Source organism: Suncus etruscus, chromosome 9, assembly GCF_024139225.1.
Source record: "Suncus etruscus isolate mSunEtr1 chromosome 9, mSunEtr1.pri.cur, whole genome shotgun sequence".
Taxonomy (NCBI): Eukaryota; Metazoa; Chordata; class Mammalia; order Eulipotyphla; family Soricidae; genus Suncus; species Suncus etruscus.
The window spans coordinates 41,816,140-41,960,318 of NC_064856.1; the positions used below are offsets into that span (position 1 = coordinate 41,816,140).

General features: G+C 38.7%; 3 protein-coding genes and 1 non-coding gene across 4 annotated transcripts; 2 read left to right on the forward strand and 2 right to left on the reverse strand.

Moving 5' to 3' along the window:
- Positions 1-2,728: 2,728 nt before the first annotated feature.
- Positions 2,729-2,835, reverse strand: LOC126019938 (U6 spliceosomal RNA). The gene has a single exon (XR_007499541.1). It is a non-coding gene; the product is annotated as a U6 spliceosomal RNA (small nuclear RNA).
- Positions 2,836-9,536: 6,701 nt separating this feature from the next.
- DDIAS (DNA damage induced apoptosis suppressor) lies at positions 9,537-30,738 on the reverse strand. The gene is given in 7 exon segments (XM_049780556.1): positions 9,537-11,354; positions 11,357-12,070; positions 13,471-13,588; positions 19,971-20,132; positions 28,818-28,943; positions 29,926-29,978; positions 30,538-30,738. Coding segments are annotated over 7 exon segments (3,192 nt in total).
- A 4,023-nt stretch (positions 30,739-34,761) lies between these two features.
- Positions 34,762-35,550, forward strand: LOC126017979 (protein LSM12 homolog). The gene has a single exon (XM_049780066.1). The coding sequence runs from the start codon at positions 34,771-34,773 to the stop codon at positions 35,356-35,358; it is 588 nt and encodes a 195-aa protein (XP_049636023.1). The 5' UTR covers positions 34,762-34,770; the 3' UTR covers positions 35,359-35,550.
- Positions 35,551-39,671: 4,121 nt separating this feature from the next.
- Positions 39,672-116,469, forward strand: PRCP (prolylcarboxypeptidase). The gene is made up of 9 exons (XM_049780049.1): positions 39,672-39,887; positions 81,944-82,084; positions 83,329-83,430; positions 85,634-85,815; positions 86,129-86,286; positions 87,316-87,488; positions 103,196-103,360; positions 104,039-104,226; positions 115,740-116,469. The coding sequence occupies exons 1-9, from the start codon at positions 39,720-39,722 to the stop codon at positions 115,954-115,956; spliced, it is 1,494 nt and encodes a 497-aa protein (XP_049636006.1). The 5' UTR covers positions 39,672-39,719; the 3' UTR covers positions 115,957-116,469.
- Positions 116,470-144,179: the final 27,710 nt, after the last annotated feature.

Below are 144,179 nucleotides of genomic sequence, written 5' to 3' on the forward strand. Positions count from 1 at the left end.
ATTTGTCACAATAATTGAGCACTTACTGAATGTGGGATTTGCAAAATCACTGTATTTTTACATATTATGCATTGGCAGCTTCTCTACAGTTGACCAATTTTGTTACTTTAGTGCCTTCATTAAAAAGATGCTTGGAATTTTTCCTCTGAATTTACACATGCTGTGGTTTCCTGTTATTATAGTAATTTGAACACATGAATTGTGGCTTTATGTAAGTCAAACTCTGTTAGGTATTGGCAAATTGTTATATGCTATTTCTCTTTATTTCGTCAAACCGTGGAAATTTGTATGTTTCTAATATGAACCACTACTAAGGTAGCAGATATTGGGAAACAAATACTGTTATGCTAGGAGAAACATGACTTTTAAGATTTTTATTCTACGTAACTTTTCTGCTAAGGGAATGGCAACAAATTATTTTGCTTTGCAATTCTTTTTTTGTTTGTTTGTTTGTTTTTTGTTTTTTGTTTTTGGGCCACACCCGGCGGTGCCTATCTGCTCAGAAATAGCTCCTGGCAGGCACGGGGGACCATATGGGACATCGGGATTCGAACCAACCACCTTTGGTCCTGGATCGGCCTGCTTGCCAAGGCAAACACCGCTGTGCTATTTCTCCGGGCCACTTTGCAATTCTTTATTCCATTAGTTATATGGGATAAATTGCAAATTTAAATTAATTTAGTGCTTAACCCATATATAAATCATTACAGATCACTTGAAGAAATAAATAAATGTGGGTTATTCTCAAATAGCTAAAATACTGTTAACACTATGCTGCTTGGTTGAGAAATGCATGCTCAAATGCATAAATCCCTTGGTAAAATTTATTGTTTTTGGGCTACACTTGGTGGCACTCAGGGGTTACTCCTGGCTACATGCCTGATTGGAAAGCTCTGAAACTATATAGGGTGTTGGGGATCAAAGCTGGTTTTGCTGTATGCAAGGCAAAGAATCTTATCCACTGTGCTATCACTCTGGCCCTTCTATGGTAATTTTTAAGTAAATCTTGAGGCTTGAATATTTCTTGTTAATTATCATAATTTGATCCAGTTATCGCTGTGCTACTTAGTAGACTAAGTATGTTATAAGCTTTCTTTATGCCCTAATCACACATCTGCAGCTAAGTGATTAATTAAAGTAGGAGTTATATTTAAACTGTAATCACATGGTTTTACTTTTGCCAGGTGTTCACCTCTGAAAGTTTCAAGTACTGAAATATCATTTCTAGTTCTCTCTTTCTCTTTTAATTTGTTCTTGTCTTTGGGCCACACCCAGTGGTGCTCAGGGGTTACTCCTGGCCTATGCACTCAGAAATAGCTCCTGGCTTGAGAGACCATATGGGATCCCGGGGAATCGAACCACGATCTGTCCTAGGTCAGTGCATACAAGGCAAATGCCCCACAACTTGTGCCACCGCTCTGGCCCCTATGTTGATCTTTTTTATAACATATAGTTAAAAAGAATAAATTCTATTATGAGCACTAACTACTAAATTTATTCCTATGACCTGGTCACCAACTTTCATCTGGATTGTAATAAAAAAGCTGGATCTAATCTCTGGCTTCTATTAAATTCATATTGCAAGCACAAACCCCCTGGAGCATCACTGGGTGTGGCCCAAAAAAAGCAAAAAAAAAAGAATAAAAAATAAAGGAAATATAGTATAATATAGTATAACCCATCTTTCAATAATTATCAATTCATGATCAATCTTTTCTCATTTATGTATTTTCTCCATTTTGTAATATCTCAAAACAGACCTATACATCATACATTTCACCTCTAAATGATTGTCATTAAAAGATAATTTTAGAAGTATAAATATCATGCACAGAAAACTAGGATCTCTAACTACAAAAATCTGACACCAACAACCGCGATTGTGTTTTACTGGACCACAGAGTATGACTCAGGGGTAGGACAACCTAGTATGCCTGGAGCCCAGAGTTGGTCTTATGCCAGAATACTCAGGGGTAAGGTCTCCTTGTATTTAGGCCAAAGCTTTTCCTTTTTATTTCCCCCATATTTTGCTGAGCTTATGCAAACAATTGCCACTCTCACACCTTTTTTTTTTTTTACTGTATTTCTTTAACTCTTTTTTTTTTTTTTTTTTTTTTTTTGGTTTTTGGGTCACACCCAGCAGTGCTCAGGGTTACTACTGGCCTCTATGCTCAGAAATCACCCCTGGCAATCATGGGGGACCATATGGGATGCTGGGATTTGAACCACTGACCTTCCTGCATGCAAGGCAATATGCCTTACCTCCATGCTATCTCTCTGGCCCCATATTTCTTTTAACTCTTATCTTTAAAAAAAAAGAAGACAAACTTACTAACCCTCCTATTGCTTTAATGAGTACATTGGTGATACAAATAATTTTCACAAATATACTTGCTACTAAAAAAAGAAATATAAATATCATAATAGGATCTTTAAAGTAAATTTGATATGGGAACCAGGGAGATGGTACAGCACGTAGGGCACTTGCCTTGCAAAGTTGGCTGATCCTGATTGATCTTAGGCATCCCATATGGTACCTTGAGCACCAATAGTGATCCCTAGAGCACTGAGCCAGGAATAAGTGCAAGCACAAATGTGAGTGGCTCCAAACCCAACAAAATCAAGATAATTAAAGTAAAATTAAGCTTGATATCCTCAAATATATATTCTTTTTTATATTTATTAATAATTTAAAGATGACAAAAACTAATACAACCACCTATTCTTTTTTAATATGGAACGCTTCACGAATTTGCGTGTCATCTTTACACAGGGGCCATGCTAATCTCTCTGTATTGTTCCAATTTTAGTAATATGTGCTGCCGAAGTGAGCATAACAACCACCCATTCTTATACCCTCTACATCCTTTAGTCCCAGCCACCCTTCAGGTAACTTAGTTCTTTTTTTTTTTATTTCTACTGGATTATTTTAATTTTGCTTGGCCAATTTATCCATTTCATTTCTTTTTTTTTTTTTTTTTTTTTTTTTTTTGGTTTTGGGCCACACCCGTTTGACGCTCAGGGGGTTACTCCTGGCTATGTGCTCAGAAATCGCCCTGGCTTGGGGGGACCATATGGGACGCCGGGGATCGAACCGCGGTCCTTCCTTGGCTAGCGCTTGCAAGGCAGACACCTTACCTCCAGCGCCACTACCCGGCCCCCCATTTCATTTCTTATACTGCACACCTAGGTGGAATGAAACACAATGGCTTTTTTTATTTTGCTTCATAATAATCCCTGCCTCTTTCAACTTTGCTGGAAAATTTGCTTGTTTGAGATCACTCCTGGAAGTGCTTGAGGGACCATACTGATATAAGGGATTGAACCTGAGTTGTTCACATGCAAGGTAAGTGCCCTACTTGCCAGACTATCTCTTCGGCCCTGATACAATGCTTACTTTTTACAGTTGTACTGTATAACACTATACAAATATCATGTCTTCTTCAGCCAATCATTTATTGGTACTTTGGTTGTGCCAGGGATCCAACTCAGAGCCTCATGCAAACAAGGCAAGTGCTCTATTACTGAGCTATATGCCTGACTCTGGTGTGCATATAATTCTTTGAATTAATACTTTCATATTCTTCAGATTAGTCTACCCAGAATGAGTTTGTTTTGTCTGGTGCTCAGGGCTACTTCTGCCTGCTCAGTGCTTAGGGGTCATTTCTGGTAGTAAAGAGGACAACATGCAATAACAGGAATCAAATCTGGGCTTCCTGCTGCCTCCAAACTATTGAGCTAGCTCTAGCTTCTGGTAGTTCTATTTTTAGTCTTTTCAAGTAGATGCAAATATTTTCAAAATGATCACAACAGTTTACATTTCCACCAACAATGTAAGAATTAGGTTCCACATTACTGCAAATACTTGCTATTTTTTATTTTGACCTGTAAACCTTCTCACAGGTGTGAGGTGGTATCTCATTATGGTTTAATTTACATTACTCTAATGAGTGTTGATCAACTCTTCTTGTTTTTTTTTTGGCCATCTGTGTGTCCTCTGTCAGAAATGACTCTAAAATCTTCCTATTTTTAAATTGGGCTGCCTTTTATTGTGGGCTTCAAAATTATCTGCATTGAATATTAACTTCATGTCAGATGTATGATGCCTGGATATTTTATCTTATTTTAGGAGATGTTCTGAAAATCTGTTCTGCTATATATATATATATATTTTTTGAACAGTATTTATTTATTTTTCTCCCCCCCCCCTTTGGTCACATCCAGTGACACTCGGGGGTTACTCCTGGCCACGTGCTCAGAAATTGCTCTTAGCTTGGGAGACCATATGGGACACCGGGGATAGAACCCATGTCTGTCCTGGGTCAGCCGCGTGCAAGGCAAATGCCCTACCGCTGTGCTATCGCATCGGCCCCTTCCTTCCTTCCTTCCTTCGTTCGTTCCTTCCTTCTCTCTTTCAACAATAATATCTTTAATTAAGCACCATGAATAAAACATGTTTGTAGTTAGGTTTCAGTTATAAAAAGAACGCCCCCCCTGCACCAGTGCAGCATTCCCACCACCAATTCTCCCATCTTTCTCACCCCCCCACCCCTGCCTGTTTTCCAGACAGGAATTCTACTTCTCTCACTCATTGATATTGTCACAATAGTTGTCAGTGTAGTTATTTCTCTAACTGTACTCACCACTCTTTGTGGTAAGCTTCATATTGTGGGCATGTCCTTCCAGCCCTCATCTCTATTATCTCTATTATGTCTTTTATCTATCTTAATCCCATAGATGAGTGAGCCTATTCTTTTTGTTTGCTTGTTTGCTTTTGGGCCACATCTGGTGACACTCAGGGGTTACTCCTGGCTATGTACTCAGAAATCACTCCCGGGGGCTGGAGAGATAGCATGGAGGTAAGGCATTTGCCTTTCATGCAGAAGGATGGTGGTTCGAATCCCTGCATCCCATATGGTCCCCCATGCCTGCCAGGGGCGATTTTCTGAACATGGAGCCAGGAGTAACCCCTGAGCGCTGATGGGTGTGACCCAAAAACCAAAAACCAAAAAAAAAAAAAAGAAATCACTCCTGGCTTGGGGGACCATATGGGATGCTGGAGGATAGAACCATGGTCCGACCTAGATTAACAGTGTGAAATGTCTTACCGCTTGCACCACTGCTCTGGCCCTGAATGAGACTATTCTCTGTCTATTCCTCTTCCTCTGACTTATTTCACTCAGCATAATATACTCCAGGTACATCATGTATAGGAAAATTTTATGACTTAATCTCTCCTGATGGCTGCATAATATTCCATTGTGTATATGTACCACAGTTCCTTTAGCCATTCATCTGTTGAAGGGCATCTTGGTTGTTTCCAGATTCTGGCTATTGTAAATAGTACTGCAATGAATATAGGTGTTTTGCACAATATTTAACTTAATGTAGTTCACATTGTTTAATTTTGCCTTCACTTCTCTTGAGATTGAATATGGACATCTCTAATGTAGATGACATAGAACTTTACACCTATTTTGTATCTTTTTTTTTTTTTTTTGGTCATAACTGCCAGCACTCAGGAGTTACTCCTGGAAGGCTCCATGGACCATATGGGTTGCCAAGATGAACTGGGATCCGTCCAGCCCCACCTATTTTTTTTTTTTTTTGGCTTTGGGGTTACATCCAGCAGCGCTCAGGGGTTCCTCCTAGCTCTACACTCAGAAATCACTCCTGGCATGCTCGGGAGATCATATGGGATTCAAACCACCGTCCTTCTGCATGCAAGGCAAATGCCTTACCTCCATGCTATCTCTCCGGCCCCCCTAGTTTGTATCTTAAGCCTTTTATTTCTCATGTCTTACAGCCAGTTCTTTAATCGCCTCCAAACTTATTTTTGTATAAAGTGTAATTCTATTCTATTCTATTCTATTCTATTCTATTCTATGAGTACCTAGTTTTCTCAACACTATTCATTGAGGAGATTTTCCTTGCTTTTGTATGTCCTGAGTCTCTTATCATAGATTATGTGCTTATTTCAGAGCTCTTGATTATTTGGGGTGGGCACATCTAGCAGTGCTCAGGTGGTACTCCTGGCAGTGCCTAGGTGGCCATATGGGATGCCAGAAATGAAACTGGGTTGATGGCATGCAAGGCAATGGCCCTACCTGTTGTCCTTCTCTGGCCCCTGAACTCCTGATACTATTCTATTGACTCATTTGTCTACTTATTCAATACCATAGAAATTTAATTACTCTGCAATATAGTTTGAAGTCAGGTGACATGATGTCTCGATTTTTCTTTTTTCTTATGATATCTCTACCTTTTTGGGATTGTTTTTGGATGTGTATTTTTTTTTTTTTTTTTTTTTTTTTGGTTTTTGGGCCACACCTGGTGTTGCTCAGGGGTTACTCCTGGCTGTCTGCTCAGAAATAGCTCCTGGCAGGCACGGGGGACCATATGGGACACCGGGATTTGAACCAACCACCTTTGGTCCTGGATCGGCTGCTTGCAAGGCAAACACCACTGTGCTATCTCTTCGGGCCCTTGGATGTGTATTTTTTGGGGGGCTACTTCTATTTCAGAAACCTCATCCAAAAATGCAAAGAATAGATACTTCCACAAAAGAGAAAAATGGAAAAACGGTCAATAAGTATATGAAAAGTATTCATCTTTACTTATCGATCAAATATAAACCAAGATGGCAAGATAATATCTCACTCCAATGATACCGGTGTTTAATAAAGCTAGACTTTGGAGTGCCAACAATCATTTTACATTTGTCATTTGCAGTGAGTGACTGTGATTTTTTAATTGTGATCTACACTGAGAGCAGGGAGAGGGGGTTCTTCCAAGAGCAGCTGGCTGGGGTGTAGTGATTAATAGGACAGCTAGAAGGAGACAGAGCACCTCCTCTGTGTCCCATAAAAAGCTTAACAGAGAACTGAACTCCAGAAAACCACATACCAGCAATGACACTACAACTGGATGAGATGCAGCGCTTGGTAACTCAGCTCCTATATGCCTTGAAAGATTAATCAGGACAAGCAGAGGACTGAGTGATGACGCCTGGCAGCTGGATGCACAGTATAAGGGGGTCGTATCACTCTCATTCCTGAAGCTGCAGTAAATTTCAGCATGCCGTATATCAGCGTATAAGATGATCCCTGACTTTTAAGAAGTTTTTCATAGGGTAAAAAGTCATCTTATATACCGGAAAAAACAGTATGTGGTTTGCCACAACCTGGATGGAACTGGAAGTATGAGTAAGTGAATTTAATCAGAGAGAGGTTAAATGCCAAATGTTCTCACTTAACTGCAGTACATAGTGTCAAGACAAGGAAATGGAAGTTATAAAATGATTGTAAGCCCTTAACCATAGATGACAGAAAAAAGAATCTAAGAGAAGTGTTTGGATGGGTAGTGATGCAGAAGTGGACTGGCGGTTAGGACATTTGTTAAGGGTCTTGGATATTTTAGTTGCTTAGAAATAAATATGGGCCAGAGTGATGGTGTTAGAGGTAAGGCGGCTGTCTTGCAAGCTCTAGCCTAGGATGGACTGCGGTTTGATCCCTCAGCATCCATATGGTCCCCCAAGCCAGAGCGATTTCTGAGTGCATAGCTAGGAGTAACCCCTGAGCATCACCTGGTGTGGCCCAAAATCCAAAAAAAAGAACCCTCCCATAAAAAAAACTATGTATATTAAAACCATAAGTCAACACCATTATAAAGAAGAGACCTAATATTTAGTAAGTAAATACATTCTTGTTTCTGGACCATGCCCAATAGTGCTTAGGGATCACTCCTGACAATTCTGGGGTTCTGGGGATCAAATCTGGGTTGGCTGCATGTACCTGATACACGTACCTGATGTACTATCTCTCTGGTCTGAGAATAAATTTCTTGAGTGCGTTATCTTTTTTATATTCCAAACCAGCCAGGTATGACCCTTCAGATAGAATCAGGAATAATGGGACCGGAGAGATAGCATGGAGGTAAGGCGTTTGTCTTTCATGTAGAAGGTCGGTGGTTTGAATCTCGGCATCCTTGAGCCTGCCAGGAGCGATTTCTGAGCATAGAGCCAGGACTAACCCCTGAGCGCTGCCAGGTGTGACCCCCTCCAAAAAAAAAAATCAGGAATAAATCCTGAACATTAATGAGTGTGGTCCCAAAGTAATGGACCAACAATTAAAAGAAAATCAGGTTGATCAGAGTAACGCATACACACACACACACACACACACACACACACACACACACACACACACACACACACACACACACCGTATTTGCCGGCGTATAAGACGACCCCCTAATTTTGCAGTTAAAACATAGGTTTAGGCCTATATTCGCTGTATCAGACAGAACGTTCCTGTGCTGCAACTGTATGAACCCCAGTGAGCCAATCACAACAAGCAAAGGTCCAAAGGTCCTACTGTAATAGACTTCCTCTCTGACTCTGGCCAATCTGAGCAGGCTTTATACAGTGTAGATTCGGGTCCAGAACATTGTCTAATTTGCATGCATAAAAAGCCTGCTTGGATTGGCTGAATTAGAGAGGCGGTCCGAACAGCCTTGCAGTGATTGGTGCAGGATTGAGCTGGAAAATTCGTTTTGTGGCAATATTCAGACAATTTTCGTTTAGTGGCATATTGAAACATTTTTCGGGATATACTAGGCATATAAGACAACCCATGATTTTCGGTTGACTTTTTTTTTGTTTCAAAAGTCGTCTTATACGCCGGAAAATACTGTATATATGTTTAATGTTCCCTTGGTAAACATTCTGATAAAACAGTTGAAAGGGGCGAGAGCAATAGCACAGTGGGTAGAGTATTGCTTTGCACATGGTCAAGCCTGGTTTGATTCCTGACATACCATATGGTTCTCTGAGCCTGCCAGAAATGATTTCTGAGTGCAGAACCAGGAGTAATGCTTGGGTGTCACTGGGTGTGGCCCCAAACCAAACAAAAAAGTTTATAACTTGTTTTTGTATGATACTTAATATAAGGTAGCAATAGCTTAAAGTTTGGTTTTAAAAATCACATAAAAAATTTCATACATCTGCATTCAAAAAATCATCTAAGAAATTTTTATAATAAAGGGTATTTGTATAATAGTAGCTGGCCTAGTAGGTGGTAGGCATTTTCTGATTTCAGTTATAGTAATGACTAGGTTTGGGAATTAGAGCTGGCCCCAGTTCCATCCCTGTGATTGCATAGGGTCTCCTCAACACTGCCAGGAGTGATTCCTGAATATAGAGCCACGTGTAATACTAAAACCAAACTAAAGCAGACTAAGTTTTGGATTATAAAAGCTTTATTTTGGAATATACATATACATTTAATAAATACTTTTCATAAGCATAATAACATTAAAGTACATTAATCAACAATGTAAGATAAAGTGCCAAACTGTAACAGAACAATACATGGAGAAACAAAGGCTTGATATCAGTTTAAAGGGCATAACAGCACCACTTTTCTATTCTTATTCCTGCTAAAAAAAAAAAAGACAAAAATACTTCCCATACCACTAGAAAAAGTTTTAAACTGATTTACCTTTACAAGTAAGCAATACATTTCAGCGACTTTTCACTAAAACAATTCAGGAGACCAAGCACTGTTCATTTCAGGCACTGAAAAAAGCCTCTTGTCCGAATATGGAAGACAATAGTTGACTTCTAAACAAGAATCGTGGCCCCAAATCGACTCTCTGGAAATCTTGCCTCCACTTATCATGTTAGAAGTCTTCTGTTTGGTAACTTTTATTTTAGTCACGGTCTTTAAACTTAACTTTTTCTTAATCAAACCTTTTTCAGCTCTTTGTCTGTCATATTTCACTTTCTTTTTTGGTAACTCTTTTTGATCAGAATTAAGAGGAGTAAAGCATCTTTTACCCAATGTTTGGCATCCAAACATTTCTGAAGAAAATGCTTTTTGTGTGGAAGGAGGAATGTATTCACTAAGGTCAATTGCAAGGCACCCAGTTGTAGAATTGTTGTTGAAAATCTCAGGTTGTATAAGAGAACCTTTAGATTTCTGCTTGGGTGATAAAATACTTTTTGAACAGCAGGGGGGAGTGTGTTGTATGTAATTTTCAGGGGAAATACTTGTTTTCCTGTAGTTAGTATCACAACCCATATAAAAGTCAGGCAACATTTTGGTAGTTTTTTTCATTCCATGAATTCTTGTTTGGTGGAATCCTGCAAGTGGAGTTGATTGTGAACAGGGAACAAAATCTTGACTATCTTCAAAATCACAGTCTGACTCTGAATGAAAGTAAGGTGGAGAAAAGTATGTTCTTGAGTACAAAGAGACAGACTTGTTTTGCGAAGACTTTAGTGAAGATTGACTGAAATTTCCAGAAAGTGGTTTCAGTGAAAATTCAGATTCCATATGACTATCTGTCAAAGACTTTTCCCACTGCAACAAAATATCCTGTGAATTTTGGGTAATTTCGGTTGCAATATCTATTTCTTTGGTATTATCTTCAAAGAGGTCAGCAGAAGCATCATAGCTACTTTCGTGACAATTCTGTGTTAAATTATTGCCAATTTGCTCACAAGGTATTTCTTTCAACCTATCTGTACTGCAAAGATCTTCTAAAGGATAAGTAAGTTTCCTGCAAATTGTAAAGTCACTTCGATCCTTCAGCCAAGTAAAATATTGTTTATTTTTTAAATCGCAAAGGTCAGATTTATCACTATACCTCTTAGAGCGCAAAGTTTTCAACTTTTTACTCATTTCTAAAAGTGATTTTTCTTCTTGTCCATTGAAATATTGGATATCAAGATAAGCATGGTCATTCTCTGAAGTACTGTTTATATGTGAAATTCCAGTTCTATGTGGTGGAATTTTGATACATTTAGAAATACCTGTTTTTCCTAAACCTTTTGAAGATGAAAATATAGTTGAGAGATAAGCATTTGGTAGAAAAAAGTCAGATATATCTCTGCTTTTAGAGACAGTTGCTGCTGTGTTGTTTGGTGGCGAATCTATCCGAATACTAGAACTCGGATTTGCTTCACAGTAGGAAAGGTTGTTATTTTTGCTAGAATTTGCTTTAGCTTGTGATAATCTTAAATCAACAGGAAGTGTATGCAAGGTTCTAGTGGTTCTTTGGGGAGTCACAGAAAACTTTTTGAAGTGTGCATGTAACTTATTAATGTCATTGTCTAGGTCAAAATTCCCACTACTGGCATTAGGTTTAGACAGAGCAATCTCATTTTCAGTAGCTGCCAGAAATTTGTTTAAGCTTTCAGAAAATGGCAGCTCATCCCAAATTTCATTGTCATAATTCTGGGAACCATGAGATATCTCTTCTTGTTTGAGTGATGAAGGTAGGTTATACACAGATCTCCCTTGAAAATTAAGGTGGGTATCTATATCCTGATGTTGGTGATACTGTTTGTTCAAAATAGGGAATATTTAATTTTAGTTTCTATTGTGCTGTGGGTTGATTTGGTGTTTCTTGTCTCCAGGGATCCTTGTATATTTAAAGGCAACAATTGAGAATTGGTAATCCCAATTCCATGACTGCTTTGAACTGTACTTGGCTGAAGAGCTTGTAAGTCTAGTGTTTCATTCAACTTTTGTGTTAAACCCTTCTTATCCATATATGAAATAAGGCTCCATGATCCTTGAATAGCACTAGAGTAGCCATCAGAATTAGTAGCCTTTGCAAAGGAGGGGCATTTTTTGTGCTTGTGATGAGTCCCAATAGCCCAGCTTGATTCCAAAACCTGAAAATCATTATCATCATCTGTTAGTTGTGAATTAATAGAAACAAGTTCCAAAGAAAGCTGCCAGGATCTTGAAAATACCTTGCTACTATGGTATCCAAAAAGACAAGAACTTTTGTCAGATCCATCTAGGTTGCTGGGATCACTATTTGAGTGTTCTAGAGCAAGTAAGTAGCTATTAGATGCGCAAGAGTCACAATGATGTTTTCCAAAATCTGAAAGCTGCAAAAGTTGATTGAAGTAGTCAATAACAGTAAAACCTGCAAGACTTGGGTCTGGAAGAAGAATCTGGCAAGCTACAAGTGCTTTAATTTCTTTATGTTGGTCAGAGAATGGCTTTCTGGAGTTACTGGAGTCTGAACCAGGTCCACACTGTTTTTCAAAATTCTGTCAAAAAAGTAAATGGATTTAATGAGAATAAAATTTTCTTAGCCTCTGAAATGTCAAAAAAAAGAGGAAAATGAGTAGACATTTAATTGTGGTCCCACTCTCATTACTTTCAGTTCCTCTATATAGAGTAGCAAATGTAAAAGGCATTATGCAATTCATGAATAAAGTACATCTGCCTTCTAAATTCTGGTTCTAATAATAATTAGTAACATTGGGACTTTGGAAAATTTCCAAATTGTAATTTTTTTCTCATTTTAAAAATCAGGATAAAATCGAAGGAGTCCATTAGCAATAAAACATAGAAAACAGCAATTCATAGCAAATAGTTACTGCCGAACAAATGGTAAGCTATTATACTTCTCACCCCATCCATAAATTTTTGAATTTAAGGGAATGCTAACTAATAAAAAGAAGAAAACAAATAGCTTAAAGATTTTAATAAAGCAAGGATCTGCAGCTCCTGCTTTCACATTTCCTTTGAGTTTTTCCTCTTGTGGAGGGGTTATTTTTTCCCCTTGAAAGTTCTCATTCTTGAACAATCAGAATTTCAATACACTCCCTTTAGTGTAAAGAAAAAGAAGGTCAAGAGGAACTACATTAAAGATTCCTAAATGAAGGACAGTGGACATACGTAAGATACTTTTTCTGATTATGACTGCCTTTTCTAGCTGTATTTCTTAGAGTGCTAATCAATGGGTAGCTCATTCCCTCTCTCTTTTTCTTTTTTTTGGGTCACACCTGACAGTGCTCAGGGGAGTTACTCCTGGCAGGCACGGGGGGACCATATGGGACGCTGGGATTCGAAACCAACCACCTTAGGTCCTGGGTCAGTTGCTTGCAAGGCAAACGCTGCTGTACTATCTCTCGGCCCCCATTTTCTCTCTTTTTTCAGTAAATTGAAACAGATTTTTTTTTTGAGTCACAGTTGGCTGTGTTCAGAACTTATTTTGGATGGGCTTGGGGGATCATATAGGATACCAGGAACTGAACCTGATTGGGTGCAAAACAAAGCAAGTTTAAGCTCACTGTAATACCGTTCTGGCACCTGAAAAACCTAGATATTTGGTAAGTACTTTACAAACACACCTCAATCAAAATTTGGAGGGTGACATAAATAACAAAACAAAAATATCTAGTAATTTCTGAATTGTAATCAACTTAGATCTTCTAAGTTTTAAAAGCATTTGAATTAGGCTATTCTTTCATTTGAGGAAGTTCTCACACACAGTGTCTGAACAGATCACCTAAAACCAAATTTACAGTTTAAAGTACTTTCAAAGACCTTCACAATTATGATTCCTAAATATCCTATTTTAGAAATTCAAACATTATACTGTAACATTGCATTTACTATGGCAATACTGACAGAATCCTAAAGAGAAAACTAATTTAATTACCGTCACTCCAAAAATAAAGCTCTGTCCAACAAAGGAAGTTTGAACTGCTTTAGTGAGTAGGTTCTGAGTTGCAGTCCAGTCCAGAGTTTTTTGAGTCCTACCAGGTTCCTGCAGGTAACTTGATTGGAAAGAAAATAAAAACATTTAGAGATAAACTGAAAAAAAACAACCCGGTTTTAGGAGTTAGCATTTTGTTTCATCACTGAGAATAACAAAAGAAAGAGAAGGCCATGTACCACAAACCAATGGCAAATGTTATTATCAATGGAGATAAATTAAAAGCCTTTCCCCAAAAATCTGGTATAAGACAGCTGCCGTCTCTCACCACTCCTATTCAACATAGTACTGGAAATACTTGCCATAGCGATTAGGTAAGAAAAAGATATTAAAGGCATCCAGATAGGTAAGGAAAAGTCAAGCTCAGACTTTTTGCAGATGACTTGATACTATATTTAGAAACCTTAAAGATTCCTGCCGAAAAGCTTCTAGTAACAATAGATTCATATAGCAAAGAGGCAGGCTACAAAATTAACATGCAAAAGTCAATGGTCCTTTTTATACACCAATAATGATAAAGAAGAAATGGACATTAAAAAAAAAATTCCCATTCACATTAGTGCCACACAAACTCAAATATCTTGGAGTAAACTAAAGAGGTGAAGGACCTATACAAAGGAAAACTACAAAAGCCTGCTTCAAGAAGTAAGAGAGGAAACAAGGAAATGGAGACACGATACCCTGCTCATAGATTGGCAGGTTTTAATATTATTAAAATGGCAATACTCCGCAAAGCTTTGCATGGGATTTAATGCAATCCCTCTAAAGATACTCATGATATTTTTCAAAGAAGTAGATCAAACACTCCTGAAATTCATTTGGAACAATAAACACCCACGAATAGGTAAAGCAATCCTTGGGAAAAGGAATAAGGAAGGTATTACTTTCCCCAATTTATAAAACTGTATTACAAAGCAATAGTTAATCAAAAACAGCATTGTATGGAATAAAGACAGATCCTCAGATCAGTGGAATAGACTTGAGTATTCAGAGTATGTTCCCCGGACATATAATCAATTAATCTTTGATAAAGGGGCAAGAAATCTAAAATGGAGTAAGAAAAGCCTCTTCAACAAGTGGTGTTGGCACAACTGGTTAGCCACTTGCAAAAAAGCAAACTCAGACCTCCATCTAACACATGCACAAAGATCAAATCCAAATGGATTAAAGATCTTGATATCAGGCATGAAACTATAAGATATATACAACATTACATAGGTAGAACACTCGAAGACATTGAGATGAAAGGCATCGTCAAGGAGGAAACAGGCACTGTCCCAAACAAGTGGAAGCAAAAAATAACAGATGGTACTATATTAAGGCTGAGAAGCTTCTGCACCTCAAAGGAAATTAGTGCTAGGATATCAAAAGCCACCCACAGAATGAGAGAAACTATTCACCCAATACACAACAGACAAAGGGCCTAATACAAAAAATATACAACGGAACTGACAGAACTTAATAAGAAAAAAACATATAGTCCCATAAAAAAAAATGGGGACAAGAAATTGAATAGACACTTCCTCAAAGAAGAAATACAAATGGCCAAAAGACACATGAAAAAAAAGTGTTTCACATCACTAATCATTAGGGAGATGCAAATAAAAACTACAATGAGGTAGCATCTCACACCACAGAGACTGCACACATCACAAAGAACAAGAACAATTAGTGCTGGCGGGGGCACGTGGAGAGAAAGGAACTCTTATTCACTGCTGGTGGGAATGCCATCTAGTCCAATCTTTATGGAACACTATATGAAGATGTCCTCAAAAAACTGAAAATTGAGGCTCCCCACATGATCCAAGCCATACCACTCCTAGGGGATATTACCCTAGGAACACAAAAATACAACTCAAAAATCCCTTCCTCACACCTAAATCATTGCAGCGCTATTTACAATAACCAGACAGGGAAACAACCAAGAAGCCCTTCAACAGATTGATGGCTAAAGAAACTGTGGCACATATACACTATGGAATATTATGCAGCTGTCAGGAGAGATGAAGTCATAAAATTTTTCTATATGTGGATGTACATGGAAATCTATTATTCTGAGTAAAAATAAGTCAGTAGGGAGAGAGATAGATACAGAACAGGTCTCACTGATCTATGGGGTTTTAAGAAAAAAATTAAAAACTTATTATAATAAGGCCCAGAGACAATAAAGTTAAGGGCCGGAAGGGCTGAAAGGACTGGCTCACAATTTAAAGCTTACCACAAAGAGTAGTGAATGCTGTTAGGGAAATAACTACACTAACAACTGGTATGACAAAGAATGAGAGAAGTAGAATGCCTGTCTTGAATACAGGCAGGGATGGGGGAAGAAGAAGGAATGGCACTGGTGGTGGGAATGTTGCACTGGTGAAGGGGGTATTCTGTTTATGACTAAAACCCAACTACAATTATGTTTGGTAATCATGGTGCTTAAAGATTTTATATATTAAAGAAATGAAAGTGAGCAATTAAAAATGTCTGATACTGGGCCCGGAGAGATAGCACAGCGGCGTTTTGCCTTGCAAGCAGCCGATCCAGGACCAAAGGTGGTTGGTTCGAATCCCCGGTGGTCCCATATGGTCCCCTGTGCCTGCCAGGAGCTATTTCTGAGCAGACAGCCAGGAGTAACCCCTGAGGCACTGCCGGGTGTGACCCAAAAACTAAAAAAAAAAAAAAAAAAAAAAATGTCTGATACTATTATGAAGATATGTTTGTAAAACCTAGAGCAGGGGTCTCAAACTCACGGCCCTGCAGGCCGTTTGTGGGCCTCTGTACAACATTTTGTGGGCCCTGCCCTAGAGGAATCTTTTTTGGTTTGTTTTGTTTTTAGTTGTTTGGGTCACACCCCCCCCAATGTTCAAGGCTTACTACTGACTTTGCACTCAAGGATCACCCCGACTTTGCCTCCTGTGGCCCCCAGGTAAATTGAGTTTGAGGACCCCTGACCTAGAGTCTGTAAAATATCAAAAATCTACAAATACTATAATTCAGAGGTTCTGTTTAATTATTCCAGATGATAGAAAAGACTATGTATGGTTAAAAAAAACATTTTAAAATACTAGTAACGCAGGGCCGGGAAGGTGGCGCTAGAGGTACGGTGTCTGCCTTGCAAGCACTAGTGTAGGACGGACCTGGGTTCGATCCGCCCGGCATCCCATATGGTTCCCCTAAGCCAAGGAGAGATTTCTGAGCGCATAGCCAGGGAGTAATCCCCTGAGCATCAAACGGGGTGTGGCCCAAAAACCAAAACAAAACAAAAAAAAAACTTAGTAACTGTATTCTTGTAAACACTAGCAAATGAGATATTTTTGTATGCAATAATTGTTGCAAAATGTATTTTCTTCCTCACCTTCTATCTTGAAACCAAATGTAATAGATTACAAACAAAAATTTGTTACATACTTCCTGATTCCAGTAATTTAGTAATCTGGGGCCGGGAGAGATAGCATGGAGGTAAGAGCGTTTGCCTTTCATGCAGAAGGTTGGTGGTTCGAATCCTCCGGCATCCCATATGGTCCCCCGAGCCTGCCAGGGAGCAATTTCTGAGCATAGAACCAGTAGTAACTCCTGAGTGCTGCTGGGTGTGACCCAAAAAACAAACAAAACAAATCCAGTATATTTAGTAATCAAAACATGTTTTTAACAAACACTTGCAATAAAGGGAATACACTAAATATTGACACCTCAAAAAAAAAAAAGATGGATGTCTACATAGCAATCAGGCCCATGATATTTTTGAAAGTAGTTCTGGGAGCAATGGTGAAATCTCCCATTTGTTTTAAAAGTAGAGCGAAAAGTTCCCTGGACTCTCCAGTACCCTAGCTATAACTTCTCTGATGTCCTTTTTGTCAAAATTGTTTTCTCTCAAACACAAGCCTACAAAAATTTCTGTCAAATAATTAGGGAAGGTACAAGTACATATGCACATCATTCTCAAGATAACTGGAACTGAAGAGATTATGCCAAGTGAGAGAAAATGACAAAATGCAAACTTCTAATAGGCAAAATAGTTCCCTAAAATAGCTTCTTCTGACAAGGGGTCCTGGACATTGTTGAGTACTAACACTCAGTTTGTACAAATAAAACTCTTGCTTGAAATTGCTTGAAATAATTTCACTTTCTCATTCTATATTTCTCTAATTTGAATTAAAGTTTTTTTTTTTTTTTTTTGATTTTGGGCCACACCAGGTGTTACTCAGGGGTTACTCCCTGACTATGTACTCAGAAATTGCTCCTGGCTTGGGGGATCCATATGGGATGCAGGGGATAGAACTGCAGTCTGTCGTCCTAGGTCAGACGCATGCAAGGCAAATGCCTTAACCGCTGCCACCACCGCTCTGGCCCCTTACTTGGAATGTAGATTTTTAAGAGTTATGTAATTACAGTAAGTTTGGTTAACTAAATAAAGCCTGGTTTAACTAATATAGCAAAAAGTGTTCCAGATATAAACATCTATCTCTCACATGCTTAATTTTAAATGAATTAATGATCTGAGCTTCATTATGACTACTCTGTATTACTTTAAAAATAGGTATTTTCTACAAATGGCCAAAAGCACATGAAAAAATGCTCCACATCACTAGTCAATCAGGGAGATACAAATCTAAACAGCTATGAGGTACCATCTCACACCACAGAGAATTGGCACAATCACAAAGAAGGAGAACAAGCAGTGCTGGTGGGGATGTGGAGAGAAAGGAACTCTTATTCACTGCTGATGGGAATGCCGTCTAGTCCAACCTTTATGGAAAGTAATATGGAGATTCTTCCAAAAACTGGAAATTGAACTCCCATATGATCCAGCTATACCACTCCTAGGAATATATGCTAGGAACAAAAGTACACAATACAAAAATCCCTTCCTCACACCTATATTCATTGCAGCATTATTTACAATAGCCAGACTCTGGAAACAACCAAGATGCCCTTCAACAGATGAATGGCTAAAGAAACTGTGGTACATATACACAATAAACTATTATGCAGCTGTCAGGAGAGATGAAGTCATAAAGTTTTCCTATACATGGATGTACATGGAATCTATTATGCTGAGTGAAATAAGCTAGAGGAAGAGAGATAGATGCAGAATAGTTTCACTCAGCTGTGGGTTTTAAGAAAAATATAAGACATTCTTGCAATAATTTTCAGAGACAAAAGAAAGGAGGGCTGGAAGTTCCAGCTCACTACAGGAAGCTCACCATGAAGAGTGATGAGTGCAGTTAAAGAAATAATTACATTGAGAACTATCATAGCAATGCAAATGAATGAGGGAAGTAGAAAGCCTGTCTAGAGTACAGGCGGGGAATGGGGTGGGGAAAGAGGGGAGATTTGGGACATTAGCCATGGGAAATGCTGCACTGGTGAAAGGGGGGTGATTTTTACATGACTGAATCCCAACCACAATCATGTTTGTAATCAAGGTAATTTTTTTTGTTTTTTTGTTTTTTGGGCCACACACTGGTAATGCTCAGGGGTTACTCCTGGCTATGCACTTAGAAGTCGCTCAGGCTTGGGGGACCATATAAGATGCCGGGGGATCGAACCGTGATCCATCCTAGGCTAGCACTGCCAAGGCTGACACCTTACCTCTAGCGCCACCATGCTGGCCCCAATCAAGGTGTTTAAATAAAAAAAAAAATTTTTTTTTTTGGTTTTTCAGGCACACCCCGTTAGATGCTCAGGGGTACTCCTAGCTACGCGCTCAGAAATTGCCCCTGGCTTGGGGGGACCATATGGGACGCCGGGGGGATCGAAACCGTGGGTCCTTTCCTTGGCTAGCGCTTGCAAGGCAGACACCTTACCTCTAGCGCCACCTCGCCGGCCCCTAAATAAAAATTTTAATTAAAAAATAGGTTATTTCCATGGATGAATCGGGAGAGTACTATGCTAAGTGAGATGAATCAGCGGCAACGGGGACAGACAACTCACTGAATGATTTTATACATATGGCGGATATAAAAGATATATAATACTACATGGCAATAAGAAATGAAGATGCAGGAGACCTGGTCTTTAGTAGGCAGCTTACCACTGTGGGTGAAGGCAATAGATCAGGAAGGGGACCTCTACAACAATGATAGAGGGAAGTGTTCATTCTGGACTAAGGTCCTAGGATATTGAAAGGGGGTAAAGTGATAATGTATGATACTCTATTAGTAACAGTACTGTAAATGACTGTGCCTAATAGGGAAAAGTAAAAGAAGTTCTTATCATAGAGATAGGACTGGGGAATAGGAGGGAACTGGGCACACTGGTGAAGAGATTGGTTGTTGGAATATTGTACACCTGAAAATCATCAATAACTTTATAACCTTCGTAATTCACAGTGATTCAATAAAACACACACACACACACACACACACACACACACACACACACACACATGTATCTTCAAATTCTACTGATATACCAAGTAGTTAGGGAAAAGGAGGCTTTAAATATCCTACCTGTGCAAATCAGTAGCTGTAAGACCAAAAAATCTGTCCAGGCAGCTTCCAAATACAGTGATGTCAAATAATCTGTTTGATTCAGCAACTTTTAAGGAAAGTCTGTATCTGAATCTGACATTTTCAATTTCATCAGTAGAGCCACATTTTTGGACAAGTAGACTCTGGAAAAATGGGGAATAAGGTATAGATGTTGACTAAATTTTTTATATAATAAAAATGTTGATGACATGTAATATTTAGCACACAAATATATATCTGCGAGAAGGTGCAGGTCCCCTCTCCGGCCACCTTTCCCAACGGCGACAATGTTCATTCAGCATATAAATATTTTTATATGGGCCCGGAGAGATAGCACAGCGGCGTTTGCCTTGCAAGCAGCCGATCCAGGACCAAAGGTGGTTGGTTCGAGATCCCCGGTGTCCCATATGGTCCCCCCCCGTGCCTTGCCAGGAGCTAATTCCTGAGCATGTCAGGAGTAATCCCTGAGCAAATGCCGGGTGTTGTCCCAAAAAATCAAAATATATAGTATATATATATATTTTTATATCTTATATTCTAAAACTATTTCAGACCAACCTCTTGATTTTTTCTTTCCATAAGGACTGCCTATAAGTATTAAAGTATTAAGTAACATAATCATAATATGATTGTAAGTTAAGTTCTGCATAATGGCAGAAAATGAATAGCAATGTGTGTAAGACTGGGTTGAGGAAGGTAAATTTATCATTAACAGGTGGAGGTATTTACACTCTGGGAAATTAAATATGAAAAAGGTATATCACCAGAAGTTTTGGAATTCAACATCTACTGTTAACAGAACTAATACTACCAAAACAGTTAATAAATACTGATATACAAAGTAATCTATGCAATGTTCTCGACCATTATAACTTTAAGTATAGCCAAAAACTGTTCTATTAAAATTTACATACTAGGGGGCGGCGCGGTGGTGCTAGACGTAAGGTGCCTGCCTTGCCAGCGCTAGCCTAGGAACAGACATCGGTTCGATCCCCCGGCGTCCCATATGGTCCCCCCAAGCCAGGAGTGACTTTTGTGCGCATAGCCAGGAGTAACCTCTGAGCATTACTGGGCGTAGGCCCAAAAACCAAAAAAAAAAAAAAAATTACATATTAAGGTGTGACTCTACAATTAAGTGGCAGCTATTAGTTCTTGGGAAAGTTACTAAAACCTTTAAATTTCTACTTTTATCTGAAATTCAAAATTAAAAGGACGATAAAATGAAACAAAAATAATCTAGTACCAGATCTTGTCAAATCCATTTCCTTCAGAATTAGTGTCAAATATTATTATCAGTCACTTCAACTTAATGTTTTCTTCTTTTTGAGTTGTTTGTAATCTCCTAACTCTAATATCCATCTGAAAGATGGTCCTAAGTTGGCAAAGTGACCCCTTAAAACAATGGTGGCAATAGTTAATTCCAGGACTTCATTTTTTTGTCATGTTGCTAAAGGTCAAGTTTAAGAAATATTGGTAGAAATGCAAACAGAAATGGTCATAGCTGGGGTCAGAGACATATATAGCAAGTAAAGAGTTCATCTTGCAGATGTCAGACCTGGGCTCACTGGCAACTGATACCGGCTCCCCCAACTCAGCCAGAAGTGATCCCAGAGCAGAGACAGGAGGAAGCAATGAGCATATATCTGGGTGTGGCCACTAAGCCAAACAAAACCCAAATGAAACCAGAAACAAAACACTCCAAAACAAAAAATCCAAACCAAACAAATCCAAAACAGTTATGTAAATTTGGTTGCTATCAGATAACCACTAGGGGGAGTCTGAAATCCATGGTTCCCAAGGAGCTTGAGCTTATTAATCCAACATATTAAGCATTTGATTCCCCTCTCGAATACAGGCAGGGGTGGGGAAGGAGGAGGGGGGCATTGGTGGGTGGAATGTTGCACTGGTGATGGGGGGTGTTCTGTTTATGACTGAAACCCAACTACAATCCATGCTTGTAATCATGGTGCTTAAATAAAGACTTTATATTAAAAAAAATTGATACCCCATTATTAGACCTGGGGCCAATGCTTTTTGCCTATACTGAGGGATGGATAAGTTTACAGCACATTCATATAATCTTACTCAAATATATTGTTGTTTTATGTGATAGTTTGGTCAAGGCTAAATTGAAGACAGTTGGCATTAAGGGGGCTAAAAACTTCAGTAATACCAAGCTCTAGTGAAATGAAAAATGGTTTTAAAATATATCAGAATTTTATAAAATGTCATGTATTAGCAATTAAATATTTTTTTAATTTTGGGTCACATTTGGCAATACTCAGAGGTTACTCCTGGTGCTGCACTCAGAAATCTAATCTGGCAGGCTCAGGAGACCATATGGGATGCTAAGGATAAAACCTGGGTTGGCCACATGTAAGGCAAATACCCTATCTGCTATGCTATTGCTCTGGTTCCCAATTCATTCATTTCTAGTGTAAAATCGTTAGCAAATATTAGGTTAATATGCACCAGTATGTTGCAGTCAAATATTCTTAGCACATTGTTTCATTCTGGTATGTAAACAGACCCTTATCCCAGTTCACAATGGATAAACTGAAATGAATTTTTGTCCAAGGCAACAGTGAATTTATGACTTAAATCCAAGGTTTTACATTCTTTTTTTTTTTGGTTTTTGGGCCACACCCGGCAGTGCTCAGTGGTTACTCCTGGCTGTCTGCTCAGAAATAGCTCCTGGCAGGCACGGGGGACCATATGGGACACCGGGATTTGAAACAACCACCTTTGGTCCTGGATCGGCTGCTTGCAAGGCAAACACCACTGTGCTATCTCTCCGGGCCCAGGTTTTACATTCTTAGCTTGGAGTTCTTTTTTTTTTTTTTTTTCTTTCTTGGAGCCACACCGAGTAGAGCTCAGGGTTATTCTTGGCTTTGCACCTAGAGGTGCTTGGGGGACCATATGGGATCCTGGGGATAAAATCTGGATTGATTCCATGCGAGGTAAAACTCACCTGCTGCATTATTGCTCAGGCCCCAGCTTTGAGTTACTTTATGTTACCTTTCAAGTACAATATAGTTAATAGTGAAATATTTTGCAAACGAGAAATACAAGTTTTTTTATTTAAACGGGAAGTACAATTTAATATTTACTAGATCCATTAGTATCAATGCACATTCACATTAAATTATATATACCTTTAGAGATGGATGATATGGTGTAATAGTATATTCTTAGCATGTGTGAATCAGGTTATGAGTTCAATACCCAGCATCACTTTGTCCAATAAATTAGACATTCTTTTATATAATATCTATGTATTTTAGAGAAAAGACTGGCATAATATTGAGCTTTCCAAATTTCAATATGCATACACTGTATGGGACTCTTGATATAATGAAGGTTTTTGATGTAATGAATCTGAAACAAAGCCCAAGAGTTTCCTTTTCTATAAGTTCTCAGGTGAGGCCATTGTAACTGTTCTTCAGGTAATACCTAGAGAAGCAAGAATAGCAGTAGCCCATTCAAATCAGTCAGCTGAGTTAATTTGCAGAGCAACCCATTTTGTCATTTGTGATAAAATAGCAGTTTTTTACAATTTCTAATTAAAAAGACAAATTCAGATGAAAGTAAAAATTAAAAATTAAAAGATGAGAAACTTAAAAACATTTATTCCTTAAAATGACAATGGCTAAAACCCCCCCCCCCATTTTTGCAAAAAAAATATGTATTCCAAAAATCAGCAAGGACAGTGCCTTTTTCTTTTACACTTTACAAATATTTTAAAAGTTTGGCTTACTTGTCCGGAGCCTGTAGTTGTTTCCATAATAGTATGCTTCAAGGGTGGAGAAACACTGTATCTCTTAGACCACGGGAATTCCCTTTCTAATTTCCCCAATAATTACTGTGCCTATGCAAAAAAAAAAAAGGCACAAAACTGTGCCACACCAGCCCTCCTCCACTTATTTTCTTTTTTCTTTGTTGTCGTTTATTGTGGTTGTTGTCTATTTTGTCATTGCTTCTTCTTTTTTTCCTTTTTCTTCTTTTAAATTGATATTGATAGTTCCTAGATGGACTCCTCCCAGTTTTTTCCCCAACAGAACCACAGAATTGAATCATCTTGTTCTGCCTCATAAATTGAGGGGTTGGATTGGGGGTGAAGTGGACGGTACCAGGAGCAGTCACATGCACATTGCTTGGAAATAAATAATGATCAGGCCAAACCCAAAGTCAATGACAACAGAATCAAGATCTAGGAAAATACAGGTTCTTGTTTGGAACAGGGTTAAAGGGAGGTCAATACTAGTGGTGGGAATTGCCCTAATTCACCGTCCCTATGTACCTTATATATAACTGTGAAAGACTGAATAGTTAGAACAAACAGACTAAAATCAAAAGTTGAAGGACAATCATCCAAGCAAACAACTCCCTTAAAAAAGCTGTAGTGGCCATATTAATATCAGATGACACAAACTTTAGACTGAGAAAAGTTATAAGGGACAAAGATGGACATGTCGTGATAAGGAAGAAATGACATTTCTAAACATTCACACACCCAATGAGGGACCAGAAAAAGTCAATACAATTATTGATGTATCTGAAAGAAGACATTAGTAGCAACACAATAATAGTGGCTACCATGACATTCTTCAATGAAGTGGATCAAATAGTCCTGAAATTAATTTGGAACAATAAACGCCCAAGAATAGCTAAAGTAACCCTAAGAAAAAGAAGATGGGAGGCATCATTTTCCACAGTTTTAAATTGTATTACAAGGCAATAGTCATGGGGCCGGAACAGTGGTGCAAGCGGTAGAGTGTATGCTTTGCATGCACTAAGCTAGGATGGACCACAGTTCGATCTCCTGGCATCCTATATGATTCCCCTAGCCAGGAGTAACCCCTATATGTCACCAGGTGAGGCCCCAAAACAAAAACATAAAAACAAACAAACAAACAAAGCAATAGTCATTAAACAGCATGGTACTGGAAAAAAGACAGACCCTCAAATCAGTGGAATAGATGAGTTTTCAGAGAATGTTACCCAGACATACGTTCAATTAATCTTTGATAAAGAGGCAAGAAACACAAGAGATGGAGCAAGGAAAGCCTCTTCAACAAGTGATGGTGGGACAACTGGTCAGCCACATGCAAAAAAGCGAACTTGGACCTCCACCTAACAACCATGCACAAAGGTCAAATCCAAATGGATTAAAGACCTTGATGTCAGAACTGGAACCATAAGGTATATAGAAGGACACATAGGTAAAACATTACATGACATTGAAACTAAAGGCATTTTCAAGGAGGAAACAGCATGGCCCAAACAAGTGGAAGCAGAGATAAACAGCTGGGACTATATTAAGCTGAGAAGCTTCTGCAGCTCAAAGAAAAGTGTTTAGTATACAAAGGCCACCCACAGAATGGGTGAAACTATTCACCTAATACCCATCAGATAAGGGACTAATATCTAAGATATACAAGGTTCTGACAAACCTTAACAAGAGGGCCCGGAAAAAGGCGTTTGCTTTGCAAGCAACCGATCCAGGACTTAAGGTGGTTGGTTCAAATCCCGGTGTCCCATATGGTCCCCCCAAGCCTGCCAGGAGCTCTTTCTGAGCAGACAGCCAGGAGTAAAACCCTGAGCACCGCTGGGTGTGGCCCCCCCAAAAAAACCCAAAAAACTTAACAAGAAAAAACATCTGGGGCAAAGGGTAAGGCTTGCCTGCGCTAGCCTAGGATGGACCATGGTTCAATCCCCTGGTATCCCATATGGTCCCCCAAGCCAGGAGCGATTTCTGAGCACACTACCAGGAGTAGCTCCTGAGTATTACTGGGTGTGACCCAAAAACCAAAACCAAAACCAAACCAAAACAAAAAAAAATCAAACCTCATCAAAAAAATGGGGAGAAGAAATGAACTGATAATTCCTCAAAGAAATACAAATGGCCAAAAGGCACATGGAAAAATATTCTACATCACTAATCATCAAGGAGATGCAAATCAAAACAACAATGAGGTACCATCACACAACAGAGACTGGCATTTATTACAAAGAACAAGAACAATCTATGCTGGTGGGGATTTGGGGAGAAAGGAACTCTCATTCACTGCTGATGGGAATATTGTCTAGTCCAGCCTTTATGGAAAACTATATGGAGATTCTTCAAAAAAAACTGAAAATTGAGCTCCCATATGATCCAGCTATACCACTCCTAGGGATCTACCCTAGGAACACAAAAACACAATACAAAAAATTCCTTCCTCATACCTATGTTCATTGCACCGCTATTTACAATAACCAGACTCTGGAAACAACCCAGATGCCCAACAACAGATGAGTGACTAAAGAAACTATGGTACATATACACAATGGAATACTCTGCAACCGTCAGGAAAAATGAAGTCATGAAATTTTCCTATACGTGGGTGTACATAGAATCTATTATGCTGAATGAAATAAGTTAGAGGGAGAGAGATAGACACAGAATAGTCTCACTCATCTATGGGATTTAAGAAAAATTAAAGACATTGTTTTAGTAATACATAGAGACAATAGAGATGAGGGCTGGAAGAATCGGCCCATGGTACAAAGCTTACCAAAAAGAACAGTGAGTTCAGTTAGAGAAATAACTACATTATCAACTATCATGACAATGGTAGTGAGTGAGAGAAAAAGGATGCCTGTTTTGAATACAGACATGAGGTGGAGAGGAGGAAAATAGGGGACACTGATAGTGGGAATATTGCACTGTGAAGGGGAGTATCTTTTATTATGACTGAAACCCAACTACAAACATGTTTGTAATCATGGTGCTTAAATAAAGGTATTAATTAAGAAAAAAAAAAACAACTTTTTATCAGAGGAGATTAAAAAAGAATCAGGAAGAGAAGTTTTAAAAAAAAACAAAAGTTGGGTTTTAAGTAAAGAGATTAATGTCTCAAACAGGGTCTTCTTTTAGAATTTACAAATTAATAGTTGAGAGAATGCTTAAAATACAGTGATAACTACTTAGAGGCTGTCTTAATAGTGTCACTGTGAGTTTTAATTTAGTGCTAATTGGAAGAAAAGATAAATTAAGAATTCTGGCTTACTACTGTTAGTTACACAGGACTAGGTTTACTAACTGTATCTTTCTGTAGATATAAAGACTGTGTTTCGTGGCCGGTGAGGTGGTGCTAGAGGTAAGGTGTCTGCCTTGCAAGTACAAGCCAAGGAAGGACCGAGGTTTGATCCCCCGGCATCCCATATGGTCCCCCCAAGCCAGGGGCGATTTCTGAGCGCTTAGCCAGGAGTAAACCCTGAGCATCAAACGGGTGTGGCCCAAAAAACAAAACAAAACAAAACAAAACAAAACAAAGACTCTAAAACTTTTCAACCCTTGGCTGGAGAGATAGCATGGAGGTAGGGTGTTTGCCTTGTATGCAGAAGGAAGGCTGTTCAAACCCCAGCATCCCATATGGTCCCAGTGCCTGCTAGGGGCGATTTCTGAGTGCAGAGCCAGGAGTAACCCCTGAGCACTGGCGGGTATGACCCAAAAACAAAAACAAACAAACAAACAAAAAATTTCAACCCTAACCACTAACTACAATTTATGATCATCAGACATTTAAGCATTTAAGAGAACTTGGTCTTGGGGCCGATGAAGTGGCGCTAGATAGAGGTAAGGTGTCTGCCTTGCAAACACTAGCCAAGGAAGGACCAAGGTTTGATCCCCCGGCGTCCCATATGGTCCCCCCAAGCCAGGGCAATTTCTGAGCGCTTAGCCAGGAGTAACCCCTGAGCATCAAACAGGTGTGGCCCGAAAAACCAAAAAAAAGAAAGAAAAAAAAAAAAGAGTATTTGGTCTCCACTTGAACACCATAATGTGTCAGGCATTGTTCTAGATGTCTAAGATTCCAGAGTCTACTGTAAAAATACCTTTCATCCTTAGGAATTTTATTTGGAAGAATAATCAGAGGACCATGCAAAGGTAAAAAAAAGAAAAACATAAAACAAAAAACTCCCAAGGATTACTACTTCAAGGGATATCTCAGAAATGAGCTATTTATTTTGGAGGAGGGTGGCTTTTGAAACTCACTTGTTAGTGCTCAGGGCTCTATATAATCAGGGGCTGCTAAGCGCGGTGATCAGGGAACTATATGTCATGCCAGGAATTGAACCAGGATTGGCAAAGGCAACACAAGCATAGTACGCCTTGTAATACATCTTTTGTCTTTAAGGTTTAAAAAAAAATTCCCCCCTCCCCCCAAATTTTTTTTTAATGTTTAAACCACTCCCTGTAGTGCTCAGGGGTTATTCTTGTCTCTACACTAAGAGATTACTCCTGATGGGTTTCAGGGACTATATGAGGTAAACGGGATTAAAGCTAGGTCAGGATGGGCAAGACAAGAGTACTGCCCACTGTACTATCTCTATTGCTCTTGGCTCTTGAGTTCTATATTTTGTTTTCAAAGCATTGTAGATTTGGAAACATCCCTCAAGTAATAGGACAAGATCAGCCAATTCTATTATATGATTATATCACTGGCACCATAAAAAGAAGAAATAAAGAAAATAAATATAAAAAGGGAAAATGGAGTTATAGAAGAGTCAAGGAATCAAGATATTATCAGTTATGTCCTAATATGATAATTCTTTTGTTTTGGTTTTTGGGTCACACCCGGCAGCACTCAGGGGTTACTCTTGGCTTTACACTCAGAAATCGTCCCTGGCAGGCACAGGGGGCCATATGGGGTGCCAGGATTCGAACCACCGTCCTTCTGCATGCAAGGCAAATGCCTTACCTCCATGTTATCTTTCTGGCCCCTGGTATGATAAATTTAATCCTACCTAACTTGTCTTTATGTGTACATGTTTCATTCTTACCTTCTGGAGACTACGATTATCCGAGAGAGGCATTTCTGACATGAAGGGTATAAAAAACTTGAATTTTGGAGAGCAAGAACTGAGGCAAGAATAAACTTTCTTCTGGTCATATGTTCACACTGTAACCTATAAAACAAAAGTCAATGGGATGAATAGTAAATCATTAATTTAATAGTAAATCTTTAATTTTTTATGAAAACTACCTCCTTTGTAAACTTTGTAAAATTAAGGGTGCCTACTTGTAGTCACAATGTACTAGGAAACTTAAAATTTTGGTCAAAGAAAACAGGAAGTCATACAATTTGCTGATCCATGGTGAATATGGAGAGTATCGTGCTAAGTTAAACTGAAACAGAGGAAGAGGAATAGACATAGCATGATTTCATTTACATGTGGAATATAAAGAAACATAGTATGAAGTTTGTCCTTAATAGGAAGCTTGCCACTGTGGGGGAGGGGAAGAGGTGGGATAGGTCAGGGAAATGACTACCAAGAATGAAAGAAAAGTGATTACTGTGGCTAGGTGCTGAAAGAAGGTAAAAATGACATATATAATAGACTATTATATCAGAATTAGTATTGTAAATCACAGTATTTAAAGCCCCTAAAAGGGAGGAAAAAAAAGAAAAAAAAAATGTGCCTGCCATGGAGGCAGGCCAGAGGGTGGAGAAAAACTGAGGACACTGGTAGAGGGAAGGGGACATTGGTAATGGAATTTGTATTGGAACACTGTAAACCTAAAACTCAATCATAAATGACTGTATCTCTGATTTATGGTGATTTAAGAGAAAAAGAAGATTAAAAACTGATTAGGTTGGGCTGGAGGAGCTATGGGGCTTGTCTTGCATTCTGACTGGTTCAAATCACTATCACTGTATCTGGAGAGGCAGAAAACAGCTCCTGAACACTGCTGAGTGTAACCCATAATACCCCCAATCCCAAAATAAAAGCTAGGTCAAAAAAGTATGCTTTTCATGTGTAGACCCTGGGTCATCTCCTAGAACCACTTGGGCCCATCAGCACTGCTTGAGATGATCCCTTCAAAAAACTAGACAAGGGTTAGAGCAGTAGTAGAGTGAATATGGTGTTTTCCTGGCATATGGCTGACCTGTGTTCAATCTCTAGTGTGGGCTGTAGCCCATGCGGTCCGAGAAAAAGTATCTACACGAACAAAAATATATTTAAACTTGTCAAAATCTGAGTAATGAGTTACATCAGTTTGCCACAAGACACAAGCCTTAAAGCCATAGGAATGAACCCCAGGAAGCTGTATAGCTGGTATTTACAAAAAAAAGGAAAATAAGAATTACAGGTTTTTAAAGTAGCTTTAATGCCTTTGATAGGAACTGTAGGAAACCGGGTTTGTAAGCATTTCCAGTTTATTGGGTTAACCTAAGAAAACCTTGGGCATTTGCGTACTCTTGACCATAGGCTACAGCAATTTGAGAATTGATTATCTTATGACAAAAAGCCAGGAAGGCTCTGATCACTTTGTAATTGAAACACAAAAAGTAGAAAGCTTCTGCCTGCAACAAAGTTTGTGCTTGCATCATAAGGGGAGTTATGGGATTATTATCCAATTTAGTAAAGGTGAAAGGTAAATTTGGCAGCAAATTAGCAATATATAGAGAAACTGTATCCAAATTCATAGGGGATTTGATTAATGTTAATGCCATATTGACTGCTAAGAGCACTTTAAATTGTGCTGGCCAGTCACTACCCTGAAAATATGCCTTGGATGTTTATCCTGATAAACAATGACTGCCACGCCCCCTTTTCCAACATCAGTGAACACATTAATGCGGTCCTTGAGGGGGTCTGGGCCAAAGAGGGTAGGAGGGGACCAGGCGAGCCTGGCAAAGACTGGAATCCATTTACTAGGTCCATAATGGCGTTCAACAATGCCATTATATACTTCCATAGCAATGGCTACCTTTGCGCAATTGTTTTGCAGCCATTGCTATCTCTCTGGCCCCACCCAATAGCTTTTGATATTCATACAATGATATGGTTTGAAAGAACGTTGAAGCTTCATGAGGAAAGCCAATCCCAGATTTAATTGAGTTTCCAAGATTTAAAGGGTGAGACCCATTGAAATTTATCCTAAGATATATTAAGGTGGTCTATATTTAGAAGATCTTGAAGCTGCTGAAAGGCATTTTCAAACTCCCCTACTTCTTATCTTCCTGCCTGACTATGGGGAATTCACTTCATAAAGATGAATACCCCACACTTAAAGCCCTTCGGTATCTCCTTTGGGCAAATGGATTAATTATATCTGATGAAGGAGCCAATACTCTATGGGGGCTGGTCCTTTAAGTTGCCCCTGGTGCCCCAGCTGGAATTCTCTTCACAAAGAATACTTTGGAGGCAGTTGAAAAGGCAGCTAGGGGCATGGAACAGGATAAGAAAGAAGGTGGCATTAGAGGAAAGGTGTCTGCCTTGCAAGTGCTAGCGTAGGTCGGACCACGGTTCGGTTCGATCCCCCGTGCCCCATATAGTCCCCCCAAGCCGGGAGCGATTTCTGAGCGCATAGCCAGGAGTAACCTCTGAGCATCAAACGGGTGTGGCCCCCCCAAAAAATTTACACCCTCGGCAGGATTCTACACCATCTTGTCAGCCCTACAGGCCTATTCTCGGGGCCTAAGGAGCAATTAATACCAAAAGGTTAACAGAGCAAAGGTTGCTTGGAGGTACCTACCAGCCCTGGAAGCTAATGTAACTCCAGATTTTAATCAGGACTTAGAGGACCAGGTTGTGCAGGACATTTTTGGGGGAGGGATTGTGCACCTGCCAATCAAGTGGCCTCTGGCCACTCCTTGGCGGCCCCTTCAAGATCTATAATCCCTTTACAACAAATGAGGCAGTGCCAGCAAGCCTTCCAGCTTATAACCCACCTATACATCAGGCCTATCTAGTCAATTTAAATCTGGGAGGAGGCCAGCCTGCCGCCTGGTATCCATGGGAGGCAGAGGACCTTAAAGAACTCAAAAAAGCAGTTAGGGGGATGATCTAAACTCCGTATGGGCAAATACCATTTTACAGGGTTTAGTTTATAAACCTTGCACCACAGCAGATTGGCAAGTGCTATGCAAGGTGGTCCTGCTGAACAATATGTATATCAAGTGGTGGACACTCTTTTTTTTCTTTCCGGTTTTTGGGTCACACCCGGCAGCACTCAGGGGTTACTCCTGGCTCTATGCTCAGAAATCGCTCCTGGCAGGCTCAGGGAACCATATGGGATGTCGGGATTCGAACCACTGTCCTACTACATGCAAGGCAAATGCTTTACCTTACGGGGCCACGTGTTGGACACTCTTCACAGAATAGTGTAGGAAATAGGCAGACAGAAATACTCAGGTCAATCCACCTGTAGCCCTGACATAGGGACAGCAGTCAGGAACTTCAGATCAGTGGATTGCGGGGTTACAGACCGCTTATAGAGCTTAGGTGCGAGCCATGGCCCTATGGCTTGGGCCCAAATGGCTGAGGGACCTATTCAGACCCAGTTGTCAGGATTATCACAACCCTAAGGGGAGGATTTGGCAACTTTCATAGATAGGGTGGAAAAAAGTATACTAGAAAAATTCCACCCTTGGGGCCAGAGATAGCACAGCAATAGGGCATTTGCCTTGCATAAGCCAACCCAGGATGGGCGTGATGGTTCAATTCCCGGGATCCCATATGGTCCCCCGAGCCTGTCAGGACTGATTTCTGAGCTCAAAGCCAGCAGTGTGCCAGTATTTGGGCTGACATTAGGACTTTCTTGGAGTGAGTATGAACACTCCTCATCTTCATACTTCCAGAAGCCGTGGCAGCCAAATCCATGCTCCCCAAAACCCGAAATATCAGTCACAGAGCTTGGAATTCCTGAATATATGTAGGCAATTCAACAACTCAAAATTTTTTCAATACTATATGGGGCCGGAGAGATAGCATGGAGGTATGCCTTGCATACCTTGCATGCAGAAGGATGGCAGTTCAAATCCCGGCATCCCATATGGTCTCCCGAGCCTGCCAGGAGTGATTTCTGAGTGTAGAGCCAGGAGTAACCTCTGAGCGTTGCCGGGTGTGACCCAAAAACAAACAAATAAAAATTTTCAATACTATCATTCCAGATGGAAGACAGAAATTTAGATGTCAATGTGGATTCAAGGCCAATTAGTGTCCAGAAACAAACCAAATATCAAAAAAAATCAACTAGTAACAAGTCACTTTACAAACCTTCTGACAATGATTTAATAATGGCCATATTGTGAGTACATTAATTTTCACAAATTCTCACTGTTGTATTAAAAATAATTACCATTTACCTGTAAACAAGCAATATAAAATATATTATTTTGTGTCTGCCAAGTAGGTGGGCTTGAGAATGGATAATGGTGGAGAGAAATTTACATTGGTGATGGGATTGGTCTTGGAACAAATATATAATGAGCAACTATGTAATACGTGGTCTTCAAATAAAGTAATTATACATATATATGTATATATAAAGAGATCTACAAGTGAACATACAATAGCATTTGCTTTATTTAGTCAAATAATGGTATCTAGAGAACTAAAGCATAATCCAAAAATATTTTATTATTATCATGAGGCAACTTCAACCTCTGTCTTTAGCTCCCTTGAAGCACCAGAACAATAAAATAAAAAAAAAAAAGAAAGGAATTTAGGTGATTAAAGTCCCAGAAGATCTTCAATTACATCAGATCTTTCTAAAATGCCTGAACAAAAAATTAATAATAACAATCCTCACTGTTAAATGATCTGACAAAATAATTTGAATGGAGAATTCATAAGTTTGAATAAAGTGATAGGAAAAATGAAAGAAATCATTCAAGGAGACTGAAGGAGCTAAAGACTACAGAACCATATCTCATCAATGGAATGGAATAAAATAAATAATAAAGTGATAGGAAAAATGAAAGAAATCATTCAAGGAGACTGAAGGAGCTAAAGACTACAGACCCATATTTCATCACTGAAATGGAGGAAATGGAAAATCTAATCAGTGACCTTAAAGACAAGATACACAACTCCATCAATTAAAAAAAAAAGCTTGTGACCGGCGAGGTGGCGCTAGAGGTAAGGTGTCTGTATTGCAAGCGCTAGCCAAGGAAGGACCGAGGTTCGATCCCTCTGCGTCCCATATGGTTCCCCCAAGCCAGGGGCAATTTCTGAGCGCTTAGCCAGGAGTAAACCCTGCGCATCAAGCGAGTGTAGACAAAAAACCAAAAAAAAAAAAAAAAAAAAAAAAAAAAAAAGCTAACAATAGAGATTGGGGGAAAAGGGGGACTTAAGAGATATAGTTAAAAAAAAAAAAAGAGATAGTTGATAATATCTAAAGGAAAAAAAAAACCCTCAGAATCATAATGAATTCCAGAAGAAGAAAAAGAAAAGGGGAAGAATAGCTAGTTGCAGAAGTAATAACTGAGAACTTTCCCAATCTGAGGAGGTGCACTGATCCAGGATGCTCAAAATGGTGGAATCAAAATAAACTCAAACATAAAACTAACACTTATAGGGGTCAAAGAGATGCACAGCGGTAGGGTGTTTGCCTTGCAAGTGGCCAACCCAGGACCAATGGTGGTTTGAATCCCGAATTCTGGCATCCTATATAGTCCCTTGAGCCTGCCAGGGGCGATTTCTGAGCATAGAGCCAGGAGTAACCTCTGAGTGTCACTGGATGTGATCCAAAAACCAACCAACCAACCAACCAACCAACCAACCAACCAACCAACCAAACAAACAAACAAACAAACAAAAAAACCCCAAACAACTAATACTTATACTATAATCAAACTTGCAAGATCCAAAGACAGAAGTGTCTATCTTTGGATGGAGTGTCAAGAGAGAGAAGCAAGGTCATGTATACATGGGGAAAAATAAAATAAAAAACATTTCTCAAGTACTATAAGAATGAAATGACGCTGCTGGCTGCTCTCCCAAGATGGCGGCTCCTCCGGGCGAGTACTTCAGCGTCGGGAGCCAGGTGTCGTGCCGGACGTGCCAGGAGCAGCGGCTGCAGGGCGAGGTGGTCGCCTTCGACTACCAGTCCAAAATGCTGGCTTTAAAATGTCCCTCATCCAGTGGAAAGCCCAACCACGCAGACATCTTGCTCATAAACTTACAGTATGTTTCAGAAGTGGAAATTATTAATGACCGAACAGAAACCCCTCCTCCCCTAGCTTCACTCAATCTTAGTAAGCTTGCCAGCAAAGCACGAACAGAGAAGGAGGAGAAGCTGAGCCAGGCCTATGCAATCAGCGCTGGGGTCTCCCTAGAGGGCCAGCAGCTCTTCCAGACCATTCACAAAACCATTAAAGACTGTAAATGGCAAGAAAAAAACATCGTAGTCATGGAAGAAGTTGTTATTACACCCCCGTATCAAGTGGAAAACTGTAAAGGCAAAGAGGGGAGTGCACTGAGCCATGTACGGAAAATAGTTGAAAAACATTTTAGAGACGTGGAAAGCCAAAAGATACTGCAGCGTTCACAAGCCCAGCAACCACAGAAGGAGGCTGCCCTGTCATCCTGAGTCCACACACACGGACACTCTTCCAGCGTCCAGCCACAGAGGCGGCGGTGGTGGCTTCGGCGGAGGCAGGCCGGGGGAGGGAAGGGATCCTATATTTCTTGTTGGCTCTTGTTAACAGAGGGCCAGCATTTCCAAATCTTAGACTTGAACAAACAAAACACCCAACAAAAAAGAACAAGAGAATAATTTAAAAAAAAAAAAATGAAATGAAATATTCAAAACAATGAATGAAAGAACCTCTAAGAATCCTCTATGACACAAGGTTATTTATCACTTAGATTCAAAGGAGTATGAAAAAAAAAAAACCTCAAACAAATGAGCATATTTTGCATAAAAATCAGCTCAGCTATAACTACTAAATGGTCTCATATAAAAAGGTCAAATGCAAGAGTAATCAAAATCCTGAGACAAATGACAACAAATCCCTTTATCACAATAATTTCTCTATGTCTCAATGGAACTAAAATAACCCATTTAAAGGCAGAGTGACTAAATGGATCAGTGAATAAATTTCGACTTTTCTTCACAAGAGACATACTTGATTCCCACAGAAGACAGGCTCAGAGTGGAAGGTGAAAAAATACTTAGATGGCCTAATGGTAGACTAAAAAAAAGCAGGTATAGTCATTTTTTTTTAATTAGCCTAAATAGAGTTCAAGTTATTGAAAGTAAAAAGAGTTAGGGACAGGGGCCAGAGAGATAGCATGGAGGTAGGGCATTTGCCTTGCATGCAGAGAGATGGTGGTTCGAATCCTGGCATCCCATATGGTCCCCTGAGCCTGCTAAGAGTGATTTCTGAATGTAGAGCCAGGAGTAACCCCTGAGCACTGCTGAGTGTGACCCAAAAACAAAAACCAAACAAACAAAAAAGAGTTAGGAACAGACATTACATACTGATTAAGGATGAACAATATAAAAGACCTAACTCATCAGTAAGTATGCACCAAAGGGGCAGCAAAGTTTATAAAGCAACTGCTAGTAGACTGGAAGAGATATACTGATAGCAACACAACAATAGTGGAAAAATTATTTATTCTGGGGAGGGGGTCACTGGGTCACACTCAGTGGTGCTCAGAAATTACTCCTGGCTTTAAACTCAGAAATCGCTCCTGGAAGGCTCAAAAGACCATATGGGATGCCAGGAATTGAACGGGGTCTGTCCTGGGTTGATCGTGTGCAAGGCAAATGCCCTACCACTGTATTATCGCTCCAGCTCCAGTAATGGAAAAATTTAATATCTCATTCTCAGCACTGGATAAATCAATCAAACAGAACACTAAATAATAAGAGTTCTAAATGAGGAATTGGAAGAACTGGGATTAAAGGAGATGTATAGGACTGTCACCTCCAAAAAACCAAATACACATTCTTCTTAGTCCACACATAATGCTCTCTAGGTCGATCACAAATTCCATGTTGGGATACAATTCCAGTGTATAGAAAGTTACGAATAATAAATAATCAGAAGTATTTATTTATTGGGGCCACACTGCCATGGAAGTAGAAATGAGCTGTATTAGGAAGCCAGGAAAGCTCAAATATTTGGAAGATGAACAATGCACTGTTAAAAATCACTGGGTCAAGGGCAAGAAAGATAATACAGGGGTTAATGTTGCTTTGCATGCATTTTACTGTGGTTCAATCCACATCTTTAACATCCAAGTACTGTGGACTATTATGTCCCTGGGCCTGAGCCACTACTTGGATGGCCCAAGTAATCCATAGTATCACAGACCCTGAACATTATCCTATCCTTAGACACCTGCAATAAACAACCAACCAATTGGTCAAGTAAGAAACCCTCTCTCCCCAACCCCAAAAGAACCATTAGGTCAAAAAGAAAGAAAAAAAAGACTCCTTATAATGAATGACTATGAAGACACAAACTATCTAAATCAATGGGACACAGCAAAAGCAGTACTAGGGGAGATCATTGCAATACAGGTTTCCATTCATCAAGGATGGAGAAAATTAAAAAATTATTCAAAGGATTAATGAAACTAGAAGCTAGAAGAACAAGACTGACAAAACCTCATCAAACACATCAAGAAAAATAAAGAACACTCAAAAAGATCAAAGATGAAAGGGGAAAAATTATAACAGATACCTCGTAAATATAAAGGAGAGATAATACGAGGTTGCAGAGACTGACTTTAGGACACCAAGTTAAAAAATCTAGAAGAAACATTTGCATTTTTAGGATACAACCTTCCATGACTGTGGCACGAACTATATCGAAAAATGACATACCTAGCTATATAAAATCACTCTGTTCATATGAATGAACAAAAATATAGACGCTTCCCTCTAAATCACAAATTGTAACAGATTTGATCAGCAGAAGCTTGAAAAGTGAGTGAGCTCTACCAGTCTTGAAGGAATATAATAGAAGTTTTAAAGTGAAAGAGAAGGATTTGAGGAACGTAAGACATTCAGTTTGGGTAAGCAAAGTTGAAGATCAAACGCCAGGACCACCAAATATCAGGGATTAGACTTAAAGTTGAGCTGACTGCAGTTGCTATTTGGGTTTAAATATGTGTGTATGTATGTATGTATGTATGTATGCATGCATGCATGCATGCGTGCGTGTGTGTGTGTGTGTGTGTGTGTGTGTACGACCAGTGCAAACTGGTTGGTTGTACCAGTCTGACAAAGTGGACACGGGGTTAGAAGGTCACAAAATAGACCGGAGAGACAGCTAAGAAGTGGTTGTCACCGTACCTCAACAGTACTAGTTCGTGCTGCTTATCTCAAAGAACTATTCGGTGATGCTGTGGGCATGCAGGAGGCTGGGAGGAGCCCACCGGGCTGGAAAAGCCAAGGAAGGGCCTGGAAAAAAAAAAAAAAAAGCATTGCAGTTCCAGACCTGAGTATACCTAACAACTCAGCCAAGCACTTTGTCCCCCACCCCACTAAATAATTCATAAAAGATAAACACGAGCATCGCCACTCGATGCAGAGCAACACCGCAGGCTCCCGAGTCTGGGTCCCAGAGGCTCACCCGCAGATGCCAACCAAGGCACCTTCCAGCGCTGGCAATGCAATTGCCGAACGGCTGCAACAGACTTCCTCTCTCCAGGGAAAGTCCGAGCTTTTCCGGGATAAAAACTGACTGCAAAGGGCTTCTCTGGGAGTTCCGACCTTTTGGCTCCCAGAGCAACGAACGCCTTCCCGGTAGGCCCTTTACCTGAGGCCTAGGACGCCAAGTCAGACTCTAGACGCGCAGATGGCAGCAACATAGCAGCCAGAAGCGCGACGTCTTCCGCTTGAATCTCCCGCGGCCTTTCCGCCGGAAGTGACGCACACCGTCGCTCCGAGCCAATCAGAAGACTGGACGCGGAGTCACGTGACGCTCTGGGGCGATTTTATTTACTTATTTATATTTTTGCCTCTACTTAGTTGTGCGTGCTGCTTGAGAAAGTTCCTTCCCCACCCGGGGAGGGAGCTGTCACAGTAGTGTGTGAAGCAGTGTTGGGGACAGCTAGGTTTCTCAGAGGGAACCCCAAAGAAGTGGGGTGAAGGGGATGCAACGAGAGATTTCGGGGCACTAGGGAGGGTGGTGGGTCCCTGGGAAGAAGTGAGAGAGGGTGACTGCAGGGACGTGACGGGGGTGACTGAAAAAGTAGGTCTGTGAGGATGGAGGAGAGCTTTGTGGGGGGACGGGGCGGCCCTGCGCGGGGGCCGAGCGAGAGACGGACGGGAGGTAGTAAGTAGAAGAAGCAGAGCCTGAGCTGGACCCGGGGCCCGGTGCGGTTGTCCTGGGAGTTTGCACGGTCTAGTGGGGGCAGTGTGCAGGCCTCAGAGAGTTTTGGGGTGACTCCCAGAAGTGGTTAGGCAGGTCCGTATGGGTAGAAGCGTTTGTGGGGTGTAGGGAAGCCGCCTTCCCGCCCTTCTTGGAGCCTGTTGGTTTGCTCGGGCGTCGTCCTGTGCCCCAACAGTTGCACCTGTTGGGTTTGCTAGTGGAGCCTGGTTCGCAGACGTTTAGGGGGACGCGTCGTGGGGAGCAATCGCTGCTGCCCAAAATGCTGGATTGTCTGCGGGGTGTAGGGGTCTGCAGGCCGATCCCTTCAGGAGGTCGGCTTTAATTAGCCGGACTCTCCCCTTTTGGGGATTCGCGGGGGGCCAGGTCTTGGGCCACCTGATGAGATGACTCGGATCTCCACTCAGCTACTATCTGATTCTTGAGGCGGGGCTGACCAGGGGGAAGGAAGGTGCGGGGCGCGGCCGTGGGACTCCGGAGGTAGAGCCGGGCACCCCTGGGGAGGAGCCGGGCGCGGCGGGCGGAGCTTCGAACTGCGTCTGCTGGACTCGCAGCGGCCGGAATTCGTACCCGCGCCGCCGGCCGCCAGCCCGAGCGAGCCATGGGGCTGTGGGTGCTAGCGGTTCTGTTGGTCGCCTCCCGCACGTCCGGCGCCGCCGCCCTCGTCTCGCCCGCCCTGAGAGCCTTCAGCTCCCTGCACTCGGCCCCCCGCTCCACGGCCAGCAGCCCCGGAGCCCGGGAATTCTCAGTTCACTACTTACAACAGAAGGTGGGTCGGGGCGGAGGGATTGCCAGGGCCTCGTGAGACCCAACCGTCCAGCCGTTCGGGGGTGCTCCTGAGCTCCCCCCTAATGCGAGCGGGATCTGCCCGACCTTGGGTTTTTACACTTTCCCGGAGAAGGGGCCCCGAGTCTCACTTCTGTTTGAATCGCGCCCTCCGTTCCCTGCTATCATCCATCCTGGCACCCCACACGGTGGATTTGGCCACCAACAGTCACTTAACCATCTTTGCTCCCCCAGGATGCCAGAATTCACATTCCTTTTCCACCTCGACCTCGGATCTAATTGAAAGGATTTGATGCCAATTCAGATCTCTACATTCATGGAGACACAGCTCTTTGCCCCACAATTGCTCCTGAATTTACAAACTCTTTAGATGTGTCCATTACTGTTTGCTGGACCTAGACCTGTTCATCTGGTTTTTGTTTTAATTGTAATTTAATTTAATTGCTTTAATTGTAATTGCCAAAAATGGAAGAGTATTTGATTTGTTTGCCTTGCATGTGGGCACCAAGAACAGCGATCTTTCTACATAGTTAACAGGTTTTTTTTGAGACCCTCAGCAGTTTTTGAATATGCAATACATTATTAGAGTTGCACGTGGTACATACTTCCCTGACTACTTTTAATGAGAAGTTTGTATCTTTTTGTCCATCTCACCCCCTTTACCGTGGTGTATTCTTTAGTCCTCGGTGTGAATTAAAATTAAACCTATAGACATTTGTTCTGCTCTATCAATGTTTCATTCTGTGCCCACATAGCATCGTTTTGATTATTATGTCTTAGTATTGTATTTGGAAATTAGGGAGGTGTAGTCTTTTTATTAAAAGTTTTCACTTTCCCTGTTCTCCCTGAAATTGAACAGATATAAATAAAAGTCAGGGTGCTCTAGCACCCCACTCTTACCCCCCCTTTTTTTTAGCCTGAGCTTCATGTTTTAATGAGTTTTGTAGATTGGGATTTATTTAAATATTTTGGAGGCCACCACACCCAGAGATACTTGAAAGTTTCTCCTCTAGGTAGGTTTTAAAGTAGGAGCTGTGGAGCTGGAGTTATTTGCAGCTCAGTGAGGTTCAGTTGTGGAGTTGGGCTATTTTTCTGGCAGAGGTTATTAGATGGGATATGGTTGCAGACAGCTGTGCCTTCAGGCTGCAAGGGGACCTCCCTGCCTCTGTTCTGAAAAGACCTCGGAGTTTTCAGCCTGGATTGGTTTACTTAGGAAGACTGGACGCATCGTATTCTTTTGGAGATTAGTTGTAGAGTTGGGCCATTTCTCTGGGATGGCAAATATGGATTGGGACTGCTGTGCAGGAGGGGGAAGTCTGCTCACATCCCCTTCCCAAAAGACCCCAAAATTCTCAGCCCATGGACCATCCCACCTGGAAAGATTCAGCTACTTGTCATTCTTTTTGAGATGTGGAGCAGGACTGTTTCTATGTCAGAGGGTGTCTGGTTTTGATGTGACCTTGGGCTACTGTGCTTTTCATACAGAAAGGGGAATCTACCAGCCCCCTTCCCAAGAAGGCCCCAGAGTTTAGACGGAAAGAGTCTTCTTTTCCCCCTTTTATTTTTTCTAAACAGTTTAATTGAATCACCATGAGATACAATTACAAAATCTTGTTAATGATTGAGTTTCAACATATAATGTACAACATCTTTCACCAGTGCACATTTCCCTCCACCAATGTTCCCTATTTCCCCCTTGTTCTCCCTCCTGTCCTCTCTCCTGCCTGCCTCTGTGGCATTCATTTATCTTCTTTTTCTCTTCCTTTTTTTCCCCTGACACTATGGTTTGCAGATTATCATGACTGAAAGAATCTTACTTCGTTTTCTTTGTTACCTATAATTTCTCTTTGTCACTTCAATACTTAGAAATCAATAACTTGGGGCTGGAGCCTTGTGCGCGCTAGCATAGGACAGACCATGGTTTGATCACCCGGCACATATGGTCCCTCAAGCCAGAAGAGAATTCTGAGCACATAGCCAGGAGTAACTCCTGAGTGTCACCGGGTGTGCCCCCCCCCCCAAACCTTAATCACCTTTTTTCTAGTCTTGGAAAGTCATCTTTGATGATTCCTTCTTGTTTGTTTCATTCAGAACAAAATCCAGCAGTAGTCTGTGAGGCCCCCACTTACTTTTCTAGTTTGCTAATCTGTTCTCCACACTTGCCATTCTTTTTCTGGTTCTCTGCTTTAGCCTACATGTTCCTATGCCTTGAGTATTATCTTATGTCCTTTATCAATCCCTCTATATTTTAATATTCATCTCAGATTCTGCTCTTTCAGGAGATAGTTTTATAATCTGAGAAGATATATTTGGTGAGCTATTTTTTTGTACTACTTTTAGGGGCGGCTTTTACTCTAGCCCTGTTACAATTCTGTGGACCCAGTCTTAATCCCTTTGTTAAAGAACCTTTTCTTATATGTACCTCTGCTCTCTTCCTTAATATTTTATATTGTTTGATTTCTATTTTGCCTTCACAAATGTCTTACTTCATTTCCTGTTCCCATTACAGTTAAGGAATTGTTAGGTAACCCTCCATTAAAAATTTTCCAATGGGGCCCAGAGAGATAGCACAGCGGTGTTTGCCTTGCAAGCAGCCGATCCAGGACCAAAGGTGATTGGTTCGAATCCCGGTGTCCCACATGGTCCCCCGTGCCTGCCAGGAGCTATTTCTGAGCAGACAGCCAGGAGTAACCCCTGAGCACCGCCAGGTGTGACCCAAAAACCAAAAAAAAAAAATTTTTTTTTCCAATGGTCTCTACCAGATTTGACTTGGAATAATAAGAGGTCCTTAAAAGTCCCCACATCAATGCTTTATGGGCTAAGCACTGTCCATTTGTGAAGTCCTTGCATGTCTTGCTTTCCAAAATACTTTTAAAATATATTAGTATTTCAAATTATATTTCAAAATATATTAGTAATATATCAGGTATCCATTTCCTACAGACTTGCTAGGAACTTTGTTCACAAGTATCTACTTTCATCATCATAATACCTCTGAAATAGTTATTTTTTAAAACTTTGCATGTAGGAAAACAAGCTTAACAGTATGAAGTGACTTACTTAAACTTAGATATTTTCAATAGAAGGTAGAATTCAGAACTCTTAAATTCAGATTTTTTCTGATTCAGATTTTTATCCTCATTATATCATAGAACATTTGTTCTTTTCGTGAGGGAAAAAGCTTTTTGAAAGATATCATTAGCTTTCAAATTTTATTAGCGCAAAAAGTTTTTTTGTGCTTTTTTTTGGGGGAGGATGGTACACCCACCTGCACTCAGGAATTACTTCTGACTCTGAGCTCAGGAATCACACTGAGCATGCTTGGGGGACCTTATTGGATACTGGGCATCGAACCTGGGTCAGCTGCATGCACAGCAAACACAATACCCACTGTACTATCACTCTGGCCCCTGTGTGCTTCTTTAAAACTTGGCCTACTTTGTTTTGATTTCAAAAACTTGTTTCAAGGTTTCTTGATGGTGTATGATGTAGCATATTTGATCAACATTGATGTGACTTAATACTGTATTTAAACAAGGAAGTATACTATAAACAAGCACCCTGATTCAATAGATAGGAAAGTGAGGAAGTGCTTGTTATCATTTGTTAGTGATTTTTTTATTTTTATGCTGTTGGAATCATAGGTCACACTGCAGACTCTATCTTAAAAACTGTAGGAAACTCCTATCACTTCCTGAGCTGATTACTTCTTCCTTTGAGGGTGCAGTTTCAGAAGGAACTGGAGAAGACTACATTCTCTTGGGCATTGGATGCTTCCTCCTATTGAAAAGTTGTCTGTAAATGACAGTGATTGGTATAACCAACGACTACACAAACTGGGCTTTTTGTTCTCCTTTTAAATATTTAGTTTCTAGAAAAATAGTACACTTTATAAAAAAGGGAATTTTTATCATCTCTCCATGATCTTAAGGGCAACAGGTGATCTTTTTTTTTTTTTTTTTGTGTGTGTGTGTGTGTGTGTGTTTTGGGTCACACCCGGCAGTGCTCAGGGGTTACTCCTAGCTCCATGCTCAGAAATTGTTCCTGGCAGGCACGGGGGACCATATGGGACGCTGGGATTTGAACCGATGACCTTCTGCATGAAAGGCAAACGCCTTACCTCCATGCTATCTCTCCGGCCCCGCAACAGGTGATCTTAAGTTTCACTTAAATCTTTGAATCTGGGGGCCGTAGAGATAGCATGGAGGTAAGGCATTTGCCTTGCGTGCAGAAGGTCAGTGGTTCGAATCTCGGCATCCCATATGGTCCCCAGGCCTGCCAGGAGGGATTTCTGAGCATAGAGCCAGGAGTAACCCCTGAGCGCTGCCAGGTGTGACAGGTGTGATTTTTTTTTTTCAAAAAAAAATCTTTGAATCTGGCAAGTCACAATACCAATTTTATGTGGTGCTGATGGAATGTCATGTTCTTAATTGTAAATATTTAAATATTTAAGTGCAAATATCCAGTGTTTGGCAGGATATAGAAGAAACTCCTGCTGTTATTTATATTCTCCAGTAACTTGTTATTTTTGAAGAACATCAGTAATATATGTGTGATGAAAATTGGATTGAGATGCCTTTTCCCCAAATGGGGAACCATGCTTTTTAAAACATTTCTGCAATGGCTTTTCATGGTAAAAAATTTCTGTCTTTGCAAACCTTTTTTTTAAATTCCAGTTAGTGTCATTTTCCAGATACGTCCTATGCTATTGTTCTTTCTGCAAGGATCTTTTTATATACTATTTTGATAAGCCAGATAATAGTACAGGAGGTAGGACATTTACTTTGCATATGCTTGACCCAGATTTGATTCCCAGCACTCTGTATAGTACCCACTCCTGCCAGGAGTGATACCTGAACAAAGAGCCAGGTATAAGCCCTGAGCACAGTCGAGTGTGGCCCAAGAACAAAACAAAACAAAAAAAAAAAGTATCTTTAAGATACACTTAATACTGGGCCGGAGAGATAGCATGGAGGTAAGGCATTTGCCTTGCATGTGGAAGTACAGTGGTTCAAATCCCGGCATCCCATATGGTCCCCCAAGCATAGAGCCAGAAACCCTTGAGTGCTGCTGGGTGTGACCCAAAAATAAAAAAAAAAAGATACACTTAACACTTGTATGTTTTCCTTTGTTAAGAAGGTAATAATCTGGGGGTCCAGAGAGATAGTACAGCAGTAGTGCTTTTGCCTTGTAAGCAGCGGATCCAGGACTGACAGTGGTTTGAATCCCTGCATCCCATATGGTCCCCATGCCTGCCAGGAGCAATTTCTGAGCACAGAGTCAGGAGTAACCCCTGGGAACTGCCAGGTCTGTTCCCTCCACCAAAAAAAGAAGGTAATAATAATGTCTTGGAAGCACTTTTTTTGGGGGGTGGGCACACGTGGTGATGCTCAGGGTTTACTCTTGGCTATGCACTCAGAAATCACTCCTGGATCAGGGGACCAAATGGGACACGGGGGATCAAACCCAGGGCCTTTGTACCACTATGCTATTACTCTGGCCCCTGGAAAAATGGAAAAATGGTGAGATCTTCAATGAATACTATTCAACCATGAGAAAAAAATGAAATTTTGCAGTTTTCTATAACTTGAATGGAATGGAATGGAATTCATGCTAAGTGAAATATGTCAGAAAATAAAAGTCGGGCCGGGTGGTGGCGCTAGAGGTAAGGTGCCTGCCTTGCCTGCACTAGCCTTGGACGGACCGCGGTTCGATCCCCCGGCGTCCCATATGGTCCCCCAAGCCAGGAGCAACTTCTGAGTGTATAGCCAGGAGTAACCCCTGAGCGTTACCAGGTGTGGCCCAAAAACCAAAAAAAAAAAAAACAAAAAACAAAAAACAAAACAAAACAAAAAGTCAAATATCAGATTATCTCTCTTATGTAGGTCACTCTTAGCAGTTTCCAGAACTTACTTCTGGCTTTGCATTCAGGGATCACTCCTGTCTTTCACTCCTGGCATGGCTTGGGATGCCGGGATAGAATTTGGGTTAGACATGCATGAGATAAGCGTCCAACCCACTGTACCATTGTTTCAGCCTCCCAGAATATCTTGACTGCTGTATATGTTGCTAAGCAAAGTTAGACTTAGACGATGCAAATGAATTTTAAGATCAATTTTTAGAAAGGATCCAGTAAGTAAATTTTCTAGAAAAAAATTCTAATGTTTATTATATTTTAATTTTTATTAATACTGAATACAAGATATTACTTATTGGTCATCTCATTATTTGAACACTGTATGTTGGAATATGCAGTGTTGTGTGTATCTCTCTCTTTTTTTTTTTTTTTTTTTTGGTTTTTGGGCCACACCCTGCGGTGCTCAGGGGTTACTCCTGGCTGTCTGCTCAGAAATAGCTCCTGGCAGGCACGGGGGACCATATGGGACACCGGGATTTGAACCAACCACCTTTGGTTCTGGATCGGCTGCTTGCAAGGCAAACGCCACTGTGCTATCTCTCCGGGCCCGTATCTCTCTTGAATTGCTTTTTTTCCCTCCTTTTTTCTTTTCGAAACTTTTCTTCCTTCACTCCTCAGGTCTTGCATCACTTTCACTGTGCAGCTTAATGGGATTGCTTTGCTTCTCTCTCACAGCCCAGAGAATTAATGACTATCTTTTTTGTGTTTCTCACTAGCAGTGGTCCTCAAACTATGGCCCGCGGGCCACATATTGTATTTGTATCTGTTTTGTTTCTTCATTGCAAAATAAGATATATGCAGTGTGCATAAGAATTTGTTCATAAGTTTTGTTTTTACTATAGTCAGACCCTCCAATGGTCTGAGGGACAGTGAACTGGCCCCCTGTTTAAAAAGTTTGAGGACCCCTGCTTTATTGCTTCTTCTATTGTGTTACTGAGATAAAGTGATTTTTGTAAGTGTTGGTGTCCTAGATACATGAGTTGCCTAAATGCTGGGATCCTACTCCACAACGTATACTCAGTCTGGCAATTTTGTTGTTGTTTGCTTTGTTTTTGGGCCACACATAGCAGGGCTCAGGATTTACTTCAGGGTCTGCACTCAGAAATTACTCCTGGCAGTGTCAGGGGACCATATGGGATGTCAGGGATTGAACCCAGGTCAGCTGCATGGAAGGCAAACACCCTACCAGCTGTGCTATTTATCGTGATATCTATTTGGTCCCTCACACAGCAATTCGAATGAGTAACTGGCTCAAGCTGAAATGCTAAGTCCCTTTACTTACTCCTGGCAGAAATCACTCCTGGCAGGGTCGGGGGACCATATGATATGCCGGGATTTGAACCACCATCCTTCTGCATGCCAGGCAAATGATCTACCTCCATGCTATCTCTCTGGCCTAAGTCCCTTTTCTAAATGCTGTTAGAAGTTGCATTTTATTTATTTAGCACTAGTAATTTAGTTTAGACATGCCCTGGTTAAAAAGAAGCTGCTTGTTGAGCTGAAGCCTCTGGCAATGCTTAAAAAAGGAACTGGGTTTTTGGGGCAAGGTAGACATGCAAGAAGGAATGCAGAAGAGATGACAATCACTCTTGCCAGAAAGGGTGAAAATTGTTATTTTAAGAACTGACTTTTCCTCCTGAGACTTCCAGATTGTGCCTTAAGGATGAGCAATATTTTCATTGTTTATAATCTTCCATGTGGATATATTGTTAAAGCTGACCAAAACTGGCCTGGACCCAGGTTGGGGTCCGGGGTTGAGATGCCAAGCCTGGGAAGGCCAGATCAGGGATGCTCGAGGTCCGAGGAAAGCCCACCGTTCAATTGAGGAGACACAAACCTTGGAGGATGCAATCACGTAGGTTTATTCCCTTTCCAGGATCTTGGGGTGTCACCGCAAGCCGAGAATTCAGTCTGCAGTGAGGCCCTGAGAATCCAAATTTACAAACCTTTAAGGGAATTCATATGATAATGAGCATACAAGTCAAAGCATTTTATAGGTTTATACAGTTTGAATCATCCAATGATTTTTTTTTTTTATAGAAAAGGCTCAATTTTCTGTCTGTTCAGCCCCTTCATAACATCATTTACCCCCAACTCCTAGACTGGCATATATCTCTGGCATGCAGAGATATAGGTTGAACCCTTCAGGGGGTCGTCTAATCTACAGGGTGGAGAACCCATCTGCTCAGTCCCTTCATGATATCATTTTACCCTAACTCCCAGACTGATGGTATACAGAGATATGTGTTAAAATCTCCAGGCGGTCCCTCAATTCACAGAGTGGAAGACCCATTCTCCTGACAGCATAGTGACTGGAATGATTAGGGGAAGGGAGCCTTGTTCACTATATCAAGCAAGCCAGGGACAGAAGCGCGAATAGCATTAAACTAGATTTTACCCTTATTCTTTTTTTTTTTTTTTTTTTTGGTTTTTGGGCCACACCCGGCAGTGCTCAGGGGTTACTCCTGGCTGTCTGCTCAGAAATAGCTCCTGGCAGGCACGGGGGACCATATGGGACACCGGGATTTGAACCAACCACCTTTGGTCCTGGATCGGCTGCTTGCAAGGCAAACGCCACTGTGCTATCTCTCCGGGCCCTTTACCCTTATTCTATACCTATGTGTTATTTCTTTTTAGTGACTGTGTGCAATTATTCCTCCCTAATCTTCAAGGGCCATCTGTCCACTGCGGGGATCTCCTCCTCGAGGGTCAAGGGTCGAGATGTTCCCCTGCTGGAATGTAAGATGATTAGTTTCCCCTCCCTTCCAGGTTTCTGATGGAAAATAAAATGTCCTTGCATTTCTTGGAATGTCCTCTGTGATTTACAGCCTGGTTTTAGGAATCAGCTGTCTCTTTGGGCCCAGTCTTTCTTCAAAAGTTACATACTGAAATCCAAATAAAAGGCTACACCCCAAAATCAAAAGTCACCTCTTTTCCAGTCTCAACAATATAAGGGCAGCTCAGAGTTATATGTGTTCAAAATTTTATAACAAACATTAGTGTTATTTTATATTAGTACCTTCTAAAATGCTTTTGATTATTTTTTTTGATAAGCTCATCCAAAACAGAAAACTTTGAGATTATATAATTGTTTCACCTTTATCTCCATACCAAAATCCAGTCAATTACCAAGACCATTTCATGATGTCTTTTTAGTTTCTGTCCTGTTGTTTTACATCCTCAGAGTTTTATCACCTTGTACTTGCCCAAATAGTTCCAGGCTCAACTTTGCAAAGCCTGTTAGCCCTTTTGTTTTCAGTGTACACCTGCTTGCACCATGGTTTCTTTCCTCTCTCATCTTTTCTGCATTTAGGTCTAATTGGACTTAAGTCTCATCTTCTCAGAGAAATGAATCTACTTAATTGACCTAGCCTATCTATCCTTTGGTCTGCCTAATATGTACAGTGCATATACTTCACATGACTGGTAACTGTATTATATTTTTGATAAATAGCTCTTGCTGCCAGACTGTAATTATATCTTTGGATGTAATTTAATAGGTATTTCTAGAATAGCAGGCTTGCATATTGTATACTTTAGAATTAACTGTGTACCCACATGGGCCTACAGAATCAGGACATTGGGATTTAAAACAATTTCTTTCTTTTGGCCAACACCCCACAGTGCTTAGGGCTTACTCCTGACTTTTCTCAGAGATCATATCTGACAGGCTCAGGGGACAATATTGGATGACAGGGGTTGAATCTGGGTCAAATTTGTTAAAGGCAGGCACCTACCCATTGTACTATCTGGCCGTATAAAACATTTCTTGATGGTATAATTTCAAGTTCTATAGCTTGTTGAATAGCATAGTTACTCTGGACCACATATTAAATTCACAATTCATTAGTGGGTTAAAACCTCCATTTTATACAATAATAACCTAGTTGAATAACCTATTTTGTAGTGGAGAAGTAAGATCAGAAAGTAAAAGACTAGAAATATTTATTTTAGAAAAGTAAAGAATGAGTGTAAAGAATTGCAAAGAGGTGTATAGCTTGAGAATTTAGAGGAGAGAGATTGCATACTAAAAATTACTTCCTGTTATATAGGAAGATTGTTCTATTAAGGAGAGAAAGAACACAGGTATCCTTTAGCAGTCTTTTTTTTTGGGGGGGGGCACACATGATGGTGCTCAGGGGTTACCCCTGGCTCTGTGCTCAGAAATCACTCCTGGCAGGCTTGCGGGACCATATGGGATGCTGGTGATTGAACCTGAGTTGGTTGGTCCCAGACTAGCCTTGTGCAAGACACATGTCCTACTGCTGTGCTATTGCTCAGCCCCTCCTTTAGCAGTCTTAAAGATTTTCCCTTGATGTCTAATCATTCTTTGCAGAGATTTTTTTTGTCTTCTTTCATAGGAAAATGTGGAAATAAAGCACATTGATTTCCTCTTGTTCACCTTGTTTTACTTTTTTTTTTTTTTTTTTTTTTTGGTTTTTGGGTCACACCCGGCATTGCTCAGGAGTTACTCCTGGTTCTATGCTCAGAAATCACTCCTGGCAGGCACAGGGGACCATATGGGATGCCAGGATTTGAACCACCATCCTTTTGCATGAAAGGCAAATGCCTTACCTCCATCCTATTTCTCCGGCCCATGTTTTACTTTTTCAGTGTTTCAGTACTTATGTGCTTACATAGGGTTGTTAGGTAGAATTTCTTGACTTGCATTTTTTTCAAACACAAATGAATAAAGGCAGACTACTCTAAGGAATATTTCTTGTTTCATACTTACCTACTTGGGTGATGAACAAAAGTCTTAAAAATAGGGATCTGTAGGAAGTACTAGGCCATGGGATGAAAACATTACACTTGAATGACCTTTATGTGTTAGGCTTAGATAATAGTTTAAAAGAGAGGGTATATTAAATAGCATTGGTAGATTCTAATTTATTATGTCTAAGTAATTTCCTTTAAAATGCACATTTTTCTGCTTTTGGTTTGTTTTATTTATTTGTATGAAAAGTCAGTCCTTGAAATAAAGCTTTTCTTGTTTAGTCTTTCCATGTAACAACTCTATTCTCTTATAGTGGATGCTTTGTGTAAAGTCTAACATTTTTTTGGTGTTTTGGGGCCATACCCGGCAGTACTCAGGGTTTATTCCTGGTTCTGTGTTCAGAAATTGTTCCTGGCATGGGGACGGAGATATAGCATGGAAGTAGGGCATTTGCCTTGCACACAGAAGGACGATGTTTCTAATCCTAGCATCCCATATGGTCCCCACAGCCTGCCAGGAGTGATTTCTGAGCTTAGAGTCAGGAATAATTCCTGAGCGCTGCCCATAAAAAAAAAATTGTATAGGTGTGACCATACAAAAAATTGCTCCTGGCAGGTTCGGGGGACCATATGGATGTTGGGGATTGAACCCTGGTGGTCCTGTGTTGGCTGTGTGCAGGGCCCTACCACTGAGCTAGTACTCCAGCCATAATTTACATTATTTTTATGGCTTTAAGACAGAATTATACTTGGAAAATGCATCACAAAACTACTTGCTAGGCTCCCTAAAATCATAGGCCAAATGTGAAAATATTTACCTGGTTGTGATGAACTCTGTGTGTGTCTTTTTAATACCTCTTTACTTGTTGTAATGAACTCTGTGTATATTTGTTCTACATATCTCAATGTAAAATTACTGATGCGTACCTCTCAGGGTAATTTTTATACTTCAGTTAATTTGGAGCCTGTGTGGTTATCAGGAACATTTACAACTTTACAAAGGTTTTAGTAGATTTCACAGATGAGATATTTGAGAACTGAGATGTGAAAAATCTGGAATCCTTCTAACTGGAAAGTGTCCCGTTAAATATTTTAATTCAAGCTTGTCAGAACCAAATAGTATTTTCTGGGACCAGGGGTTGTCCTGGACTGCTTTATGGAAAGAAGTGCTTGATTGGATGGATGTAGGAGGAAGAATTCTCTAATGATAAGAGGAAGGACAATATTTCAGGCTAGGAAAAAAGCATGAGCAGCAGCTTGAATATCTGAGAAAACCTTATTGGGGGATTTCTGATTTATGAAGGAGTGGGGTAAGTAGCGTATTTTCCGGCGTATAAGACGACCCCCTAATTTTACATTTAAAACATAGGTTTAGGCCTACATTCTCTGTATAAGACAGACGTTCCTGTGCTGCAACTGTATGTACCACAGTGAGCCAATCACAACACGCAAAGGTTCAAATGTTATACTGTAATAGACTTTCTCTCTGATCCTGGCCAATCTGAGCAAGCTTTTTACAGTGTAGAATCAGGTACAGAATATTGTACAATTTGCATGAATAAAAGCCTGCTTGGATTGACTGAGAGAGGCAGTTTGAGTAGCTTTGTAGTGTGATTGGTGCAGGATCGAGTTGGAAAATTTGTTTCGTGGCAATATCCAGATGATTTTCATTTAGCGGCATATTGAAATGTTTTCCAGGATATACTCGGTGTATAAGACGGCCCCCGATTTTCGGTTGACTTTTTTTTTCATTTCAAAAGCCATCTTATACGCCGGAAAATGCGGTAGTAAAAGATGAGATTGGAAATTAGGTAGGCATGGTCCTGGTTTAGGGATTTTCAGATTCTACTTGGTTGCCATACTGCACATCATAGTGTACATCTCTTGTGTGTAGAAATAGTTTCATGGCTGGGGCAGGAGTGATAGCACAGTGGGAAGGGCATTGTCTTGCAGACGGCTGTTCTGGGTTTGGTCCCCGGCATTTCATATGCTTATCCAAATTTCTGAGCACAGAGCCAGGAATAACTTCTGAGCACCACTGGGTGTGGCCCAAAACAAAACAAAACAAAACAAAACAAAACATAAAAGTCCAAAAATTGTTTCATAGCTTTCATCGTATTTGAGAGCAACCACTTTGCCTTTTATCCTTTGATGAAGTGTAGCTGGCACACGAGTAGCACTTAGGAAGCAATGGGCAGATGAAAGGATCTGATTTCCGTTAAGATGATTCAGTGCTTTTCTGGTCACCACTGTGTTTACCTCTCTTTTCTTCTGTCCTTTCAAGTTGGAATCTAATTTAAACTTGATAATTTTAGGATCTGTTCACCTTTCCTGAGCTAACATACCTAAAAGAAACAATTTTATTGGTGGTTGAGGAGAATTAATCTGGATAGCACAAGTCTTACCTGTGCTGCTTGGTTTGGTATCATGTAATGCGTCTCATTTCTATTCAGTTAAACTTAGAACTCCTTAATGGGACAAGTGTTGTGCCCATGTATGCTTTGTCATAGTGTTCTAAGATGAATAAGGAAGGTAAGTGTAGCATGGTGTAGGGCAAAGAAAGTAGTCTTTCAGCTTTCTCAGGTTTTTGTGAGGAACAAAGAAGATTTATAAGGGCATCAAAGGAATACATGCATATTTATAAGGGCATTAAAGGAGTACATGCACATTTATAAGGGCAACAAAGGAGTACATCCATATTTATAAGGACAGTTGGGAGCAGTATACAGTTTGATCAGTAAATTCTAACATCTTTTTTGGGAAATAGACCTGCAGTATTTCAAAGCCCTCCAGACTATACTTTTTTTTGTGTGCGGGGGAGGTTGGGTCACACCCAGTGTCGCTCAGGGATTACTCCTGGCTCTGTACCCAGAAATTGCTCCTGGCAGACTTAGGGGACCATATGGGATGCCAGGATTTGAACCAGGGTCCATCCTGTGTTGTCTGTGTGCAAGGCAAAGGCCTTACCACTGTGCTATTGCTCCGGGCCCCCTTCCAGACTATACGTAATGGTGCTCATTGGCCTCCAGGGCTATGCCTACTGATTATGTGGTTAGAGAGAATTGCAGTGCTTGGGGTTGAACTTGGGTTACTGTACTTAGAAGGCCTGCCCCCTTCCCTCCCAGGGGTTCTCAAACTTTTTAAATAAGGGGCCAGTTCACTGTCCCTCAGACCATTGGAGGGTCTGACTATAGTAAAAACAAAACTTATGAACGAATTCTTATGCACACTGCATATATCTTATTTTGCAATGAAGAAACAAAACAGATACAAATACAATATGTGGCCCACGGGCCATAGTTTGAGGACCACTGCCATTGCCCTATTCCCAGAGTCTATCAGCTAACATAGGGTTTTAGTCTTGGAATTTATGGTAGTGTCACAGATATATGATTTGTAGATACAGTTAACTGCATTGCATTCTGTATTTGAGAAATCTATAGTATATAAAACTAAAATAACCATAGAAGCACAAAGAGGGCAGGAAAGCCAAGGGACACTATGTTGTGAAGTGGCATTGAATAGAATTTTCTGTCCTTGTTCATATAATTGACATAGAAGGCAGTGGAGATTAAAGATTTAAATTGTTATTGCCTGCTCCAAGACTCCTCATTTTAGTATTCTGTTAACATTAGGTCCAGCTTACACTGGTGTAGAAAAGCAGGTACTCTGGTGATGGGTGTGGTGTTGGAACATTGTATGCATAAAAATTATAATTAACTGTATTATAAATGATAGTACTTTAATATAAATGGCTATTACATAAACAAACAACAAGTTAGATTCACCTCTTTTATTTCAGAATCAGACCTGCATGGTTAAGTGTTGAGTGTTTGCTTTTTTTTTTTTGTTTGTAATCTGTTCCTTTCATTGGTCAAGGAACTGTGATGTTAGGGATTCTATCTATCTGTTATATCTTTAGACTTAGCTCAGGATAGGCTAATTCTTTATTAGAAATGAAATACTTCATAAATGAATGAGGGAATAATTGTAGCTACATTATTTTCTCTCTATCATTCTAGATCTGAGCTTTACTATACTACATCTGGTGATGCAATAACAAAAGCACCTGAAAGTAATCAAAAAAGTCATTTAGTTATGTTTAAACTTGCTATTATTGTTTTGAGCTTTTGGTTTTAGACAAGGATATCCTTTTCCCTTACTTTATCTTTTTTACAGTGCCTTTATCATTCAGACCAGATGAATGCTGAATACAATAAGTTGTATATAGAGCATATTTTTAACTTTTTAAGACTCAGGAGACTGTTTTATAGTGAAACAGGAAGTAATGTGTGATGTTGGAGTTCCCTCAGAGGAAAAAGCTCAGGCAGCTACTTTCTTCAGTTGCTTCCTTTTGTTGATGCTAGTCATGTGGGGATTTTCACAGAGCATAATATTTCAGAGTTATTCAAGTCTTAAAACACACTCTAGTGTGTGAATACTATCAGCAGATATGTGCTTATTGGTAAGCACCACTTCCTGTGCAGACCTGGCCATTGCAACAACAGTGTCAATAATAGCAAAAGAGGGACTTAAAAAATTAAAATATCTTTTGTCACCAGTTTACTGGAGTTGAGATATAATCAGAGTCAGTACAGCATTTCCCCACCCCCCAAAAGGGCTAAAATTGGGCTAGGAATTTGGTTTAACGTCAGGCACATGATTTACATTATTTGATCCTGGGTTTGGTTTGGTTTGATTTTCAGCACTGCCACCAAAAATAAAAAAAATACAAAGAACACTTTATATTATTTGCAGTAATGTAAATTTGTGTGCAAATATTTGGAAAGCATTATGATTTCCTAAAAAAAACTAGTTTAGAGTGTTGCCTGTGTGTTTTTCCACTGTCCTGTCTCCTGAACCTCTTGGGAGTAGACTGAAAAGGGCCCAGAAAAATAGCTCTCTCAGAGGCTCCAGAAGAGCACGGCCGCTCCGCTTCACTTTGCTTTCTAACCAATGACCCCCACCACAACACGCAGAAAAAAATCACACTACAAGCGTGACAATGGGGAAACCTTGCAGGCAAACACCATGCACAGAGAATGAAGACGAAAGTTCAGATGACCTAAAAAATTTCAACCATCTGATTAACCTCTCAGATAAGGAGTTTAGAATAAAAATATGGAAGATGTTTGTAGAACTCAAAGAAAGCATACATCGATCTGAACAGAACACAAAGACAGAAATTAGAAAACTCCAAACAGAAATAACAGATCTGAAAACACAGAAGCCCAACTGAAAAACTCAGTAGATGGCTTCTCTAGCAGGGTAACAGCAGCTGAGGACAGAATCAGCGTGCTGGAAGATGAGATGCAGAAAAACTCAACACAGCAGAAGAAATTGGAAAAGAACCTTAAAGGCAAATGATCAGGCAATGGAAAAAGTACTCAAGGAATGTGAACAGATGAAAATAGAAGTCTTTGATAAACTCAACAGAAAAAACATAAGAATCATTGGAGTCCCAGAGTCTCAGGTAGGAGATCTCCAGGAAGAATCAACAGTCAAAGACATCATCAAAGAGATACTCCCAGAGTTGAAGACTACAGGAAATCAAATCCTGCATGCCCAAAGAGTACCAGCTAAAAGAGACCCAAAGAAAAACACCCCAAGACACAACCTTGTTATGATGACAAATCCCACAGATAGAGATAGATACTGAAAGCAGCAAGATCAAAAAGGGAAATTAATTCAAAGGAGCATCCCTAAGACTTACAGCAGACATGTCACAAGAAACTCTCAAGGCCAGAAGACAGTGGTGGGATATTGTGACAAGACTGAATGAGATGGATGCCTCACCCAGAATACTGCATCCAGCCCGACTCATTTTCAGGTTTGAAGGAAAGATACATAGCTTCATGGATAAACAACAGCTCAGAAACTTCACAGATGAAAAACCAGTCGTAAAGGAAAAACTTAAAGGTCTACTTTATGACAAGAGAGACCAACGAACACAGCAAACTTATCTACAAAGATGACATTAAATCCTATAACAATCATCTCCCTCAATGTCAATGGACTAAATTCATCAAATAGAAGACACAGAGTGGCAAAATGGGTCAAAAAGATGAATCCTTCTGCTGCCTACAAGAAACACACCTGAATAGTCAGAACAAAATAGTCAGACTCAAAATCAAAGGCTGGAGGAAAATCTTCCAATCAAACAACACACTTAAAAAAGCTGGGGTGGCCATATTAATATCTGATGACACCATCTTCATACTAAAAAAAGTTGTAAGGGACAAAGATGGACACTATGTACTAATCAAGGGATATGTGCAACAGGAAGAAATCAGACTATTAAATATATATGCATCCAATGAGAGACCAGAAATTACTGACAAATCTGAAAGAAGACATCAATAATAACACAATAATTGTGGGAGACCTCAACACGGCCCTGTCAACACTTGATAGGTCAACTAGACTGAAACCCAATAAAAACATACTAGCCCTGAAAAGAGTAATGGAAGAAAGAGGACTAGTAGATATATATAAGACACTCCACCCCAAAAAACCTGGATACACATTCTTCTCCAATGTACATGGGTCATTCTCCAGGATAGACTACATGCTGACACATAAAACATGCTTTATAAAATCAAGAGGATAGAAATCTTGCAGGGTACCTTTGCTGACCATAAGGCTCTGAAATTATTTGTGAACTACAAAGGCACACAGAAGAAAAACTTTAAGAATTGGAAATTAAACAGCCTGCTACTGAACAACCAGTGGGTCTGAGATGAAATCAAAGAGGCACACATCAGGAAGGAAGAAGGGGCATACCTGAATAACTTAATGATGCAGCTCATAAAATTAGAAAATGACCAACGAAAGGAACCAAAAATAGGGAGACAGAAGGAAATAACAAAGCTGAAAGCAGAAATCAATGAAGTGGAAAACCAAAAAACAATCCGAAAGATCAACGAAAGCAGAGTTGGTTCTTTGAAAAAATAAACAAGAATGATAGACCATTGGCAAAACTCACAAAGAAAAAGAGAGAACTCTGATAACCCATATTAGAAATGAAAAGGGGGAGATCACGACAGATATTGCAGAGATCCAAAGGGTAATCAGAGACTACTTTGAGAAACTTTATGCTACTAAACATGAGAACCTAGAAGAAATAGATAAATTCTTGGACACATAATCTTCCACAGTTATGTAAGGAGGATGTAGCATATCTAAACATCCCCATCACTATTGAGGAAATTGAAACTGTAATCAAACATCTGCCCACAAAGAAAAGCCCAGGCCCAGATGGATTTACTAATGAATCCTTTCAAACCTTTCAAGAGGAGCTACTACCAATCCTAGCCAGGCTCTTCCATAAAATTGAAAAATCAGGAACACTCCCAAACAGCTTTTATGAAGCCAATATAACCTTGATACCAAAACCAGACAGAGGTGCTGCCAAAAAAGAAAATTACAGACCAATATCCCTGATGAATGCAGATGCAAAGATCTTCAACAAAATCCTGGCAAATGGGATCCAGTGCATCATCAAGAAGATCATACACTACGACCAAGTAGGTTTCATCCCAGGAATGCAAGGATAGTTCAACATCTGTAAATCTATCAACATATACACAACTGTAGTGTACCTATCTGAGACCCTAGATCTAGGTGTAGCTACCTGAGACCCACCCATTTCTGGGAGGGGTCTTGGGAATCGGATATTAGGTGTGACCTTACCTGCAAGACCCGGCCCATTCCTGGGAGGGGTCTTGGAATAGGTAGATAAACCCTGGAGCCAGGGGATTAGGGGTCTCTCTGCCCTGCTGTGCTCGCTGGCTTTAGGTGCTCTGCCTCTTTTGGTCTTGGACCAGGATGGAGGCCAAAGGGAAGATGGCTGAAAGAGTTAAGATGCAGGGTAGCCTAGAATGGCTGAATGCTTAAAAGGTTATGAGATAGGCCACACACATGTGGTGAATAGGGCATGAATAAAGCTGATGGTTCCTGATGCCTGCCTGTGAGTGAGTCTTGATTACGCCGTTCACCTGGGCCTGGGACCCACCGGCTGGATGGGGTTGCGGAGCCACGTGGCCTGGGATGGCAGAGAGAAATCCATCGCCATCCATCGCCATCCAGCCCCGTCGTTAATTATTTAATGCAACACACAACATCAACAACAAGAAAAATAAAAATCACATAGATGCTGAGAAAGCATTTGATAAGGTCCAACACCCATTCTTGATCAAAACTCTTAGCAAGTTGGGAATGAAAAGAACCTTTCTCAATCTAGTTAAACCCACCTACCACAAGCCAATGGCAAATATTATCCTCAATGGAGAAAAACTAAAAGCCTTTCCTCTAAATTCTGGTACAAGACAAGGTTGTCCGTTCTCACCACTCCTCTTCAACATAGTACTGGAAGTGCTTGCTATAGCGATCAGGCAAGAAAATGATATCAAGGGAATCCAGATAGGAAAGGAAGAAGTCAAGCTCTCACTGTTTGCAGATGACATGATACTCTACTTGGAAAATCCTAAAGACTCTACCAAAAAGCTTCTAGAAACAATAGACTCATATAGCAAGGTGGCAGGCTATAAAACTAACACAAAGAAATCAATGGCCTTTTTATACACCAATAATTATAGGGAAGAGATGGATGTCAAGAAGGCAATCCCATTCACATTAGTGCCACACAAACTCAAATATTTTGGAGTCAACTTGACCAAAGACGTGAAGGACCTATACAAAGAAAACTATAAAGCCCTGCTCCAGGAAATAAGAGAGGACACATGGAAATGGAAACACATACCCTGCTCATGGATTGGCAGGATTAACATCATCAAAATGTCAGTACTCCCCAAAGCATTGTACAGATTTAATGCGACCCCTCTAAAGATACCCATGACATTCTTCAAAGAAGTGGATCAAACACTTATGAAGTTCATCTGGAACAATAAACACCCTCGAATAGCTAAAGCACTCCTAGGGAAAAGGAAAATGGGCGGCATTACTTTCCCCAACTTTAAATTGTACTACAAAGCAATAGTATCAAGACAGCATGGTATTGGAATAAAGACAGACCCTCAGATCGGTGGAATAGGCTTGAGTTCTCAGACAATGTTCCCCAGACATACAATCACCTAATTTTTGACAAAGGAGCAAGAAATCCCAAGTGGAGCAGGGAAAACCTCTTCAACAAGTGGTGCTGGCAGAACTGGTTAGCCACTTGCAAAAAAGTGAACATAGACCCCAGTTAACATCATGTACAAAGGTAGAATCCAAATGGATTAAAGACCTTGATATCAGACCTGCTACCATAAGGCATTTAGAACAACACGTAGGTAAAACACTCTATGACATTGAGACTAAAGGCATCTTCAAGGAGGAAGCTGCACTTTCCAATCAAGTGGAAGCAGAGATCAACAGATGGGAATATATTAAGCTGACTGCCTCTCAAAAGAAATAGTTCCCAGGATACAAGAGCCATCCACCGTGTGGGAGAAACTATTCACCCAATACCCATCAGATAAGGGGCTAATATCCAAAATATACAGGCACTGACAGAACTTTGCAAGAAAAAAAATCTAATCCCATAAAAAATGGGAAAAATAAATGAACAGACACTGATAAAAAAGGAATACAAATGGCCAAAAGTCACATGAAAAAATGCTCCTCATCACTAATCATCAGGGAGATGGAAATTAAAACAACATTGAGATACCATCTCACACCACAGAGATTGGCACACATCACAAAGAATGAGAACAATCAGTGCTGGCGGGGATGTGGAGAGAAAAGAACTCATCCATTGCTGGTGGGAATGCCGTCTAGTCCAACCTCTATGGAAAGCGATATGGAGATTCCTCCAAAAACTGGAAATTGAGCTCCCATTTGACCCAGCTATTCCAGTCCTAGGGATATATGCTAGGAATACAAGAATACAATACAAAAACCCCTTCCTCACACCTATATTTATTTTAGCACTATTCACAATAGTCAGGCATTGGAAACAACCAAGATGCCCTTCAACAGATGAATGGCTAAAGAAACTGTGGTACATATACACAATGGACTATTATGCAGCTGTCAGGAGAGATAAAATCATGAAAATTTCCTATACATGGATGTACATGGAATCTATCATGGTGAGTGAAATAAGTCAGAAGGAGAGAGAGACGCAGAATAGTCTCATTCATCTATGGGTTTTAAGAAAAATAAAAGTCATTTTTGCAACAGTCCTCAGAGACGATGAGAGGAGGGCTGGAACTTCCAGCTCACTTCATGAAGCTCAGCACAAAGAGTGGTGATGCAGTTATAGAAATAACTACACTGAGTACTACCATAATCATGTGAATGAATGAGGGAAATGGAAAGCCTGTCTAGAGTATAGGTGGGGGTGGGTGGGATGGAGAGAGATTTGGGACATTGGTGGTGGGAATGTTGCACGGTGAAGGGGGTGTTCTTTACATGACTGAAATCTAATCACAATCATATTTGTAATCAAGATGTCTAAATAAAGAAAAAAGTTTAAAAAATAAATAAATAATTAAATAAAGAAAAATTAGTTTAAAATAGGACTTATCAAACAATCTTATTTCACATATCTATCTGAAGAATATAAAATGATTAACTGAAGAATTACATGCAGCCTAATATTCATTGGGGCATTTGTCTGGTTACCATATGGAAATAGTCTGTGAACTTTCTTGGGTGTGGATTAAAAATATGGAGCTATACATGGAATTCAATGAAATAGTATTCTGCTATAAAAAGGCAAACTTTTGTTATTTACAGCAAATTTGAAGGAACTCAAAACAACAAATATAAAATCAGAAGGAGAAAGTGGCTTTTTATTTTACTATTTATGGAAACAAAATAGACAAATAAACAAAATAAAATAAAATAATAGACTTTGTCAACAGAAATTTAGTTATCAGAGAGGATAAATTGGGATGAGAGCAAGGGTGAAGGAGGTTGAATGATGGTGTTTTTTAATTTAAGTAATAAAAATAAAGCTTTTTCTTGATGATATCAATTTTTTCTATTATACAGAACTTTGGATATCAGAACTTCAAACCAAACACTGTCTTGCTATACCAAAGCCTAATCCTCTTACCACCCAAACTAGCTAGTTATTTATGCTGGATGTTTAAAGGAACCAAGTCACCCGAGCCTTCAAAAATAAGAGATGGGGCTATCATGAACTGCACCCCCTGAGTCAGCTTGCTTTGGATGTGGTAACAAAAGAACCAGGATTGATAACATTGGAAGTTGGAGGTTGGTGAAAATTGGAGACATTCTTTTGATTTTGGACATATCTGACTATTCAGAGGTTACTACTGGTTCTCTGTTCCCGGTATGTGTATATTTTATATAAATATACAACTACTTTAATGCTAATATTATATACATTTATGCATTCATATTTTGCATGTGTATATTATGTACATATGTATTACATATATATGCACATGTACGTATGTATATATGTATTGTGTATATATACCTGAACTTCTTTTTTTTTTTGTTTTGTTTTTTCGGGCCACACCCGTTTGATGCTCAGGGGCTACTCCTGGCTAAGCTCTCAGAAATTGCCCTGGTTTGGGGAGATCATATGGGACACCGGGGATTTGAACCACGGTCCTTCCTTGGCTAGTGCTTGCAAGGCAGACACCTTTACCTCTAGCGCCACCTCGCCAGCCCCTACCTGAACTTCTTTATTGGTTCATATATTATTGGTCATTTGGGTTGTTTTTATACCCTGCCCATTATACTAAATTTTAGTTTATACCAAATGAAAACAGTTTTTGATGTTTCTTGCTTTACAGCTTTCTAACTCAATGTCTTCTGCAATTATATGGTCATCTTTCTTTGTGTCTATGTGTTTTCATATTACTTTTTCTTTTCATCTCCTTATGTGTCTCTATGTATCATGAACTCACAAGTTATAGTGAACTAAAGAGTCACCTTACTCCAGCATGATTTTGTTTTGATTAATTACCTTGCATTTTTGGATCTTAGAGATAGTATAAAGCTTAAGGTGCTTGCCTAGCATGCAGGTGTGATCATAATCCTTGTTCAACTTGTTGCTTCTCATATGGTTCCTCAGTACCACAAGATATATCCTCTGAGCACAGAGCGTGTGTGGTACCTGAGCAAGGCCAGGTTTTATTCTCCCTAGATAAATAAAAGTTAAAAATATTTACCTTGTGGGGCCAGAGTGATAGCGCAGCGGTAGGGTGTTTGCCTTGCACATAACTGATCCAGGACGAATCTTGGTTCAATCCCTGGTGTCCCATATGGTCCCCAAGCCAGGAGTGATTTCTGTGTGCATAGCCAGGAGTAACCCCTGAGTGTCACCAGTGTGGCCAGACTACCAAAAAAATTTTTTTTTACCTTGCAATATGCATTGACTTTCTCCCTTAGCAAGGCTACATTCTGAGGTTTCATGAAGGATGTTAATTTTGAGGGATATAATTCTCAATCTCGCATACCTTCTCTGACTTTTAAATTTAAATAGACTATTTTTATGTTACCATACAATTTATTTCTGGCCATTGTGGAGCAAGACATTTTGTTGGACCACATTTCATTGCATCGTACTCATTCTGAGCACACCATCTGTAAGAGAGAATGTAATTGAACAAGGGTGTGAATGGGGTTAATACATAGTTTGGAAATATTACTGATGAGTGGTGTTGCTCAGTTGGAGGAGAGGAGACGTGGGAAGTCATCACAGCATTGTATGAGCATTGTATGAAGATTTTTCTTTCAGACTATATATTTGGATAATACAAGGTCTAGCTCATATCTAGAAGTATGGTTTGCTGTTTTAGGACAGGGTAGGTTTTTTTTTTTTTTAAATCCATTTATATGTGATCTGATAGCAGCTTCCATCTTTCAGAGGATCTGGTGTGGTATGATTATGGTAGTGCTACTCGGAGAATTTTTTTTGGACAGACTCATTTAGATCAAGAGAGTACGAGGAAAGAGAAACAATATATCATCTTACATTTTATAAGGAGAATATAAGGATACAAAGATTTTGTTACTTGTAAAATTTTTATAATTACTGTTGAAATGCTTTCATACTTTGCATATTCATTCTAGTAAGATTTTTATCTTCTTTTTTTTTTGATTTTTATCTTCTTAAACTGTGTTAAATTAACATAGAGATTGTCTTACAAGCCAAGCAAGCTTTTCAGCATCATATGTCTGCAGTGGAGATGATCTCATGGCTTTGGGTAATCAGTTTACAGATTGGAAATCCTCCTCCTTTTCTTCTTCCTCTCTCCTCCTCTTCCTCTTCCCCCTCCTCCCCTCCCTCCTCCTCCTCCTCCTCCTCCTCCTCCTCCTCCTCCTCCTCCTCCTCCTCCTCCTCCTCCTCTTTCTACTCCTCTTGTTTTTGTTTTTTGGGCCACACCTGGTGATGCTCAGGAATTACTCCTGGCTATGTTCTCAGAAATCGCTTTTGGCTTGGGGGATCATATGAGACGCCAGGGGATCAAATTGTGGTTCGTCCAATTTAACACCGGCAAGGCAAATGCTTTGCCGCTCTGCAGCACTGCTTGGCCCCTGGCTTCTATCCACTTTTCCACCCCCTCAGTTTGTTCGAAGACATAGAAATATGAGCCAGAACAAGATGATTCATGTTCAATGGTTCTGGAAAAAAAAAAAAAGCTGTCAGAAACTCCTGTCTAGAAGCTATAAATATAAATAAAATTAAAAGAAAAAAAAAAGAAAAAGAAAGAAAAAAGATATTTTAAAATTAAAATAATAAATAAAAGATGGGGTAATGTGGCAAGTTTTTTTTTTTATTTTTTTGCATAGGCGCAGTAAATATTGAGGAAATTCCCTTGGCCTGAGAGATACAGGGTGTCTCTACCTTAAAGCATACTGTCACAAAACTGACTATAGGCTCCGGACATTTTAGTAGTCAAACCCCAAGGTCTTTCTTTATGGTCCCAGGAAACATTCTGCTCAGTCACCATTGTCAAAGTCAGTCTTCTGTAATTAGAGAGCTTGGTTTTTGCACAGACCTTAGGACAGAGGGTTTTCTGATTTCATCTCACTGTTAGGTGATGAGGTAGGGCAAGCTGCCCTTAGATCAAGACTGTTGCTGTTTCCTTGTCATCAGGGTGTCATATGAACCTACCTGACTCAAGTTGGTGCCAGAGTGGTATTAGGACCTCCCTTATGTGGGAAGTTTGATTCCTGTTGTTGTTAGTACTGGTTCTAAGGTTGGAATTCAGAGTTCAGTGTTTGACAGTATATACGATTACTTGAGGCTCAAGTCAAGTCCTTATTTATGAAATTTGTTTTAATTAAAATTATTTATTTAACTTATTTATTGATTGATTGGTTTTGGGGTCACACCCAGCAGTTCTCAGGGGTCACACCTGGCTCTACACTCAGGAATCACCCCTGGCAGGCTGGGGGATCATATGGGATGACTGGAATTGAACTGGGTCCCCCAAGTCGGCTGCATGCAAGGCTAATACCCTACCACTGTTCTATCTCTCTGGCCCCTTTATAAAATTTCTATCCTAGTTTTATCCAGCATTTATTTTTTCCCTTCACCAAGGTTATGCATCTCTGCCAAAGCAATCTTAACTATCAGGCAGGTTATTGTGCCTGAAAATTCAGTTTTTCGTCTCAGGGAGCTGCTGGAGGCTTTAGCTTATCAGTTCATCTGTGCTTCCCTTCTACAAAATTATCTTTGAATCATTGTAATACTGTGTTTCATTACTTTCTATTATATAGTTTTCTTTATTTTCTATGATATTAAAAACCGAGGTATCCTTTTAGAGGTATTTTAGCTATAACTCTTTTCATTTCCTCTTTCTACCTAAAATGTAATTTATGCTCCTGTTTCTTTTGTAGTAGAGGAGGGTTCTTTCTCTTGTCTAAGTAAAATTTTTTTTTCATTTATTCTGTTAACTCTATTTAGAAGCTCTTTTCATCATGAATATCCCTCTCACCTCTAGCCATAACCTTTTTCTTTTAGTTATCTCCTGGCTCTGGGCTTCAGTTCTTTTCCAGGTTACTTCATAAAATTCAGTTTTGGGGAAAATGTATTTTACAAGTTGATCAAGCCAGTATTTTTCAGCACACTTGGTTGGGTTTATTGAAAACAAGTATATTGCTATATGAGCTTCTATTGTATTCATTTTACAGAGAATTGTTGTTCTTGTTAAATAATGGCACTAAGGCCCACAGATTGAAGTACTTTTTAGTCCTCAACTTTGTCATAAACAGAGGTATACTTTAGTATTTAAGTATTTAGGATTTAAATGAAAGGTTGATTAGCCCCTTTTGGCCTGTCTAGTTATTTGTTTTTTGTCTTGATTAAATTTTTTTTTTTGGGTCACACCTGGCAGCGCTCAGGGGCTATTCCTGGCTCTATGCTCAGAAATCGCCCCCGGCAGGCTCGGGGGACCATATGGGATGCTGAGATTCGAACCACCGTACTTCTGTATGCAAGGCAAACGTCTTACCACTATGCTATCTCTCCAGCCCCTTGATTAAATTTTTATTATTTATATTTTCTTTTCTCCTCACTCCTGGAAGTCATTTGGGGTTTCTGAGATTGAACCCAGGTTGGCAAGTACTCCTTTTGTTTTTTAACCAGTTAAAGAGTTAAGATGATGTCAATTCACTTATTCTTTATAGAGTAATTTTCTATATGCCACTGAATTTTTTAGTCACTGGGATTTAGTAGTTGACAAACCAAGCACTAATCAGGGCCACAGAAATAGTATAGAGGGTAGGTCACTTTCCTTGCATGTGAGTGACCTGGGTTCAATCCACGCAAGAATCTACTTTTTGTCTTTTTTTTTTTTTGGTTTTTTGGGCCACACCCATTTGACGCTCAGGGGTTACTCCTGGCTATGCACTCAGAAGTCGCTCCTGGCTTGGGGGACCATATGGGACGCCGGGGGATCGAACCGCGGTCCGTCCTAGGCTAGCGCAGGCAAGGCAAGCACCTTACTTCTAGCGCCACCGCCCGGCCCCTACTTTTTGTCTTTTAAGGAATAATTGGTAGTTCAATTATATTCACTGTTGATTTACAGAATTGGTTTTTTTCATTTGGGTTTTTCTTTAATAGAATATTTTTATATCTACATCTAGTGACTACTTGATGAATCCAATATCCCAGCTCTTCCTTAATGAACAATATTATTGCCAAAAATATAGCTTGTGACATAAATTTTTGTTGAAACAACAGTTCCTGAATATGCCTGGTCTATGCTGTGGATCATGCTGCCTGGAAATCTGGAAATGCTATTCTTTTTTTTTTTTATATAAAAAATGTTCTTAGGGCTGGAGAGATAGAATGAAGGTAAGATGTTTGCCTTGCATGCAGAAGGATGGTGGTTCGAACCCCGGCATCTCATATGGTCCCCCGAGCCTGCCAGGAGTGATTTTTGAGCATAGAGCCAGGAATAATCCCTGAGCACTGCTGGGTGTGACTCAAAAAAAAAGTTTGTGTTACTCTTTAGTATTTAGCTCAGATATCTCCATAATTCAATCTAGTATCTGGCACATAGAATCACATAATCAGGCAAGTAATATGCCTATCCCTTGTTAGATTCAGAATTTGAGAATAAATTTCTAACTTTTTCAGTTTTCTTTTATTACTATGTCGGTGAATAAGTGTTAGGAGAAAGGGAAGGGCTTAGACTTCTGAGCTCAGTAGGCATGCAGGCCCCACCAGAGATTTTCAATCAACTAGGCCTGTTACTCATTGCAAGGGCCAAGAATACAACACTGTTCCAGCCCTGTGGTACTAAGGATCACCTGGGCCACTTGGACAATGCTGGACATTTACAGAACCACACCTAAGGGGACCTCCAGGACTGCACCCAAGAACCAAAACCAGGTTGAGCCACCCTAGGCATGTGTTCTCTGATTGCTGTACTGTCTTCCTCTCTACACTTTTTCAAAGAAACCAAAGTTAATATAGACTTGATTTTCACAAAATGATACAATTGTATTAAAATAGAAATGCAAATATCATTATTAGATTATTGAATCAAAATAAATTAAGGGTAATATTTAGTATTTATATAATTATTTTTAAATGATCTTATAAATAGAAATATGCCAGATCCTAATTTTTTTAATTTTTTATTTTTAATTATGAGAACAAAGATGCAGAGAAAGAGGACAAGGTGGAAGGACAATCACCCATAACATAATTCTCAGAAGAAGTCCCCTTGCTGATATCTTAACTTTGAATTTTCAGCCAAAGAACATTAAGATAAATAAAACAGAATCCATGTACAATTACTTTGTCCCTCAAGTCCCCAGATTGTAACACAATATAATATTTCTTAACAGCATACAAGGCAATCTAAAGCCATAAAACTTACGTAACTCCTTAAACATTACAGGCATAGTATTTTTTACATTTCCATGTACATGCATATTAGCTTAAGTTAACCTCAAACTTTAAGTGTTTTTTTTTTTTTTTTTTAAGGATTAGAGTCAAAGGAGCACAGTAAAAATGGTGTTAGAGGGGCAATTGTTGTTTGCATAGGCCCACCAAAATATGAGGGGAATGGAAAGGAATAACTTTGGCCTAAATACAAAGAGACCCTACCCCTGAAGTTTCCTGGCATAAGAACAACTCTAGGCTCCAGGCAAGCTAGATCATCCAATCCAAGACATTGTCTGTAGTGCCAACACACTTTTATTTTTCACACAGTCTCTGTTGTTGGTATCATGTTTCTGTATTAAAGATCCTGGAATCTGCATATCCTACATTGAAGTCAGGATGTGGAGCGTCCTCTCGTTTCACCTCACAATTAAAGGGCAATGCAGGGAGTCCTGTCCTGTAAGCAGGTCGTTGTTGTTGTTAAGTCTTCTCAGTGTTAAGGGAAGTCTCTTTTGAGCAGGTCGATGTCTGAGCAATGGTAGGGTCTTCCGTGGTAGAGGATTGCTTCCAGGTGATGTTATAGACAAACCTGGATGTTTCATGGTTGGCTTCCCTGGTTCAGGAGTGAATGGAAAATGCCATTTCTTCTGAGGCCTGTGCCAGGTCGTTTTGTCAATGTTCAGGGTGTAAGGTCCCTTTGCACTACAAGGTTTGTGTGTTCCAATCTCTATTAGATAGGATCTTATTTGTATGTATAGTATTTTCCCATTTTAATGTGCCTATGCAGAAAAGGAGTAATGCCACGTGGCGTTATTGGCGCATATGGGGGCCATAAGAACAATTCCAATGATTCCCATGACATGGTTCAATCATAAGCATTAAACTGGGGGACTCTTTCACCAAAATTCCCTGTTGAACAGCTCAAAAAGAGAAGATAAAAAGTGGTTAGAATCGTCACTGTATAAGAGAATATTTAGTAAGACTTATAGCTGTCAGAGAAAAAACACAAAATATTTAAAAGAAATACGTGTCCATTTTGTGTCCTTTGGAACAGTTTGTTACACACAATGCACGGCTTTGGTCTGTGATTAGGACTGTGCAGTACTGAAGTTAAAAAGAGTAATGTGGGTTAGTGATGTATGGGGGGGTGAGAGAGTTAAGGAGTAAAAATGAGCTTTGTAGGGGTGTGGGAAAGGGCAGAATACAAAATGGACATTCTGGATACGCAAAACATAACATAAGGATAAGGAATACTCTTAATACATGCAGTATTAGCCCCCGCGCGGTTTTCCATATGTACACTGGTCAGAAATTGCCAGTGACAAACTTAGTGCAACCGAGCAAATCTCAGCACACCCCAAGTTAGGACCTACCGTGGTCAGATCCTAATTTTATTTATTTATTTATTTATTTTGGTTTTGGGCCACACCTGTTGATATCCAGAGTTACTCCTGGCTCTGTACTCAGGAATCACTTCTATTGGGCTTGAGGGAATCATATAGATGCCTGAGAATAAAGCCCGGTTAGTTGCGTGCAAGGCAAGAACGTGCCCATTGTGCACTATCTATTGCTCTGGCCCCCGATCCTTACTTTAGAATTTTCTCATTCTCCTTTAGAGTTACTCTACTGTTGCAAGAATGATCACTATTCTGGTTTCTAGAGGCATACATTTTTGACCCCTGACTTTCAAAAGAAGGGTAATGAGTAATACTCTTAAATTTATGAGTATAAATTTATTTTAAAAAGAAAGACAAACTAGTTGACACCTCTGTATTATTTTGTTATTGTTAAGCATTTGAACTTGAGTGTCTGGGGACCAGAGACTTTTGGAGCCAGGCTGGGTTACCTAACCTCTACACTTATGTACTTCCAGAAGACCCTGGCAGCAATACCCATGATCCAGAGCCTTCCACATGTGTTTGTAGCTGCCAATACCATAGACTCATCTAACTCGAAAGAGAGGCCCAACCAGCAGGAAAAACTCATGGACATTCTGTCCTCACAGCTAATTGCACTGGGGCTTTTCAGAGGGCCCCTATGAACCACCACAGTTGCCATATGAGCTCATTAGTCCAGCTCCGCAGATCCTCAAATTTGATTATGTGTCTGTGTGACATCCTCTAATTTTAATACACTAAATTTGATGTGAAATTATCATAGAAGCCACAAAACATTAAACAAAATCAACAGAATACTGAACTGGCAACATACAGCTCAGTAGATCTACAGATAATGATAAAAGACATCCCATTGGGAGATGTGACAGGTTTCACAAATTTTCTTTTAAAGCAGTTTTTTTTAAATTGTATTACCATTTAATTGTACAAGCAATATTAAGTAAATTATTTGTACCTGGGGAGGACTTTGGGTAGATTGGGAAACTGATGATCAGGGTGGTGGGAATATTACTTTGATAATTGATTGATATTAGATTATTGAATGCCAGAAAAACTATTATCAATAACTCTGTAAACCAGTGTCTAAAATAAAAAATGTAATTTTTAAATTTTTTTAATTTTATTATAATAATAATAATTTTTGTTTTGACCAAAGTGGATCACAAATATTTCACAGTAATATTTTAGGTACATATTGACATTGAATTAGGGGAATTCCCACCACCAAAGCGGTCCTCCCTCCATCCCCGATCCCAGCATGCATCCCATATCCCCCTCACTTATCCCCCGGGCTGCTAGAAGAAATGTAAATTTTTAAAAAGAATATGAACTTGAGGTCTAATTTTTTTCTCCTTAGATTTTATGAATTTGATATAGTATTTAAAATTAAAATGACTTTACCTCTCGAGTATTTATACAGCAGCGCCCTCTGATGGCATAACATTTCCTAAAATATAGGTATTTAATATTCACAGGACTACTTTATATCCAAATCTAAAGCATAAGATCTGTCCAGTGTTGTGGAACAAAGCTTCCTAAAAACATGGAAAATTTTTTTATCATGTGCTTTTTCAGAAGCACATAAAATAACAGACAATGCCAGAATCTTTATCTCATGAAATACATAATGGTCAATTGACAAAACATGGTACTTCTTGATTTACTGGAATGTTTTATTGTTGGGGAAGTTTCTCTAGTTCTGTTTTTAATGTGGTTTCATTTTATATCTCTTCATTTATATAATTTGCATTTTATATAATTTTGGTAATTTAGCACGTGATTTCTTCTGGTGCCCTCAGCCTTGGATAAGGGTAAAGGGAGGTACAGTTGCAGGTGTTGCTTAGTGTTGGAGGGATTGTTTGAATTTGTTTTTCTACAATGCATATGCAACTTTTTTAGATATAACTAGATCCTATTGTAATAATAATTTCTGGTGGTTTTCAGTCTCTTTACACATACAGCTGGTGTTAAACATAACTCGTGGGCCAGAATCAGTCTAAGAATTAGAGATTTAAATCCACTGTTTCATACAATTACTGAATTCATAATAACTTCTCTTATGTGTTCTTAAATATTTGTTAACAAAATGGAACATATCTATAAAAACTGAAACATTTACAAGGAACTAAGATTTTAACTGCAGTCATTTATTAATAGTTTATAAAATCTTTAACAGAGATTCTATAGTAACTCATTTGTTGTTGTCTTCTGACTATCCATTTAAAATTTGAGAGGTTTTCTTTGCTTGTTTGGATTTTATTTCTAGATTTCAAGTACAATAAAAATCTTACAGCAGGGGCCAGAGAGGTGGCGCTAGAGGTAAGGTGCCTGCCTTGCAAGCGCTAGCCAAGGAAGGACCGGGTTAGATCCCGCGGCGTTCCATATGGTCCCCCAAGCCAGGGGCAATTTCTGAGCGCTTAGTCAGGAGTATCCCCTGAGCATCAAATGGGTGTGGCCCGAAAAACCAAAAAAATAAATCTTATAGCATTAAAAAATAAAAATATAGGAGGCTGGGCTAGAGAGAGAGAACAGGGGTAAGGTGCTTGCTTGCCTTTGCATGCGACCTACCTTGTTGGGTCTCTGGCACTGCATATGGTTTCCCAGGCACTGCCAGGAGTGATCCCTCTGCACTCCTGGACATGATTTCAAACCAACCAAATAAAAAAATAAATCTGCAGGAGGCAAGAGTTTCTTCTTTATCACAGTTTCTCTTCCATTACTCCTTTATCATTGGGCCTCTAAATAATTTGAGTGTTTCCTTTTTAAGATTAGAGAAATTACCAATAAAGTATAGAATATAATGGTCAGAGCACTGGTATATGAAGAAGTATCATGCTGCATTGAGAAGATTTCATTTGAAGCAATGCAGTTGAGCACTCTACTCTTCTCCAGCTTTAAGATCTAAACCTTGCCTATACTTCACCTTCCTTGCTGGTTTTAGTGCCAACATGAAGGTTTTCAAAGGGTCCAGCTTGTCTAGAAATGAGACCAGCTTTTATTTGTGTAACCATACACAAATAGGATTCGTATTTCAAATGGAAGAAGAGATCTTGTTTTATTTTAGTATATCTAGGTTCAAATTGGAAAACATAATCTCTTCTCCAAGTTACTTTGATTCATTGGAAGAGTGAGTTCATTTCTCTTTGTATTTTTAGTTCTTTAGTAAAATTTCATTTAGTTTTTATTATATTAACTAAAACCTACATAATGACTTCAAAACTAAAACTTTTGGCTAATGTTAATGGGTTTTCGCTTTTTTATGTGTGGCTTAATTAAAAATTATGTATTGGATCAGAGTACTATCATAACAGGCTAGTAACATGCTTTGCATGCTGGAGGCCTGTGCTGGATATTTAGTCCCCTCAACATTGTTGGGAGTAGCCCCTGCTACTGCTCAGTGTGTCCCTAAAAATACAAAACAGAAAGACTAAAAATTAGTAATGTAATGGTAGTGATTATGTCGGATTGGTGAAAAGATACTAATATATACTTGAATATATTCTTTAGTATAATCATTTGTCAATGGCTTGTGAATATGTCTTTAGTTTGCAAAACAAAGAGAAAGATAATTTACGTTAGACATCATAATCATGCTGTTTGCAGTGATGTATAGTAATGATAAAAGCAGACTGAGTTTTGTCAAAGGAAGGACTGGAGAGGACATAAAAACACATGGCAGGGGCCAGAGAGATAGCATGGAGGTAAGGTGTTTGCCTTTCATGCAGGAGGTCATCGGTTCAAATCCTGGCATCCCATATGGTCCCCTGTGCCTGCCAGGAGCAATTTCTGAACCTGGAGCCAGGAATAACCCCTGAGCATTGCCGGGTGTGACCCAAAAACCCCAAAAAACAAACAAACAAACAAAAAAAAAACAAAATAAAACACATGGCAAAGAACCAAATTTTATTTTTATTTACTAGTTATATGACTTTAGGAAATCTGTCTCATTTCTTAGTTTTGATTCCTGGTTTTGATTCTTAGTTTCTCATTTCTTAGTTTTGATTCCTGCCACAAAGCTAATGTATGAGAGTATTTGGTAACTGGAGGATGGAAAAGTGATCTATGGAAAGCACTGGCTGGTACTCTACCTTCGTCCATGCTATTTTTAAATTGCTCCCCAGAATCTTTACAGATGTGGTTTGCTTTATGATGATCATCATTGTATTTGATTTTGCTAATAAAATAAATTTTGACTGATGTAACATTATATTGTAACATGTAAGTTCCAGGGATGCATCATTATAAAGCATCATGTACGTTAAGTTTATCACTAAAAGTTCAATTCTTTTACCATAAATTGTCTCCTTTGTTATAATGAACCTACCTCTTTACATCTTTCATTCTGGTAATCAGACAGCCATATGATGGGATGGACTTGGGGCACAGTGGGGATTGGGGGAACTACTCCAGCAGGAGGGAATGAGGTTGTTGGCTCAATGAAGTGGAGAGGTCTCCTGTAACCATTGCGGAGATGTGTGGAGGCTGGAAGGAACATGGAAAAGTGAGCACAGGGTGAGGGTGCCTCAAAAAGAGGGGGCTATGGGTAAGCAGGGCCAAGTGAGGCAAGTCAGGGTCACAAAATGACAGGCTGCCATTGTGCGGTTGGACATTATCTTGGTAGACGCTGAGCTATCTAAGCAAAAGGTGGGGATCATTAGATCTAAAGGGCAGCTCCACTCTGAGACCCAGCAGAAAACTAGGACCGAATTTCCACAGAGAAGGAACTCCCTGCCACTCCCCTCCAGGAACTATATTAAGTTCAGTCTACTAGAAAATGTACAGACAGGTGTACACTGGCCAGAGCAGCCTGGTCTTGCAAGCTGCCAGAGCTCAGAACTGAGTGTCCAGGAGAGAACAGTACTGCCAGGAAGCAGCCACTCCCTGCCTGAGATCTCTTCTCTGTCTCACCTGCCTGCCAAGAGCTTTTGGCCAAGGGTCCCTGTGTCAGTCTCTCCCTGGAGAGAAGAAACAGATCTAGAGCACAGGAGTCAGGACTAGGCCAGCTGGTGGTGAAATGAGCAGAAACACTATTACAGGAAAGGTTCAAGACCTTTGAATTATCTTTGATAATTCTAGAATATATCCCATCTGTGGGAATGGAAGAGACAAACATCTTCTATTTTCCATCACTATCCACCTTACCAATTCTGGCATTTATTTATTCATTTTACCCAGAAAACATTGAATAGCAACTTTGGTCTTCAGTCCAAAATTTTGTTTGCTCACATAGGAGTTTTTTGAGGCCAGACTCAGATGTGTTCTGGAGGCAGTATTTGATCACTACTTGGGAATGAATGACTCCTGACAGTCCTTGGAGGACCATATACATCATATCTGGGATTGAATTGGGGGTGAACTGCAAGGAAAAGAGACTTAACCCTTATACTGTCTGGCCCCTTAATTATTTAAATTTGTTACGTATGGTAGTTTGCTTTTCTTTTCTCTACAACAAATTTAATATCCATAGACTTATTTTGGATATTCTTTCAGAAATGTGCAGCAGATAGCTCAAAGGGCTAGAATGCATGCTTTGCATGCAGGTGTACTTGGGCCCCAAATCTGGAATGGTCAAGTTCAGCTGTGGTGGTTCAGAAACCAAAATCCAAAACCAAAGATGTACTCTTTCTTCCCTTTTGACTACTTCCCTTTTGGATTACTTTCTTATCTACAAGATGAAGAAGGGAAGCATCTTTAATTTCATATTATAGAAATGTTAGGCCATGCTATAGAAAAGTCGTGTTATATTAAGATGTATGTGACTAGAAGTGTATTGCTTTTCAAGATCATGCTTGTTTTGCATTTATTGAATTTATTTAGCTTAATATATCGATTTGCCAAAAATAATGAAATATTCTAGCTTTGCCTCTGACTTGTAACCTTGGCCAAGACACCTGACCTCTTTAAGCCCCATTTTGTTGAGCCTACAGATAATATAGTTTTTAAGGCCCTTCTCCTCTTTTATGTTGGGATTTTAAAACTGTTCAGAAACATCAAGATGAACATTGTATGCAGGTTCGAGTTTTTAACAGCAGAGGGCACACTGCCCCTAGTATGCTGGCCTTCAGAATTTGGAAATGCTGTTTTATAGCCAGAAGTTGATGTCCCTGTTTTCAGCTATTTTTTAGGTAGAACATTCAGAAAACAAACAAATACAAGTCCTTTAGAAAACTGACATTCTGGGCTGGGAGCAAAAAAAAAAAAAAAAAACCCAAAAAACTGACATTCTAAAAATATTCATTATAATTTTGTGAAGAGCACATCAACTTCTTTCATCTCATTCCATTCAAGTACTTAAAATAATTTTAGGAATATACTTGACATCTCTCTCTCTCTCTCTCTCTCTCTCTCTCTCTGTAATGTTTCCCATCCCCATCAACAAAATTCTAGTGTTTTCACATTATCAAAATGACCCCTCCTGCCCACTCTTTTTTATTTCTCTTCCTCCTTTTCTCTGAATATTTAAAAAATTATTTTTATTAAGATGTTATGATTTACAAAGCTGTTCATAATAAAATTATAATAAATTTTATAATAGGCATACAGTGTTCCAACACCAGTACCACCACTGGTGTCCCTTTCCTTCCCTCCCACCTCCCAGCCTGTGTTTCTTGGCAGGCATATAACAAATTTTATTTCATCTTGCTTGCTGCAATAAAACTTAAAGAAATGACAAATGGAATTAATCAGAAAACATGTAAATACAAGTTAATTTGTAACTTTTTTTTTTTTTTTTTGGTTTTTCGGGCCACATCCATTTGATGCTCAGGGGTTATTCCTGGCTAAGCACTCAGAAATTGCCCCTGGCTTGGGGGGACCATACGGGACGCTGGAGGATCGAACCACAGTCCTTCTTTAGCTAGCGCTTGCAAGGCAGACACCTTGCCTCTAGTGCCACCTCGTCGGCCCCAGAAGTCAATTTGTGATAGTTGATTACTATTAATTTAACCCATGTAAATAAAGAAATTAAATAATTTAATATAATATAATGCCTATTCTCATCTACACATGTTTTCAATGGTGACAAGATATCTAAAATATTGCATTATGTTATTTTTTATACTTCTCTTTTATTGTGAAATTATGTCTTTTCTTTTTTTTTTTTTTTTTTTTTTTTGGTTTTTGGGCCACACCCGGCGATGCTCAGGGGTTACTCCTGGCAGTCTGCTCAGAAATAGCTCCTGGCAGGCACAGGGGACCATATGGGACACCAGGATTCGAACCAACCACCTTTGGTCCTGGATCGGCTGCTTGCAAGGCAAACACCGCTGTGCTATCTCTCCGGGCCCCAAAATTATGTCTTTTCTATCACATTTTTAAATTTGAGGAATTTGATTTTGGGGTGGTTACATCTGGCAGTGCTCAGGGATGACTCCTGGCTCTGTGCTCATAAATTGCTTCTAGCAGGCATGGAAGACCATATGGGATGCCTTGGATTGAACCAGAGTACATCCTGGGTTGGCCATGTGCAAGGCAAACACCCTACTGCTAAGCTATCGCTCTGGCCTGGAATTTGATTTTTTAATTCAGAGGAAAGTATGTGGACTGTGAATAGGTACATTAAAAAGTCCTCAGTATCACTTATCGGAAAGTCCAAATCAAAACAACAATGATATATCATCTCATAACAGTGAGAATAGCACATATCAAAAATAGTAGCAACAATCTGTGCTGGTGGGTAAGTGGTGAAATAGGAGCTCTCATTCATTGTTAGTGGGAATATTGTCAGGTTCAACCCCTGTGGAAAACAGTATGGAGAGTCCTCAGTAAACTTGGAACTGAACTGCCATATGACTCAGCAATTTCACTTTGGTTTATCTATTCCCAGGACTTAAAGATATTCATTAAAAAGGAAACATGTACAACATTATTGATTGCTGCCATGCATACAATAGTTTAGCTATGGAATCGACCTAGGTGTCCAATGACATGAGTAGGTTATGAGGATGTAGTTCTTATACACAATGGGAGACTCTGCAGCTTGCAAGGAATGATTATATGCCATTTGCTACAATGTGGTTGGAAATAGAAGATATATTATTGAGTGAAGTAAGCCAGAAGAAAGAGACAAACAGAATGATCTTACTTATCTATGGTACATAGAATAACTAGGTTAGGAAATGTAATGTAAAGGGGAGATGCCTAGTTCACTCTTGACTCCAGAGCTTAGGGAGGAGAAGGACAGAAAAAAAAAAAAAGAAATCAAGGCAGGAAGGAACAAGATGAGAAAGGAACTTAATGGGGGAACAGGCGTCAGGACTTCAGTTACATGTGAGAGTGATTTTAGCTATATAACCAAAGCACAGATTCAGCAACACTGAAAACTCAAGACCCAAGCTACAACCACTTAACTTTGTAATGTGCTTACCACGATGGCAGGCAGGGGGTGGGATGAGGGGAAGGAGAAGACAGAGTATGAGAGTACTAGTAATTAGTGGTGAAATTGATGTTGAAATATCCTATACCTCAAACTCAACTATCATTAACTTTGTAGATCTAATTCTTTAATTAGATTAAAAAAAAAACGAAAAAATTCTGTGCTAGGATTGATGTTAGAACATTGAATACCTGAAAAGGTTTTGTGAGCAACTGTAAATCACAGTGTTTAAGTTTCAAATATAAAAATGAATATGTATAATTATATTTTAGTTTGTATGAAATAAAACATACAAATATAAATTTTAATATGAATTAAGAAAATTTAAATGGGAAAATCTAAGTAGGCCTAAAAATTAAAAGTATGGGGCCATATGATAGCACAGTTGGTATGGCATTTATCTTGCATGCAGCTGACCCAGGTTCCATCCCCAGTATTCCATATGATCCCTCAAGCCTGCCAAGAGTGATTTCTGAGTGCAGAATCAGGATTAACTCCAATGAGTGTTATCATGTGTGTTATCTCAGAACGAAACAAAAGTGTAAAGTGTTTTGTCCTGAGAAAGAGAATACTGGTTTTATATTAGAAAAAATTTTGGCTACTATTTGAGTATCTGCAGTAATAAGTCAAAGGTTACAACAAAAACTCTGATTATTAGGAATGTTAATTTTTTTATTTTTATTTATTTATTTATTTATTTATTTATTTATTTATTTATTTATCTTTTTTTTTTTTTTTTTGGTTTTTGGGCAACACCCGGTGATGCTCAGGGGTTACTCCTGGCTATGCGCTCAGAAGTCGCTCCTGGCTTGGGGGACCATATGGGACACCAGGGGATCGAACCAAGGTCCGTCCTAGGCTAGCGCAGGCAAGGCAGGCACCTTACCTCTAGCGCCACCGCCCGGCCCCGAATGTTAATTTTTTATTGAAAATGTGTATACTCTCTTAGCAAGTTAGGAATAAACATCTCTTAATTTAGTAGAGGGCTACCACTAGCTCCACAATGCCAAGTGCTGGGCATTTTGTCCTGTCCTTTAAGGGAGCTCTTGCAAACTGATTCAATATGGTCTTTTTCTGACCCTGAAGCTTTGTATTGTTCATTCAAATCTAATGATAATCTAACTGGACAGAATATTGGTAAAGTGTTCATTTTGTTGAATTGTTTGGTAATATATCATTCTTTTCTGGCTCATAGAATCTCATTTCATAGACTTGCTATGAATCTCATGGGCTTTCCTTTGAAAGTAACTTGCTATTTTTGATCTTGTTACTTTCAATATTCTATCTTTGGATTTTGTTATGGTGAACACAGTGTGTCTTGGAGTTTACTTACTTGCATCCATTTTTGCTGGAACTCTTTGGCCTCTTATATCTTAGTGCCTATATTCCTCAACTCTGCGAAATTTTTATTGATACTTTCTTTATATATATTTTTTTATTTTTGGGCTACACCTGATGGTACTGGCTCTGCAATAAGGAACTACTCCTGGCAGTATTAGGAGGACAATATAGGGTGCCAGGAATCAACTGGGATTGACTTCATGCGAAGCAAGTTCCCTACCTCTCAGATTCCTCAGTAATTTTTTTTAATAGCATATCTTCACCAAATATGCTTTCCAGTTCTTCAAGGACTCTTATGATACTTTGTTGGTTTTTGTTGTTGTTGTTGTTGTTTTTGGGTCACACCCGGCAGCGGTCAGGGGTTACTCCTGGCTCTCCGCTCAGAAATCGCTCCTGGCAGGCTCGGGGGACCATATGGGATGCCAGGATTTGAACCACCATCCTTCTGGATGCAAGGCAAATGCCCTACCTCCATGCTATCTCTCCGGCCCCCCCTTTGATCCTTATATTGTTCTTCTTAAACTCATCCCATAGTTCTCTGGTATGCTGTTTCTTTTCAGATTATTTTATACTTTCTGTTGTTTTCTAGAGGTTTCCTCTCTTGGAGCTCTTTGCTCTTTTTCTCAGCCTCTATCTGATGTGCTCAGTATTTTTGAGGTTTTTAATATTAACTATCATAATCTTCATTTCTGCTCTTTCTCATTTCAGCACCAATACTGGTTTTGTGCTTTGCTGGTTTTGCTGACACTGTCATTATTTCTTTGAGCTCATTAAACATCTTCACATTGGTGTCACTAAAGTCATCGATGATTTACTGAGCTGGTTGGTGTTTATACCTTTCGTATTGTATTTTTACTCATTTAACTTTGTGGATTTCTGCATTGTTTCTAGTGGTTTATTGATTTTTCTACTGGTTTTGCTGTTTTGGGGTGAATCTGGGGTGAGTCTTTTTGCTTTGGGGTGAGTCTTGCTGTTTTGGGGTGAGACCTCTGTAAGATGTTGAGAGGTTTGGCTGGAGGTTACTCTTTTCTGACTATCCACTGAATTACAGGAAATAAAACTGACTGGAGTTTAATTTGCTTAGTAGATCTGCATGCTTTGGAAGCTGAAGTATTGGCCTGTTGTTGTAGTATAGGTCAAATGTAGAATCTGAAAAAAAAACAAACAAACAAAAATGTGGAATCTATTGTGACCTAGCAAGAAGGAAGCTCTGCCTCCTGTTCCTGTAGGCTCTGTAATGTCAGTCTGATTACTTTCACTGTGCTTTCATTCAACATGGTGAGATGTTCACAGTATTATTCTTAAACCTAAATTAAGTGAAGGAACAGCCAATTCATGGCTTTTTGAGGGGGATTACATGAACTCAGTGGTTCTCAAAACTGTATGTAAGATCCTTTGAGTGGAGAGTGGAAAAACTCTCATATATCTTACTAAAGGACCTGTGAGCCACTCACTGATTTTTGGCCAACCAGACTCGGGTTTCTATGTGAGGGCCTAAGGCTGCTTGAGTCCTGCAGTGGTGGAGAAGACCTTGGCCACCCCAGAGGTGCTTGGCGTTATACCTACAGTGCTCAGGAGGGCATCTGATGCCAGGAACCAAACCAGGGTCAGATGTATGCAAAGCATATGCTATAACCCCTGTACTATCTCTCTGGCCCTGACTTGCACTTAATTTTGTGCTTTCTCTATTTCTTTATCCTAAAAAAGTTTTATAAATTGAATATTGCTATCATTTAAAGTCATCATTCTTTTAAAAATTCAATTTACTTTATGTTAAGTTCTTAAAATTTTACCCAAAGATAATCCTTGTGATTTGTTTCTATTCATAAACCCACAATGTTTGAGTGTTTTCTTACTTCCTTGTACAGCAAGATTCATAATTTATTGTGTAGTTTCACTTCAAAACTTTAATCAGCCTCTTCACCAAGAGGCCTCGTTATTTTTCAGTGGTGTACAGCATTAGAACCCAAATCCCACTTGTTAGGGTGACAAAATTTGTGGGTCTTTTCAGTGTCTATTTTATCTTTTGTTTGTTAGTAAAACAAGGTAGTTTTATTGAATGAAACCTGCTTAGAAAGATGTGAAAGGAAAGAAAAGAGGAAGTGGTTGAGAGAACAGACTTCTTTAGAGTGAAAATAAGCAAAGAAAAGGAGATAAGCAAATGAGATATGTGTTCAAGGGAAAAGACAGACTTGAAGAGCAGGCTTCTATCATCTCCATATTGAAAATTTGTATGATAAAAATTCAGGTAGTAAGATATATTTGTACTTTTTTTTTTTTTTAAATAATGGGTTCGGGGCTGTAGCGGTAGCACAGTGGTAGGACATTTGCCTTGCACGAGGCTGACCCAGGATGTAGGCGGTTCAATCCTGGCATCCCATATGGACCCTGAACCAGGGATGATTTCTGAGCACAGAGCCAGGAGTGACCCCTGAGCACCGCTGGGTGTGAACCCCTTAAAAAACAAACAAAATAATGAGTTCATGGACCAGAGTATAGTGAGCAGGGTTTCTGCTTTGTATGAGTCTGGCTTGAGTTTGTTTTCCGGAAGTCCACATGAATCCCTGGATACTGCCAAGACTGATCCCTCAATGCAGAGCCAAGAGTGGCCCCACCCAATGGGTTAATATTTTTAATTTCAATTCAATTTTTAATATTATGGTGTTTTAAGGTATATGATTTCTTTTCTTTTACATTGAAAACCAGTAGCATTGCTTTATTTTACAATTAAATTGTCAAAGTAAGTGGTCACAGTGGGTAGAGTTTGCTCTGAGTGCAGAGCCTGGAGTAGCCCCTGACTGTGCATGTGTGACCCAAAAACCAAAAACAAATAAACAAATTCAAAGTAGAATGTTTGTGATTATTCTTATAGTCTGTAGATTTTAATGAAAGAATATATTTGATTATTTCTTTGTTCTCATTTAATTGATTTTATTTTAAGTATGTTTTGTTTTTATCATAGGTCGATCATTTTGGATTTAGTACTGATAAAACTTTTAAACAGAGATACCTAATAGCTGATAAATACTGGAAGAAAGATGGTGGATCAGTACTTTTCTACACTGGTAATGAAGGGGACATTATCTGGTTTTGTAATAATACGGTAAGTTAAGACTTATGAAAGTTCTGTGCTAAGTTTGACTTTTGTCGTGATAAACTGGAAAAAAAATTTGTATTATATGTGACCAAAAAATAAAAGTGGGGCCAGGGAATAAGGTTCATATTCAGGACTGCATGCCCATTCTAAATTTAATTCTTGGCCACAAGGTCCCCGAAGCACTTCCAGGTATAGCCTTGAGGTCACTAAACATCACTGAGTATATCTCTGTGGGGTCTCAGAACCTCTGGCTTTGAGCATGGGCACATTAGTGGACCCACTAATTGAAACATTGGCCTGCTAATTGGAAGACTAAATATCACTAGTAGTGGCTGAAGGACCTGTGAGCACTGATTGGGAGACCACCTCTACCAATTCTTGAATAACTATTTTTAAGGAATTTTTTTAAATCTTAGCTTGTTTATAGCATGAGCAAGAATCTGGGATGGGGAAACATTAGGAATGAAATTGTATATTACTTTTCTCTGTAGTGAAGCAAAATATTTAAGCAAACTGACTTAAAGTAATCTGAGAGAGAGAAAGAGAGAGAGAAAGAAAGAGAGAGAAAGGGATTCTCCAGAGAGGAAAGAATTTCTTTTTCTTTTTCTTTTTAAATTGGTTTCTAGAATGTAATTAAGAACAGAATGCTTTGTTTGCTTAGTATTTAGAATCCAGAATTACCTCTAGCGCCACCGCGCCAGCCCCAAGATACATTTTTTTTTAATTTTTATTTTGACCAAAGTGGATTACAAATCTTTCACAGTAATATTTTAGGTACATAGCGACATTGAATCAGAGGCATTCCCACCATCAATATTGTCCTCCCTCCACCCCTGTTCCCAGCATGCATCCCATACCCCCCTTATTTACCCCCCGCCTCCAGCTGCTAGTGTAAGTGGTCCCCTTTATCTCTAGCATGTTGTAGATTGGGTATCGATTCTGTTGTCGTTGGCTTTGGATTTGGTGTTCAGTTTGACTATTTTTGGCAATACTAATTCTAATGTATCAGAAGTAAGGGCGTTTGGAAACTTGTAGTTGGACACTTATTTTCCATTGTTTGTAATTTAGTATGAGATTTATGTTTGACAGTGAATAGCAATGGCATAATTTAGAGCAAATATTAGTAAATTGTGAGTTTCTCGGGATTCTTTTTGTCTGCATTAACACTTATTGCATATAATTTGGAGAAAGGTTTGATGACTATTTTACATTCTGATTTTGCCCTTTGAGTAAATGTCCTTTCATCCTAGGGTTTTATGTGGGATGTAGCTGAAGAACTGAAAGCTATGTTGGTGTTTGCCGAGCATCGATATTATGGAAAGTCCCTGCCCTATGGTTCTAAATCATTCAGGGTAAGTATACTTTATACTTTTAAGCTTAAAAGTAATGCTTTGAAGTTTAGAACATTTTCTAAGTACCTGTCCTGTGGAAAGAAAGAAATGACAATGAACTTGGGCAGACTAGAGTAAGTAATCTTTCCATTTTGCATACAATTTGAACAGCTTGAAGCCTTTAAAATTGTCTTTATTTTGGGGACATGCCCAGCTATGCTTAGGACTACTACTGACTTTGCACTAAGGGATCACTCCTGGTAGACTCAGGGGATTGTTTGTAATGATGGAGAATCACACTTCGGTATATTGTGTGCCAGGCAAGCACCTTACATATTGCTATATTTTTCTGGCCTTTGAAAACTGTGTTACTATATTTCTAATATTAATAAATTCTTAGCTTACTATGATGTCTATATATAATGGAGGGAATATTTCAAAATGTCAGTGAACAGTTGTTTTAAGACTTTTCTAGTTGGTCCCAGTACTCCATGGGGGGAACCTGTACAGTGAATCTCTGGGTTCCTACTTGTGTGTATATCTCTTCTCACCCAACCCCCAGTCCTTTGCAGCCATGGTGACTTCCACCAGCTCACACCAACCTTTGAAACTTCCCTATTAGGTACACTGTATTCTAGACACCCTACTCTCTAAGGACTAGTGGGAAACTTCAGGGCCTTGATTTACTGCCACACATGAATACAGGGAGAAATGGACTCTCATTCACTGCTAGTGGGAATATAGACTGGCCCATTCTTTTTTTTTAAAATATGGATATTCCTCAAAAAAACTCAAAATTGAGCTTCCATATGAGCCAGCAATACCACTTCTAGGGATATACCCTAGGAACCCAAAATCACCATGCAGAAAAACCCTCTGCATTTCTCTGTTCGTCACAGCACTATTTAGAGTAGCCAGAATCTGGAAACAACCCAGGTATTTGACAATAGATGAGTGGTTAAAGAAACTGTTCTATAATTTACACAATGGAATATTATGTGGCTATTAGGAAAAATGAAATCATAAAATGTGCTTATAGATGGATGGACATGGAGGTTATAATGCTGAGTGAAATGAGCCAGAGGGAGAGGGATGGACATAGAATAGTCTCACTCACTCATTTGTGATATAAAAGAAAATAATAGTGTACAATTATATTCATAGACAATAGAGATGAGGATCAGGTGGACCAGTCCATGGTAGGAAACTTGCCACAAAGAGTTATGAATGCAATTATAGTAATAAACAATCCACTTTGACAGTGATGTTTGGAACTGATCATTCTAGACAAGAACTGGGTGTTGAAAGGGGCTAAAGTGATAAACATTGTACCCCCTAATTAGCAATAATGCAAACCACAATGTTAAAAAAGAAAGAAGAGAGAGATAAAATACCAGCCCCAGAGGCAGACAGTGGAGGGTGTGCGGTAGTTCACTGGGGACATTGGCGGCTAAAACTGTGCACTGGTGAAGAGTGGTATACATATTTATGACTGAAACTCAACCATGAACACTTTTGTAATCATGGTGCTTTTATATTATTATAATATAGTATAAATCATAATAAATTATAATTTGTATAATTATGCTATTATAATTATACAAATAAATAGACTTACTGCCAGAATACTCCCACAAAAGATTATTTTCCCTAATGAACATTAATACAGAAATCTTCAACAAAACCATAGGGCCAACCAAGGGGCCGGAGAGATAGCACAGTGGTAGGGCATTTGTCTTGCAAGCAGCTGACCCAGGACCAAAGGTGGTTCAAATCCCAGCATCTGATATGGTCCCCCATGCCTGCCAGGAGCAATTTCTGAGCAGAGAGCCAGGAGTAACCCCTGAGCGATGCCGGGTATGGCCCATAAACCAAAAAAACAAAAAAAAACCCCAAAACCCAAACAAATGAAAAAAATAAACATAGCTAACCAAATTCAACAGCATATAAAAGATAGATGGCATTTATGGAAATTATATTTGAATTAAAAATGCATGATATTTCCCAAAAAAACCTTAAAATCATTTTTTTTCTTGAGTTGTATAAATCATGATTGCTATTGTTTTGATTGGATATTTTGACCCCACAGCCTCTAGATATTCTGCTTGGATAAACATTTAATCTGATTCTGACTTTTTCCTTCTGAATCAATACCATACTTAAATTGTGATTTTTTTTTTTGGGTGCATTTATACCTATGTTCTTTTTGTTTTTGTTTTCTTAGGATTCCAAACACTTGAATTTTCTGACATCAGAACAAGCTCTGGCCGATTTTGCAGAGTTAATCACAAACTTGAGACAGACAATTCCAGGAGTTAAAAATCAACCTATCATTGCTGTAGGTGGCTCTTATGGTGGCATGCTTGCAGCCTGGTTCAGAATGAAATATCCTCATATGGTTGTTGGGTAAATACATTTATGTTGGATATATGTGCGTCTTGTTTGTTAATCTTAGAAATCTTAGAATTTGATTTGGGTTATGGGTAAAACTTGTTTTTATTTTGTTGTTCTGAGATTTCTAATTTATATGTCATTTATTATTATGTTGTTTTCTTAATATTCTTTTAGTATTTCTCATTATCATTTCAGTATTTATCAATATTATTCAAAATTCATCTCAGTTTCTCATTTTTCTAAAGAAATATTAAACTCAATTTTAAAATTTGCATATGCTGTTACATTATCCCCTCTTCTCTTTACTATTTTACTTACCATTTAGAGCTCTTGCCGCCTCTGCTCCCATTTGGCAGTTTCAGGATATGGTACCTTGTGGTGTATTTTTGAGTATCGTAACTAGAGATTATAAGAAAAGTGGCCCAAATTGTTCAGAGAGCATCCGCATGTCCTGGAAAGCCATTGATCGACTTGGAAGTACAAGTAAGTTTTAGATAAAATAATGGAATTATAGCATGTTTTTGCCTTTCACTTGTTAAATTGAACACTTTTTAAGTGAACTTTTTATTTTAGTATGACAGTCATATTTCAAACATACAGAAAGGTACAGAAATCAAAATACACAGCTTGATGAATTTTCACAAATGAATATATAATGTAATCAGTATCCCAGATAAGAAATATCCTTACTATTTCCCCATACATTTACCTGTCCTTTTAGAACTATAGATTAACTTATATATTTTGTTTGCTTATGAACATGTATTTTTCATTTGTTTATTTTTTGGTCACACCCAGCAGCGCTCAGGGGCTATTCTTGGCTCTACACTCAGAAATTGCCCCCGGCAGGCTCAGTGGACCATATGGGATGCCAGGATTCGAAACCACAGTCCTTCTGCATGCAAAACAAATGCCTTACCACTGTGCTATCTCTCTGGCCCTGCTTATGAACATTTATTAATTGGAAGTGCATAGTTGTATTTTTATGTCTTTTGATCAGTTGCTCCCTTTTTCAGTTATATCCATATTAAGCTATCAAGTATGTATTCTTATTGCTTTATCTTGTTTCTTTTCTTTTGGGGGGATTGGATTTTGGGTTTGAAACCACACCCAGTGATGCTCACGAGTTACTCCTGGCTCTGCAGTTAGATATTACTCCTGATGATGTTTGAGGGTCTATATGGGATGCTGCGGATTGAACCTGAGTTGGCCATATGGAACATGGGCATCCCTACTCTATATTGCTCTGGCCCTCCATTGTTAATTTTCTTATGCTTTTCTATTTACTTCAGTAGCATCTTTAAATAATTCAGATTACTAATTTTGGCAAGATTCTCAAGGTTAGGCAGTGTATTTATTAGGTGATTATACAATTGTTTAAAATATTTTGTTAAATGTTGAAAAAGTATTCTTGAAGATAGTTTTCTCAAATACCAAGGAAAAATAAATTATTTGTAAAGCTTTCTATTAAGTACTGCTTTTTAGATTTCAGCAGTGTGATTCTATTCCCAGGTATTGGCTTAAAATGGCTTTCTGAAACCCTTAATTTATGCAGCCCATTAAACAGTTCTCAGGATGTTGAACACTTGAAAGATTGGATCTCTGAAACTTGGATCAATCTCGCTATGGTGAACTACCCTTATGAGTCTAACTTTTTACAACCTTTGCCTGCTTGGCCTATCAAGGTAACAGGAAAATGTCCTTTAACTTCTTTAATTTGCACACTTCTCAATTTTTTGTATTTAGTCTCTTATTTTCAGCATCAGAGGACTTACCAGAGATACATGGTCACTGGGGTTTGTATCATTTTGGTTTATGTCATTTTCTGTTTATTTAAGTTTGAACATGATACTTTACTTTTCTTTCTTTCTTTTTTTTTTTTTTATACTTAACTTTTCTAAACCTGTTTTTTACTTGAAAATGGAGATAAAATTGCTTAAATTAGGGCCCGGAGAGATAGCACAGCAGCGTTTGCCTTGCAAGCAGCCGATCCAGGACCAAAGGTGGTTGGTTCGAATTCCCGTGTCCCATATGGTCCCCCATGCCTGCCAGGAGCTATTTCTGAGCACACAGCCAGGAGTAACCCCTGAGCAATGCCGGGTGTGGCCCAAAAACCAAAAAAAAAAAAAAAGCTTAAATTATAGTCATATGACTGATAGTTACTGTTAATAGAGTAATTATTATGTTTTACTTCCTGTACTATGCACTTTACATACACAGTTTTCATGATGTTCTTGATACATAAGATAAATGGAGTTATTTCTGTGTTAGTACATGATCAGTGACTAATGAGTGGAATTATAGGCATAATGCTATTAAGTCAACTGCTAAACTTCTAAAGTTTTTTATGCATCATAAATAGATTATTTCCATCCAGCAAAGTGGAGCAGAAATAGCACTCACTTGGACCTCAAAGGTGAGGCGTTGGTCCAAAATTCTCTTTGTGATCTTAGGCAAGTCAATCCTCTTTCTCAAGTCTCCATGTCTTCTACAGAAAGAGATATTTATACATATCAAAATGTTGGAAGTGATGACAATCTGAAAAGTTTAAAGACACAATGCATTTTAAAATTTGATGGTCTTTTTATGACAAAAATATTTCTTTTTGTTGTTCTGGGGTCACACTCAGTGGTATTTAGGGGCTATTTTCTGTTTCATGCTTGCTGATTGCTTAGGGAACCATAATTGAACCCAGGCCCTCCTGCAAACAAAGTGTACATGCACTTAACTCTTTGAGCTGTACCTCCAGCCCTTCTAACTATATTCTTTACTTTGTATACTCTTTTAAGTATTACTTTATACAGACCATTCTTAGTTTTAATGGTTAGGATTTTAATGGTTTAGAGAGCATAAGGCATCTAAATTGACTGCTGGAATTGTAAATAGAATTGTTAAGGTGAAAATTAGACTTGAAGAGCATTTTGATTTGATTTTCATTTGTACTCTTAAATGTACATAGGGCTTAAAATTTCTTTTTTTGTTTTTAATTTTTGTTTTTTGACTATACACTGCTGGCAGTCAGGTTTATTTCTAGGTCTAAATTCAGGGATGACTCTTGATGGGCACAGGGTACTCTTATGAAATTCTGAAAATGGAGCCCAGGTCAGCTACCTACAGGGTAAGCACCTTACCTCCTGTACTATCTTTTTCTCTTTTTTACCTTTATAGCCCAAATGAGTAGGTCATTTGTTTTTAATGATGTTCTGCTTAGTTTGAAAAGTAGAAGGAATATGTATTTTGTGCATAACAGGCTACTGGTAAATGAGTATTTATTAAATTGTATTTGACAAGACTGGGAATGTGGCTCAGTGGAAGAGTGCCTGCCTTGCATATGTAAGACCCAAAACTATAAAAAAGTAAATAATTTGAATTTGATATTGCATAATTATTTATAAAAAAAAAACAAATGGAAAGGGGCTAGAGAGATAGCATGGAGTTAGGGCCTTTGCCTGAGCTTGCCAGGAGGGCTTTCTGAGTGTAGAACCAGGAGTCACCTCGACTGCTACCGGGTGTGAACCCAAAATCAAAAACAAATACAAAAAAAACCCCCAAAAAACTAATGGAAAGAAAAGCTAGGTCAAAATAATGAGAAAATATTATCTAGGGATGGAGAGATGGTATGCAAGTGACTGACACTAGTTCGATTTCTGGCACTTCGTTTGGACCTCAGGAGTAAGCCCTAAGTACAGTTAAGTGTGGCCAAGTCTCCTTCCTTCCCTCCCAAGACAAACAGTAAAACTAAATATAAACCAATTAGTCTCCATCAATGTCTCCATCTATTAATATCTTATTTTCCAAATTAGCGTACCATTTACAAAACACTTTCATATATTCTTACCTTATTTAATTTTAATAAAAATACTGTGCAGGAAAGGTATGATTTCTTTTTTCTTTTTTTGTTTTTGGGTCACACCTGGCAGTGCTCAGGGGTGACTACTGACTCTATGCTCAGAAATCGCTCCTGGCAGGCTCGGAGGAACAAATGGGAATCCGAGATTCGAACCGCCGGTCCTTCTGCATGCAAGGCAAATGCCCTACCTCCATGCTATCTCTCCGGCCCCATGATTCCATTTTTATGGAGAAGTTCAAGCTCAATTGATGTGGTGGAAGTGAGATATAAATTATGTTCTGCCATTGTTAAAACTCTGATAATCTATATTGCACAAAATTAGTCAAAGATTAGGTATGGATGACTTATTAACAATGCTGTGTTAACTATCAGATTTAACTTTGTAATCTGTGTATGAAGTGAGAATTTTATTTGCCTGTTAAGACAACAAAATTTGTGAGATCATAAAAACAGGAATATTTATTTATTTATTATTTATTTTTGTTGGAATATTTTTTATAAGGGTTATATCTCTTTATTTGATGTTTTAGATTTTGTAGATTATCTGATTTTGGTCACAGTTATTCAACTATATAGCTGTAGGGAGAAAGTAGACATAGACAGTACATGAATGAATAAGGATAACTAACTATATTCCAACAATATTGTATTCATAAAACAGTGTAGACTGAATTTCACCTGGGGACTAATTTGATGACTCCAAGTTTAGAAAAAAGAGCCAAAGAAAGCAGCTTTTTAGTTTTCATTTGTTTATAATCTAGCATAGTGAATAGCCTAATTTTAGTATTCTCACTTTTTAATGCTCCATAGATATTTTGTTTTTGAGGCTTAAACATAAATGAATATTCATTTCATCCTTTTAAAAATAATAATATTTAGTGGAGTATATTTCAGATAACTTTTATTTACTTATGATTTAGCACAGTACTTTTGTCTAGGTTTGCTATAAAGTTAATGAACAGTATTGTAAGTCCTGAAACTTTAATAAAAATGGTAAAAATAAAATCAAACAAAAAAACCCCAAAGTTATATTGCCTACATTTGTCTTCAGTTTTTAGATGTTTTCCACTACATGAATTTCTCTCCAACCTTTAGCTTCAAAAGATCACTTTCATTCACTGTTCATTCTGTTCTCCTTTCTTGACCTTCTCTCTGTTCTACCAACCCACTAATCCTTGGAACATTACCCAGTTGGGGACTGCTCTTTCACTTGGGTAATTCCATTTAACCAGAACTCCTCCTCCCTCTGATACACTTCCTCCTTTCTAAAGGGTTGACAAACAGCCATCCCTATTTCAGTCTTTAACTCGGGTTTAGGATGGTGATATAATTTGTAACAAGTGGGTTTATGAAAAAGAGCTGATGATTTCCAATTCTGCTTGGACATTGTACAGTTCACTGTTCTAAGTGGAAATCACAGGCAGGAACTGAGTGCCATTTTTTGTGTCAACTCAAGTATTATTCTTTTTTATTTTTGGACTTAGCATACACAGACTCCATTTGCTTTTGTTTACTATTAACAGAGACTGCAACATTCATGCAGAAATAATCATGAAATTGGCTGCTAGAACACAGGGATGAGGAGAAAGGGGAAATATAACCCCCCTCTGTCATTTGACTGCTATGTCAGCATAAAAAATACTCAGTTTCTTTTCAACTTCAAAGCAGTTTTTGAGAATACTCTAGAGTTATTTTATTTTGGAATTGTCTTCTAGCTGACAATTTACCAAATCTGTTGGCTTACATTTTTAAGCATGCAGATAGATGCAGTGAAATAATAAGACATAAGATGGAAAATCTCTTCCGATTGTTTTGGTATTTGATAATGTATGCGACCTCTCTGGGTGGTTTAAGCGGTTTAGGTACATTCTATGAAAAGGGAGCTTTTACTGACAAAACTAATGTGATTATCTGAGTGAGTGTGAGAGGGGTATTGAAGCCTTAGAGAAAGAAAATCTGTTAGAAAAGCTGAATGTATCTGCTTAATCCTTTCTCTAATGTGGATGGACCATGCTCTCTGAGAGATTGGTCTTTTTGTTTTGTTTTAAATCTGTCTTCTTTGCTTCCTCTTAAGAAATTTTCCTTACTCTCCTTTCCTTCCTCTTATTTAAATGTTTGTATATGTAGAGAACATTTAAAACTTTTAAATAAATTGTAATCTTTGGTGTACTGGGGTTAAAGGCCAGAACTTAAATATTTGGTACAGAGCTGATTAATTTGGTACCAATATTAGAATGTTCTATTTCCATGATTTCTGTGCACTTTTAAAAACAGAATTATTAAAATGAACCTCTAAGTTTTTTAAAGCTTTTCAGAATGTTTACATTTGTTCTAGGGATACAAACTAAAGTAGGTATGTTTTTTGCACGTGTTGATTCTTGAGCCTTATTAAGTTGAGTCTATTAATTTTCTTTCTACTATTGCCAGTAATTAAACATTTTTTATCTCCACAGAATTCTAAGTTTAACAAAGTTAGAAAATATAGACAGTCTAAGAAGTAAATTAAGCATGAGGTATATCAAGAAACTTTTCTTTATGCAGTAATTTAAAAAGGGTATGTGCAGTGTAGCATAGAATGTTTTCTGCTCATGTCCTATTGTTACTGCTTACTGGTTATGTGGCTGTGGGCAAGATTTTTACCTTTTTTTTGAGGGAGAGGTGTTTGAGGGAGTTTTTCATGTAGTGCTCAAGAAGTTGGGGGCCATTCCTATCAATACTCAGCCAAGTGTTTGGGGCATATGTGCTGGTATTTGGTAGAGCTGGGAGTCATCAGGGCTACTCTGGTGGTGCAGGAACATGTGGTGTTGGGTCTCAAACTTGGGGCCTTACACCTGCAAGGTATGTACTTGCATCCTTCGAACTTTCTCTATGGCAAGTTTTTTTAACTTCTCTATTTGCAAAGTGAGGATAATGCTAATTATTGGTCTTTTTTTGCAATCAATATTTTATTAGGATCTGGTATAGAGTAAGCACTGTTAAGGTTAGTTACCTAATCATAATTGTATTGTTGTTACTCTATAATACAAGGGAGACAGATTATTACATTAAGACTTTGTAGTCAAAATGTGAACTCAGAGACTGTGTTCAGAATTTTAAAATTGTGTGTCTCACCAAATTCTATGAGGATATTTTCTTCTTAGGGAAGAGCTATAATAATTATGGTGTTTTTTCCTGGGTCATTATGAGGAAAGTGCCTGACCTCCAGGAGCATTCACAGATTGTACTAGTAGCCTCACTCAGCACCACCACTGTATTGATGCATTTATGGCATTAGTAGGAATGCTGTGCTTTATATAGAAATTGTGTAAAAGTACTTCTTTCTAATGGCTACCAAATAAATAAAACAAGACAGGAAATACCTGGAGAAATATATTGGAGGAAAGTTTTTAGGCAGGAACTCTTCATTTATCTGAATAGGTCACAAATGGTCCTAAAGAAATAATCAAAAAGCCAATTGCTTGCCTCATTGAGTGAGTAGTATTTATACATTATCAAGCATAAATAGATTTGAGGCTAAAGAGAGTACAGCAAATATTTACATGCTACTGTCTCATGTTCAATTCTTGGCACCCCATATTGCTCCCAAGTCCTACCAAGAGTGAATCCTGAGCATGGAGCCAGGAGTAAGCAGTGAATTGGAGCTGAGGATTTACTGTTATAACTTCAGTATTTTGTGAATAGTGTGTGTTTATGTTTGTAAACTTCATTTACTATATGCTACCAAAACTATTAAGTATAAAAGAATATGAATAAAAACTAGGGATCCTGGTTTTTATGCTGGGAGATAATGCCAAATGTGCTCCTGGAAGCCTTTGAGCACTTCTGGGGTTACCCAGGTAATTTGAAGATTTCAGGGTCCAAGCAGCACAGAGAATTCTGAGAGGGGGTCATTGGCCTATTAGGCACCATTTGGGGACACACTCTCCTCCAAATGGTCATTTCCTTTGAACTTCTCAACATTTATCTAGAGGAAATAGTTCAGGTTACATATAAAAATTTAGCTTTGATATTATTTTCTAGTTTTACTGGAAATAATGAAAAATTGGAGCTAGTGCAAATGACAAGTTATAGGACTTCATCTAGTCTTCAGTTCCCTCTCCTGATTGGTATTCTCTAGATTTTTGTATAATGGTATATTTCCCTCTTAAAGTGTGTTCCTTGTCACAGAAACTAGGAATACTTGACTCACAAAAAAAGAGGGCTCACTATTTCCCTTAATCTGGATATGGACTCTCTGTCAGCAGAGGCCAAGTTTATGATCCATGGCCATATCTCTGTAAATGTAACTGCTGAGACTGTATTATCAGTAGGTACTGTCTCCAGCCAATGCAAGTCTTTTAAAGAGTAAAAGTAGAAAAAGCCGGCTATCCTTTGCAAAAGCTGGCTCCCTGTGTGTGACACCAGGCGGGGAAAATCCGCGAAAGTACACCGGCCCAGTGGGGCTCAGCTGTGAAAGACTGTGAGTGTGACCTGTCTATGTCTGTCTACTGTCCTCTTGCGTGAAACTCTTGCGAGTGGGGCAAAAAGAGCCTCCAGAAACCTCGCTCGCCCAGACGCCATTTTCAGGGAGGGACTTCAGAGCATAAAAACCGGCTATCCTTTGCAAAAGCTGGCTCCCTGTGTGTGACACCAGGCGGGGAAAATCCGCGAAAGTACACCGGCCCAGTGGGGCTCAGCTGTGAAAGACTGTGAGTGTGACCTGTCTATGTCTGTCTACTGTCCTCTTGCGTGAAACTCTTGCGAGTGGGGCAAAAAGAGCCTCCAGAAACCTCGCTCGCCCAGACGCCATTTTCAGGGAGGGACTTCAGAGCATAAAAACCGGCTATCCTTTGCAAAAGCTGGCTCCCTGTGTGTGACACCAGGCGGGGAAAATCCGCGAAAGTACACCGGCCCAGTGGGGCTCAGCTGTGAAAGACTGTGAGTGTGACCTGTCTATGTCTGTCTACTGTCCTCTTGCGTGAAACTCTTGCGAGTGGGGCAAAAAGAGCCTCCAGAAACCTCGCTCGCCCAGACGCCATTTTCAGGGAGGGACTTCAGAGCATAAAAGCCGGCTATCCTTTGCAAAAGCTGGCTCCCTGTGTGTGACACCAGGCGGGGAAAATCCGCGAAAGTACACCGGCCCAGTGGGGCTCAGCTGTGAAAGACTGTGAGTGTGACCTGTCTATGTCTGTCTACTGTCCTCTTGCGTGAAACTCTTGCGAGTGGGGCAAAAAGAGCCTCCAGAAACCTCGCTCGCCCAGACGCCATTTTCAGGGAGGGACTTCAGAGCATAAAAGCCGGCTATCCTTTGCAAAAGCTGGCTCCCTGTGTGTGACACCAGGCGGGGAAAATCCGCGAAAGTACACCGGCCCAGTGGGGCTCAGCTGTGAAAGACTGTGAGTGTGACCTGTCTATGTCTGTCTACTGTCCTCTTGCGTGAAACTCTTGCGAGTGGGGCAAAAAGAGCCTCCAGAAACCTCGCTCGCCCAGACGCCATTTTCAGGGAGGGACTTCAGAGCATAAAAACCGGCTATCCTTTGCAAAAGCTGGCTCCCTGTGTGTGACACCAGGCGGGGAAAATCCGCGAAAGTACACCGGCCCAGTGGGGCTCAGCTGTGAAAGACTGTGAGTGTGACCTGTCTATGTCTGTCTACTGTCCTCTTGCGTGAAACTCTTGCGAGTGGGGCAAAAAGAGGCTCAGAGGAGCACGGCCGCTCCGCTTCGCTACGCGGCCGTGCACTCTTTCTAAGGAAAGAACTCCATTGCAACAAGAAGGAAAAATCACACTAAGAACGGCGCTATATCACAGAAGCAAACATTTCTCTCTGGACTGTCTTCTCTGTTACATGCTCGGGCCTAAGATTTGACCCAGTGTGAGGCTTCATCCACGGAGGACTCCCCTCCCTTAGAGGCAAGTCAGCCCATCCAGAAAGGGAGGAGCCAGAGGAGTGTGCTGCCTACATCATATAGACAATGAATACCACTACAACACGTAGAAAAACCCACAATACAAATGTGACAATGGGGAAACAGCGCAGGCCAGCATCAGACATAGAGAATGAAGATGACAATTCTGAGGACCAGATAATGACTGAACAACTAATCAACCTCTCAGATAAGGACTTTAGACTAGCAATATGGAAGGTGCTCAACAGACTCCAAGAAACCATGGATCGAGTTGAACAGAACACTAATAAGAACCAAGAAAATATGAAGGCAGAAATGACAAAACTCCAAACTGAAATAACATGTCAACTAACAGGCCTGAAAAACTCAGTAAACGAAGTGAATGACAAAATGGATAAGCTCTGGGACAGGGTATCAGAAGCTGAGAATAGACTTGGTGCTGTGGAAGATGAGATACATAACAATTCCATACAGCAGGAGAGATTGGACAAAAAACTTAAAGCAAATGAGCAGACAATGGAAAAATTAGTCAAAGAATGGGAACAGACGAAAATAGAAGTCTATGATAAGATCAACAGAAACAACTTAAGAATCATTGGAGTCCCAGAGACCCAGGAAGAAAATTTCCAGGAAGAATCAATGGTCAAGAACATCATTAAAGAGAAACTTCCAGAGCTAAAGAATATATGTGATCAAATCCTGCATGCCCGAAGAGTACCAACCAAAAGAGACCCCAGAAAAACCACCCCAAGACACATCCTAGTCACAATGACAAATCCCACAGATAGAGACAGAATTCTGAAAACAGCAAGATCAAAAGGGGAAATCATGTTCAAGCAAGCTTCCCTGAGATTTACAGCAGACCTGTCACCAGAAACGCTCAATGCCAGAAAGCAGTGGTGGGATATTGTGACAAGACTGAATGAAATGAATGCTTCACCCAGAATACTATACCCAGCAAAACTCACTTTCCGGTTTGATGGAAGAATACATGGTTTCACAGACAAAAAACAGCTCAGAAACTTCACAGACACAAAACCAGTCTTAAGAGAAAAACTGAAAGACCTAATCTAAGACAAGACTACCCAAAAGACACACCAAATTTTGAAATAAAGATGGCGTTAAATCCCAGGACAATTCTTTCTCTCAACGTCAATGGACTAAATGCACCAGTTAAGAGACACAGAGTGGCTAAATGGATCAAAAAACTCAATCCAACCTTCTGCTGCCTACAAGAAACGCACCTGAATAGTCAGAACAAACATAGACTCAAAATAAAAGGCTGGAGAAAAGTTATCCAAGCAAACAACACCCATAAAAAAGCTGGAGTGGCCATACTAATATCAGATAATGCAAACTTTATACTCAGGAAGGTTGTAAGGGACAAAGACGGACATTTTATATTAATCAAGGGGTACGTAGAGCAGGAAGAATTCACTCTCCTAAACATATATGCACCGAATGAGGGGCCAGCAAAATATTTAATACAACTGCTGACAAATCTGAAAAATAATATCAACAACAACACAATAATTGTGGGGGACCTAAACACGGCTTTGTCAACACTGGACAGGTCAACCAGACTGAAACCCAACAAAAATATACTAGACCTGAGGAGAGAAATGGAAGAAAGAGGCCTAGTGGATATATATAGGACACTCCATCCCCAGAAACCTGGATACACATTCTTCTCCAATGTACATGGGACATTCTCCAGGATAGACTACATGCTGGCACATAAAACATACCTCCATAAGATCAAGAGGATAGAAATTTTGCAGACTACCTTCGCTGACCACAAGGCTCTGAAATTATTTGTGAACTCCAAAGGGACTCAGAAGAAACACTTTAACACCTGGAAGTTAAACAGCCTCATGCTCAATAACCAGTGGGTCCGAGATGAAATCAAGGAGGAAATAAAAAGGTTCCTGGAAACAAATGACAATAAAGACACAAACTCTCAGAACTTATGGGACACAGCAAAAGCAGTACTGAGAGGAAAATTTATAGCTTTGCAAGCACACATCAGGAAGGAAGAAGGAGCTTACCTGAGTAGCTTAATGACACAGCTAATAGAACTAGAAAATGCTCAACAAAAGGACCCAAGAACAGGAAGACAGAAGGAAATAACAAAGCTGAGAGCAGAAATCAACGAAGTGGAAACTCAAAAAACAATCCGAAAGATCAACGAAAGCAGAAGTTGGTTCTTTGAAAAAATAAACAAGATTGATAGACCACTGGCAAACCTAACAAAGAAAGAGAGAGAGAGAAACTTGATAACTCGTATCAGGAATGAAAAAGGAGAGATCACTACTGATATGACAGAGATTCAAAGGGTAATCAGAAACTACTTTGAAAAACTCTACGCCACTAAAAATGAGAACCTGGAAGAAATGGATAAATTCTTGGACTCTTATAAACTTCCACGGTTGAAGGAAGAGGATGTAGCATATCTAAACACCCCCATCACCATTGATGAAATTAAAACAGTAATCAAATGTCTGCCGAAAAACAAAAGCCCAGGTCCAGATGGATTCACTAATGAATTCTATCAAACTTTCCAAGAGGAACTACTGCCAATCTTGGCAAGACTCTTTCATGAAATTGAACAAACAGAAACACTTCCAAATAGCTTTTATGAAGCCAACATCACCTTGATACCTAAACCAGACAGAGACGCTACCAAAAAAGAAAATTACAGACCAATATCACTGATGAATGCAGATGCAAAGATCCTCAACAAAATCCTGGCAAATAGGATTCAATGCCTCATTAAGAAGATCATCCACTACGATCAAGTAGGTTTCATCCCAGGAATGCAAGGCTGGTTTAACATCCGTAAATCTATCAACATAATACACAACATCAATAACAAGAAAAATAAAAACCACATGATCATATCAATAGATGCAGAGAAAGCATTTGATAAGGTCCAACACCCATTCTTGATCAAAACTCTCAGCAAGATGGGAATGGAGGGAACCTTTCTCAATATAGTGAAGGCCATCTACCACAAGCCAGTGGCAAATATTATCCTCAATGGAGAAAAACTGAAAGCCTTCCCTCTAAATTCTGGCACAAGACAAGGCTGTCCTCTCTCACCACTCCTATTCAACATAGCACTGGAAGTACTTGCTATAGCGATTAGGCAAGAAAAGGATATCAAGGGAATCCAGATAGGAAAGGAAGAAGTCAAGCTCTCACTGTTTGCAGATGACATGATACTCTACTTAGAAAACCCTAAAGACTCTATCAAAAAGCTTCTAGAAACAATAGACTCATATAGCAAGGTGGCAGGCTACAAAATTAACACACAAAAATCAATGGCCTTTCTATACACCAACAGTAATAAAGAAGAAATGGACATTAAGAAAACAACCCCATTCACAATAGTACCACACAAACTCAAATATCTTGGAATCAACTTGACTAAATATGTGAAGGACCTATACAAAGAAAACTATAAAACTCTGCTCCAAGAAATAAGAGAGGACACACGGAAATGGAAACACATACCCTGCTCATGGATTGGCAGGATTAACATCATCAAAATGGCAATACTCCCCAAGGCATTATACAGATTTAATGCCATCCCTCTAAAGATACCCATGACATTCTTCAAAGAAGTGGATCAGACACTTTTGAAATTCATTTGGAACAATAAACACCCTCGAATAGCTAAAGCAATCATTGGGAAAAAGAATATGGGAGGAATTACTTTTCCCAACTTTAAACTGTACTACAAAGCAACAGTTATCAAAACAGCATGGTATTGGAATAAGGATAGGTCCTCAGATCAGTGGAATAGGCTTGAATACTCAGAAAATGTTCCCCAGAGATACAACCATCTAATTTTTGATAAAGGAGCAGGAAATCCTAAATGGAGCAGGGAAAGCCTCTTCAACAAGTGGTGTTGGCACAATTGGATAGCCACTTGCAAAAAATTAAACTTAGACCCCCAGCTAACATCATGTACAAAGGTAAAATCCAAATGGATTAAAGACCTCGATATCAGCCCCAAAACCATAAGATATATAGAACAGCACATAGGCAAAACACTCCAGGACATTACAGGCATCTTCAAGGAGGAAACTGCACTCTCCAAGCAAGTGAAAGCAGAGATTAACAGATGGGAATATATTAAGCTGAGAAGCTTCTGCACCTCAAAGGAAATAGTGCCCAGGATACAAGAGCCACCCACTGAGTGGGAGAAACTATTCACCCAATACCCATCAGATAAGGGGCTAATCTCCAAAATATACAAGGCACTGACAGAACTTTACAAGAAAAAAACATCTAACCCCATCAAAAAATGGGGAGAAGAAATGAACAGACACTTTGACAAAGAAGAAATACGCATGGCCAAAAGACACATGAAAAAATGTTCCACATCACTAATCATCAGGGAGATGCAAATCAAAACAACGATGAGATACCACCTCACACCCCAGAGAATGGCACACATCACAAAGAATGAGAATAAACAGTGTTGGCGGGGATGTGGAGAGAAAGGAACTCTTATCCACTGCTGGTGGGAATGCTGTCTAGTTCAACCTTTATGGAAAGCGATATGGAGATTCCTCCAAAAACTGGAAATCGAGCTCCCATACGATCCAGCTATACCACTCCTAGGAATATACCCTAGGAACACAAAAATACAATACAAAAACCCCTTCCTTACACCTATATTCATTGCAGCTCTATTTACCATAGCAAGACTCTGGAAACAACCAAGATGCCCTTCAACAGATGAATGGCTAAAGAAACTGTGGTACATATACACAATGGAATATTATGCAGCTGTCAGGAGAGATGAAGTCATGAAATTTTCCTATACATGGATGTACATGGAATCTATTATGCTGAGTGAAATAAGTCAGAGAGAGAGAGAAAAACGCAGAATGGTCTCACTCATCTATGGGTTTTAAGAAAAATGAAAGACACCCTTGTAATAATAATTTTCAGACACAAAAGAGAAAAGAGCTGGAAGTTCCAGCTCACCTCAGGAAGCTCACCACAAAGAGTGATGAGTTTAGTTAGAGAAATAACTACATTTTGAACTGTCCTAATATTGAGAATGTATGAGGGAAATGTAGAGCCTGTTTAGGGTACAGGCGGGGGTTGGGTGGGGAGGAGGGTGATTTGGGACTTGGGTGATGGGAATGTTGCACTGGTGATGGGTGGTGTTCCTTTTATGACTGAAACCCAAACACAATCATGTATGTAATCAAGGTGTTTAAATAAAAAAAAAATTTAAAAAAAAAAAAAAAAAAAAAAAAAAAGAGTAAAAGTAGCTGTTTTTATAGACAGGTCTACTCATAGTGATTTCTTTTCTTTTCCTGGTAGTGGTCCAGTGTTCTAACTCAGCCAGTTAGATGCTTGTTAGATGCAGCTATCTGATGCTAGTTTGTGTCATAGTTGTGTCCTGCTGTTCTTTTCCCAAGTTTTAGTCTCTTTGTTGCACACATCATCACCTTGCTTTCTGTCTGCCAAGCTTATTTTGGCACTGACTCATCTGCCACAGCCAGCTATGCTTAGGATTTACACCTAGCTCTGTGCTCAAGGATCATTCCGATTAGGACTTGGGAGACAAGATATAATGCCAGATTTAAATTTATGTCAGCTGCATGCTTGGCAGGTGTCTTTTCTGCTGTACTAGCTCTCCAGCTCACCTTAAAATAATGTGTTTTGGGGCTGGAGAGATAGTATGGAAGTAAGGCCTTTGCTTTTCATGCAGAAGGTCATCAGTTTGAATCTGATGTCCCATATGGTCCCCTGTGCCTGCCAGGAGCAATTTCTGAGCATGGAGCCAGGAGTTTCCCCTGGGCACTGCCGGATGTGACCCAAAAACCACAAAAAAAAATGTATTTTGGGGTCGAAGAGATAGCATGGAGGTAAGGCATTTGCCTTGCATGTAGAAGGATGGTGGTTCGAATCCTGGCATCCCATATGGTCCCCCGAGCCTGCCAGGAACAATTTCTGAGCCTAGAGCCAGGAGTAACTCCTGAGCACCTCCGGGTGTGACCCAAACCCCCCCCCCCAAATGTATTTCAAAGATGTTTCAGGTATTGATAAGCTTTTTCTATTAAATATTTAAGCTTAAGCAATTAATTGGAGTTAAAATTATTTATGATTATTATGATATATCTAAATAATAGATTATTTATTTGGATTTTGGGCCACATATGGCAGTGCTCAGGATTTACTCCTAGCTCTTTGCTCAAGGATCACTCCTGACAGTGCTTGAAGGACCATAGATGGTGCTGAAAATTGAACTAGGATTGGAGGTATGAAAGACAAGCACCTTACTGACTGTACTATATATCTTTGGCTCTATTTTGTTTTTTGATTTTGAGGCCATATCTGAAGTGCTTAGTCTTGGTATTATACTCAAGGATCACTTCTGGCAGGCATTGGGGGATTATATAGCGCTCTGGGGATTGAACTTGGATCTGCTGTGTGCAAGGCAAGTGCTCTACCCAATGTGCTATTTCTCCATCAGCCCTATTTTTTAATTGAGGTAAAAATTCTGATGTTCTAAAATGCAGATATTATAAATGTAACTTTTTATTATGTAACTCAGAATCCTATAAAGATAGGAATTGGGGTGTGTGTGTGTGTGTGTGTGTGTGTGTGAATTACAAGTGTTTTACAGTTGTATTTAAGGTACACAGTAACAATGAATTAGGGCCATTCCCACCACTAGTGTTGACCTCTCTCCACTACTGTTCCCAGCATGCATCCCATACCTCTACCCTTAGCCCCCTGGACTGCTAGTGTAACAGGTCCCTTTTGTGTATAGCTTGTTGTAGTTTGGGTCTCTTATTATCATCATCCATTATCATTGACTTTGGGTTGGTATTTAGGTTTGACCATTTTTTCTATACCTCTGTCCTTGCCGGTCTGTTCCTAACTTCAAACCCTATCCATGCCCTCAAGTATTGCTAGTAATTTTTAGTATTTGAAATACAGAAATAAAAAAAGAAATACAGAAATAATTATATATTCTAATAATAGGAATATTCTGGATCTGGAGAAGTGCCTGCTATGCTTCTTATATCACAGACACTGGAGTTTAGCATAGTTTTAGATAAATTTTGCATTTTTATAAATATTAAAAAATGTTTCTGTATGGAAATGTTTAGTTACCAGATATCATGCTAAAGTGTTGGGTCAAATCAATTCAGTGGAGTGCTGTGGGGCTTCTGCTAGAATTAGGATTAGGATAGGTGGAGAGAGAAAGAAGAGGTGATCTGGTTCTCCTTAGTTAAGGACCTAGGCAAGGCTGGAGACAGAGGAAGTGACACTTTAGCCCATATTTTATGAATTGGTCTTTGCCTTTAAATGGTAGAGTGGGAGAGTGGGAAAGAACTATTTCATTCAAGGTGAGCAAAGGCAGAGAAAGGGAATGAGTTTGGGATATTGGAAATATTATCAAAACGGAAGGGAAAACTATCAAAGATGAAACTAGAGTGGCAAGGGGGTATTTTTATATTTGTGAAGGATAAAAGATATTATACTCAAGTTATAGGAGTTATCAGGTTATATAGAGTTAGAAACTTATGATTTTTTTTAATGATCAAGTGAAAATCATACTCTTGTTTAACTAAGTTTTTCTTTATAACTCTTTTGCCATTTATCTCTCCAAAATGACAGGTGGTATGCCAGAATTTGGATAATCCTAATGTAAATGATACACAACTGCTGAAGAATATTTATAAAGCTCTAAATGTATATTATAATCATTCTGGTCAGGCAAGATGTTTGAATATATCAGAGACGACAACCAGCAGTCTTGGATCGCAGGGCTGGAGCTATCAAGTATGTGACTGATTTTCTCAAGTGGGACTTACTTTCACTTCTATGATTGTGTATAACAGAGCGTTTATAAGAAGATTTTTGTCACCTATCTGATCTAGCTAGATAGGCCCTTTACTTAATATTGTGAGACCACTTTTTTCTTGCTTTCAATCTGATTATAATTAATTATTATCACATATCAATACTTGTTCAGACAGCCTCTAGCCTCCTAAGATAAAAATATGAATGGTCAAATATAGCTTGGTGAAAAATATAGATAATAACATTTGTTATTAAAATTGAACTTGGTAAATCATATACAGGAATTATTTTATGGATATAGAAAAGAAGGTGGGGTTCTAATGTGAAGTTCTCTGAATCTCTATTACTTCATCTTCATAACAATAATTCAAAAATAGTGCTTTCCCTGAAAAGTTGTTTTGAGGATTAAATGTTATAGATGTGAAAGATAGCAGTTTACACCAAAAGAAGCATATCTCCTTAATTTCTGTGATTTCTTAGACCTTTCCAGGGGTAATGAGAGGTAGAAAGCACAAAGATGGGAAAGGGGCTCTGAAGCCCGACTGCCTATGTTCACACCCTAGCTTTGCACTTCATTGGCCACTTAGATATGACTGTGGGCAAGTTAACTTCTTTGTATCCCATTTTCAGGAGTCTCTCTTCTGGTTGCTTTTGTAGGCTTGTACAGAAATGGTCATGCCCTTTTGTTCTAATGGTATTGATGATATGTTTGAACCTCACTCGTGGAACCTCAAGGAGTTTTCCGATGATTGTTTTAAACAGTGGCATGTAAGACCAAGACCTGCTTGGATCCCTACTTTGTATGGAGGCAAAAACATCAGTTCACACAAAAACATTATTTTCAGGTGAGTTTTGCTGGTCCAGGGAAACATTTTTGTCAATAAAAACTGAGAAAATAGTATAGCATCCAGTGCATCATTAATTATGTTTTCTTTTTCCTTGGAAGACAGAATGCTGAGAAAAACAATCTTATACACTATTACCAATGTACCTAAAGATTTAAAAGACAGTTGCAATGAAACTAAAATGTTAAAAAACAAAACCTTCTAAAAACAAAGCAACATTTTTGTTTTCATTTACCTTATTACTATTACTAGGATCAGTAATTATGAAAAAATTTATATTCAACACTTAAAAATCAAAATAACTACGGTTTAAAAGAGTATAAATATTTTAAATTTAAGGGGAATCTTGTTTACTACACTATATCTGTCTCCACTGTACCAATATCTCTTCCTCTATGATTGTTCATTGAAACCTTCCTGTCCTTCCCTCCCCTGCTAAAAGGTGTGTGTGTGTGTGTGTGTGTGTGTGTGTGTGTGTGTGTTACCCAAGATAAAACCCAGGACCACACACATGCAAGGAAAGTGCTCTAATCTTGAACTACATCTCTAGCTCCTTGCTAAAAGTTTTGCAACTATTTTTCTACCATGTTCACTTATTTTACTTAGGCTTACATATAGCAGTGCTTTGAGATTCTTTTCATGACAGAGATGGAATTCATACTTATTAAGCATGTGCTCTACCACTTGCACTAGATCCCTAGCCAGTTAAAACTTTTAAAGTGCCTCCTTTCATCTGTAATACATAAGGTATTTTGAATAAATTACCTAATTGAATCCTCAGAATAGCCCTCTGAAGTAATTGTTACATTTTTTTTTTACTGAGGATAGAAGGGGTCACTCAATTCATTGACAAAGCTCACTCAGTTTTATTTTAGTTATTGAATAATGAAGACAGATTTCAACATTGGCTTGACTAAAAAACATATATTTGTTCTACTTCTATACTGTTCTTTGTGTGACATACTTATCACATAATAATTGATACTAGCATATTATGATTTACAAGTTGTTAATTGAAACAACTCTATATCTTTTATATGACTTCAAATTTTTTATATTTTGGCTTGAAATGTTAGATTGTCAATTTTTGAGAGCAACCAGCTAAAATATATATGGAAACAGCAGAGAAATACTCATTTGTTTCTTAACCAGAAACTATTTATATGATTGTTTCTTGTTCTTTTATTCTGACCCTGTGCTTACCATGTGAGTTGTTGTGTTTCTGATAAACAGTAGAAGTTGGCTTTAGTTTCCTGATGTATCAACCTTTTTATGATTTGTTGATATGAGAATTTAGTCCATTTACCTTTAGGAATATTATTATTGATATTATGTAATTTGTGGCCATTTCTCTCTGAGAATTTGTTTTTACTGTTGCACATTTGTTTTTTATGGGAGACCACTCAGTATTCCTGTCAGAGCTGGTTTGGATGCAACAAATGCTTTATCTTTTGTCCATGAATGCTTTTATCTCTCCCTCAAATCTGAGGGTATCATTATAAAGTAGAGGACTCTTGATTGAAGATTATTTTCATTCAATTTTGAATATATTATTCTATTCCCTTCTTGATTTGTAGTTACATTTGAGTAATTTGATGTGAATTTTATGTTATTTCTCTTATGTTTGAGATTTTACTTCTCTATTGCTATATTGAGTCTTTGTTTGTCTTTAGACTTTTGATTACAGTCAGTCTTGGTTTTATTCCGTTTGACATTTTTGTGATTTGGCATTCTTTGGACCTTCAGGATCAGTATGTAATACTCCCTTCTAAGACTGAGGAATTTCTTAGTTACTATATCTTCCCCCAATCAGTTTCCCATTTCTGCTTTGTGTGAGGCAGCTGAAGATTGAGCCAGGAGATAAGAGTCTGAGTCAAAAGTGAAGGAGTGAAGTAAAACCAGTAAACTATCTATCACTTGTGGGGCAGGAGATAACCAGAAGTGTGGTCTGGGAATTAGACATCTTTATCAAAATATGTAGAGGCAAGCAGGAGACAGAAGTTGAGTTTATATGTGGCTGGACAGGGAGATGAGCTAATTTTTAAAAATATATAAATTACTTTATTTAGGGACTATGTACTACACATTTGCTCATAATATATTTGTTTATGTTTAAGAGGTAATGAAAAAGAAAATTTCCAAGCACCATTGGTTGAACAGACTTTCTTGCTTTACTTCATGGAGCATTATCATAAATCAATCCTTTGTCATAAATTAACTATTCTTATATTTGAGGATTTATCTTTGGGCTCTTGATTTCATTCCATTGATCTCAGAGTCTCTTTATTCCAGCATTAGACAGTTTTGATTATATTTTAAAATCAGGGATTGTAGTGACTACCATCTTTTTTTCCCTCAGAATTTCTTTGGCTTTTCTTGAAGATTATGTTTTCATATGATTTTTTTTTTTTTTTTTTGGTTTTTGGGTCAGGCCCAGCAGTGCTCAGGGGTTACTCCTGGCTCTATTATTGTGTTGTTATTAATATTATTTTTCAGATTTGTCAACAATTGTATTAAATATTTTGCTGGCCCCTCGTTCGGTGCATATATGTTTAGGAAAGTTATTTCTTCCTTTTCTACATACCCTTTGATTAATATAAAATGTCCATCTTTGTCCCTTACAACCTTCCTGAGTATAAAGTTTGCATTATCTGATATTAGTATGGCCACTTCACCTTTTTTGGGGGGTGTTGTTTGCTTGGATAATTTTTCTCCAGCCTTTTATTTTGAGTCTGTTTGTTCTGACTATTTAGGTGCGTTTCTTCTAGGCAGCAGAAGGTTGGATTAAGTTTTTTGATCCATTTAGCCACTCTGTGTCTCTTAACTGGTGCATTTAGTCCATTGACGTTGAGAGAAAGAATTGTCCTGGGATTTAATGCCATCTTTATATCGAAATTTGGTGTGTCTTTTGGTTAGTCTTGTCTTAAATTAGGTCTTTCAGTTTTTCTCTTAAGACTGGTTTTGAGTCTGTAAAGTTTCTGAGCTGTTTTTTGTCTGTGAAACCATGTATTCTTCCGTCAAACTGGAAAGTGAGTTTTGCTGGGTACAGTACTCTAGGTGAAGCATTCATTTCATTCAGTCTTGTCACAATATCCCACCACTGCTTTCTGGCATTGAGTGTTTCTGGTGACAGGTCTGCTGTAAATCTCAAAGATGCTCCCTTGACTGTAATTTCCCTTTTTGATCTTGCTGTTTTCAGAATTCTGTCTCTATCTGTGGGATTCGTCATTGTGACTAGGATGTGTCTTGGGGTGGTTTTTCTGGGGTCTCTTTTGGTTGGTACTCTTCGAGCATGCAGGATTTGATCACATATATTCTTTAGCTCTGGAAGTTTCTCTTTAATGATGTTCTTGACCGTTGATTCTTCCTGGAAATTTTCTTTCTGGGTCTCTGGGACTCCAATGATTCTTAAGTTGTTTCTGTTGAGCTTATCAGACTTCTATTTTCATCTATTCCCATTCTTTGACTAATTTTTCAACTGTCTGTTCATTTGCTTTAAGTTTTTTTCCCAATCTCTCCCACTGTATGGAATTGTTGTTTATCTCATCTTCCACAGCACCAAATCTATTATTCTCAGCTTCTGATACCCTGTCCCAGAGCTTATCCATTTTGTCATTCACTTCGTTTACTGAGTTTTTCAGGCCTGTTAGTTGACATGTTATTTCAGTTTGGAGTTTTGTGATTTCTGTCTTCATATTTTCTTGGTTCTTATTAGTGTTCTGTTCAACTCGATCCATGGTTTCTTTGAGTTCTTTGAGCATCTTCCATATTGCTTGTCTAAAGTCCTTATCTGAGAGATTGATTAGTTGGTTGGCCATTTTCTGGTCATCAGAATTGTCATCTTCATTCTCTATGTCTGATGCTGGCCAGCGTTGTTTCCCCATTGTCACACTTGTATTGTGGGTTTTTCTACGTGTTGTGGTGGTATTCATTGGCTAAAAGATATAGGCAGCCACACTCCTCTGGCTCCGCCCTTTCTGGATGGGTCGACTTGCCTCCAAGGGAGGGAGTCCTCGGCGGGTGAAACCTCACACAGGATCAAATCTTAGGCCCGAGCACGCAGCAGAGAAGACAGTCTGGAGAGAAATGCTGGGCTTCAGTGATCCAGCACAGTTCTTAGTGTGATTTTTTTCTTCTTGTTGCGATGGTTTTCTTTCCTTAGAAAGAGTGTACGGCCGCATAGCGAAGCAGAGAGGCCGTGCTGTGCTGGAGCCTCTTTTCGGCCCACTCCCAAGAGGTTCATGCGACGGGACAGTAGACAGACACACACAGGCAGCACTTACAAATTTTCAGTCGGGCCCCACTGGGCAGGCGTAGTTTCGTAGATTTTCCCAGCCTGACGACTTTTCTTTCTTTTTTTTCTTTTTTTGGTGTTTGGTTTTTGGGTCACACCTGGCAGTGCTCAGGGGTTACTCTTGGCTGTCTGCTTAGAAATAGCTCCTGGCAGGCACGGGGGACCATATGGGACACCGGGATTCGAACCAACCACCTTTGGTCCTGGATCGGCTGCTTGCAAGGCAAACTCCGCTGTGTTATCTCTCCGGGCCCAACTTTTATTTTTCTTAAAACCCGTAGATGAGTGAGACTATTCTGCGTCTCTCTCTCTCTCTCTCTCCCTCTTGTGTTCCTAGGGTATATTCCTAGGAGTGGAATAGCTGGATCGAATGGGAGCTCAATTTCCAGTTCTTGGAGGAATCTCCATATTGCCTTCCATAGAGGTTGGACTAGATGGTATTCCCACCAGCAGTGGATAAGAGTTCCTTTCTCTCCACATCCCCGCCAGCACCGATTGTTCTCATTCTTTGTGATGTGTGCCAGTCTCTGTGGTGAGAAATGGTATCTCATCATTTTGATTTGCATCTCCCTGATGATCAGTGACGAGGAACATTTTTTCATTTGCCTTTTGGCCATTTGTATTTCTTTTTTTTTTTTTTATCAAGGTGTCTGTTCATTTCTTCCCCCCATTTGTTGATGGGGTTAGATGTTTTTTTTCTTGTAAAGTTCTGTCAGTGCCCTGTATATTTTGGATATTAGCCCCTTATCTGATGGGTATTGGGTGAATAGTTTCTCCCACATGGTGGGTGGCTCTTGTATCCTGAGCACTATTTCTTTTGAGGTGCAGAAGCTTCTCAGCTTAATATATTCCCATCTGTTGATCTCTGCTTCCACTTGTTTGGAAAGTGCAGTTTCCTCCTTGAAGATGCCTTTAGTCTCAATGTCATGGAGTGTTTTACTGATGTGTTGTTCTATATACCTTATGGTATCAGGTCTGATATCAAGGTCTTTAATCCATTTAGATTTTACCTTCGTACATGATGTTATACACCAATAATGATAGGGAAGGCATTCCCATTCACATTAGTGCCACACAAACTCAAATATCTTGGAGTCAACTTGACCAAAGATGTGAAGGAACTATACAAAGAAAACTATAAAGGCCTGCTCCAGGAAATAAGAGAGGACACATGGAAATGGAAACACATACCGTGCTCATGAATTGGCAGGATTAGCATCATTAAAATGGCAATACTCCCCAAAGCATTGTACAGATTTAATGCGATCCCTCTAAAGATACCCATGACATTCTTCAAAGAAGTGGATCAAACACTTATGAAGTTCATCTGGAACAATAAACAACCTCGAATAGCTAAAGCACTCCTAGAGAAAAGGAGTATGGGAGGCATTACTTTTCCCAACTTTAAACTGTAGTACAAAGCAATTGTTATCAAAACAGCATGGTATTGGATAAAGACAGATCCTCAGATCAGTGAAATAGGCTTGAGTTCTCAGACAATGTTCCCCAGACATACAATCACCTAATTTTTGATAAAGGAGCAAGAAATCCTAAATGGAGCAAAGAAAGCCTCTTCAACAAGTGGTGTTGGCACAACTGGCTAGCCACTTGCAAAAAATTGAACTTAGACCCCCAGCTAACATCATGTACGAAGGTAAAATCTAAATGTATTAAAGACCTCGATATCAGACCTGAAACCATAAGATATATAGAACAATACATAGGCAAAACACTCCAGGACATTGAGACTAAAGGCATCTTCAAAGAGGAAACTGCACTCCCCAAGCAAGTGAAAGCAGAGATTAACAGATGGGAATATATTAAGCTGAGAAGCTTCTGCTCCTCAAAGGAAATAGAGCCCAGGATACAAGAGCCACCCACTAAGTGGGAGAATCTATTCATCCAATATCCATCAGATAAGGGGCTAATCTTCAAAATATACAAGGCAATTACAGAAATTTACAAGAAAAAAACATCTAATCTCATCAAAAAATGGGGAGAAGAAATGGACAGACACTTTGACAAAGAAGAAATACAAATGGCCAAAAGACACATGAAAAAATGCTCCACATCACTAATTATCAGGGAGATGCAAATCAAAACAACGATGAGGTACCACCTCACACCCCAGAGAATGGCACACACCACAAAGAATGAGAATAAACAGTGTTGGCAGGGATGTGGAGAGAAAGGAACTTTTATCCACTGCTGGTGGGAATGCCGTCTAGTTCAACTTTTATGAAAAGTGATATGGAGATTCCTCCAAAAACTGGAAATCGAGCTCCCATATGATCCAGCTATACCACTCCTAGGAATATACCCTAGGAACACAAAAATACAATACAAAAACTCCTTCCTTACACCTATATTTATTGCAGCACTATTTACCATAGCAAGACTCTGGAAACAACCAAGATGCCCTTCAACAGACGAATGGCTAAAGAAACTGTGGTACATATACACAAGGGAATATATCATGTAGCTGTCAGGAGAGATGAAGTCATGAAATTTTCCTATACATGGATGTACACGGAATCTATTATGCTGAGTGAAATAAGTCAGAGAGAGAGAAAAACGCAGAATAGTCTCACTCATCTATGGTTTTTAAGAAAAATGAAAGACATTCTTGCAATAATAATTTTCTGACACAAAAGAGAAAAGAGCTGGAAGTTACAGCTCACCTCAGGAAGCTCACCACAAAGAGTGATGAGTTTAGTTAGGGAAATAACTACATTTTGAACTGTCCTAATAATGAGAATGTGTGAGGGAAATGGAAAGCCTGTCTAGAGTACAGGTAAGGGTCAGGTGGGGAGAAGGGAGATTTGGGACATTGGTGATGGGAACGTTGCATTGGTGATAGGTGGTGTTCTTTACATGACTGAAACCCAAACACAATCATGTATGTAATCAAGGTGTTTAAATAAAATATAAAAAAATAAAAATAAATAAAAAAATAAAAAAAAGTAAAAGTCATCTTTGCAACAATCCTCAGAGACAATGAGAGGAGGGCTGGAACTTCGAGCTCACTTCATGAGCAGTGACACCAACACTTGGTGTTCTTGTTCTTTATGATGTGTGCTAGTTTCTGTTGTGCAAGAAGAATTTTTTCATTGTTGTTTTGATTTGCATCTATCTGATGATTAATGATGTGGAACACTTTTTCAATTGCCTTTTGGAAATCTGTATTTCTCCTTTGAGGAAATGTTCATTCATCTCTTCCCATTTTTGAATGGGATTAAACATTTTTTTCCTTCTTAAGCTCAAGTGCCTTATATATCTTAGATATTAACCCCTTATTAAATTAGTATTGGGTGAATAGTTTCGTGCATTCTGTGGGCAGTTTTTGTAGTTGAGATTTAGAAACTTCTTAGTTTAATGTAGTCCCATTTGTTTGTCTTTGCTTCCACTTGCTTGGCAATTGGTGTTTCATCTTGAAGATGCCTTTAGCTTCAATGTCCTGAGTGTTTTGCCTACATTTTCCTCTATGTACCTTATGGTTTCTGGTCTGATATTTGACTTTTGTGCATGTCATTAAAGAGAGTCCTGAGTTCACAGTTTTACATGTAGTTGATGGGGTTTCCATATCACATGTTGAAGAAGCTTTTTTTCCTCCACTTTGTATTTCTTACCCCTTTATCAAAAGTTAATTGATCAAACCTGTGGGTCAGTTTTAGGATATTCAAGTCTATTTCATTGATCTGAGGGTCTGTCTTTTTCTAATATCATGCTATTTTAATGACTACTGCTTTATATTACAGTTTGAAGATGGGGGAAGTGATGACTCCATATTCTTTTTCCCAAGGATTGCTTAAGCTATTTGTGGAAGTTTGTCGTTCCATATGAATTTCAGGAGTGTTTCATTTATTTATTTGAAAATTGACAAGGTATCCTTATAGGGATTGCATATTCCAACAAGAGGGGAAGTGAAGGAACTTTTGTCAGTATAGTCAAAACCATTTACCAAAAGCCCATGGAAAACATACTCAATAGGGTAAAACTAAAAGCCTCTCCTCCTGTAAGATTGGGTACAAGACAAGGTTGCTCCCTCTTGCCATTTTTATTCAATATATTACTAGAAGTATTATTTGCCATATCAGTTAGGCAAGAAAAAGATAACAAGGGCATCCAGATAGGAAAAGAGGAAGTCAAACTCTCACTGTTTGTGGATGACATGATACAATATATAGAAAATTCTAAAGACTACAAAAGAGCTCCTATCAACAATAGATTTTTAAAGTGGCAGACTACAAAAATACACAAAATCACAATACACAAAAATCCATGGCTTTTATATGTACAACTAATAAAAGAGAAGAAAGATATTAAAATAACAACCCCATTCACAATTGTGCCTCATAAAATCAAATACCTTGGAATAAATTTATCTAAAGAGATGAAATACATATAAAAGAAAACTAGGAAACACTGTTTCAAGAAATAAAAGAGGACCAAATAAAAGAGGAAACACATACCCTAATCACAGATTGGTAAGATTACCAATCATTAAAATGCTATACTTCCCAAAGCACTCTACAGATTTAGTACAATCACTATAAGGATATTCAGTACATTTTTCAAAGAAATAGGATGGTTTTAGTTGCATTTGTGGCAGAAGAGATTACAGCAACATTGCCAAGGGATCAAATTGCTGCCTCATGCAAGGAAGGGAGGTAATATACAAATGAGCCATATCCCTGAAGAAGATTTTTTTTACCAAATGATACAGGATAGCACATGAATAAAAGTGAAGAATAAAGTTGTATTCAGCATGCAAAAAGTTAGCTCAAAATGGCACAAATAGTTCAATTAACTGGTTGAAAAAGGCAGGGATTAGCATAAAAAATGTGCAGTACCATCAGTTATGTAATGTAGATGAAAATCACAATACAATACCATTTCAAATTCACTAGACTGGATATAGTCTTTAAGTGATGACTAGGCTATAATGAAATTGGAACTCTAGTGTACTGATAGTAGGAATGTAAAATTATGCAGCCACTTTGGAAAGCATTTGTGCAGTTCATCTAAAGTTTAAATCATCATTTTGCATAGAAATTTTATTCTGAAGATACTTCCAAGAAAAATGGAAACATATATCCATGTAAAAATTTGCACTTGAATGTTCTTAGGAATATTCATAGCAAACCCCAAGGGAAAAATATAAATATGCATCTGATGAACAGATCAGTAAATATAGAGTATTTTTTTTTACAATAAAAGAAAGAATGTATTGCAGTATGCTTCAATACGGAGAAAACTTGAAAACAGCAAGATACAAGAAGCCAGTCACAAAGATCACTTATGTAATTCATTAAAAATTAATTGTTTGGGGCAGAAAGATAGCACAGTGGTATGATGTTTGCCTTGCATGCAGCTGACCCAGGACAGACTTGTTTGAATTCCAGCATCCCATTTGGTCCCCCAAGTCTGCCAGGAGTGATTTATTTATTTATTTATTTATTTATTTATTTATTTATTTTTAATATAATTTTTATTTTGATGCCAGGAGTGATTTCTGAGTGCAAAGCCAGGAGTAACCCCTGCGACTATGGGTGTGACCCAAAAACAAACAAACAAACAAAAGAATTCTTCAATGTTTAATGATCACAATATGCACATCGGAGTAGAGAGGAAAAATAGATTAGTGGTTGCTGGGACTTATACTCAGGGGGCAATGGAAGAGGTGAAGGAGACTGCCTGTGGATGTGGATTTCTTTTCTGTGGTGATAGAAATATTTTAAGGTTGTAGTAATGTTTTTAAAACTGAAAATATACTGCCCGTTTTTAAATTATGCATTTTGTTTTATTTAGTTTTTCTTTTTATGTATTTCCTTAGCTATATATTTTATCTGTATATCAGTTATATCTGTACTACTACCTATTACAGATATCAGATATTATCTCTATATAATATATACAGATATCTTATATATATTGTCTGTCATGCTAGGCATCAAACTTAGAGTCTAGTATATGTGAACCATACACTTTATGACTAAGTCACTGTCTTAGCCCTGTTTTTAAATTTTAATATTTTGATTCACCATTGGCTTATAGCAGTAAAACTTAGGGCTACAGTTTCACACACCTTTTTTATGTATTCAGTTATTTCTCTCCACACCACTACAAATGTTCTAGAGCCATCACTCTATCCAGATGATTCCTCAGTCCATCTTTCTCCCTCAGCATCCCACATCCCTTTGGTAACCATTGTATTTTAATGAAGCCTGTTTTCTTTGTGCTTTGCCAGTTTATTTGCTTTGGCTATTTGGTGAATTGTTCATTTTAAATGATGAACTCATTGATATATTTTATCTCAAAAGCTGTGAGTAGATATTGTTATGTGTAATGTGGTTGTATCAGTTTACTTATTTATTTTCTTTGGTAGGCCTTGTTCAGCATTGTGCTTAGAGATCCACTTCTGACAGTGCTGTGAGGATTAAACCTGGGTTCCCTTCCTTTGCGCTCTTTCCCTGACCCTATTTTTTTTTAATTCAGTGAAGCCAAATAGCCTATTTACATCATTATAAAATATGTGAATCAGTCAAGACTAATTTAATAGCCCTTCCTTAAATTTAAAACTGATTCTAAATTAAAGTCTTTTAGTTATACCCTAAATTTCTGATTCCTGATCCAAGGGAATTTTTTTCATTTCTACTGCTCTATTTTCTGAAGTACTTGACTTATAGATCAAAGGAAAGTAGTTTTTTTAAGAGTTAATATTTAATTAACATTTTAAATTATGGATGTCTTTGTCATCATTGGATAATGAAGGGTCCTAGGAAAGAAGGAAATCAACAGTGACAAGGGACTCATTGTGCTTATTAAATACCTCTACAGGTTCCAGCTGATTATCCATATAACATTCTTATGAGATAGGTTTTACTATTTGTATTATGCAGATAGGAAAACGGAGGCAGATCATTTATATAAAAGCATAGATCCTGAGTGATGAACTTGGGAATAGAATCTAGGTACCTAAACTCCAAGTCCTGTGTAATCTGGTTTAATTCATGGGGGACTACTGTCTCTTCTCTGGTTTTGTTTTCTTACAAATGGTTGTAAAAATATTTTAAAATCTTGTATGATTTTCTATATGACAAATGAAATCCTCAGATAAAGTACTTTCGATAATAATTTTAGATGTTATACATATTTTATGTTATCTGGTTCTAGATAAAAAATACCTTATTTTTTTTCTGTTTTTCTTTACTTTCAGTAATGGTGAACTAGACCCTTGGGTAGGAGGTGGAGTAACCAAAGACATCTCGGACTCCTTGATTGCAGTCCTTATACCAGACGGAGCCCATCATCTAGATCTTCGAGCCAACAATGCTTTTGATCCTATGTCTGTGTTAGTAGCCCGCTCCTTGGAAGTCAAACATATGAAACAGTGGATTCAAGAATTCTATGGCAGTCTAAGAAAGAAGTACTAAGCAACTTTTGATCATTTGCTGTTTCTTTTTTTATGTTCACTCCGCCCACATTCCATTCACTTTAGTTTTGTCTTCGTATTTTTGCCCTCCTGTTTATCATTAGAATTAATGTGGTGAAGCTTGAGATAGATGAGTATTATTCCATAGCTCAGGTCTGGGCATCTTGGTGCTACCTCTAGCAAAAGGGTTTTCATAACAGCTTTCCTCTACAGATATCAGGGCCCACTCCTAACAGGAAAAATGTTCCTGATTGCCTTTTGCAAGAGGGAGAGTTACTTCTTTGTTTCTGTAAGATGAGATTTTTCTTTTTTTAGCTTTGAAATTGAAGTCTTCTGGCTCATTTGTCACTCCTCACCTCTGCCCTATCTATAGGAAAGAAGATAGACAAAAATGATGTAATTGCAGGTGGCAGGAAGGATGCTGATGCCAGTCCAGGAAAAGGGGACCATTTCTTTTGTAATTGATTTAATGACTTTGAACTGTGCTATAAATAAAGAATAAGGCTGGACCTTCTACCTACCTGTGTGTGGCTTTTGAAGCTCACTCTAGTTATTGGGAATGCTATGTGCACAAGCTAGATGTTTTGGAAAGGTCTTTAATTTTCTTTCGTCTACTTGGCAGCTTTTCCTAGTTCTGGGATACTTGCCACTGTGGTACTGCCAGTAAGAAATCAAGCCCTTTTCTATTTTATTTCTTTGTTTCTAAGGTCAGTTTTGTGATAATTTGGTCAAATTCTGCCAATTTAGGAAAAGGACTGACTCCTTTGCTTTTCATTCTATATCCAAGCAAGCTTTTATATGCTGGTCACTGATGATACTTCAGTAAGAAGCCTTTAAAAATTGATGAATCAGCTATTCAGAAGGTAGAATGTAGTTAAGTTGAACATTTTCTTTCTTAAATTATATTTTCTGGTGGTTGTTGCTGCTGTCAATAAAGGCAAAAGGGCCAGCACACTAAGAAGCAGGTGCAGGAGAACTTTTCTGTATGGCTTCCAAAAGACTGGCTAGCTAATTCATGCAGGCAGCATATTTGACATTAATAAATGGCTGCACTGCTCCTCTTTCCATGGGGTTGGCTTCTTTCAATCCGTTCTTACACTAAGACCTTTCTTCAGAAGAGCTTTTCTAGGATAACAAATAGGGTTGGATCAAAACCTTTCAAGGGACACAGAGAGACTCACAGTTTCTACTCTGTTGAAAGATTTCTTTCCCCTTGTCTTGCTCTATTTTCTTTCAAAATTTTTTTCTTCATTCTTCCTTGGAACATTTTTTTTGCTCTTAAAAATGTACCTTTAGCTCTGTAATTTCTACAGAATGTATTTTTTTAAAAAGCAGATTTAGAGTTTGTTCTAGGGCAAGAGACTATTTCCTTTACTTTCTGTGGTATCTGGGAGATACAGAAAAATCTTTGTCTACTTTTGGAAACCTCCAGTTCTCATTGTAATGAGTTGTCCATCAAAGTACTTGGTAACTGTTTTCATTTCAGCATCAGAAAAAAGTCTGCTAGGGTAAGAATTTAAGAATCAAAACAATGCCAATGTTTCTTTTTTGGCAATGAAGGAGTTATATAATATAGGGCTTTAGGGATTATAGATGATATTCTCACTATTATAGATTACTATTAATATTATGATAGTTTTCTTGAAATTATCTGACTTGTTTAAACATCTTTAAAATATTTGCCATTTATGTAATAATGATGATTTGAATAAGTAGTATTTTTATGAAGAAAAAATTGTCTCCCAAATCATATTTCCCTGCAAGTATTCTCTGGTTCCATGTACATGTCTTTCTGTGTTTATCGCATGATAGAAATGTATCATAATTATATTATATGCCAAATTTTAATTTTAAAACTGAAAAAGAATTGGAGCACCAAATAAGACTTATTATAAAAAGCATACTTCTAATGATGCTTAAAGAGAGAAAAAAGACACAGTTTGGGATTTCTTTTTTTTTTTTTTTTTGTTTTAGGTTATCTAATTACCTGGACTCAGAGAGTAGGACAAAAGAAATATATGTCTTTATATTAAGGAATCTATACAGTCAGGGTGTCTTGAAGAACCAGTGCCTAGTATATTAGCAAGTAAAAGCACCTCACATAAGATCCAACACAAACCCATTGTCTATAGGTGATAGCATTGTTGCTCTAGGAAGAGGGACTCTTTTTTTTTTTTTTTTTTTGGATTTTGGGTCACACCTCTTTGATGCTCAGAGGTTACTCCTGGCTAAGCGCTCAGAAATTTTCCCTGACTTGGGGTAAGCCATATGGGATGCCGGGGGATTGAACCGCAGTCTTTCCTTGGCTAGCGCTTGCAAGGCAGACACCTTACCTCTAGCGCCACCTCTCCGGCCCCAGAAGAGGGTTTTTTTTTTTTAAGATTTTATAGTTTTATTTCAAGCAATATTAGACTTTCGTTCCAGCTTTGTTGTTGTTGTTGTTTTTCTTCCTTTCCATTTAGATTAATTTAACCTTTGAGTTTAAGCAACAAAATATTACCAAACCAGTTTAAGTATAGAAGTATGTTCTAAGACTCTGAGCTAGAAATCTTGAAGATGAAACTAAAGTCTGGAAAGTCAATAGAATCAAAACTGCTACTCTCTTTTTTCCTTTCAACAGAGTTTACCAGTTGTCAACTTGAAGGTGAGATTTACTTCTTAGAGGTGTATAGGTTAGCCAGTAGTCTAAAGTATCTTCAAACATCAGACTTAATTAAAAGGGCATGTGTATTAATTTCTGTGTTCCACCCAGAGTTTGAAATATATCCTGTGGATAGATCCTGGGAAGTTTTATTTGTAACAAGTTCCTTGGTGATGCTCAGTTATCATACTTTGAGAGTATTGATGTCAATAATTAAAATAATTATGGGTTATAATTTGACATTTTTTTCAGGCAGTGTATACACCTTTACTTTATTTCTCTCCTGTTACTCTGTCCAATCTCTTCTGAGTAGAATCTGCTAAAATCTTCTCTTCCTGTAGCCACAAAGACCTAATTCCTCTGCTACTGAAATACCAGTCCATTGAGAGACATAGTGATGGGTCTAGAAAGAGATTTATTAGAAACAAACCCAAAAGTTGCAAGATGGTGGACTTATGTTCTCAAAATAATTATCATAATAAGGTACAATCTATTAGGTCACAGGTCAATCAGGAAAAGTATTTAAATATTCGAGTGTAAAATTTTCAAATAAAAAAACCTTAAAAATTATATTTATCATGAGTCCAGAGAGATAGTTCAGCAGGTAGGGTGCTTGCCTTCCATGCATCCTATCCAGGTTTGATTCCTGATACCATAGATGGTCCCCTCACACTGCCAGAAGTGAGCCTGGAACAAGTAGTAAAACCAGGAGTAAGTCGTAAGCATTGCTTAGTGTAGCCCCCAAACCAAATAATACTATCCACATCCTCAATGATCCATTCAGTCTTCTCTAGAAAAATCTTCTAGAACAATTTTATAAATGGTAAGTGTCTTTTAAATGCTCATAGTTCAATAACTTACTAAATAACAGATCTTCTGGAATTCCAAATAATTTAATAATACCTTATTATTTTTTTTATATATGGTAGGAAAGTTAAACATTTCCCCTTTTGTGACAAATACTTCCCATGAAACTTCAGTAGCAAACAGGCTTACCTCATATATAAATTTCTTTTTTTCACAAGGAGAGAGAAATTTTATGGGGTGCCTTAGGAAGTCAAAGACTTTCCATGTTTGTTTCCCTTTTAATCATTTTGTAGATCGGCTTCCTCTTTCTTGTTTACTTTGGCCTAGGGACCACTTGGAATGGTGTTCTCAATTCCCTTAGGCTGCATAGCTTCACAAGCTCACAAGTTTGGTGATTAAAGGACAAGGCCATAAAAACATAGTACAGAGATAATATTGTTTAGGACAGAAGGGAATAATTCTGGCAATTCAGTGTATGTAGTAGGTCTTAGAACAATATTGTCTCATTATAGTGTTGCTGTGAAAAAAATGTAGTCCTGACTAGTGCTGAGCCAAATGACGTTTTTTGAACACCTGTTTTAATGTTATGTTGTTTTTGCTTAAAAAATTTCTGGTTGTTAGAAATATAGTATGATTGAGACTGAGGTACATGCTTTGCCTGCAAACAACCCCAGTTTAATTCCTCTCCTCACATGCTCCAAGGCATTACTGGATGCAGTCTTAGAGTCTTCCCCAAGTACTAAAACTTTTGTATTGGCTTATGAGCTTATGAGCACCCCGACTGAGTGGAATCAATAACCCATGGCACTTGCAGGGCTCAAGCAGCACCACATTTGCTGGCCCTTGAGTTGAATTACTGACTTGGTTATCAAAGAATTGCGGGAGGGGCTCCTGAGCCTCCTGAGCACCACTCGGGGCTTCTAATGCCCATCCCATTCTTTAAAAAAGAAAGATGTTTCTAAGAACATATTAATTTGAATTGAATTGAATTACTCTAGATTATCACAGTATTGAAATATAAATGTCTGACAAAATGTCAAAAAAATGGCAATAATACTAATTAATTTGGGCTGAAATTGAAGGTTAAAACAAAGAAAACTTAAAAAATTAAATATACTTTTTGACTCTTAAAAGAAAATTGAGTATACAACTTTTCCTATTCTTACATAGTAAGAAAAGTTCAGAAGGCATGAAATTTGGATAGTACAATGGTGAAAAGCAATTAGTATTCTGATAAGTTTTTTACTATAGGGGCAAAAATCATGAAATGTCAGTTTACACAGAGACTTGACACAATTATAAAGGCAGTGGAGATTGAGCTGTTAAGGCATTTAGCAGGGAAACTGAGCTATTCTGTGGGAATAAAAATTTGTTTTGGGGAATGTGACATTTTAGCTGTAATGTAAATGATAAATAGTAGCTATGCCAAGAAGAGGAATGTTAACATTATTGTGTAAAATCCTGAGTATAAGCAAGGAACTGCAAGAACATCACTAATGGAACAACAGTTAACAACAACAACAACAAAAGGTGACATAAGATTAATTTGGGGAAGTAGCCTGAAAGAGAATTCATTCATTTGGACTGTTATGAATTGAGAAATCACTGATAAACTTTAATTGAGGGAGCAACCTTGTCAGAATTTCTTTTGAAAAGATCACTTTCAGGGGCTCTAGTGGTAGTACTGCAGTTGGTAGTGCCATAGGCCCACCAGGTTTGCCCAAGAATATTGTGAATTCATTCTTATTTTGTTATGGGCTTTGTAGGTTTGAAGATAACTATGGAGTTAGGACTCAAGATGGACTATTATATATAAAGATCAAGAATCCAATATAGATTGTAGAACTAGGGTGAGTAGTTAGTAATCAAAACCCTCGGTAAGAGTTCAAAAAACTAGTATTCAGGAGACATCATTCAGGAACTGCTACTAATCTGCACATACCATCATACATTCCTTTTTGGAGGGTTGGTGATGCTTAGGGCATAATCCTGGTTTTTGTTTTGTTTTGTTTTTGTTTTGCTGAGGTAGGGTTGGAGAACCATATTCAATGGAAGGGATTGAACCTGGGTTTGATGTATTCAAGACAAGCACTGTACTTGTGCCCAATGTAATATCTCCCAGGTCTTACCATCTTAATTGTCTTTTTTTTTTTAAAAAAAAAAAAAGCAAAAATAGTTTTTTTTTTTCCTCAGAGGTACTGTGGAAGGGTAGGGTGGTGATAAAATAAAATGGAAACATTCAAGAAAAGTGAAGAGAGCCACAGTATATATAATTCATCATAGAAGCAGGAATGTATGAAGAATACATCTCAAGAAGGGAGATATGGGTGACATGTACAAGTTGGTTTATATAGGGTTTCTCCCAACTTACTTCAAGTGGACTTTCTACCTAGGTAAGAGTCCTTTTCTAGAATAGTTGCTAAGGGAAAGGGTTGGGATCAGTTGATCTTTGACCTTCATTTTCTTGCTATTGTTTCTTCTTGAACCTTTCTTTTCAAGCTTAGCTCTTGGTTTTATTGTGTCCCAATGATTTTAATACATCCCAAGAACTCATTGTCATTGGGGTGGAGGGGCCTACCTATCTGCCTATTTCATTCCCCTCCCTGAGATTTTTCCACTTAGAACATTTAAAAAGTTTACATTATTAGTATTAAATATTTAAATATTTAAAATATCTTAATGGGTGAAATGTCTTCTGTAACTTCTTCATGCTGACCAAAGGACAGTAGACCATGTTTCAAGACTAGGACATTGGAGAGACATGTTTCTGGAAGCAAATACTGTTGTAGGAAATAATCCACACACACTGAAGGGGGTGGAACAGGTTCAGGAATTCCAAAGTGCAAGCTTTCCTTCTCCTGAGTAGCAGATAGCTCAGTGGAGGAAAGCTGGAAATGCCAGACCCCATTTTCCTGAGACCAGGATTTCTTTTGGGAAGAACCAGACTACACTCAGGTAGATAATACGGAGGGATCTGGGATGGAGACTAGGGAAGAACCTGGTTAATGCCACAACCTACCTTCATAAAAGGTGAAACCTTATGCTACCTTAGTTTTAATAAGGACCAGGCAATGATTCGTTGAATTTTAGAGTTGTCAGTCTGAAAGTCTGAAAGAGCATAATTAGAACTGGAGGAGTAATAGAAAGCACACTGTGGGATTGTAACAGAAAATAAAGCAACAACTTGAATTAGTGTTCTCTTAAGGACATGAAAACACATAGCCATGGACATGGAAACACATGAGAAGGACATTCATTAACATTGGATGCTTAAAGAAAGAATTTCTTCTAAAGGGCTCTGAGCTCCTGGTGAGCTGATGGATCTGTTTCTTGAAATGGGGTAACTCATCAGGGCAAGTCCAAGGTGCCAGTAGGGGCATAAACTCACATATGCAACGTGTACTGTGATTTCTTTCTCTTGCATATTGATGAACCCACTGCAGAAACAATTTAGATCCTATTTCTGTTGGCTGCATTCAGATTATCATTATTAGGAGCAATTTTAGATAAAGAGATATGATAGCTTTTAATTGTAAATTTTTCTTAAAACATTTTAGGTCCTTGTTGGGTTCACAGAAGTAGTTTGGCTTGTTCTCATTTGTTCTCTCATAGTTGGCTTGTTCTCTTGTTCTCATTTGTCACTGTTGGGCATAGATGGCAATGATTTTTATCCTTGAGCATTTAGGCATCTCTGTCCATTTATGAGTAGGTGGTACCAGGTAAGGAAACTAGGATTTTTACTAGGTTTGTTAATAGTATATAAAGAACAGGTCTGAGTTACTGCATGTGCATGTAGGATGAAGAAAGCATACTCACAATCAGTTTACTTGGAAGTCTTTCAGCCCTGTTAGCAGGCTAAGAAAGAGCATGTCTCTCTTTTCAGCTGAACTTCTTTACAACTCAGGTTGTTGTTGTGGAGATCTATAGTCAAAATCTGGGATAAATCCCTGCATGCCACAGAGCTCAAATCCCACCAGCCCCACTAGGTGGTTATCATTCTGCATTTAACATACACTTTGTGTGCCTAGTGTGGGATTTAATCCCTGCCACCTGATTTCTCAGGAAACCATGGACTTTCCAGGAAAGGAAAGTCAATCTAGATCATACCCAGGCCTTCCAGGTCTATGACCTTCCCTCGCAAAAAAGAATTTCTAGAGATGAGCAGTGAAGTAAAAATAGGTTTTATTCTGAGGTACTAGGAAGGGGAGGGAGAAGATACGAAAGGGGAGAGCAGGGGCTTGAGCAGTGGCGCCAGAGGTAAGGCGTCTGCCTTGCAAGCTCTAGTCTAGGACAGTTTGACCCCCCCCCCCCCCCCCCCGGTATCCCATATGGTCTCACAAGCCAGGAGCGATTTCTAAGCACATAGCAGGAGTAACTCATGAATGTCAATGGGTGTGGGCCAAACACCCCCCCCAAAAAAGGGGGGGGAGAGCAACATGCTCAAGAGAAAGCATGGACTTCACCAAAGGTGAAGAGAGCACTGGTACTCAACCCAGAACGAAAATTGCTAAGTACAGCTCCCAAGAGGGGAGATGTGGGCGACATGTGCTAGTGGGCCAAGGTTAATTACCTTAAGCATACACTGTGCTTTAACATCCAAGCACACACCCTGCTTTCCCTAATCCCCTTATTCTGTCTTCTCTAAACACTGAAGCACACACCCTGTTTTAATCCCCTCTCGCATCCTACTTGATAGGCTGACTCAGTCCACACCCTCCACTTCCCTAATATAAATATCCATTTCCCACTTACAATAAACAGTTACCCTCTGGAAGTGGCTGATGGATGCTTCTTTGTGAGTGCTCTACCCACCAGGGATCCGACCTCACCAGCGACTCTGACCTCACCAGCAACTTCTACATCTTGGGATCTAACCTCACTACCATCATTTATAGTGGGCATCATGTGCAAGGAGCATATGTACCCATCTTACATTCTTATTTAATTCTCAAACATGCTAATTATGAATTTGAGTACATATGACTCTACTGATCCAGTTCCTCACTTTAGTTTTTATACGTTTTGTCTGTTTTTAGGAAATGGAAAGGTTTATTTGAAAGTAGAAGAGAGGAACTGAATATAGAACTAAGTTCCTTACTATGTTTATTTAAACTCTGACTCTACTCATTTCACATTCCTGTTTTCATTTACTTTCCTAACATTTTGTATTTAAGCTGTGTTCAACTGACATTCCAAATTATCCTCTGCTGAGATCTCTGAGCACTGCCCTCTAATATGTTTTTACTGGCAAATCAATGTGCACTTTCGAAGCCTAGATCAACTCAACTATCTCCCCTCTGATGCCTTCTTTAATGTAAAGGGTTTTCTTATCTAAGCTCTCACAGAACATAAATAAATATAAATCCTACTGAGTTAGGAGTTGTCCATATTGTCGAATTGTGCCATCTCTAGCACTTTAAATAATGCTGAACAGCTCTAATTTGACATAAAACTGTTTTTGTAGTTATTTTTTAAATTCTAACATCTTTCAGAAAGACCAAATAATCCGAGAGCAGATACTATGCATATTTGGGGCCTGACAACTATTTCCTACAGGTGCATCATAAATGAGTATGAATTTTATGGTAGACAAGCTAAAATTTCTATTTATATCTTTTGAAAGCAAAGTATTTTTCATAGTTTTGATATAGTCATATGATCTGTGCCTGGCTTCCCTAGACATTGGAAAGAGAAATATAGAATTTATTATATCTACAATGTGGGCTTCCCACCATAGCCTTACTTTGTGCACCTGGCTTTTTTTTTTTCCAATTTATCAACACTTTCCCAAAAGGGATGTAACTGCCTAAATGTTATGTGAGAACAGTGGTGGCTAGAAAAGAATTTTGTGGAACAACTTTCAAATGTAAGGCATCAATAAAGAGGGTAAGAGCGAATAGAATTTACTACCAGATTATAAAGCTGGGAAAAAGCTTACAAAAGCTCAGTTGACACATAATCTTAAAATCTTTAGTTCTATATGTGTACCTGGCCAACATCTTTAATAGGACACTGCTGTGTGAAAGTTACTTGTCTAAGATCATGCAGCTAACATGTTAACTCATTACTCATTTGTTTATTTTTGCAATAGGATCTGAACTAATTTCAGATATTCTAAAGATATATGTCAAATACTACCTACATAAGTGAGAAAAATATTTTAAAAGGACACAGATATAAAATGAATATAAAAATGCAAACCATGAAGCAGGATTCAGAAAATAGTTTTATATATATATATATATATATATATATATATATAGTTATAGTGAATGCTGGTAGAGTCAGCTATTACTGTTTGTACTTTAATAAATGATAACTGAAAAGTATGTTTGAAAGTGGTGAAATCAGTCTAAACATAGTATCTGCACTGCAGACTTAAATCTTTGATATGCCATGCTCATGTGAAACATCAACGATACAAAATTTTGGGGCTGGAGAGATAGCATTGAGATAGGGCATTTGTCTTATTTGCAGAAGGATAGTGGTTCGAGTCCCGGCATCCCATATGGTCCCCTGAGCCTGCCAGGAGTGATTTCTAAGAGTAGAGCCAGGAGTAACCCATGAGCGCTGCCGGGTATGACCCCTCCCCCCCAAAAAAAAAAACAAAAACAACAAAAACAAGAATGGGACTCTATTCTCATGCAGTCTTCGAGGAACTAATGCTAGGATACACTGTCATGGAATTCGATATATTTTCTGAAATTAAGGGGTAAGAAAACTTGACTTTAAGCACTTTAGCAGTCATTTATAATGAGGATTGTGTTGATTATTTTTATTGGTTATGTTGCATAAGATTAGAAAGACTAACCAACCTGAGGAAGCTTTGACAGGAAGTAAGAGTCTCTGAGGGCGGAATGTATGAAGTAATAAAGAGATCTTTAGCTTTATGAATTTTTTATGAATTTATTTTTGTGGTTTTTGGGTCACACCCAACAGTGCTCAGGGGTTATTCTTGGCTCCAGGCTCAGAAATTGCTCCTGGCAGGCACGGGGGACCATATGGGGTGCCAGGATTCGAACCGATGACCTCCTTCATGAAAGGCAAATGCCTTACCTCCATACTATCTCTCCAGCCCCGTCTTTATGAATTTTTAAATATAATTATACTCATTTTTAATGGGCTGAAAATAACCTTTATTGGCAATGAACTGGCAGGTTAGATGGTAGATTTATCTTCAAAGCAACCATCTTGACTTGTCACAAAAAATGTTTTTTTTTTTTTTTTTTTTTTACAAAATTGACCATTTAATGCAGTTCCCTTCTGCAGAAAATACAAAATGGGGTAGATCCTCATGAGAAATTATAACATATACCACAAATCAATCTGACAAATATTTTGTCAATTATTTAGTTATGTTGTCCTCACAGCACAACATGATTGACTGTCTCCTTTCTGGGGGAAGAGTCCATCTTTACAACACTGTTTCCTCTCAGTTTTTATTTTAATTTTATTGAAATCACTTTTATTTACAGAGTTCTTCACAGTTCGATTTCAGACATACGATGAAAGGGCCAATCCCTTCAGTAGTGTCCACCTCCCTCCACCAGTGTTCCCCATGTGCATCCCGTATCACTTCCCCTGTTTCCTAGCCTGCCAATATATCAGGCCCATAAAAAATGTTTTCAATAGGAAATGAACAGAAGTGTGGGCTTCAATCAGTGGGTACTAGATGTATCCATCCTTATATGGCCATTAAATCCTTCAACCATAACCTTTATGGAGGAAAGATAATACCAAAATATAAGATAATGGACATTTATTGATGGTATATATTTGCTGGACCTGGCCTAATTAGAAATAGAGTTTACAGGCAGCAGTGGCAGTGATGGTAATGGTGGTGCTGCAGCTCCTGGATTGGTACAAAGCAAAGAACTTCAGACTGCCTATCTAGATAGAGACCATGTTCCTGGGCATGGCTTCCTGAATAAACGACATCTTACATGGTCACAAGATAATCTCTCCCACATTAATTCCCCGAGACCTTCCTGGCAGTGGGGGAGACTGACAGTGACTTTGGAAAGAAACATCTTGAAACTACAAAAGGAATTGTGGTAAAAAGTGCAAAAATCTACCATGCCTTGTGGGCAAAGATAGCAATCTTATAGACCCAATCAATACTGGTCCCCTATATAATCTCTCTGAAATGGAGTTCAGAGAGAAAAATCTTAGGATATTCAATGACCTCAAAGAAACAATGTAAAGAACTGCCAATAAAACACGGTAGGATTTTGAGAGCAGAAAGAAAAAAATACAAACAGAAATGTCAGAAATGAAAAATTTGGTAAGTGAAATGAAAAGTTTATTGGAAGGTCTCACTAGCAGAGTAATAGCTGCTTAGGACAGAATCAATGAATTTTAACATGAAGCAAAGAAAACTTCCAGACAACAGCAAAAGATGGAAAAATTGCCTCAAGATTTTTTTTTTGTTTTGTTTTGTTTTGTTTTTTGGCTTTCTTCATAGCAGATGGTTTTGGTTTACTCTTTTTTTCTTAATCTTTTTGTACTTTTTTGTTACTCCCTTATTGTATTTTTGTTTCATTTTGGTTTGTTTTTGTCTTGTCTCGTTTTATTTTGTTTTGTTACTTTTTTCCTTCTTTTTCTTCTTTCTCCTTTCTTCTTCCAAAGGGATACTTACAGCACCTAGAAAATGTCTTCCCATATCCTTTCTTATATCTCAAATAAAGCCACATTACTGGAATCACCTTGATCAGTGTCATATTTGGAGAGAGAAAAATGGATGGTACTAGACCAGACAGTCGTATGTTCATTTGATGGAAATAAAAATGATCAGACTTGAGCCCGGAGAGATAGTACAGTGGTGTTTGCCTTGCAAGCAAAAAACCAAAAAAAAAAAAAAAAAAAAAGATCAGACTTGAACACAAAATCCAAAGTCAACGACAACAGACATGATGCCCAATCTACATAAGCTGTACATGGGGGAACAGCTGCACTAGCATTACGGGTAGGTAGTGGAGGGGGAAGAGGGATGCATACTGGGTGACAAGAGTGGAGGGAGGACAACACTTGTGGTGGGAATGTCTCTCATTCATTACTACTATGTGCCTTAAATATTACTGTGAAAGATTTGTAACTCACTTTGCCCACAATAAGAAAAAAAACCAAAAACAAAAAATATATGACCTTGGAAATACTATGAACACACACACACACACACACACACACACACACACACACACACAAAATAAATGAACAGATGACAATAGAACCCTCGGATAAATTCAACAGAACAAAAGTAAGAATAATTTGTGTTAAAGAAAGTCATGAAGAAAACCTCTGAAGAAGCAACAATCAAATACATCATTTCTTTTGTTGTTGTTGTTGTTGTTTTTGGGCCACATCCTGTAGCGCTCAGGGGTTACTCCTGGGTCTATGCTCAGAAATCACTCCTGGTAGATTCAGGGGACCATATGGGATGCCGGGGATTGAATCTGGGTCTGTCCCAGGTCGGCCATATGCAAGGCAAATGCCCTACTGCTGTGCTATCGGTCTGGCCCCTAAATACAACATTTTGGAGAAGATAACCAGAGTTGAAAGATAGGAAAAGTGTCATTATTAAAAAATCCACTATCCAAGCTCTTTCATTCCAGAATGACATAGAAACTTGAAGAGAATTGCTTTCTGGACCCACAAATTCTTCAGTGTAGCATAGATACAGAACACTTTCCCCCCACATATTCAATGTCTAGAAACTCAGAGCTGCCCCCCCCCCAATTTTTAAATAGGGGGCCAGTTCACTCTCGCTCAGGCAGTTGGAGAATCGAACTATAGTTAAAAATAATAAACAAATTCCTATACACACTGCAGATATCTTATTTTGAAGTAAAAAAATAACAAAAGGGAACAAATACGATATTTTAAAATGAAGAACAAAGTAAAGCTAAATCAACAAACTTACCAGTATTTCAATACTGAGTTTCCCAAGACTGAAAGGAGTTAAGAGACACAAGAGAAGGAAGGTCTTAGTTGGAAAGTGCAATGCACAGCCCACATATGTGCCCTGTAGGTCAAGGATGTGTTGGCCTCTAAGGAAGATAGGCAGCAATAGCAGAAACACCCAGTGGGCCAGATAAATGTCCTCTGTGGGGTTGCAGACCATAGTTTGGGGTCCCCTAGTCAAGATTATAGTAAATGTTCAGTTAGGATCTGGAAGGAAGAAAAGAAAGGAGAGGATTGAGTAATTGAGTGATATATTAAGTTATTCCTGGAATTTTTCTTCTTTGACTAAATAACCTCAAAATTCATAGGATTATTTATTATATGCATAGATTTAGATAGTAAAACTTCAAAGGCAGGATACCAGAGTCATAGTATAGGAGGTAGGGTGTTTGCCTTGTACACTGCTAACCTGGATTTAATCCCATGCATCCCATATGGTCCTCTGAACCTGCCAAGTGATTCATGAGCACAAAACCAGGAGTAACCGCTGAGCACCACCAGGTACGGCCCTAAAAATTCAAAGGCAAGGCCCAGAGATGTGACATAGTGGGAAAGTATTTTCTTATATTTATGAGGCTGATTGATCTTAACACTGTCATTATGATCTCCAGTGCTACAGTGCTAATAAAGGAAAGGGGTAAGTCATTTTAGAAAAATCAGATGCAAAGACCTCTTTTTTTCAAGAAGTTTATGAACTTCAGAGCTACAATAATAAAAAAGAAAATTGGAAAGTCATTTTAAAAAATCAAAGCTTGATTTTCAAAAAGTTTAATATTAACAGGTAAAGATGACATGTGGTGATTATCCCAATGTTGATTAAGAATTTATGTTACTTTCAATCTCTGTGGTGTGAGATGGTATCTCATCATCTTGATTTGCATCTCCCTGATGATTAGTGATGAGGAGCATTTTTTTCATGTATCTTTTGGCCATTTGTATTTCTTTTTTATCAAAGTGTCTGTTCCTTTCTTCTTCCCACATGGTGGGTGGATCTTGTATTCTATATACCTTATGGTATCAGGTCTGATATCAAGGTCTTTAATCCATTTGGATTTTACCTTTGTACATGATGTTAACTGGGGGTCTATGTTCGCTTTTTAGCAAGTGGCTAACCAGTTCTGCCAGCACCACTTGTTGAAGAGGTTTTCCCTGCTCCACTTAGGATTTCTTGCTCTTTGTCAAAAATTAGGTGATTGTATGTCTGGGGAACATTGTCTGAGAACTCAAGCATATTCCACTGATCTGAGAGTCTGTTTTTATTCCAATACCATGCTGTTTTGATAACTATTGCTTTGTAGTACAGTTTAAAGTTGTGGAAAGAAATGCCTCCCATTTTCCTTTTCCCTAGGAGTACTTTAGCTATTCAAGGGAGTTTATTGTTCCAGATGAATTTCATAAGTGTTTGATTCACTTTTTTGAAGAATTCCATGGGTATTTTTAAGGGGATCGCGTTAAATCTGTATAATGCTTTGGGTAGTATTGCCATTTTAATGATGTTAATCCTGCCAATCCATGAGCAGGGTATGTGTTTCCATTTCCGTATGTCCTCTCTTATTTCTTGGAGCAGGGCTTTATAGTTTTCTTTGTATAGGTCCTTCAATTATTTGACTCCAAGATATTTGAGTTTGTGTGGCACTAATGTGAATGGGATTGCCTTCTTGACATCCATCTCTTCTCTATCATTATTGGTGTATAAAAAGGCCATTGATTTCTGTGTGTTAATTTTATAGCCTGCCACCTTGCTATATGAGACTATTGTTTCTAGAAGCTTTTTGGTAGAGTCTTTAGGGTTTTCCAAGTAGAGTATCATGTCATCTGCAAACAGTGAGAGCTTGACTTTTTCCTTTCCTATCTGGATTCCCTGGATATCTTTTTCTTGCCTGATTGCTATAGCAAGCACTTCCAGTACTATGTTGAAGAGGAGTGGTGAGAGTGGACAGCCTTGTCTTGTACCATAATTTAGAGGAAAGGCTTTTAGTTTTTCACAGAGATTGGCACACATCACAAGAATGAGTACAATCAGTGCTGGCAGGGATGTGGAGAGAAAGGAACTCTTATCCACTGCTGGTGGGAATACCATCTAGTCCAACCTCTATGGAAGGCAATATGGAGATTCCTCCAAGAACTGGAAATTGAGCTCCCATTCGATCCAGCTATTCCACTCCTAGGGATATACCCTAGAAACACCAGAATACAATACCAAAACCCCTTCCTCACACCTATATTTATTGCAGCAGTATTCACAATAGCCAGGCTCTGGAAACAACCAAGATGCCCTTCAACAGACGAATGGCTAAAGAAACTGTGGTACATATACATAATGGAATATTATGCAGCTATCAGGAGAGATGAAGTCATGAAATTTTCCTATACATGGATGTACATGGAATCTATCATGCTGAGTTAAATAAGTCAGAGGGAGAGAGACACAGAATAGTCTCATGCATCTATGTGTTTTAAGAAAAATAAAAGTCATTTTTGCAACAATCCTCAGAGACAATGAGAGGAGGGCTGGAACTTACAGCTCACTTCATGAAGCTCACCACAAAGAGTGGTGAGTGCAGTTATAGAAATAACTACACAGAAAACTACCATGATCATGTGAATGAATGAGGAAACTGGAAAGCTTGTCTAGAGTACAGGTGGGGGTGGGTGGAATGGAGGGAGATTTGGGACATTGGTGGTGGGAATGTTGCACTGGTGAAGGGGAGTGTCCTTTACATGACTGAAACCTAATCACAATCATATTTGTAATCAAGATGTTTAAATGAAGATAAAAAAGAATTTATGTTACTTTCAGTAAGTAGTGGGGGCATGAAATCAGCAGAAGTGATAAATTCATCTTTAAAGCTTGGAGGTCATACTAAGGAGACATCGCATTTGAACTGAAACTTGGAGAATGGGTTTTTGCAGGACAGATGGAGTTTATTGGTAAAGGAATTAAAGCACCATTAATTTTAAAAGTTAATTTGTATTCAATATGTATCAAGAATTAGGTACCAATCATGTTAGCTGAAATATATATACCAAAAACAAAGTAAAAGCAACAAACCAGATATAGCTCCTATTACTGGAATTCTAAAAAAATCAGGCCCAAAAAAACCTCATCACTAATGCTGGTCCATACTTTATAGCTGTAGCACTAGCCTCATAAGTGTCAAGCCCTGAGTTCAATCCACAAAAAAACACAAAACCCAAAACATTATGTTCTCTTCTCTCACTAAATTCCTCCACAATTCTATGGAAAACGAAGTAGATAACACCTCCACTCAAAGAAGCAGGAGACCAAGTGAAATGATCAGTCTCACACCAGTGTGACAATAGAGTAGTTGTTTAACACTGTTGTTTTCCATTTCTACTCTTTCTGGGTTCCAAATGCAATTTCCTGTGGCAGAGGTAAGCAAGCTACTTTCTATCCAACACCCCTCGACTCTCATTTCTCCCATCCTTTTCTTTTCTTTTTTATTTCTTCCTTTTTATTCTATTTGTTTGTTTTTTTGGGCCACACCCAGTGACGCTCAAGGGTTAGTCCTGGCTATGCACTCAGAAATGCGCTCCTGGCTTGGTGGAGCACACGGGACACCATCCTGGGCATCCCAGTGCAAGGAAAAAGCTCTACCGCTGTGCTATCGCTCTGGCGCCCTATTTTCTTTTTTTTTAATTACTTTATTTAAGCACCATGTTTACAAAATTATTCATGATTAAATTTCAGTCATAGAATGTACACCATTCTTCACCAGGGCACATTTCCCATCACCAATGTCCCTAGTTACCCTCCCAACTCACCCAATGCTGGTACAGGCATTTTATTCTCTCTCTCTCTCTCTCTCGCTCTCTCTCTCTCTCTCGCTCTCTCTCTCTCTCTCTCTCAGCACTGTGGTTCACATTATTGTTAATGAAGGAGTACCAACTACTATTGTCATAGTGTACCCTTCTTTACCCTTATTGAACTCACTGCTCTTTGTAGCAAGCTTCCTAAGCTTCTTACCATGGACTGTCCTTGTGGCCCTCATTTCTATTGTATCTGGATATTAATTCCATACTATCTTCTATTTTTTTATATCCCACAATTAAGTGTAGTTATTTTCGGTCTAACCATCTCCCTCTGACTCATTTCACTCATATGATAATCTTTATATCCATCCATGTATAACCAAATGTCATGATTTCAGTTTTTTCTAATAGCTGCTTAGTGATGTACCACAGTTTCTTTAGCCACTCATCTATTCTCAGACACTTGAATTTCCAATTCTGCAATGAACATAGGAAAGCAGAGGGCTTTGCAGCATGGCGTTTTTGTGTTCCTAGGGTATATCCCAAAGAGTGGGATTGCTGGATCATATGGAAGCTCAATTTCTAGTTTTTTGAGGAATATCCATATTGTTTTCCAAAAAGGTGAGACCAGTCTACATTCCTACCAGCGGTGAAAGAGAGTCCCTTTCTCCCCGTATCCATGCCAGCACTGGTTGTTCTTATTCTTTGTGATGTGTGCTAGTCACTGTGTTTGTTTTGATTTGCATTTCCCTAATGATTAGTGATCTGGAGCATTTTTTCATGTGTTTTTTGGCCATCTCTAGTTTTTCTTTGTGGAAATATCTTTCTATTTCTTCTTCCCAATTTTGAATGGAGTTAGGTGTATTTTTCTTGCTAAGTCCTATCAGTGCCTTGCATATCTTAGATATTAACCCTTTACCTGAAGGATACTGTGTGAATAGTTTCTCCCATTCTGTTCTCCCCCACCCTTATCCACTGTTTCTTCTCTTTAACTCTTGTTTGCTGGTCCCCAAAATGGTAGCCAAGGGAGGAAATAGTAAGTGGTTGTTCAGCTACTATCCATTTGCAAAATTGTTTTCTCCTCACTTTCTCCAGTTTTTTCAAGATTGAGGAAAACTAGGATGTGGAAAAAACTTCCCTTTTGTTTGTGTTGGGTTTTTATAATTTATGCAACCTCTCTGGGAGGTTTAAGCGGGTTTAGGTACTTTTCATAAAAGGAATCTTTTAATAACAAAACTAATGTGATTATGTGAGTGTGAGAGGAGTATTCAAGGCTTAAACAAAATCAGTTAGAATAGCTGAATGTATCTACTTAATCCTGTCTCTAATGTGCTGAACAATGCTCTGGGAAGCCATTTGTCTGTTCTTTTTTTTCTGGTAAATGCCAGTCTTCAGAGGTAGGGATGGTTTTCAGCTTTTGATACCCTTATGCTTCACCTTCTCAGTAGCACAAAAGCACAGGAAAAGCGTATAGGGGTCCAAGGCACTGGCAGAAATCAAGTGTGTCCTTTGAATGCTCAATGGGCAAAGCATTCTGCACTTTCATGTTTTCTCCTGGGCATGCAAAAAAAATAATAATAAGGGATCCTAGCAGGTATGGTATAATTAAGGAATTCATTCCAGGTACCTGGATGAAGGTGTAAATTGTGGAAGTTAAACATCTTATACCTAAGTTTTGAGTGGCTTCAGTACTCATTTTGGGTAAAATGGATGGGCAACGAAAGTGTAAAAGGGGAGAAAAGTAATACAGCTTTGAGTTCTGCATTTGCTCTGTGACTTTGGGCCAAAATGAAATCCTTCTAAGTATTGTCATTTGTGAATTGGATATAGTGATCCTAGTCACCAAATTTAGTGTGAAAAAATAAAGATACAAACTTGAACATAAAAATATCACAGCCAATCAAAAATATTAACCAATATTAACAGTAGATAGGGCACTTGTCTTGTAGGCAGCTAGCCTGGGTTCTTTCCCTGGAATCTCATATGGTTCTCCAGAGCCTACCAGTAGTAATTCCTGAGTGTATAGTCACAAGTAACTCATGAATACTGCTCCTCTCTCTCTCTCTCTCTCTCTCTCTCTCTCTCTCTCTCTCTCTCTTTCTCTCTCTCTCTCTCATGAATATTACCTGATGATATGTTGCACACTCTATTTTTGTCTTTATTTAAAATGCTATATATATTAATAAAGAACACACTGTTTTTTGAGAATACTCTGTTTTGTAAATGTGATTCAGTTTAACTCAACATTTGTTGATTATTTACTATATCTATACTATAATATCCTATACTATATATATTATGCATAGTTCTGAGGAATGATATGTTTCTGAGCTTTATGAAGGTCATTATCTTATACAGGATAAAATTCTGTAAAATTCACCTTAATAAAGGTAGCTTAGAAAGAATCCTTATGGTCATTAATAATAATAGATGAACCATATACAATGTTTATTTTCAATTAGGGCTTGGGTCAAAAGCTTTAGTGACCTCATTCAATCCTTTCTATCTTCTGAAGTGGGTCTCATTTCACAGGTTTGGAGACTGAGACTTGATCACATCACTTAAGTCATATTTCAGGGGCTGGAACAGTGGCACAGCGGTAGGGTGTTTGCCTTACATGTGATAACCTAGGACAGACCATGGTTCGATCCTTCGGCACCCCATATTGTCCTCCAAGCCAGGATTGATTTCTGAGTGCATAGCGAGGAGAAACCCCTGAACATCACCGGGTGTGGCCCAAAAAACCAAAAACCAAAACCAAAACAAAACCCCAAAAAACAAAGTGCTCATATGTGAACCAGCATCCGTGCATGTGTCTCTGTGCTCTGTGTTAGCTTCCAAACCCCTTGAGAGACTTTTCATTGACAATTTTAAGTGAGAGACCACTGCAGATACGGACATGTTGTGCTCACTGAGCCTATAGTCTGAAAGACAGGTCAGACCAGAAAACAGATCATTAAAACAAACTAAAATCAGCCATCTCCTAAGGATATGGAGAGGCAGAATGGTATGACTGCCTCAGATGATATAAAAGCCCTCAAAGGGCTAATGAATAATCCAACATTGTTCCTCTCTTATTTGGAAAGGCTTCTAAGAATTGGGTCTTTGTGTGTCACCCAAGTTAAGACATCAGAACTGAGTAAGAAATTGATGAAGGGGAGGAAAATATGATCTGGTGAACATTTTCTGTTAATAGCACAGGGAGAAAGACCCCTGCATCTTCAGAATCAACTAGAAATGTATGGCACTGCCTTGGGGTCCCTAAAGTCTAGTATGTGAAATGAAAGTGATGAGTGATTTTGTTCCCCTTCACCTGTTCTTCCCCAATATCCAAGGTTACATATATAGGCCATTTGCCAAGAAGTGACCCAATGATGCAAGAAAACAGTTAGTTACATTTGGGGATAGAACAGAGAGCAGGTGCTGATATGCTGGGGGCCAGGCATGGTGATTGTACTATACCTCTAATATTTCCCTTCCCATGTCACTGTGGCCAGACTCCCCAAAGGCACCACTCCTCACCCCCAAGACAGAAAAAACAAAAAGGCATGAACTCAATACTCTGACTGTAAAGGAGATAAATAAATGTCAGTGCAGCAGGAGGGGAGAACAATTAAGTGGATAGGCCTGAATGATGGTGGCAACCTGCTGAATTCCCAGGTCACAAAGTAATTTACTGACTGGTCTGAGGCCACCAGATAATTACCCAGATAGCCCTGATTCTGGTATTAAGCTTCCTGCTGTTCGTGTTATTAATAGTAGCAGCAGCCAGCAGGTGTTGGTGGGAGCAGGGAAAAACAAAGAGGTCCTCAGACTGCTGAGTGGGTGTGAAGGTAACTTGCCACAGTGTTCAAAACTGGATCTTCCCCCCAAAACACTGCCAGCATCCTTCGCTATGAAGAGTTACAGTCTAGTCCCTGGAAAGAGGATTCCCAAGGATCAAGGCTTGGAAAGTTAGAAGACACCCAGCTGATCAATCTCTGCCAGAAAAAACTCTGCCCTTTACCCCTTTGGAGATGACTAGAGAGTGATTTTGAGGCTTCTCTGCAATAATTTAAACTCGTATCTATGGACTGATGTCAAATACTCCTCCTTGGCATGGTGTGGAATGCACCTTCACTGCTCTCAAGCAGAAACCTATAAAAGTGATGGTTTAATCATTCCAGAGCTTGACCTCAAGTAACCCTGTAAGAATTTCAGGGGGCAGTTGGTGTGGGATTGGACTTTTATAACCCACATCCATTTATTTATTTATTTATTTATCTATTTATTTATTTTGGCCACACCTGGTAATGCTCAGAGCCACTCCTGGCTCTGCACTCAGATATCTCCTGATCAAACCTAGATCGGCTACATGCAAGGCAAGAGTATTATTACCCACTGCACTATATCTGTGGTCCTCTAGTCTACTCACATCCCTTCTAAAAGTATGATAATGTATGTGAAGTGTTTGTATGTTAAGTAACTTGTAGACATTAAAATTTTCTTTTGTTCTTGTTTGTTTCTGTTTTTGGATCATAGTTAGCAGTGCTCAGGGATAACTCCTGGTGGGGTTCAGGAGACCATATATAGTACCAGGGATTGATTGTAGCTGGCCACTTAAAAGTCAAGTACCTTAAACCCTGTACTACTTCGCTGACCCCAGGAGACATTTTTTTTTCTTTTTTCAGGAGACATTTTCAATGTGAGTACTCGTCTATATTTGTCATCCTAGAAAATTATCTAGTAAAAGGCTTCCTGACTGATTGATATCTTCTTTTTCAATATAACAGTGTTTCTTCTAATACAGGGGCATTGATAACATCTGAAGAGAATTGTTTGGCTGTCCTAATAGGCATTAAGTACTATTGATAAGTAGTGGGTAGAGGCAAGGAATATAGTTGAGCATCATACAGTGTAGTGCTAAAGAGAGCTTAATGAATCGAGTTGTATGATTTGCATGCAGGAGGCATGGGTTTTCGCCCTGCTTCTTCACGATTTCCCCAAGCACTGCTAGATGTGACCCCCAAGCATCAATGGGTGTGACATTAAGAAAATGAAAGAGAAAACAAAATTCATTACAATGAATGAGTCACCTCTCACAACAAAGAATCAATACATAAAAATTGTAATTGTGTTGATGCTTAAGGAGATTCCTTATACTACAAACAATAATTATGAAAAACAATTTATTGCTTATTTTTGTTTGGGGGCCACACCCAGAGGTGCTCAGAGCTTACTACTTGTGATTCTATATAATTTCTGGTGGTACTCAGTGGATCATCTGTGGTACTGAGACTTGAACTAGGGATGAATATATATATATATATATATATATATATATATATATATATATATATATATATATATATATATATATATGGCAAGCTCCTTACCACTGTGATATTTTTCAGGTCCCATGTTTAAAATATTTCTAATTTGTGGGGACCTCCCATAATTATATATAGAAACCCTAAATTCTTTCCAAAGAAGATTTACAAACAACAATCCTATACAATCAATATGCTGTACTCTTTTTTTTTTTTACTTCATTGAGCAGGGGTCCTCAAAACTTTTTAAACAGGGGGCCAGTTCACTGTCCCTCAGACCATTGGAGGGTCTGACTATAGTAAAAACAAAACTTATGAATGAATTCTTAAGCACACTGCATATATCTTATTTTGCAATGGAGAAACAAAACAGATACAAATACAATATGTGGCCCGCGGGCCATAGTTTGAGGACCACTGTTCATTGAGGTTCTATGATTTATAATATTCTTAATGATGGTTTCCTCTGTACATAAGCTACATTCATTTTTAAAATATAAATTACTTTATTTGAAGACCATATATCACATTGTTGACATAGATAGTCATAGTTTACTTGTTTCCAGGTAAGTGGAAGTGAAACTATTAAAAAGAAAAGAAAGAAAGAAAGAATAAAAAACACAGCAAAAAGAAAATTTGTGAAAAGTATATATATCTCAAAATGAGGTCATTAGACCATTGTCAGAAGGTCTAGTAAGCTCTTGTTGCTAGCTGACCATTCTGTTCTTCTTTTGTTTCTGAATATTAGATGGCTTCAGATATACCCAAATTTTATCAAAATAGGTGTGTTCCCAAGGGATGCAGTATTAAAAAATTGCAATCACATGGTCCAAAAATTCCAAGTGTTATTGCTGATACTGCAATTTTGTGGGGTGTATATTTTGGCTGCCAAGGCTTCTGGAAGTACAAGAAAGCAGGGTGAGATGCCCTTACTGACTCCAAAAAAGTTCTGATGATATCAGCCCCAATACTGGCATACCTGGAATCAGATTGGTGTCTCTGTTAGAAAGCCATAGACTAATGGTGAAGGAAGGCCATTGGCAAATCCGTGACTGTGAGTGATGGGTGCAGCAGGCATGGTTTTGTCAGGGTGGGAACTTGGCCTGCCCTCTTCTGAGATTTCCAGCTTTTAAGTGTGTGGCAAGGTACCCACAAATTTTGTACCCACAAATTTTTATGGAGAACAGAGTGAGTGTATTCACTCTGAATACACTCTGCTGAATGCAGACCTATGTAAGTTGCATTCCTATATATAAACAATAATGCTTAAAAATCCAATTTAGCTACTTCCCTGGCAAGAGTGGCAGTGGCAGAAGCTTCTGCATTGGCCCCTGGAAGTCAGTTGGTGAACCCAGATAATTGGACACAGCTCATGTCTGATTACACATGCTGCACTGGTGCCTGGAAGACATGTTGGCACCCCCATGTGAATGTACAGAGCTTGAGGGAAATATCCAGAGGAGTTGTACACTCCTCCTAGTCAATGAACCTCAGCATGGGAATATAGTAAACACCACACTGCAATCATGACAATGGGTAAAAAATGCAGGCCTCCCCCATGCTTAGAGAATAAAGATGGTAGCTCAGATGACCCTAAAAGTACAAACCACCTATTTAGCCTCTCAGATAAGGAGTTTAGAGAAGAAATATGGAGCATGTTTATAGAACTCAAAGAAAGCATGGCTCAAGCTGAACAAACCACAAATGAAAATCAAGAAAATAGAAAAATAGAAAAAGAAAAACATCAAACTGAAATAACACGACTGAAAAACTTGGTAAGCAAAATGAAACCTCACTACAAAGAGTGAGGTTATTGTTACTCTCCAGCAAAGTAACAATAGCTGAAGACAAAATCAGTGAGTTGGAAGATGAGTGCATAACAATTCCATGCAACAAAAAAGGCTGGAAAAGATCCTTAAAACAAATGATTAGGCAATGGGAGATGTACTAAAAAATGTGAACAGATAAAATAGAAGTCTGTGATACACTCAACAGAAATAACATAAGAATCATTGGAGTCCCAGAGACCCAGGAAGGAAACCCCATGAATAATCAACAGTCAAAGATATCATTGCAGAGAAACTCCCAGAGCTAAAGAGTGCATGAAACCAAATCTTACATGCCTGAAGAGTACCAGCCAAAAGAAAGCCAAAGTAAAACACCCCAAGACACATCATAGTCACAATGACAAACCCCATAGATAGGGATAGAATACTAAAAGAAGCAAGACAAAAAAGGGAAATTACATTCAAAGGAGCATCCTTAAGATTTATAGCCTCAATCAATTGGATAGCAACTGTCCACCCCAAATGCCATATCTCATCATTAGAACTGGCACAGTTTCCTGCACAGCATCAGAAATCAAATTCCTTCCAGAGGAAGCCCTAATACTCCTCTGGCACTAACTTGCTCCAGGGTAAATTCATATGAGACCTGACGATGAGGAAACAACAACTTAATCTAAGGGCAGGTTGCCCTACCTCACCACCTAATAGTGAGATGAAATAAGAAGATGCTCCATCTGTGCAAAAAACAATATCTCTAATCACAGAAGAATGACTATGATAACCACAATGAGCAGAACTTTCCTGGGACCTGAAAGAAATATTTTTGCCCTAGGCTTTATTCTAGGATCTGTGCAAAAACCAAGATCTCTAATTATAGAAGACTGACTTTGACAGCCACTACTGAACAGAACTTCTCCTGGGACCAGAAAGAAAGACCTTGGAGTTGGACAACATATATACCTGGAGCCTGAGGTCAGTCTTATGACAGTATGCTTCACGGGTGGAGGCACCCAGTATCTCTTAGGCCAAGGAAATTTCCTTTCTAATATCCCCAATGTTTACTGTGCCTATGCAAAAAAAAATCTTATCACACCTGTCCCTTTTTTGTTTTTGTTTCTTTTATTATTATTGTTATTATTGTTATATTTTGGTTTTGAGGGCCACACCTGTGGTGGTCAGGGGTTACTCCTGTAACCTGCGCTCAGAAATAGCTCTTGGCAGGCTTGGGGACCATATGGGATTCCAGGAATTGAACCCAGGTCTGTTCTGGGTTGGCCATGTGCAAGACAAACACCTTATCACTGTGATATCACTCTGGTCCTGGTCCTGTTTTTTAATTTAATTTTATTGATATCTTCTAGATAGCTGCTTCCGCCTTTTACATAGAACCTTAGAACATGTATCATTTTACTCCGCCTTATATCTTTATATATTTATACAAATAGAAAAAAGAAATAAAAAAAGTGAATGGGACCAAGGGCCAAGTGGTCTCAGAAGTACTGAGTAAAAAAGAAACCAACTAAACAAACAAACAAAAAACTTGTCAGGTCTAAATACCCAAGGTATAGTCAATGACAAGAGAATCAAGAGACTCAAACTGTAACAAGCTAAGCAAAAAAGAGATCTGTTACACTAGTAGTTTAGGGAGTTTAGGGGGAGAGGTATGGGATGCAGGCTGAGAACTATGGTGGAGGGAGGTCAACACTAGTGGTAGGAATGGCCCTAATTCACTGTCACTATATACCTGAAATGCAACCGTGAAGACTTTTAATTCACAATGGTCTCAATAAAAATAAAAAAAAAGATTTACAGCAACATTTTCACAAGAACTAATCAAGGCCTGAAGGCAGTGGTAAGATATAGTGACAAAACTCAACAAAATAAATGTATAGCCAAGATTACTTCACCCAGCCAGACTTATATTAAGGCTTGAAAGAAATATATACACAGCTTCATGGATAAATAACAGTTCAGAAACTTCACAGGCTCAAAACCAGCCTTAAAGAATGAATTGAAATGTCTACTTTAAGACAAGATAGATCATTAATTAGATACACACTAAACTCATATCAAAAGATAACACTAAATCCAATGGCAATTATCTCTATCAACATCAATGAACTAATGCACCTGTTAAGAGACACAGAGGGACAAAATGGATCAAAAGCTGAATCCACATTTGACTGACTACAAGAAACACATCTGAATAATCAGAACAAACATAGACTCAAAGTGAAAGGTTGGAGGAAAATCATTCAAGCAAACAACTCCCTTAACAAAGCTGAAATGACGATAATGTCAGTTGACACAGACATTAGACTTAAAAAAGTTAAAAGGGACAGAAATGGATATATAACAGGAAGGGATCTATAACAGGAGGGATATATAACAGGAAGAAACCAGACTCCTAAACATATACACTCCCAATTAGGGACCATAAAATATTTAAAACAATTGCTGACAAATTTGAAGGAAGACATCAATAGCAAAACAATAATAATGGGAGACTTACACACCTCCCTATACCCTCTGATAGGTCAATGAGGCTGAAACCTAACAAGAATATACTAGCTCTGAAAAAAGAAATGGAAGAAATTGGCTTAGTAGATATATAGAGAAAGCCCTTTATCTCCAGAAAACTGGACACACATTCTTCTTCAATGTACATGGATCATTCTTCAAAATAGACCACATACAGGTCCATAAAACATACCTTTATAAAATGAAGAGTATAAAAAAGTTAAGAACAACCTTTTATAGATCATAATGCACTGATATTAGAAGTGAATAATACAAAGACACAAAGGAAAAACTTTAACACCTGGAAACTAGACAGCTCACTTCTGAATAACCAGTGGGTCAAAGATGAAATCAAAGAGGAAATTGAAAGATTCCTGGAAACAAACAATAACAAAGACAAATTATCAGAATTTGTGGGATACAACTAAAGCAGTACTAAGAGGAAAATTTATAGCTTTGAAATTATACATCAGGAAGGAAGAAGGGGCCTACATAAACAACATAAAGGTACAGCTTATAAAATAGGAATGTGATCAACAAAATGAACCAAAAATAGGCAGAAGGAAATAAAGCTTAGAGCAGTAATTAATGGATTGAAAATCCAATAGATCAATGAAAGCAAGAGATGGTTCTTTGAAAAAATAAACAAGATCAATAAACCACTAACAAAACTCAAAAAAGAAAAAAAGGAAGGAGAGATGCTTAATAAACCAAATTAGAAATAAAAAGGGGGGAGATTACTAACAAACACTACAGAAATTAAAAGGGTAATCAGAGACTAATTGGAAGCTCTGTGATATAAAACAAGAGAACCTGGAAAAAAAGGATAAATTCTTGGACTCCTAACCTCCCAAAATGATCTAGCATACTTGAATCAACCATTGCCATCGAGGAAATAAAAATGGTAATCAAAAGTCTTCCAAAAATAAAAGCCCAGGCAGATGGATTCATTAACAAATTCTTTCAAACCTTTCAAGAAGACCTGCCAATTCTTTACAAGTTCTTCCATAAAATTTAGAAACAGAAACACTCCAAATAGTTTTTACAAAGCTTACATCACCTTGATACAAAAATCAGATGTAGATGCTGAGAGAGAGAGAGACAGACAGACAGACAGAGACAGAGAGAGACAGACAGACAGAGAGAGAGAACCACAGACCAATATCCCCCGATAAACACAAATGCAAAGATCTTCAATAAAATTCTAACAAATAGGATACAATGCCTCATTAAGAAGGTCTTACACTATAACAAGTAGGATTTATTCCTGAGATGCAAGAATGGTTTAATAAATCAATCAACATAATATACCACATCAACAAAAGTAAAAATAAAAATCACATGATCATATCAATAGATGCAGAGAAAGTATTAGACAAAGTCCAACACCATTCATGATAAAAAAATCTCCAGAAGATGGGAATGG

Bases quoted from the DNA above. Each gene is read 5' to 3' on its own strand.
- PRCP (XM_049780049.1), top strand. From the start codon at position 39,720: ATGGGGCTGTGGGTGCTAGCGGTTCTGTTGGTCGCCTCCCGCACGTCC. The intron at 83,431-85,633 runs GTAAGTATACTT...TTGTTTTCTTAG, and splicing joins ATGGTTCTAAATCATTCAGG to GATTCCAAACACTTGAATTT. The intron at 103,361-104,038 runs GTATGTGACTGA...TTGCTTTTGTAG, and splicing joins CGCAGGGCTGGAGCTATCAA to GCTTGTACAGAAATGGTCAT.
- LOC126017979 (XM_049780066.1), top strand. From the start codon at position 34,771: ATGGCGGCTCCTCCGGGCGAGTACTTCAGCGTCGGGAGCCAGGTGTCG.